This window comes from Pseudorca crassidens, chromosome 12 (assembly GCF_039906515.1).
Source record: "Pseudorca crassidens isolate mPseCra1 chromosome 12, mPseCra1.hap1, whole genome shotgun sequence".
NCBI classification, from domain to species: Eukaryota; Metazoa; Chordata; class Mammalia; order Artiodactyla; family Delphinidae; genus Pseudorca; species Pseudorca crassidens.
In genome coordinates, this window is record NC_090307.1 from 45,148,367 (window position 1) to 45,292,545 (window position 144,179).

The following is a 144,179-nucleotide window of genomic DNA, read 5'->3' on the forward strand; positions in this document are numbered from 1 at the left end:
CTCCCTGTTGGTTGTTTGGCTTGAGGCAACCCAACAGTGGAGCCTACCTGGGCTCTTTGGTGGGGCTCATGGCAGACTCTGGGAGGGCTCATGCCAAGGAGTACCTCCCAGAACTTCCACTGCCAGTGTTCCCGTCCCCACGGTGAGCCACAGCCATGCCCCGCCTCTGCAGGAGACCCTCCAACACTAGCAGGTAGGTCTGGTTCAGTCTCCTATGGGGTCACTGCTCCTTCCCCTGGGTCCCAACACGCACACTACTTTGTGTGTGCCCTCCAAGAGTGGAGACTCTGTTTTCCCCAGTTCTGTCGAAGTCCTGCAATCAAATCCCACTAGGCTTCAAAGTCTGATTCTCTAGGAATTCCTCCTCCCGTTGCCAGACCCCCAGGTTGGGAAGTGTGATGTTGGACTCAGAGCCTTCACTCCAGTGGGTGGACTTCTGTGGTATAAGTGTTATCCAGTCTGTGAGTCACCCACCCAGCAGTTATGGGATTAGATTTTGCTGTGATTGAGCCCCTCCTACCGTCTCATTGTGGCTTCTCCTTTGTCTTTGGATGTGGGGTATCTTTTTTGGTGAGTTCCAGTGTCTTCCTGTCGATGACTGTCCAGCAGCTAGTTGTGATTCTGGTGTTCTTACAAGAGGGAGTGAGAGCACGTCCTTCTTCCGCCATCTTGGTTCCAATCCACATTGATTTCTAAATGCTTGTCGAGGAAGAGAAAAAGTGCTCAGACATGAGATGCGAGAGGACTCAATTTTCCAATGCGCGACTTGGATTCAGTCTAAAATGTCAACCTAAGAATCAGCAGTCAATGTGAAACTGAGTTCTTATACACACACATGAAATAACTAGAGCAAAATCAATTATTTTTTGTCACTACCTAAAATATTAGAAACTTCTTAAAAGCATTTGTCACCATAGTTGATGTGAACTAAACCATCAACTATTTTAACTGATATTGACAGAACACAACACCCTAATAGATTTGTGCTCTTCAATTGTACTTTTAAAATTTTCAAATTTCTTTTCAAATTCATGTTGAATAATGAATATTGACTCAAAGATGTTGACTAATTTTTTTTTTTTTTTTTTTGTGGTATGCGGGCCTCTCACTGTTGTGGCCTCTCCCATTGCAGAGCACAGGTTCTGGATGCGCAGGCTCAGCAGCCATGGCTCACGGCCCAGCTGCTCCGCGGCATGTGGGAACTTCCCGGACCGGGGCACGAACCCGTGTCTCTTGCATCGGCAGGCGGACTCTCAACCACTGAGCCACCAGGGAAGCCTGTTGACTAATTTTTTAAAAAATCTAATGAAAAATCATAATCATGTAGAATATGTTATTTGAGTACAACAGGATTAAATTAGGAACCACGAAACAGGTATCTTGGTGTATTAGGCTGCTCAGGTTGCTACAACAAAATACCACAGCCTATATATTCAAAGTGCTGAAGGGCGAAATAACTATCAATCTAAAATCCTATATCTGGCAAAACTGTCCTTCAAAAATGAGGGAAAAATTGATATAGTCTTAGAAAACCAAAAGCTAAGGGAGTTAATTACCACTGCACCTGTCATGCAAGAAATCTTTCAAGTTGAAATGAAAGGAAACTAAACAGTAACTTAAAGCTGTATGAAGAAATAAAGATATTTGATAAAGGAAAGTATATGAACAATTATAAAAACTAGCATTATTATAATTTTGAAATAAAAATACCACAGCATAGGTAGCCTGAAGAACATAAGTTAATTGTCTCACAGTTCTGGAGGCTGGAAGTCTAAGATCAAGGCACCCAAATTTGGTTTCTGGTGAGTGACTTCTTCCTGGCTTGTAGACAGCCACTTTCTTGCTATGCTTTCACATGGTCTTTCCTTGGTGGGTTTATGAGTAGGAGAAGAGAGAGGGAGAGGGAGAGAAAGAGAGAGAGAGAGAGGGAACTCTGATGTTTCCTCTTATAAGGACACTAATTCCCATAAGACCCTTATGATCTTATTTAACCTTAATTACTACCTTAGAGGCTCCATCTTCAAATACAACTACACTGGCATGTTAGGTCTTCATCATATGAATTTTGGGGGGACACAAACGTTCAGTTCATAACACTTGAAAAACCTCAAATATTCAGAAGTTAAAGAAAAAACTTCTAAGTAATCCATAGGTCTTACTATGGGTTAAGTAAGAAATTGGAAAACATTTCAAACTGAATGACAATGAAAATACAAGATATCCATTTTAGGACGGATGCAACTATGGTAGTGTTCAGATAAAAAATTTATAGCTTTAAATTCTTATATTAAATAGAATAAAGTTTTAAGATCAATTATCTGAGATTCCACCTTAATAAGCTTTAAAAAAGAGCAAAGTAAACCCCAAAAGTGTAGAAGCCAGGAAATAAAGCTAAGAGCAGAAATCAATGTAATAGAAAACGCCAAACACTAGAGAAAATTAATAAATGTAAAAGCTGATTTTTACATTACTTACTAATCATGCTGAAAAGATTAGGACAATTAGTCAAACCTTAGAATAACTAATCAATGGAAAGAAATAACATATTACCAATAACAAAAATGATACAGGAGTTACCACCACAGATCCTACGAACAGTAAAATAATAATAAAAGATATTATTAAAACGTTTTGCCAGTAAATTTGATAAATTATATGAAATGGAAAAAAGTTCCTAGAAACACTAAAATTGGCAAAGGTGAGACAATACCTGAATAGCCCTGTATCTATTAAAGAGATTGATTTTTAAACCAGAAATATTTTGATGAAGAAAACCCCAGTTTCAATGGTAAATAATCAAATATTTTAGGAAGAAATAATGCCAATCTTGCATAAATTCTTTCAGAAATAGAGGAGAAAAGGAAATTACCAGTTTGTTTTATGTGACCAACATAACCACAAACCAGAAAAATGTATTATAAAAAATAAATAAAAGTATAGACTAGTATACTTCATGAGCATAGACTCAAAAATTCTTAATAAAATATTAGTAAATCAAATCCAACAATATCTAAAAAGGATAATATATCATGATAAAGTAGGGTTTTACCCTGGAATGCAAAGTTGATATAACATTTGAAAATCAATCAGTATTCACCATAGTAATGGAATAGAAAATAAAAATAACATGTCATTTTAATAGATGCAGAAAAAGTGTTAGACAAATCTAAATACCAATTCATGATTCAGTTAACATCTGAATCATGAACATAATCGATGGTGAAATGTTAAATGTTTTCCTTCTAAAGTTCAGGACCAAGTAAAATATACCTTTCAAAAACTTTCTGAAGTATAGTTGATTTACAATGTTGTGTTATTTTCAGGTGTACAGCAAAGTGATTCAGTTATACATATACATATATATTTTTTCAGGTTCTTTTCCACAATAAGTTACTACAAGATATTGAATATAGTTCCCTGTCCTATACAGTAGGTCCTTGTTGTGTAAGGATACCCTATTCAACCTTGAAATGGAGGTCTTGGTCATTGCAATAAAAAAAGAAAAATAAATGCAAAGCATAAAAATCAGAAAGGAGTAATGCATCTCTATTGCAGATGATGTATAAAAATGCTAGAAATGATTATAAAATGCTAGAAAACAACTCCTAGAAATAATGAATTTAGCAAGATCAAGAGGTACAAGGTCAATATACAAAAGTCAATTATATTTTTATGTGCTGGTAGCAAACAGTTGGAAATCAAAAAAAAAAAAGATTCCATTTACAATATTACTACAAAATGTGAAATACCTAGGAATAAATTTAACAAAATATATACAGACCTCTTTTCTGAAAAGTGCAGAACATTTCTGAGAGAAATGAAAGGCCTAAATAAATGGTGAAATACACTGTGTTCATCAATTAGAACATTCAATATTATTAATATCTCAATTCTCCTCTAATTGATCTATAGATGCAACACAATCCCAATCATCATTCTAGTGGGGTTATTTTTGTAGAAGTTGATGAGCTGATTCTAAAGTTTATTTTAAAATGTGACCTAGATTAGCTAAGCAATATTTTTAAAATAAATTTATTTATTTATTTATTTTGGCTGCATTGGGTGTTCGTTGCTGCATGTGGGCTTTCTCTAGTTGTGGTGAGCAGGGGCTACTCTTCCTTGAAGTGTGTGGTTTTCTCATTGTGGTGGCTTCCCTTGCTGTGAAGCATGGGTGCTAGGCACGAGGGCTTCAGTAGTTGTAGCACACGGGTTCAGTAGTTGTGGCTCGTGGGCTCTAGAGCACAGACTCAGTAGTTGTAGCACACGGGCTTAGTTGCTCCACGGCATGTGGGATCTGCCTTGAGCAGGGCTTGAACCCGTGTCCCCTGCAATGGCAGGCGGATTGTTAATCACTGTGCCACCAGGGAAGCCCAGCCAACCAATTTTTAAAAAGTTGTTCACTCAAGAAATATTTATTGGTAGGTGATATAAGACAAAGTAATTTTAAAACAAGAAAAACAAACTTGGAGGACTTGACCTGATTTCAAGACTTACTATAAAGCTATAGTAATCACGATGGTATAGTACTGGCACAAGGATAGACAGAGATCAATGAAACAGAGTAAAGAATCCAGAAATAGACCTTCAGGTATATGGTAAATTGATTTTCTACAAAGGTGGCAAGGCAATTCAATGGGAATGAAAGTCCTTTTAACAAATGATGCTATAACAACTTGATATCTGTATGAAAAAAATCAATGTCACTCTGTCTCAAACCACTTACAAAATTAACTTCAAATGGATCATAAGTCTAAGTATTAAAGGTAAAACTATAAAACTTCTAGAGAAAAACATAGGGAAAAAGTCTATGTCACCTTGAGGTCCTTTTGGGAGGCAAATTTAACATATTAAAGTATAAAATATCAAGGAAAGAGTATAAATTTAAATTTACAGATCACTGAACTTTTATAAATGAATACATCTATGCAACCACTCCCAAGATCTAGAGCATTACCAACACCACAGAAGCCTATCTCATGCTCCTTTCCAGTCAATATTCCTCCACCAAAGTTAACCATTATTCTGACACGTCATTATAGCTTAGCTTGTTTTATTTTGTTACATGGAATCGTATAGTATTATGTTTGCACATGTAGCATTTGTTTATTCTTTTTGCATAGTTTCTATTATACAAATACACCCTAATTTATCCATTCTATTGTCAATAGATATTTTGAGTTTTTCCAGTTTAGAGCTATTGTCAATAAACTGCTATGAACTTTCTTGTACAAATCTTTTGGGGCATATTTATGCATATGTGTTAAATATGTATTTGAGTGGAATTGCTGGGTCCATAAAAGTATGTTTACCTTCATTATATAACTGACTTATTTGTGTTTCTGAGAGGGTCCTGGTGTAGGTAAGCAAGCCAGTAATGGATTTATTTAGTTCCCAGGATTCTAAGTGTGAAGAGCAGCTGAAGCCAATGGGACTGAATCAACTTAAACTCCCACCAGCAGAATATGACAGTTCCAGTTGCTCCACATTTTTGCCAACACTGAGTATCAGCAATGACATAAATTTAGCCATTATGGTGGGGGACAAACAATGTGGAGCATGCTTTCATATGCTTATTGGGCATTTGGACGTCCCCTTTTGTGAAGTAGGAATACACATCATTTGCCTATTTAAAAATTGCATAGTCTGTCTTTTTCTTATTGATTTGTAGAAGTTACAAATATATTCTGGATACAATTTTTTGGTCATATATGTATATTGCAAATATCATCTCCTATTCTGTGACTTGCTTTTCCATTTGTTAAATAGAAATTTAAATTTTAATCAAGTCCAATTCAGCAGTCTCTTTCATTATGTGTCTTGTGTTATGTTTAGAAAATATCTGCATATCCTAAAGTCTTGGGCATATTCTCCTATGTTATATTTTTAAAGTTTTTTTTTTTTAATTTCACACTGAAGTCTATGACACCTGGCATAGAATTTTGGTGTCTGTTTTTGAAATTTGTATTCTGTTCCACTGATCCATTTGTCTGCACTTGAAACAATAATATACTTTTTATACCTTATTTAGAAATGTTTTGGAATCTGATAGTGTAAATTTGTCCTTTTTCTTCAATATTGAATTTATTCTTATTCCTTTACATTTTGACATAAATTTTAGAATCAGTTTCACTAAATTCTCAATTTCCACAAAAAGTTTCTTCAATATGGGAAGAATCATCATCTTTAAAACACTGAATCCTCAAATCCATGAAGAAGGCATACACCTTGATTTACTTGGGTCTTCTCTAATTATTCTCAATGACGTATTTTTGCTTTCTGAATATAGGTCTTGCATATCTTTCATTAATTTTTTCCTTGGGTATTAGATGTCTTTTAATGCTATTAAAAGTTATATTGTTTTAACATTTTATTATCTATTTTTCTAGTATATGGAAACACAAGTGATTTTTAATATACTGATTTTATTTTATTTTTGGATTTTTTTTAACCTTTTATTTTATATTGGGGTAGAGTTAATTAACAATGTTGTGATAGTTTCAGGTATACTGCAAAGTGGTTCAGTTATACATATACATGTATCTATTCTTTTTCAAATTCTTTTCCCATTTAGGTTGTTACATAATACTGAGCAGAATTCCCTGCGCTTAACAGTAGGTCCTTGTTGGTTGTCCATTTTAAATACAGCAGTGTGTACATGTGAATCCCAAACTCCCTAACTACCCCTTCCCTCCCTCCTTCCCCCCGGTAACCATAAGTTTGTTCTCTAAGTCTGTGAGTCTGTTTCTGTTTTGTAAGTTCATTTGTATCATTTCTTTTTAGATTCTGCTTATAAGCAATATCATACAATATTTCTCCTTCTCTCTCTGACTTACTTCACTCAGTATGACAATCTTTAGGTCCATCCATGTTGCTGCAAATGGTATTATTTCATTCTTTTTAATGGCTGAGTAATATTCCATTGTATATATATATATATATATATATATATATATATATATATATATATATGCCACATCTTCTTTATTCATTCCTCTGTCAATGGATATTTTGGTTGCTTCCATGTCTTGGCTATTGTGAACAGTGCTGCAATGAATATTGGGGTGCATGTACCCTTTAGGACCATGTTTTTCTCCAGATATATGCCCAGGAGTGGGATTTCAGGGTCATATGGTAGCTCTATTTTTAGTTTCTTAAGGAACCTCCATACTGTTCTACATAGTGGCTGTATCAGTTTACATTCCCACCAACAGTGTAGGAGGGTTCCCTTCTCTCCACACCCTCTCCAGCATTTATTGTTTGTGGATTTTTTTGATGATAGCCATTTTGACTGGTGTTAGGTGATACCTCATTGTAGTTTTGATTTGCATTTCTCTAATAGTGATGCTGAGCATCTTTTCATGTGTCTCTTGGCCATCTGTATGTCTTCTTTGGAGAAATTTCTATTTAGGTCTTCTGCCCATGTTTTGATTGGGTTGTTTGTTTTGATGATACTAAGCCTCATGAGCTGTTGGTAAATTTTGGAGACTAATCTCTTGTCGGTCACATCATTTGCAAATATTTTCTCCCAGTCTGGGGGTTGTCTTTTCATTTTGTTTATGGTTTCCTTTGCTGTACAAAAGCTTTTAAGTTTCATTAGGTCCCATTTGTTTATTTTTGTTTTTCTTTCTATTACTCTGGGAGACAAATTAAAACAAAATATTGCTGTGATTTATGTCAGAAAGTGTTCTGCCTATGTTTTCCTCTAAGAGTTTTATAGTGTCCCATCTCACATTTGGGTCTTTAATCCATTTTGAGCTTATTTTTGTGTAAGGTGTTACAGAATGTTCTAATTTCATTTTTTTACACGTAGCTGTCCAGTTTTCCCAGCACCACTTGTTGGAGACACTGTCTTTCCACCATTATATAGTCTTGCCTCCTTTGTCATAGATTAATTGACTGTAGGTGCATGGGTTTATTTCTGGGTTTTCTATCCTGTTCTATTGATCTATCCTGTTCTATCCTGTTATTGATTTATATGTCTGTTTTTGTGCCAGTACCACATTGTTTTGATGACTGTAGCATAGTCTAAAGTCAGGGAGCCTGATTCCTCCAGCTTCATTTTTCTTTCTCAAGATTGCTTTGGCTATTTGGGGTCTTTTCTGTCTCCATGCAAATTTTAAGATTTTTTTGTTCTAGTTCTGTGAAAAATGCCATTGGTAATTCGGTAGGGATTGCATTGACTCTGTAGACTGCCTTGGGTAGTATAGTCATTTTGACAATATTGATTCTTCCAATACAAAAACATGGTATATCTTTCCATCTGTTTGTGTCATCTTCAATTACTTTCATCAGCATCTTATAGTTTTTGGAATACAGGTTTTTGTCTCCTTAGGTAGGTTTGTTCCAAAGTATTTTATTCTTTTTGATATGATGGTAAATGGTGTTGTTTCTTGAATTTCTCTTTCTGATCTTTCATTGTTAGTGTAGAGAAATGCAACAGATTTCTGTGTATTAATTATGTAACCTGCAACTTTACCAAATTCATTGATGAACTCTAGTAGTTTTATGGTAGTGTCTTTAGGATTTTCTATGTGTATCATGTTATTTGCAAACAGTGAGTTTTACTTCTTCTCTTCCAATTTGTATTCCTTTTACTTCTTTTTCTTCTTATTGCCATAGCTATGACTTCCAAAACTATGTTGAATAAAAGTGGTGAGAGAGGACATCCTTGTCTTGTTCCTGATCTTAGAGGAAATGCTTTCAGCTTTTCACCATTGAGTATGATGTTAGCTGTAAGTTTGTTGTATATGGCCTTTATTATGTTGAGATATGTTCCCTCTATGCCCACTTTCTGGACAGTTTTTATCATAAATGGGTGTTGAATTTTGTCAAAAGCTTTTTCTGCATCTATTGAGATGACCAGATGGTTCTTATTCTTCAATTTGTTGGTGTGGTGTATCACACTGTCTGATTTGTGGATATTGAAAAATCCTTGCAATCCTGGGATAAATCCCACTTGATCAAGGTATATAATTCTTTTAGTGTGTTGTTGGATTTGGATTGCTAGTATGTTGTTGAGGATTTTTGCATCTATGTTCATTAGTGATATTGGCCTGTAATTTTATATTTTTGTGGTATCTTTGTCTGGTTTTGGTATCAGGGTGATGGTGGCCTCATAGAGTGAGTGTGGGTGTTTTCCTTCCTCTGCTATTTTTTGGAACAGTTTCAGGAGGACAGGTGTTAGCTCTTCTCTAAATGTTTGATAGAATTCGCCTGTGAAGCTATCAGGTCCTTGACTTTTTGGTTGGAAGTTTTTAAATCACAGTTTCAATTTCAGTGCTTGTGATTGGTCTGTTCATATTTTCTATTTCTTCCTGGTTCACTCTTGGGAAATTGTACCTTTCTAAGAATTTGTCCACTTCTTCCAGGTTGTCCATTTTATTGGCATACAGTTGTTTGTAGCAGTCTCTTATGAGCCTTTGTATTTCTGTGGTTTCAGTTGTAACTTCTTTTTCACTTCTAATTTTATTGATTTGAGTCCTCTCCCTTTCTTTCTTGATGAGTCTGGCTAAAGGTTTATCAATTTTGTTTATCTTTTGAAAGAACGAGCTTTTAGTTCCATTGATCTTTGCTATTGTTTTCTTAGTCTCTATTTCATTTGTTTCTGCTCTGGTCTTTATGATTTCTTTCTTTCTGTTAACTTTAGGTTTTATTTGTTCTTCCTTCTCTAGTTGCTTTAGGTGTAAGGTTACATTGTTTATTTGAAACTTTTATTGTTTCCTGAGGTAAGATTGTATTGCTATAAACGTCCCTCTTAGAACTGCTTTTGCTGCATCCCATAGGTTTTGGATTGTTGTGTTTTCATTTTCATTTGTCTCTAGGTATTTTTTGATTTCCTCTTTGATTTCTTCAGTGATCCATTTGTTGTTTCATAGCATACTGTTTAGCCTCCACGTGTTTGTGTGTTTTACAGGTTTTTTTTCCTGTAGTTTATTTCTAGTCTCATAGCATTGTGGTCAGAAAAGATGCTTGATATGATTTCAGTTTCCTTAAATTTACTGAGGCTTGCTTTGTGGCCCAGCATGTGGTCAATCCTGGAGAATGTTCCATATGCACTTGAGAAGAATGTGTATTCTGCTGCTTTTGGATGGAATGCTCTGTAAATATCAATTAAGTCCATCTGGACTAATGTGTCATTTAAGGCCTGTGTTTCCTTATTGATTTTCTGTCTAGATGATCTGTCCATTGATGAATGCAGGGTGTTAAAGTCCCCCACTATTATTGTGTTACTGTTGATTTCTCCCTTTATGGCTGTTAGTATTTGCCTTATATGTTGAGGTGCTCCTGTGTTGGATGTATATATATTTACAATTGACATATATTCTTCTTGGCTTGATCTCTTGATCATTATGTAGTGTCTTTGTCTCTTATAACAGTCTTTATTTTAAAGTCTATTTTGTCTGATATGAGTACCGCTACTCCAGCTTTCCTCTGTTTTCCATTTGCATGGAATACTTTCTTCCATCCTCTCACTTTCAGTCTGTATGTGTCCCTAGGTCTAATGTGGGTTTCTTCTAGACAGCATATATACGGGTCTTGTTTTTGTATCCATTCAGCCAGTCTATGTCTTTTCCCTGGAGCTTTTAATCTGCTTATGTTTAAGGTAATTATCAATATTTATGTTCCTATTACCCTTTTCTTGTTTTGGGTTTGTTTTTGTAGGTCTTTTTTCTTCTCTTCCTCTTTGTTCTCTTCTCTGTGGTTTGATGACGATCTTTAGTGTTGTGTTTGGGTTGCTTTTTCTTTTTTTTGTGTGTATCTACTGTAGTTTTTGGGTTTCTTGTTCCCATGAGGTTTTGATATAGCAGTCTATATATGTACAAAGTTGTTTTAAGTTGCTTGTCTCTTCCTTGTCTAGAGGAGTTCCTTTAGCATTTGTTGCAAAGCTGATCTGGTGGTGCTGAATTCTCTTAGCTTTCACTTGTCTGTAAAGCTTTTCATTTCTCTGTCAAATCTGAATGACAGCCTTGTTGGGTAGAGTATTCTTGGTTGTAGGCTCTTCCCTTCTATCACTTTAAATATATCATGCCACTCCCTTCTGGCCAGCAGAGTTTCTGCTAAGAAATCAGCTGATAACCTTATGGGGGTTCCCTTGTATGTTATTTGTCATTTTTCCCTTGTTGCTTTTAATATTTTTTCTTTGTCTTCAATTTTTTTCAGTTTGATTAGTATGTGTCTTGGCATACTCCTCCTTGGGTTTACCCTGCCTGGGACTCTCTGTGATTCCTGGTCTTGGGTGACTGTTTCCTCTCCCATGTTAGGGAAGTTTCAACTGTTATCATCTCTTCAAATATTTTCTCAGGTCCTTTCTCTCTCTCTTCTCCTTCTGGGGCCCCTACAGAGTGAATGTTGTTTTATTTACTGTTGTCCCAGAGGTCTCTTAGACTGTCTTCATTTCTTTTCATTCTTTTTTCTTTATTCTGTTCCATGGCAGTGATTTCCACCGTTCTGTCTTCCAGGTCACTTATCCATTCTTCTGCCTCAGTTATTCTGCTATTTATTCCTTCTACTGTATTTTTCATTTTAGATATTGTTGTGTTCATCTCTGTTTGTTTGTTCTTTAGTTCTTCTAGGTTTTTGTTGAACATTTCTTGCATCTTTCCAATCCTTGCCTCCATTCTTTCTCCAATATCCTGGATTATCTTCATTATTATTATTCTGGATTCTTTTTCTGGACTATCTCCACTTCACTCAGTTGTTTTTCTGGGGTTTTATCTTGTTCCTTCATCTGGGACATAATCCTCTGCTGTTTTATTTTGTCTAACTTTCTGTGATTGTGGTTTTCATTCCACAGGCTGCAGGACAGTAGTTCTTGCTTCTGCTGTCTGTCCTCTGGTGGGTGACGCTGTCTAAGAGGCTTGTGCAAGCTTCCTGATGGGAGAGACTGGTGGTGGGTAGAGCTGGTTCTTGTCCCTCTGGTGGTCAGGGCCATGCTCAACAAAACTTTAATCCACTTGTCTGCTGATAGTGAGGCTCTGTTCCCTCCCTGTTGTTTGCTCACCTGAGGCAACCCAGTCCTGGAGCCTACAGGCTCTTTGGTGGGGTTAATGGTGGCCTCTGGGAGGGCTCATGCCAAAGAGTACTTCTCCAAACTGCTGCTGCCAGTGTCTTTGTCCCTGTAGTGAGCCACAGCTGCCCCCACCTCTGCAGGAGACCCTCCAATTCTAGCAGGTAGGTCTGGCCCAGTCTCTTATGGTGTCACTGATTTTTTTCCCTGGGTCCTTTTATTCCCAAGGCTTTGCATGTGCCTCCAAGAGTGGAGTCTCTGCTTCCCCCAGTCCTGTGGAAGTTCTGCAATCAAATCCCACTGGCCTTCAAAGCCAGACTCTCTGGGTACTCCTCCTGTTGCCAGACCCCCAGGCTGGGAAGCATGACGTGGCGCTCAGAACCTTCAATCCAGCTGGAGAACTTCTGTGGTATAATTGTTTTCCAGTTTGTGGGTCACCCACCTGGCAGGTACGGGGTTTGATTCTATCGTAATTGCACCCCTCCTACTGTCTCACTGTGGCCTCTCTTTTGTCTTTTTGTGTAGGGTATCCTTTTTGGTAGGTTCCAGCTTTTTTCCGTTGATGGCTGCTCAGCAGTTGTGATTCCTGTGCTCTCACAAGAAGGGGTGAGCGCACGTCCTCTACTCTGCTATCTTGAGCTAACTCCCCATCTAAATATACTTATTTTATATCCAGTGACCTTACTAAATTCGCTTATTTATCCTAGTGGTTGATCAAGACTCTCTAAGTGGCTATGCCTTTATAATGATCTCTCTTCCTCTGTCTTCTACATTTTTCTCTTATTATTCTCTCTTCCCCCACTCTGCTTCACAACTCTGGTGTAAAATTACACAGGAGATATTAGTGAACTAGACTTGTGTCCTGAATGGCAAGTACTGTTCAGAACCATGGAGGGCAGTGTTCATGGTTCAAACTTCCAATGGTCATGATATGATTATGGCAGGTCTTTGTTGGCCTTGTTCTAAATCTTAGTTTACAGCAGTGTGTAATCTATAAAAAGTAGTCAATAAATATTTATTGAATGAAATGAAATGAATTCTCCATAGTGAAATCAAATTTGTGCAGGACTATTAACGTTTTCATAGCTCTTGATACTCTTCAAATTGCTTTTCAAAAGTGGGATGTCAATTTACAAAGCCACCAAGTAAAACTTCTAAGATTTCTCTCTTTATAACTTTCACTCATTTATCTTATTTGGGGGATGAAATGAGTGCCTAATGTGTACTTGCTTGCTAAAAGCTCAAAATTTAAATAAGAGAACAGATGAGAAAACAAATGATTATTTTACGAGATACAGTCTATATTAAGATATGCTATGAGACACATAGAGGGACAGCTTATGGTTAGATCTGAAGGTCAGAGAATTCTGTCTCATGAGAAGGTGAAATTTGAACTTAATGTTGAAAGAATAAGAATTAATCACATTAAAAGAGAATGATGAAGAAGTGGTAGTAGGATTAAAGGGAAGTTTTCATTGCCTGCCCTTCTCATAACACTTTTTATAATTCATGACTGCTTGTCACTGACCATGGCTAATTAAAGCAAGGATGGACACCTAAAAACAACTAACCATTTTATCTGTTTTAATAAATTGAACAGGGAAGCAGAGGAAATACTTTATTACATCATATAGAATTGGGATTTGGACAACTATATTAAGTATCGTGTAAAATGAGTAAAGAGAAAAAGGTGTGTTTCTGTGTGTGTGTGTGTGTGTGTGTGTGTGTGTGTGTAAGAAATAGAGGAAGGAGGAAGAGGAAAAGGAGGAGGAGCAGGAGGAGGAGGAGGAATAAAAAGAAATGAAAAGGAGAGGAAGAGGAAGAGGGTGGAGGAGGAGGACAAGGGGGAGGAAGAGGATGAGAAAGAGGAGGGAAAGAAGAAAAGGAAGAAGAGAAAGAAGAAGAGGAAAGAGAAGGGCTTAGAGAAAGCATAGACTCCATAACAGAAAAGAGGCTGAGATGAAAAGGACATTAAGAACCCTGACTGAGGAAGGAGCTTTGGCTCTAGCATTTCTATTTCTATTTGCATCAAGCCCTGTTATATTTCAGTTCTTGTCCGTGGATTTAATGAAAAGTCTATATTGTAACAATTTACTTTACTTTGCATTGTATGTGAGTTATTTTGAGTGAGTCTCAGTTTTTCTGTAATTAAAGGCTTAAGGAACTTCTATTAAAATTCTATTATAGTTAAAGAGAGTTGATAGATTTAAGAAAATTTAAGGTTTTCTTTTGTTTGTTTTCTTTTGGCCCCACAGCATGCGGGATCTTAGTTCCCCGACCAGGGATTGAACCCATGACCCCTGCAGTGGAAGTACAGAGTCTTAACCACTGGACCACCAGGAAAGTCCCATCAAGTGTTTCAAATATTGTTAAAATTTTGCATTTGAGAAGCAAAAGACTGGGGGGAGGACAAGGACCATGTCAAGGTATATCCTAATATGTGCCAGGGATTTGGGCTATGGGGAGTCACTGAATATTTTTATGGAAGTGAGTAACATATTTACATACGCATTTTTGTAGAGTTCACTTTGGTGAATAAAATTGGAACTGGGCAAGACTGGAAATTGAAAGAGCAATTAATTGGCCATTGAAAAATTGAGGTGAGGTATAATGAAGCGCTAAAGTGAGACAATAACTGAGGATGGAAAGAAGAAATGGGACTGATTTGAGAGATGTATAAGAACAAAAACATAGAAGGAAAGATTTATCATAAATATAACAAAAAGAAAACATGTTTCTCATAAAAAGGCTTTATTAGAAACCCTTTATATGAAAAACATATTTGCTTCTTGTTACATGTATGATAAATTTTTCCTCCTGTGTTTTTGTTTTCCCAAATTTTATTACTTTTTTTGATCAAATAATACTTTTAGGGACCTCCCTGGTGGTCCAGTGGTTAAGATGCCACGCTTCCACTGCAGGGGTACACGGGTTCTATCCCTGGCTAGGGAACTAAGATCCCACATGCCACGCAGCATGGCAAAAAAAAAAAAAAAAAAATAGTTTTTAAGTTTTGAAGTAGTAAAATTTACCCATTTCTTCTATTGTGATTTTAATATTAACCTTAGAATTGAAGTCACATGTTAATTGGGGAAGATCTACCATCTTTATTGTACTGAGCTCATGAACAAAGTATATCTCTCTGTCTATTTAAGCATTCTTTTAAATTCCTGAGTTTTTCAATAAAGTTTTGTAGTTTTCTTCACAAAATACCTCCAAGTTTTAAAAATAATTATATGTATTACTATGTATATTTTGTCAGTAGTCTCAAATATTTGTTATTGAAAAATGTACCTCTTAAAACATCTATTTTCAAATTTCTAATTGTGCTGATATGTAATAGCACAATTGATTTTTTTGTATATTGATCTTTTATCTAGCAAACTTGCAGAATTCTTTTTCTGTTATAAATAATTTTTCTATGATACTAAAATAAATTTTCTATGTAGAATATATTATCCTGCCAAATAATGAAAGATTTATTTATTTTTCTTTCTGATCCATAAACCAGATATTTCTTTTTTTTTTTTTTTTTTTTGCCTTATTATGCTAGCTAGGGCCTCCAGTATGATGCTGAATAGGAGTAGTAATAGATATTGTTAAGTAAAGGAGTTAATTCATCAAGAGAAGTTAGCACTACTAAATGTTAATGTACCTAATAAAGAACCTCAAATTACATGAAGCAAAAACTGATAAGAACTGAAATGAGAAATAAGACAAATCCACAATTATAACCAGATATTTCTATACTTCTCTCTCAATAATTAATAGTAGTACACCAAAACTCAGTCAAAATTTTAGTCTAAAGATATAGAAGGATATATCCTTCTATGAGGATAAATATAAGGATATAAGACTAGATACAAGAATAGTATTGTAGGGGAGTTCCCTGGTGGCTTAGTGGTTAGGATTCCGGGCTTTCACTGCTGTGGCCTGGGTTCAATCCCTGGTCAGAGAACTGAGATCCCGCAAGCCACGAGACACAGACAAAAAAAAAAAAAAAAAAAAGAATAGTATTGTAGGTTGAACTGCATCCCTCAAAAAGATATGTTGAATTCCTAATGCCTATGCCTATGAATGTGACCTTACTTGAAAATACGGTCTTTGCAGATGTAATCAAGTTAAGATGAGGTCATACTGGATTACAGTGGGCCCTAAGTCCAAGGATTGGCCCTTATAAGGAGAAAGAGGTTTGAAGATACAGAGACATAGGGAAGCAGGCCAAGTGACAGCAAGCAGAGACTGGAGCTGCCACCAGCCACAGGATGCCAAGAATTGTCAGTATCCATCACAGGCTCTAAGAGGGAAGAAGATTCTTCCTTAGAGCCTTCTAAGGGAGCTTGGCCCTGCTGACATTTTGATTTTGGGCTTCTAGAATCCAAAACTACGAGAAAAGAAATTTCTCTTGTTTTAGGCTTCTCAGTCTGTGGCAATTTGTTAGAGCAGCCCTAAGAAACTAGTACAGATAAACATAAAAATACAAGACAAAGATATAGAAGACTTGAAGAACACAATATTACATAATTAACATTTAGAGAACATCCTTCTAACAATTATAGAATCCATCTTTTTTTTCAAATGTGCAAAGAAAATTTATCAAGATAGACCATATTCTGAACCTTAAACGAACTCTCAATAAATTTTAAATAATTCAATCATACCAAGTACCTTCTGATAACAATGGAATTAAGTTATAAATCAATAATAGAAACATTTGAAAAATCCCAAATATTTGAGAAATAAATAACATACTCTTAAATAATCCATGGGTACAAAAAGAAATAGCAAAGGGAATTTGGAAAGTATTTTGAACCAAACGAAAATGAAAAACAAACATATCAAATTTTGTGGAATGCATCTAAAGTAGTGCTTATTTGTAATTTAACTGACCATTAACTGTAACTGTGATCTTATCTGTTACTGTAGCATTTTTTTTTTTTTTTTTTTGCGGTACGCAGGCCTCTCACTGTTAATGGTCTCTCCCGTTGCGGAGCACAGGCTCCGGATGCGCAGGCTCAGCGGCCATGGCTCATGGGCCCAGCCGCTCCACGGCATGTTCCCGGATTGGGGCATGAACCCGTGTCCCCTGCATCGGCAGGTGGACTCTCAACCACTACGCCACCAGGGAAGCCCTACTGTAGCATTTTTACAGGAACATTTAAGTTTTGTTTGTTTTGTTTTGTTTTTGTCATATATGGTGTTGAAATTTTCATTGGTTGAGATAACATTCGAATTTAGGAGTATGGATTTGAATGTGGTATCTTTTTAAAAAAATTTTTTTCTAATTGAATTATTCTTATTCATTGCTATTGACTATGAATTTAGAATTCTTTATTGAATACTTTTATTAATTCTCACGATTTTTTTCAGCAAATTTATCTGAGCTTTCTGAGTATGTAATAATTTGCTTTTCTTTTCCAATATTTATACTTATTTTTATTTCATTAACCCAAATTTTCAGAACATTAAATACTAATAGTAATTAATAGTGCCTTGTTTCTGATTTTCATCAGAATGCTTCTGATGTTTATCAACTTCTCAAAGAGATCTGTTATTCTAAACATTAAGGACCATTGCTTAGAATCATGAGTTATTAGCAATCATACAATCTTTAGTCTACAGGTGATGATTCTTGAGATCAGAAAGGTTAAGTGACTAGTTCCAAGGTCTTAAAAGTGGGCAGTGGAAGAACCATGACTAGAATTTCATTTCATTTATGGTTTTGCTGTTACCAAAACTTACAACAAAAATTGTAATAGTTTTCCTCATCTCTGATTTTTTAAAAATTGCAAAACATTGCACTTGTACCTTTTTTGGCAACAGCTTTATTGAGATATAACTCTCATATCATACAATTCACCCATTTAAATGATACAGTTCAATTGCTTTTAGCACATACACTGAGTTGTGCATCATCATCACAATCATTACTAGAATATTTCCACTACTTCAAAAAGAAACCTGGCACCCCTTAGCCATAACCTCCAAACTCTCCTACTCTTCCCATCTCCATCTTTACCACCAGGCCTAGGCAAGCACTAATCTATTTTCTCTCTCTATAGATGTACATATTCTAAATGTTTTGTATAAATGGATTCATATGTGGTCCTTTGTGACTGGCTTGTTTCACTTGGCCTGTTTACAAGGTTCATCCATGTTGTAGCATGTATCAGTATTTCATTTCTTTTTAAAAATATTTATTTATTTATTTGGCTATGCCGGGTCTTAGTTGCAGCACACGGGATCTTCGTTGCCACGTATGGGATCTTTGTTGCAGCATGTGGGATCCTTTAGCTGCGGCATGTGGAATCTTTAGTTGCAGCATGTGAACTCTTAGTTGTGGCATGTGGGATCTACTTCCCGACCTGGGATTGAACCCGGGCTCCCTGCATTGGGAGTGCAGAGTTTTAGCTGCTGGACAACGAGGGAAGTCTCAGTACTTCATTTCTTATTATTGCTAAATAATATTCTATTGCATGGCTATACCACATTTTACTTATTCATTTATCAGTTAATTTGGATTGTTTCTACTTTTTGGCTGTTACTAATACACTGTTATGAACATTCAGGTACAAGTTTTTGTGTTGACATATGTTTTTATTTCTCTTAGGAGGCAAATTGCTGGATCATATGGTAACTCTATGTTTAACAGTTTGGAAAACAGCTTGTCTTCCAAACCAGCTGCAACACTTTACTTTCCCACCAGCAGTATATGAAGGTTCAAATTTCTCCACATTTTTGTCACACTTGCTATTGTCTTTTGGATTATAGCTACCCTGTGGGTGTGAAGTGGTATTTTATTATGGTTTTGGTTTTCACTTCCATAATGGTTAATTATGGTGAAGTCCTTTTCATGTGTGTATTGCCTATTTGTACATCTTTTTTTTGGAGAACTGTCTATATCCTTTGCTCATTTTTTAAAACTTTGAGAATACTTATATATTGGTCATTCAGGTTTCCTCTTTTGGGACTTTGTCACTTGTATCATATTGTGTTGTGTTCTGGTACTTATACAGTATCAATTGTATACAGATTGCCTTTTTTCTTATTAATTATAGGAGTTCTTTATGGTAGATATATATCTTTGCACATTTGTAGCTTGAATTTTCACTACTTTGTGATCTTCTGATAAAAAGATCTTAAATTTAATGTAGTTCGATTATCAATCTTTTCTGCTACGGTTTGCACTTTTTGAATCTTGTTTAAGAAATCTGTCCCTGTTTCCTTCATGAAAGGGAGGCAGTGTTAGTGTAGTGGTTTAAAATGGGTACTCAAGAGGCAGATTACCTGAGTACAAATCACAGCTGTTTTACTTTGTGGTACTGTGGCCTGGGACAATTTAGTTAATCTCTTTTGCCTCAGTTTCCTCATCTATAAAATGGGAATGATATTAATAGTACCTACTCACAGCGTTGTTATGAGGACTAAATGAATCGGGATATATAAAATGCTTAAAACTGTACTGGGCACAAGATAAGCAACAAGTAAGTGTTATTACTGTCTGCATCTTTATTCTACCTGACCTGATTTTTTTTGTATGCCATGACATAGAAAACTAATCAGGTTTTTGTTCCATAGAGATAACCAATTATTGAAGCACTGTTTATCAAATAATCTGTTCTACATCACTTTGTTTATGTTTCAAGTTGGTCTGTCCCACAGCTCTCCATTCTATTCCATTGGCCTATTTGTCTACTCCTGTCTCTTGATAACCGTATTATAACTTTAATATATCTTGCTTGCTGGTCGGGCAAATTCCTCTATCTTTTTATTTAACTTCAAAATTATCTTTTTTTAAAAAAATTATTTATTTATTTATTTGGCTGCACTGGGTATTAATTGCGGCATGTGGGATCTTTAGTTGAGGCATGTGGGATCTTTAATTGAGGCATGTGGGACCCAGTTCCCTAACCAGGGATCGAACCCAGGCCCCATGCATTGGGAGTGTGGAGTCTTAACCACCGGACCACCAGCAAAGTCCCCCAAATTATCTTAACTATTCTTAGATCTTTGCTCTTAAGTATGAATTTGAGGATTACTTTGTCAAATTCCATAAAATCTCTGTGGGTATTTTGATTTGAATTGCACTGAACCTCTGGATTAATTTTAGTGGAACTGACAGCTTTATGGTGTCTCTCACTACCAATGAGAGCATAAATGAAAGCTCTCCCAAAATATGTTTCCTCATATAATTCACTTTCAGACAGGATTCTTGCACATATATGTCTAGCTGACAAAACTAAAGTCAAATGATTATGTCTTAGCTATAAGAGAAGCTGAAAATATGAGTCCTGCCTCCTACTTTTGGGAGGAGAGATGGACAGCTACATAAATATGATGAAGGTGTGCTATATATTTATCCCACTATATAATTTTTTTTAATAAATTTATTTACTTATTTATTTTTGGCTGCGTTGGGTCTTCGTTGCTGCATGTGGGCTTTCTCTAGTTGCGGGCGGGTGGGGGCTACTCTTCCCTGTGGCGCGTGGGCTTCTCATTGCGGTGGCTTCTCTTTCTTGCAGAGCACAGGCTCTAGGCACTTGGGCTTCAGTAGTTGTGGCTCGCAGGCTCTAGAGCGCAGGCTCAGTAGTTGTGGTGCCTGGGCCTAGTTGCTCTGAGGCATGTGGGATTTTCCTCAAACCTGTGCCCCCTGCATTGGAAAGCAGATTCTTAACCACTGTGCCACCAGGGAAGTCCCTTATTCTGATTTTAAAGGAAATAATTCTTTCTTACATTTAACCATTAGGTATAATATTATGAATCTTTGCTACATAAGCTTTATCTGTTTAGGAGTTTCCTTTCATTTTTATTAAGCTATAATTGACATAATGGTATACTACTTCCAGGTGTATAAGGTAATGATTCAGTATTTGTATATATTGTGAAATGGTCACCAAAAAGTTGCTAAGAGAGTAGGTTTGAAAAGTTCTCATCACAAGAAAAAACAATTTTTGTAACTATCTATGGTGATGGATGTTAACTAGATGTTGCACATTTTTGATTGGATAATTTATCTTTCTGATTATTGAGTTATAATAGTTCTTTACATATACTAGATTTTTTTCCCTTGTACTTCTGCACTTTTGGTATCCAAAACCAGTTTTTGGCAGTATTTAAATTTATCAGTTTTTCATCAAATCATATTAGATATGTGATTTGCAAAAAATACCTCCCATTCTGTGGGCTGTCTTTTCACTTTCTTAAGTGTCCTTTGAAGCACAGGTTTTAAAATTTAGTGGTGTTCAGTTTCTCTCTTTTTGTTGTCGTTGTTGTTGCTTTTGCTTTTGCTGTTGTATCTAAGAAACCATTGCCTAATTCCAGGTTATCAAGATGCATGCCTATGTTTTTCTCTAACAGTTTTATAGTTTTAGATCTTACATTTAGGTCTTTAAATGTGAGTTAATTTTTGTGTATATGGTGTGAGGTAGGGGTCCAACTTCATTCTTTTGCATGTAGATAACCAGTTGACCTAGCACCTTTTGTTGAAAAGACTATTTTATTTTCCTCTAATTGTCTTGGTACCCTTTAAAAAATTCAATTGCCCTTAAATGCGAGGCTTTATTCTGCCTGTATCACACTCTCTTGGTTACTGTAGCTTTGTAATAAGTTTGTAATTAGCTGGTTTGAGTCCTCCAACTTTGTTTTTTGTGTTTTTTTGTTTTTTTTTTTTTAAAGATTGTTTTGGCTATTCTGGATCCCTTGAATTTTGACATATACTTTACTATCAGCTTGCCAATTTCTACAAAGAAGCCAGTTGGTAATTTGATATCAATCTGTAGAACAATTTGGGGAGTGCTGACATCTTATTAAGTCTTCTGATCCATGAACATGAGATGTCTTTTCATGTGTTCAGGTCTTTAATTTCTTTCAAACTGCAAATATTTTTTTAAGTTGCATAGCAAGTTAGCTAAAAAAGTACATGACTTTTGGGGACTGCTTAGCAGCTGTAACTATTCCTTTTATTTTTATAGAGATAAAAATAATTATTAATGTGTTGACATTAAAAGCATTTATAAAGAAGTATGTATTAAAACAATATCCACTGCATTAAATAATTTCTGAAATAGGAGGGACAAATAAGTAAAAACATTTCAGTTAATATGTAAACCGAGGAAGTATAATGAAAAGTGCTTGAAACTAAAAGTCAGGAAATGGAAGCGTTTTCTAGCTCTGCACCTAACTAGGCATATAACCTTGGGGAAATTACTTTATCTCTCTAGGACTGTTCCTCACATTTAAAACGATATTATAATTTTTCCTAAACGGAAAGTCATGGGTTTATGCAGCCAATCGAAATATGGCATGCAAATGTGCACTTATTTTTAGCCTAAATCTTGAGGATTAATGTTTATAGAATTGTTTAGAGTTTAGATCTTCAACATTCTCACCCACCGTTCCCCCATCTACATTTTTCTTATCCAAATCCAGTTGTTTTTGGAAGTATTTACATATGATTTTAAACCAAGCACTAATATTATTCCCTATCTTAGAAGCATAAAGGAGAAAATATGTATAAAAGATTTTTACTTGCTGCAGATTAAATTAGAGGAGGATTTATATGGGGCTTAAATACCTATAATAAGTATAAAATAGAATTATGAGCAAAATTGTGGCTATGATTCATCCTTAAAATAACCAGGAAATGGATGCCATCTGTTTTAGTCTGAACTTTAATGATAATAACTATACTTAAAACATCCAGTACAGGGGCTTCCCTGGTGGCCTAGTGGTTAAGAATCCTCCTGCCACTGCAGGGGACACGGGTTCGAGCCCTGGTCTGGGAAGATCCCACATGCTGTGGAGCAACTAAGCCAATGCGCCACAACTACTGAGCCTGCGAGCCACAACTACTGAGCCCACGTGCCACAACTACTGAAGCCTGAGCGCCTAGAGCCCGTGCTCTGCAACAAGAGAAGCCACTGCAATGAGAAGCCCACGCACAAGGAAGAGTAGGTCCCGCTCACTGCAACTAGAGAAAGCCCGTCTGCCGCAGCAATGAAGACCCAATGCAAATAACAACAAAAAAATCCAGTACAGTAAACAGAATAAAAAGTGTGGGCCAATATGTGTATTATATATTTAAACCTTTCTTTGTTTAGTGTTTTAAAGTAGCATAGCATAAAAATCTTTGAGCTTACAAAACTTTTTTAAAAAGTGAAGTATAGTTGATTTATAATAGTGTATTAGTTTCAGGTGTACAGCATACCCATTCAGGATTTTTGCAGATTATATTCCATTATAGGTTGTTACAAGATATTGGGTATAACTCCCTATGCTATACAGTAAATCCTTGTTGCTTATCTGTTTTACGCATAGTAGTTTGTACCTGTTAGTCCCATACCCTAATTTGTCCCGCCCTCTCTCTGATAGCCATAAGTTTGTTTCCTATGTCTGTGAGTCTTTTTCTGTTTTGTATATACATTTACATTTTTAGATTCCACAGAAGCTTAAGAAACTTTTAATGTACAAATTTTCTCAGCATCCCCTGACCTCCAATGCTCTGATGTACAGGTAGTTAGCTCCTATGTGAGATCCATGTACTCAGGAATCAGAACCGGTTTTTTATTGGCTTTTGAAGCTAATACTCAATAGCACCATCTACTGTTAACACAGTGAAATTTAATAATAGTGGAAAGAATAATAGATTCTCGTATCTTCATACTGGAATGAATACAAGAAATCTTCTAGTCCCAACTTCATAAGCTTACAGATAAAGAATGTGAGGTTCACAAGACAAGTAACTTGTTAAAAGTCACAGATTTCTTGCTAAAACTGTATTACAAGCTATTGCAAGCTAAAATTTCTGTAGATGCTTTCAAAGCGAGGAAACATATGGAAAAACAATTTATCCCAGTGATCAAGTCTCTAGGATTAAGAACCGAGCTGGTTCTGCTCCAGTGCTATCTTTGGCCAAGTTAATTAATTGCTCTGTGCTTCAGGTGCTACATCTGAAAACTGGCAACACATGTGCTTCTCAGGGTTTGTGTGAGAAGCAGAATATATATGTAGTAGACATATATGTGAAGTGCCATGCTTGATATATGGTGAACAATAATGGTGATATTATTTTTATTCACAAGGGGTGGAGTGGTTTTGAATTCAGACTTCTTTGACTTCAGTGTCTGTATTCTTGACCACACCAGACATCAGAAGAGACTAGCAGTATCACACATGCAAAATAAAACAATCCATGAATGTTTGATAACACACTATTTCAAAATTGGCATAGCATACGATTTACGGGATTCTTTGATTCTGGGGAGAGTAGGAAGCTGGGCCTTATCTTCAATACTTGGAAAAGAGGTCCTTAGTTGCTTGTGTTATTACTATTTTGTCCAGCAAGCTTCCTCTCTTTAAGTGATAGACCCTGTCTGCTTGGCCTTGAGGGTGGGCACATGGCCAAGGCCTGGCCAACCATAACACTTCATGTTTCCTGGACAGAGTAAATGGTTCAGAGGACAAGTGATGCAAAAAGGGTCATTGTCCAGAGGAGTCAGAGAAATGAAAGACGTGTGATATCTTAGACCTCAGGCAAATATCGATACATCCTGCAAGGTACCTCATTCCTAATGAAGTGGGGTGGAGACCGTTGACTGTCACCCCATATTCATTCTCCTCTTCATCTAGCAACAGAACCCTCAAGCCTACATTCTCCAGTCTCCTTTGGACACACTGGGGCCAGTGGGATGTGAGTGAAATTGCTGAATGCCATTTCTACAATTTGATCTGAAACCATCAGTCATGTACGTTTACATTCTCTTTTCCCCATTCATGTAGGCTGAAAAGCAAATGTGGCAGTGACTCAGCTTTAATCTTTAGGGGAAGACAATACCTTAGAAGTTGAACATGTTAGATAGTTTAGGATAAACTAGAAGAGAAATAGTGTTTTACAGTGCTGTCACTCACTGGAAACAGTGCATGCATGTGGTGTTAGATTGTAAAGGCAATGCATAAGACAAAAATCCATTTAGGCATAGTCATAAAAAGGAAGGACGTACTGATTCATGCTACGATATGGATGAAACTTGCAAGTTATGCTAAGTGAAAGAAATCAGACACAGAAGGCCATATATTGTATGATTCCATTTACATGAAATGTCCAGAATAAGTAAATCCATAGAGACAGAAAGTAGATTAGTGATTGCCAGGGGCTAGAGGGGGTGTTGCGGTGCAGACTGACTGCTAGGGGGCACCAGGCTTCTTTTTGGGGTGATGAAAATGTTCTGGAATTAGCAGTAATGATTGTGCAACTTTCTGAGTACAGTAAAACCCACTGAACTGTACACTTTAAAGGAGTGAATTTTATGGTATGTGAATTATATCTCCAAAAATCCATTTAGGCTAAATTACCCTTGAAAGTCCTTCTCACAGAGCCTAATACAGCTAGTTTTACCTTCAATGTAAAAAATAAATTGCCTTTTTAACTTTGAGTTGAGTACTAAAGTAGTATGCTTGCATTAAGGAGCCCTGTTACCAAAAAGTATATCTTATAACTTGAGTCACGCTCTGTTGTGTGAGATTCTTACATTATAAAGGGTAAGGGATATATTAGAGGTATTCAAAAGGTAACATGTATACCCCTGGGGTTAAAAGAAGGCTTTCCAAGAGGTCCTCAGGCACAGCCAGTTTTAAGGAAATGAATTTCCACATCCTCAACTCCCACGTGTTATCTTTTCTAGATTGATCTGTGGCTAAGTTGTCATGTCATTATGTCCTATTGTCCTTTCCTACCTCCCATTTTTCAATTTATACGAGAAAGGCATACTCACCTGTAATAAATTCTTACCAGGGTAGAAACTTCAGGGTGCCAATCTGACAATTTGAGATACTCTTGTTTGGGGAAGCCTCCTTTAAATCAAGGACCATAAAGCCATGATGTTGGCTTTACGGGTGTTGCATTTTTTTTTTCCTTGTCTTATATTTTTGTCATTTAATTCAGAAGGAGCTGAATAATATTATAGTAAAATTCCTTTCATTCACTTTTACATATTTAGAGGAAAAATCTATAAAAATGAAAGTTAGGAATAGAAGTTCAGGCCTCTATTTATTCGGCACGTAATTACTGGATTCCCACACCTCCATCACGATAAAGTAAATACTCTAGCAGACTGTAAAAAGAAGGCGGCAGCGGATGAACGGGTCGGAGGTTGGGCACATCCTTTCCGTGAGACCAACAAAAACGCAGTAGTTTCTCCTACACTCGGGCTAACTGCAGCGCCCACAACGGCACACATTTCTGCTCACTGGTTGAGTTCACATGCATGGCAGTCCTTTCTAAAAGCTTTCTGAAAGCATGGTTGTGTTTAAATGATACGTGGCCTGTTTAGGCCGGCTCCAGCGAAACATCCAAACACCCGGCGGGCAGCACGCTCTCTCCGCTGAGCGGGTGCCCCCAGTCGCTCCACCAGGAGCGTGGGAAGGGCAGGGCGGGCGGGCAAAAGGCAGCTCGAACAGCCACATGGTTTACCTACCGTTTCCCAGGAGGGTCGAGTGGGCGTGGAAGACGAACGGGTGCCTGCACCACTGTGACAGCACAGACCGCGAGCTTCGGCCTACCGACCCTTACGTCACACTTCGCTGGGCTTTGCCAAGGACGTGCGCGAGAACCAGGCCAACCCCCGCGTGCCTCCGCGCCTGGCTCCGCCCACCGCGCTCGTAGCCCCGCCCCAGCCCTGCCCAGTAGTGCGGGGGCCCACCCGTCGCACTTCCGGCGCCAGCCTCCAGACCGGCCTCGGTCGCTTTTTACTTCCCTCTTCCTGGCTTTCTTCCCCCGCCCCCATCTTCTTTAACACTGTCACGTGAGGGGCGAGCGCGGGGGCTGCTGGGATAAGTACGCCGGTGGGTCAGGGTTCGGCCCCAACATGGCGGTTCCTGTCGGGCGGCGACAAACGCTTTGCCGTCGGGAGGATTAACTGGCGATTGTTGGCGTCTCCACCTATCAGGGTGGAATGCAAGGACGCCGGGGCGAGCGCTGAGGAGCGGCGGTGACGGAGAGGGGTCGGTGGCGGGTGCCCCGGGAGCCGAGGCGGCGGCGTCTGTTCTGTTGGTCTCAAGGCTTCAGTGTCGGGCCCCGCCCGGCCGAGCCGGGCCGGGCCAGGCCGGCGGGCGGAGGCAGTAGTTGCTGCAGCCGCAGGATCAGCCTCTGAGAGTGGGCCGGAGGGCGGGCGCCGCTGCTGCCTCTGCCGCGGTGATGGCCCAGTGTGTACAATCAGTGCAGGAGCTCATCCCGGACTCCTTCGTCCCCTGTGTCGCCGCGCTGTGTAGCGACGAAGCCGAGCGGCTCACTCGTCTCAATCACCTTAGCTTCGCGGAGTTGCTTAAGCCCTTCTCTCGCCTCACTTCTGAGGGTATGTGGTCTCCCCTTTTCACTGAGCTCCGGCAAAGCTGGGGCCGGGAGAGGGAAGTTGGGGGCGGGCAGGGAAGAGAAGGGCGGTGTTTACATCCCGGAGCCGGTAGAGTGGCGTTGGGCTGGGCCCCCGCGGTGTCTCCGGTGGCCTTAGGAGGAGGGGCCGTGAGGTGGTCAAGACATCATGGTCCTAACCTCCAGTTTTTCTAGGCACTTCCCCGACCAGCCACACTGTTAGGTAATTAAAAATGTGAGTCCCAGAGAAGGGCATTGAGCCTGTTCTCAGCCGCCACAGGGAGGGAATTAGGAAGTTGCAAGGTAGGGCAAGGTAAGAAGATGCTCCCTGTTAGACGACTAGGTCTTAGGGGGAAGACGACGAATCATTTTCCCCTGGGAGTTAAACCGGGCTTTCAAAGTTGTCTTGAGTATTATATTCTTTAGCAGTGAGGTGCATCCCCTTCAAGCGTTCTGTTCAGTTATTTTACTTTTTTCTTTTGAGAATTCAAACATTTCCTTAGGGATCCAGTATTTTACTTAATCTCTCAAGAAAATAAGAAGAATTATAAAATTAATGAAACTTGCAGCAGCCTTTTTTTGCCTAATGGACGAGGAAATAAGGACAAGTTGTAGTTAATTTAATCGAGATAGTTGGAGTTATGATTTATAGGGATGGAAAAGTCCTGAATTTTTTTTTCAGTTAAAAGTTTAATCAACGGGAGAAATATCTTTTATAGAAGAGCTGCCTGTTTTCTCCAGCTTTAGATTCTTTATTAGGGAAAAGTAAGTGTAATAATAGTCAAGTGTGGTTTAGCCAATATCTTTACCTGTACTTTGCAAACAGAACATAGTAAAGTATAGGGAAAGTTCTGTGTTAAGAACTTTAAAATAAAAAGGTTCTATAATAAAGCTGTGTCAAGCCAACGACCATGGTTTTTTGGTTATGACTTCACACAAAAAAATGCTGCGCCATAAATTTATTTATTTACATGCCACACGTGTATTCTTTGGGAGAATATCTCCATTATAAGTTTGCTTTTGTATTTATTATTTTTTTAAAATAAATTTATTTATTTATTTTTGGCTGTGTCGGGTCTTCGTTGCTGTGCACGGGCCTTCTCTAGTTGCGGCGAGCAGGGCCTACTCTTTGTTGCGGTGCGCCGGCTTCTCATTGCGGTGGGCCGGCTTCTCATTGCGGTGGCTTCTCTTGTAGAGCACAGGCTCTAGGCGTGCGGGCTTCAGTAGTTGTGGCTCGTGGGTTAAGTAGTTGTGGCTCATGGGCTCTAGAGCGCAGGCTGAGTGGTTGTGGTGCACGGACTTAGTTGCACCGCGGCATGTGGGATCTTCCCGAGCCAGGGCTTGAACCCGTGCCCCTTGCATTGGCAGGCAGATTCTTTACCACTGCGCCACCAGGGAAGCCCTCACTTGTGTATTTAAAGGAGAGAGAGAGAGAGCTATCCAATAAAGCAAAGATTGGGAACTCTTGGATTTTCTTCAGCATGTACTTTAGCCATCCATCTCACCTCCTCCAGTATTGTCCTAAGTCAATAAAAACAATAAAGCGCGCTACATTCTTAAATTCTTAAAAGACAAAACAGTGCGTTTGATTTTGAGCTGTGTGCTCTTTTCTGCTTTGTTAATAAAGAATAATAATGCAAACACCTATGCCTACTTACGTAGCATTTGTCTTTGAGTCCTCCTTGAGTCCTATGAGGTAGATACCGTTAATACCATTTTAAATTTGAGGACGTTGAGGCCCAGAGATGTTAACTTGTCCAGTCTTACAGGTGGGAAAGATTTAAAAACAGGCAATTTGATTCAAGACAAGGTGTTCTTAATCAAGTCTTATCTGCTGGTAATATTTAGAATCACCTATTCACACAAGGGAGCAGTGCTGTCCAGTAGTAAAATAATGTGAATCACATGTATAACTTTTATTTAGTAGTCACATTTAAAAAGGTGAAAAGAAATGGGTGAAAGCAGTTTAAGTAATATCTTATTTAACCCAATATTTCCAAAATGTTGCCATTTCAACATGTAGTAAATATACAAAAATCTTAATGAGATATTTTGCATTTTTTTTTATTGCTAAGTCTTTGAAACTTGGTGTGCATTTTACACTTATATTACATCTCAGTTTGGACTAGATATGTTTCAAGTACTCAGTAGACACATGTGGCTGGTGCCTCCTGTATTGGACAGTGCAGTGAATAGAGGCTGAAATCAGTACTCTGCTTTCCTTGTGTAGACTGCAAAAAATTTAAGGGAGGAGTATAGTGAGTTGGACTTTAATAGGTCGACGGTTGGTGGAAAAGAAGAGGGTGGGCATTCCCTGTTGAAGACAGGGATGAGGTTAGAATGGTATGGGCAAAGGTATAAATTATGATTCAATGGTTGGAGGGGAACAGTGGGAGAAGTCCCTATTGAGTACAGGATAGTAAGGGAAAATACCTAGATAAGGAAGGATCTTGAATTCTAGGAAAGGAATTTTTGATTTCATATCTAATGGTAAATATGTGGCACTCACAGATTTCTTAAGCAAGTGTATGGAGTTTTGGGGGAGTTGGTGTGGTTTATAAGCAATTGAGTTTAAAAAAAATTTTTTTTAGTACAGTAAAGTTTTGTGTGTGCTACATAAAAACAAAAGATATCATTATTTTATTTTTCAAAATATGTTCTGTAGTACACCAGTTGTATGTTTCCTGGAAAAATTTTGTGGTCAAATAAGTTTGCTTAATATAGCATGTGTTTGGGAGAATTAGTGTCATTCAGCATATGGAGAGTTCTGGGAACACCTGCTGTAAAGAGACCTTTTAAAAACTTAATCCAGTACTTCCCAAATTTATTTGAACATGGAGTTGATTTTTCAGACAGCTATCTTGAGCAACCGGTAATCCATGGGCAGCACAGTGGGGAATGTTGCTTCATAGTACAGTATTCAAGAAACTATATTTATATAGTAGTCTGTAAAAGTAAGGTAATGATAGAGCTGAATTTCACCCTGAAATTGAGATGTTATATGATACATAACATCACCTTTTGTGACATTATAATCTTAATGAAGCCTTAATATAATTATTTAATTCTGAACCTTTGGATTTTTTGTGTGTGATTTAAGAGCATTTCTCAGTCATTCTTAGCTTTTGCCTTTCTCTTTACTAAGATGGTTTTGTGCTATTCCAGTATATTACTTATCTATTGTTGTGTAACAAATTACCCCCAAACTTAGCACCTTAAGACAAAAGCATTTATTATCTCTCAGTTTCTCAGGAATCTGGGAGTGGCTTAGCTGGACAGTTCTCTCTTGAGGTTACAGTGGAGCTGTTAGCAGGGACTGTGGTCATCTAGGGCTGGAGGATCCGCTTCCAAGCTCACTCATATGGTTGTTGGCAAGTCTCACTTCCTCACTGGATGCTGGCCTGAGACCTCAATTCTCTGCCATGTGGGCTTCTCCATAGGTTCCCTGAGTGTCCCCATGACATTAGCTTATCCCAGAGGGAGTGATCAGAACCCAAGATGGAGGCTGAACCCTTTTTTTAAAAATATAAATTTTGGGGCTTCCCTGGTGGCGCAGTGGTTGAGAGTCCGCCTGCCGATGCAGGGGACACGGGTTCGTGCCCCGGTCTGGGAAGATCCCACATGCTGCGGAGCGGCTGGGCCCGTGAGCCATGGCCGCTGAGCCCGTGCGTCCGGAGCCTGTGCTCTGCAACGGGAGAGGCCACAGCAGTGAGAGGCCCGCGTACCGCAAAAAAAAAAAAAAAAAAAAAAAAAAATATATATATATATATATATATAAATTTATTTATTTATTTATGGCTGCGTTGGGTCTTCGTTGCTGCACGCGGACTTTCTTTAGTTGCGTCGAGTAGGGGCTACTCTTCGTTGCGGTGCATGGGCTTCTCATTGCGGTGGCTTCTCTTGTTGTGGAGCACGGGCTCTAGGCACGTGGGCTTCAGTAGTTGTGGCATGCGGGCTCAGTAGTTGTGGTACATGGGCTCAGTAGTTGTGGCTTACAGGCTCTAGAGTGCAGGCTCTGTAGTTGTGGCGCATGGGCTTAGTTGCTCCGCAGCATATGGGATCCTCCCGGACCAGGGCTCGAACCCGTGTCCCCTGCACTGGCAGGCGGATTCTTAACCACTGTGCCACCAGGGGAGCCCTGAACTCTTACAACCTTACCTCAGAAGTAGTATACCATTGTTCTTGCTGTGTTCCATTGGTCACACATACCAGTCCTGGGATGTGGGAGGGGACTCCACCAGAGTATATACCAGGAAATAACCGGGATCATTGGGTGCCATTTCAGAGTCTGGCTGCCACACATAATAACTAATTTCTGGATTATTAGTAAGATTACCCAATAACTAATAACGTAATAACTGGTTAACCCGTTCTGAATATAGGGCACAACTAGAATAACCTTTTTGTGTTAACACTTCCGGATACTAGAGTCAATTTAAAATTTTGAAAGAGGTTTAATACATACATGGCTACTTATGTTATTTGATAATTATGGATCAACCCTTCAAGGAAACTACTTGTACAGCACACTCTAAAAATATCAGAAATGTACCATAGTATCTTTGTGTTTTTTGGTCTCTCTGTTTCATAGTTAGACCAGCTGAGAAGTTTCATTAGGGAGAGAGGCCTGCATATGTTTATTTAAATAATTTAGAAAACAATTACAGACGGATGCAGAGAATACAAGAACCATCCAGGTCCTCATTACCTAGAGCCAATGAATCTTGTCATATTTGCTTTGTATCTTTTCCTTTCCTTTAAAAAGAAACATTATAGATAGAGCTGAATTCACATTTTTACCCTTCCTCAGTCCCATTTCTTTCCTTCTTTCATCATAGGTAATCATTATAATGGAATTTGCCTGTATACTTTCTGTACATATATTTAGTTTTGCAATACAAGTACACATATTCATGCCACATGTAGTATTTTAAAAAGATTTTTGTTTAATGTCTTTTAATTAAAGATTTAGAAGTCAACAGAACACACAGGAAATTTAGGAAGACAGTTTTTAACAGATGTAACTTCATTTAAAATGTAGACGGGCTTGAGCTTAAAAGTTTGGTATAAAGTGTTTTCCATTGGTGAAAATAACGTCAATTTTTAATGGGTAGGTACCCAAAGTCAGTTTTCCAAAAAGTGCCTCGTATTTGTATATGATCCATGATGTACTTCAAATAGAGTATGTTGTACGTGCTGCCTCCATCTTAACTATACAGTCATGTGTCAGGCTTGTGCTGAGTGCTTTACACTTAAACTGTGTCTTCTAAGAATATCTCACCTAAATCCTTCAAATAACCTTGTGAAGTACATTACTTTCTTTATATGTTATAGATGAGGAAATTGAGCATGGGAAAGATTAAAAGTTGTTTAGGGTAACCCAGTTAGTAAGTGGTGGGTTGGAATTTCAAATAAAGTCTGACTCCAAAAGTTGGGCCCTTAATCAATACAGTGGACTGCTTCTTATAGTACCATGGCAACTAATCATCTTGTCTTATTATATTTATGAGAAAAAATACGCTCACATTTCCTTCTGTGCACCGTGGACACTGTCTTGCTACAGTTGCCTGAGAACCTGTTCCTTGGCCTTGAAGCCCTGAACCACTGGTTATAAATCCCATAGACTGAGCCAAGGCAGAGAGGAGGCAGGAGGTATTGGGTTAGGAGAAGGGATCTGGGCATTGTTTTTTTTTTTTCCTTTCTTTCTTTTTCATAGACTTTATTTGTTAGAGCAGTTTTAGGTTCACAGCAAGACTGAACAGAAAATACAGAGTGTTCTCATATACCTCCTGTTCCAGCACACGCACAGCCTCCCCTCACTGTCAACATCCGGCACCAGAGCGGCATTGATTTTTATGATACTAGAATAGGGGCTGAGAATGGAGGCATCGCTATCGGAGAAGCAGAGGAAGCCTGCAGACAGCATTTAATTCCCTTTCTTCCCTTTTCCTATTTTCAGTGTTGATACCATAGACCTCACACTGCCGTGGACCAGCCTTAGGGTGAGGTGAGAATTAGACATTTGGTATGGATGGTAGTTGGTCCCTGGCAACTCTAACATAAGAGGAAGGAAAGGACCTAGAGTAGAGTAGTTGTGAGCAGTAGCATTGTGGGAGAGGAAGGTTAGACTGTTTAGCTTGCCCTTTTGGTGTATAATGGAATGTTGTAAGTTGGTTGTATTCTCGAAGACTGTCCCACTTGGAATTTCTGGTTTCCAAATTGAGCATCCTCTATAAACCATTAACCCAGTTTATTATTGTTGTAATAGTTGGCCTGTTATGCTTTGTACAGAAGTAATTTCAAGTTTTTCTCTTTTTTCTTTTTAAGTTCATATGAGAGATCCCAATAATCAGCTTCACGTAATCAAAAACTTGAAGATAGCAGTAAGCAACATTATCACCCAACCACCTCAGCCTGGAGCCATTCGGAAGCTTTTGAATGATGTTGTTTCTGGCAGTCAGCCAGCAGAAGGATTAGTAGCAAATGTGATTACGGCAGGAGATTACGACCTCAACATCAGTGGTATGTAATAAGGTTTATTATTATTTTTAAAATGACGTTTTCTTTTTATTAGAAAAGGTAATTCTATAACTTGGAAATCATTCAACACTTAAGTGCTTGCTGAGTGCTAGAGCCTGGAAATACAATGTTGAAAAAAAAAGTCCTTGCTTTCAAGGAGGTTACAGTCAAGTAAGCAGGCAGCCATTCAAATAACTATGAATTATGTGATTTCACTTTACTTTTTCATAATGAAAAATTTTTTTTGTAGTTCTAATTGTAAAGTTAATACAAGCTCCTTGAGGGCAGGAACTTTGGCTCTTTATTTTATTCCTAGTATCTAAAGTAATGCCTAGATCATAAGCATAATAAATATTTCTTGAATGAAAGAACTAACAGTAGATAAAAAACTATTCTCTTGTGACATTAAGTAATACTGTGATTACATAAAAAGCATTAAGTTTATTATAGTTTTTATCTTGCTTAGTGCTAAGTGGAGGAAATGTTTATAATATATAAATAAATATTTGATCTTAATCTGATTTGAAAGATAAATGTTTTCATAATAGGCTTGGTAGGTAAAATTATGTAATACTCTGTAAAGTGAGTTAGCAGTGGTTGGTGTGACTCTTTTTCAGTATGAAAAAGACTTAATGGGGAGACACGGGATAGATTTTTAGAGCGGAAAGATTAAAAGTACATCATCTGGGAGTTCCCTGGCAGTTCAGTGGTTAGGGCAGTGCGCTTCCACTGCAGGGGAGCACAGGTTCGATCCAAGATCCTGCATGCTGCATAGTGCGGCCAAAAAAAAAAGAGAAGTACATCATCTAATTAGGATATTTTAGCAGCCTAATAAAATAATCTTAGATCAGTATAACTCATAATCTATTACTTTAACACCTCCTAATTGCATATTTAAAGATTTTTCCAAACATACAAAGAGAAATTAAGTGGCGTGTTTTAAATCCTGAAGTTAGTTGGTTGCACTTGTATGGTTAGAAGTATTTGTAGATTTATTTTGTTTAAATGTTTATAATTTTTCTTCTTTCTCTGTCATTTTAATTCCAGCAAGGCAAGTTAACTTAATAAGACTAAGTTTAGAAGATTATGGTTATCTTTGTAAATCAAAAGAATCCATTTTCAGGATACATATTTTAAGCAGTTCCTGGCATAACATGTTTTCAACATGAGGCAAAATTTGCAGATTTCTGGGAGAAAGCAGTGGAATTTGAACTATTTCTGTCATCAATGGAAAATTCATGTTGAGATGTGAAGGGCAATGAATCAAGGGCCAGAGTTATCCAGTAGTTAATTGGATAACTTGAATAAGTCACTTATTCAGAATCAGTTTTATTCTTTGAAAACAAGAGGAATTGGCTAGATTACGTCTTAAGGCCTCTTCTAGACCTTTAATCCTGTGATTCTATTTTATAGGGACTTTAACATTTTTATTATACATGCAACAAATATTTATTGATTTCCTACTGTATGCTTTGCATTGAGATCAGAGATGAATGAGATGCTATATATAACTTCATATATTAGTCATATATCTGGTCAATAATTATAATACATTTGAATTTATAGTATCTTAAGATGACAATATGTTGTAATAGAGATATGGCATATCCAATATGCCAAAGTGCTGAGGGGCACACAGAGAAGGATTAACTATCATATTTTTAAAAAATTATCTTTTTCTATACTGAAAATATTTTCCTAACCTCCAAAGTTTATATACCTTTAACATAAAAAAAATTTAATTTATCAGAATGATATATACACAGAGACATAATGCTAAAAAGACTTGAGAGGAACAAGCAACAGTTGATCTGCTCTCTGCACCCCTGCCCCACCAACTCTTTTCTCTGGTATTCATTTCGTGTTTCTAAGTAATATTTTTATATGGCTATTTATGGCTTAATTAAAATTTTTATTTATTGATTTCTCATTATAATTGATGAAGATTTAGCTTAATTACTCCCCTTCCTCCATCTCCCTAATGCAGTTTTTATAATTTTTGATTAATACTCACTGTTTACAGTACTGTGACTGAGTATTCACTTCTTCACTGCTGAGCCGAATGTTGGGCTTTCAGTTCATTCTTATACAGCTCTTGTTTTTTTTTTTTTTTTCCAGTATTTAGTAATTGCCTTTTTAAAAACAACTTGCCCAGAGTTCTTTCTATTTTTTACTAGTCCCTCAGACTTCTAATAGCCTCTCACTCAGTAAGATTTTCCCCTTGACAGATTAATTTATGAGATAATCCATTTATTAAGATCTCCTTCCTGAAGTCTTCTCTCTTTCTACTCCAGGCATTTTCTATGGGGAATGATACCATCCCTCAATGGGGTGAAAATTTGGTACTTGGGGAACAAAAATATTAGATATTATAATGGTTTGTGGCTCTCCAAAGGACCACAGTCTGTAAATGGATACACAGTATATCTAAGTATCTAACAATATTTTTAAGTATTCTTTGGGGAGAATGATCAATTAGAAAAATGTCTAAAAAGGCTCATGGGGGGAGATAATGAAATAAAAGTTTCAGAACACTGTTCTACTCAGTCGTGGTCTGGTTGCTTTCCAAGGCCTGCTCCACTGCTGCCTTTCTGGAGATTTCTTTCCCTTTTCTGTAGCCTCTCATTCATATCTTTTTTGGTGTATTTTGTTGATTTGGTGAAGGATCTCCAGCGGTTTCCTGAGAAAAGTTGTGTGAAAGGTAGAATTTTTGAGGAATGAATGTCTGAAAAGGATATTAGTAAATTGTTGTTGGCTTCTTTTAAGTCTTTAAGTTTTCTTCTATCCTATGCTTTTTCTTTCATTTGTATTATTTTTCAGTTTGTTTTGTTCTCTTTTTCATGTTGGAAACTTTCCTTAAATGTCTGGTGAGCCTTTGGCATTATTTTCTATTTCAAATTGAGGTATTATAACCCTGATTGGGCATAAAAAAGTTTGTCATCTTGTGGACTTCTTTATTGGGTGGTAAGGCTGTGAATAGGCTTGAGAGTTGCCCAGTTTTTATTACTCACAGTTCTTTTTTTTTTTTTGGCCGCACTGCGCAGAGTGCGGGATCTCAGTTCCGTGACCAGGGATTGAACCCACTCCCCCTGCATTGGAAGCTCGAAGTCTTAACCACTGGACCACCAAGGAAGTCCCTTCTCACTATGAATTATTTGGGGTCATTTAATTATCTTTAGAGAAAGATTCTCAAATCCGATGTCTGGTTGGCTGTATATTAGGGATTGGCATATTTATTTTTTTATAGTTTATTAAAGTTGTTTGGTATAGATAGTTTATAGGAACAATGTGGTCATGATTTAGTTGTGAGAAATTTTATCTAATTATATTACTTACATTCTCAGGTCCCTGCCAACATCTCCACATAAGGAAAGATTCACTACCATTTGCTTTTAAAAGTGGGTGGAGGCATTACTATAGCTGAACTCCTTAGGCAGGTTTTAAAAAAGAATTCCAAGTGGTTAGGACAAACTACAGAAGAAAACAGTTTGTTCAAGTTTTTTCCCTGCTACTTAACGCACCTCCCTTTAGCTTTATTTTTATGTTGGTCTTGAAGACTGGGAATGTGATATGAAGGACTGAATTCATTTTAATAAGATTCTGTTATAACAGAATACTTCTCTTTGGAGATATGAGAGTGGTTTTATCCATTGTAAATAAGATTAATTCTGTTTGTCTAGAAATACGCTTCTAGTTTTTACCATTAATGTGAGTCATCATACTTTTCATGCATTCTATTTATGAAATACATGTTAGATATTTACCTCATAAGCTTGGCTTAACAGTGCCACGTTTTCTTCATCAGATTGGTCAATTAAAGCTAGTGTTCCTTAGTACAGTAATTGGAAAGACACAACGATGGAATTGAAAGAATCTTCATTATATACAGTTATTTCCTGTGGTGGTCTGTTCCAGATTGTTTACACTCCACTCCTTGCCTATTATCTTTTTTTCCATTCAGCTACTGCTATTATTAGCATTTCTGTCTCATTTTTCTAAAACGGAGATAATTTTATCTATCCTATCACCTACTGTCTATTGTGTTTACTTTTTTTTTAAGGCAATTAAAAATTTTTTTTTAAATTTTATTATTTGGCTGCGTTGGGTCTTAGTTGCAGCACGTGGGATCTTCGTTGCAGCATGCAGGATCTTTTGTTGTGGTGTGCAGGCTCAGTAGTTGTGCTGCGTGGGCTTAGTTGCCCCACGACATGTGGTATCTTAGTTCCGCAACCAGGGATGGAACCTGCATCCCCCGCATTGGAAGGCGGATTCTTATCCACTGGACCACTAGGGAAGTCCCTATTGTGTTTACTCTTTTTTTTTTAGATATAAATTTGCTTATTTATTTATTTATATTTGGCTGTGTTGAGTCTTTGTTGCTGCGTTTGGGCTTTCTCTAGTTGCGGCGAGCGGGGGTTACTCTTTGTTGCAGTGTGTGGGCTTCTTATTGCGGTGGCTTCTCTTGTTGTGGAGCACGGGCTCTAGGTGCGTGGGCTTCAGTAGTTGTGGTGCGCTGGCTCAGTAGTTGTGGTTCGCAGGCTCTAGAGTGCAGGCTTAGTAGTTGTGGCGCACGGGCTTAGTTGCTCCGCGGCATGTGGGATCTTCCCAGACCAGGGCTCGAACCCGTGTCCCCTGCATTGTCAGGTGGATTCTTAACCACTGCGCCATCTGGGAAGCTGGACGTATAGCATTTTAGACTAACACTGTCTAATAGAAATATGTAAGCCATTTACATTATTTTCAGTGTTCTGTAGCTACAATAATGAATGTAAAAAGGGGGCATTCCCTGGTGGTCCAGTGGTTAGGACTCTGTGCTTTCACTGCCGAGCACCCAGGTTCAATCCCTGGTAGGCAAACTAGATCCCACAAGCTGCGCATTGTGGCCGAAAAAAAAAAAATGTAAAAAGAAACTGGTGAAACTAATTTTAATAATATATTTAATTTAATTCCAGTTTATATATATATATATATATATATATACACAAAAAAATTATCATTTCAAATGTAATAAATGGAAAATTTTGTTCTTTTTCTTATATTGTCTTAGAAATCTTACGTGTATTTTACACCTACAGCACACCTCAGTCAGACAAGCTACATTTCAGGTGCCCACTAGCCACATGTGGCTAGTGGCTACCTACTTTATTGGACTCTGATGACAATGGTGAAATTGATCATATACAGAAATCCCAGTCTATGAGTCTTCAGATGACAATATCCAGGACAATTTTCCTCAAGCTCAAGAACTGATGAGTGAACAATGTATTTCTAAGAACAAAAAGAAAATACAGTATTTTCATCCAGCTAATCACTAATTTAGCAGAAAAGACTTCACACAATATTTTGAGATGATAACCTAGACCATCCCATTTTGTTAAAGGACATGTGACCGTATTCTTTCATCTTTTATGATCATAAGTTTGTGTAACAAAATTTACTTGATAGTTTGTAAGTGAACAAATGCTGAAAGCAGGTATGTGTATGAAGGTAATCTGAAAGAATTAGATGATGTAGAAGTAAAAAATTTATTAGCTTGATCGTTCTGTTTGCTGTTTAGAAGTCTAAAGAATGAAAACGTTTTGCAGTGATGGAGCAAATAGAATGACCTTTTTCTTTTCAGCGAATATGAGCCATCACATTTTTCCAAAATATTGCACCTTGACTATGCAAATGCAAGAAGAACCAGAAGTAATGATAAACTAGAAGTTGTTAGAGATGTGTTTGAATCTGGAATTTCTAGCTTTGTGCATGATAGTTGATGAACAGTTAGTTGCATTCAAAAAACGTTGCCTAACTGAGGCATGTATCTTTAAAATGGGGAATATATGGAATACAATTTGAGTTCGCTTTACTAAAATTTATTAAAAAGTTTGTTATGGTTTTACTCTTAATTCTGTAAATAATTTGTAAACTGAATTAAAGATACAATAAAATATCAAGGGTCAGTTAGATCCAGATAGTAAATGCAGTGACTATTTTTCCTGATATACTGAGGGTTAAAAGGAATATAGTTTCAATAAAGGACAACCTGTTTTAAAAAGTCTTCTCCTGTGGTGTGTGAGAAATTTAATAATTGGGCATAAGTAATCATGACTCTCATCTCTTTAGAATACTTTGATTTTTGCTGATTTTTCTGAAAACACTTGATTAGAAATATTCTCTTCAAGGATAGTTCTCAAGGTTGTTGTTAAAATACAAGGTTAGTATTTCTTAGCTCTTCATATTATTTAAGATTATTTGATTTGCAAAATGCTCATAAATTTTATATGAGTTCTGGTTTTAGTTTGTTGGTGCTTTTGTAGTCTAAGATACTCTGAATTAAACCATATATTCTGATAATCACTGTGTTGTCAAGTATTTTTGACCTTGAAACTGTATTTTAAAGAATTAAATAATTATACAGCATCTAATTATCTGATTTCTTTTCCTTACTTGAATAGTTTCATTCTGAAATATACTAAGTTTTGGTACCACTGTTTATCTAAACTTATAATCTTAAGTGACAACATTGTGTGGAATTTGTAATATTTCTTAGTGCTATTTTGTTTAGTCTGAATGGTGGTTTTCTGGTACTTTCAACTTTTGTGAATGATTAGAAAGGGAAAATATGTGATTTACAGGTGACATTTATGTTTAGGGTAGTCAGTCTTTTTCACTGGCAGGTTTGGGATTTCTAGTGATAGTATTTGGTTTCAGTAGAAAGAGGACCAGAGTTGCTCTAGGTCTAGCTCACTGCCGGCAGCCCTTGTTAGGTATGTATTGGAACACTAGTAACTGTGTCTGAAGCTACTGGCACTAAGAAGGGAACAAAGAAGAAATGGGGAGAGAGAGAGGGCTGCATTTTATGAGTGTGAGTGGAGGATATAGAGCATTATGTTGTTTTTTAGCTCTTAGCTGCCTTCCTTACCCTTCTTACCAAGGGAAAAGTACATTCTACATAGAGAAACTTGAACTGGTAGGATAACATGGTTGCTGTTTCAATTCCAACCAAAGAACATGTAGAGATGGAAAGGAGTATGAGCAAAATACCGATTTCATCCCAAAATAAGTACAAGAGAATTTTTAAGGGAAGAGAATTGTCACTAAATGTTAGTCTTTTGTTAATATTAAAAAAATTAATAAACTATTTTTTTCCACTTTCTTCAAAAATGTCACTAGAAAAAGCAAAAAAGAAGGATGCCCTAGACTTATTGACATGTAAGAAAAATAAAGGGAGACTTCTAGCCCTTCAAGGAAACATGTGGCTGAGGGAAAAACTTACCTCATCAACCTGAATGTGACCTACCTGAAGGATAAAACCCACTTCTGCCATATACATTTAGAAGATTTTCCTGTGCTCCTTATATTCTTTGTTGAGTACCGAGTGTTTTCTTGCACCAGTATTTAGAAAGTATTATTTCCGTTTAAGAACTCCTGCATGTGTGTACTTGCTATTTTTCTTTTTAATTTTAGTTATGTAGACATTTATATTGTTCCAAAGTCAAAACTGTGAAACAAGGTACATTTGCAGAGGTCTACCTTCTGTTCAGGCCCTTCCCCTTTCTTATCTGTTCTTTCTTCTTTCTCTGACACATGATGGCATTTGTTGGTGGCATTTATCCTTCTGTTATTTCTCTTTGACAATATAAGCTAATACATGTGTGGCTTTCTGTATCTTCTTCCCTTTCACAAAAATGTATACGTCTCTGCTGTTGTCTTTTTTCATTTAATGTATTCTGGGAGCACTTCATAGTAATATATAGAGATTTTCCCCTTTCTCTTAAAGCTGCATAGTGCCTCCATTTAATGTCCCCCCCGATGGACATGTAGGTTTTCTAGTCTTTTATTCCAGATAGTGTTGCAAAGGATAGCTGTTTTGGAAGACCTAATTTGTTTATTCAGAACTCCCCAGCCCACCGTGAAACAAACCCCTTTTCATATGTCTACATTTTGTTTGTCTACATATGTCTACAACTTACTGTTATTTGTTAATTTGTTAATAATTTGTTAATGTTGCATCATTGAAGCAACAAACAGAAAAATAATCAAAGCTGATAAAGTCATTTCCCTCATCTGTGGAGATTCCTTCTTCTTTAACCAAAATTTTCACTACCTAATCTTTATATTTTCTTGGCATTGGATTAAATGAAAGTTAATACTAATTTTCAAGTTAGAGACTAATTTTGATTCATTTGGCGGGAAGATATATTTACTGGTTGGTAAGAAAATTGCTTTCCTGTTTTAAAAGACTAATCCTTGTCATTCATTCTCTGATTTTTGCCACTTTTCATATATATTGTACTGTTTCTGGGAATCTTTTTCCTCTTTTATAGCAATGAACATGAGATTTTTGTAATAGCCCTCCTAAACAATATGTGGGTTATTCTCATAGGCATTTTTGCAATTAAAGTTTTTTTGTATATATGGCACCAGGTTGGATATGTTATTCGGTCAAAATGAATAGCTTTTTTTCTTCAACCTTCCCAGTCGTTTAATGTAGTATTATAATGTAAACAGAAAATATACTTGCTGTGTTTTCAGTGATTCTAAGAATAAGACAAAAAAGTACACAAGGTTTTATAGTCAGCATAAGTAAATAGGAATGGAGTATCCTTTTAGTAAAACTGTGATTTAGATAATCTGCTTAAACCTAATGAAATGACTAAGTTTATCTAAATTCAAATTTTTAACATTAGAATAGTTTTAATGTAAAATGCATAGCATGGAGCAAGAGAGATTTGAAATTTTAAGAATCAACATCATATACATGTATACAAAAAGTGAAAACACACGTCTTTGTATTTGATTATAAGGTAAGTATGCTTTGAAATTCCATTTGAAGAGGTTTAGTTGCTGTCATACTCAAGTAATCAAATTATAAAGTAGGGTTTGGCAGCCTCACCACTGTTGACATTCTGAACAAATAATTCTTTGCTGGGGTCGGGGGGTGCTGTCTTGTTCTCCTCATTGTAGGCTGTACTGCATCATTCCATCATTCCTGACCTATTTCCCTAGATGCCAGTAGCACCCCCTCCCTATCCCTAGTTGTGACAGCTCAGAGTATCTCCTGACATTGCCAAATGTTTCCTGGGGGTCACGATCACTCTTGGTTGAGAACCACTGTTCGGAAATAATACCATTTATGAAAAGGAGCTACTTATGACAACATGACTAGTGGCAGGGATACAAAACTTTAGTTCTAAAATCTGATTATTCATGTAGGTAATATTGAAAGCATTAATAAGTAAGCTGTGGGATCATTGGGTAGGTTTAGGAATAGGTCAGTTTTATTTTTGCAAATATATATACTGCCATGTATGAATATATTTGTGTGTATGGCTTATACACATACATCACATATGCATCTTAAAGCAAAAGTGAAAAATGCTTGTGTATTGCTAGAAATGATGTTTCATATCTTTTAGGAAAATGGACTTGAAATTTTGTCTGTTGTAAACTGATTCTACTGAGGACTTTTAACTGGTTTATTTATTGTTAATTTTAGCTACTACTCCATGGTTTGAGTCTTACAGAGAGACCTTTCTTCAGTCGATGCCAGCATCAGATCATGAATTTCTGAACCACTATTTAGCATGTATCCTTTGACTTTTATGTTCTCTTAAAATCAAATGTTTTGGAAGTTATTAATCTCAGAAAGAGTTATATGAAGGCAAAATTGTTGAGAGGATATAGAGATGGAGAAATTATTTTTTGTTGATGATGCTACAAGTTTTATTGCTTTCTTTGTTAAATGGCATCCTAGATACAAGACTGGTGTAACTAATTTTTGATTAAAAAATAAGAATACTAAGGGCTTGGTTATTTTTCTTTATCACCCAACTTGAAAATTTCATGCTTAATATGTTTTTAAGCTATTTTAGAAAGAAAAAATGTAAACTGTCGGTGTTAACTGCTTTTGCTGATTGCCTCAAAATTAATCGCTTATGCAAAAGCTCATATTTAAAAAGTTATCCATTTTTTTTTAGTAATCTGTTTTATAGCTGTTAACCTACTTTGACAGTTATGACTTTCATTTCCTTAATGCAGTTACAGTGAAAAGTTGAGATGGGATAGAATATGAGATCACAGTGAGATGGAATGGAGAGAAGCAAGATTCAGCAGAATTTTTCATTATGTTGATACTTGCACAATTTTCATATTGTCCATTTTTTCATGGATTTCCTTATTACATATATAAATGATCTAAAAAACTACCAACAAAATAGCTTTACTATTTAGAACCTTGAATTACTTAGAAATGTTGAAGAAATTATCAATGTTTTATGCTTGCAGGAAAACCTGTAAAATCAGATTTTTTTAGCTCAAAAAATATCTCCCTAAAGTTTATATTAATAGGATAATATTTATTATTAAGTGATAAGTGATAATTACCTTAATATGATTTACAAGGTATGTTGGTGACATCGTCTAGTGAAGCTGAACCTATGGAACAGTTTTCAAAGTTGTCACAAGAACAGCATCGAATTCAGCACAACAATGATTATTCCTACCCCAAGTGGTTTATACCAAATACACTTAAATATTATGTACTTTTACATGATGTAAGTGCAGGAGACGAACAGAGGTAAGCTTTTTTTATTTTTTAAATTTTAAATAATTTCCTGTTAAATGAGTTAATGTTGATTTGGACATGGCTTAAGTTTTTGATATATTTTTCATCCAAGAAAGTAAAAATTCATTAATAAAACATTTAACTATATCTCTTATTTGGAGTTATATTCAACAGTTACATCATTTTATGTTAGATTTCATATGCTTACCCAAATTTTTCTTTCAATGTATATCTCTATTATTGTAATCTTTGTCCACAAGTGCTTGCCATTTTATACCTATAGGTCTTCACTGTTATTTCTTACTTTGTATAATATTATTTCTCATTTTTTCTCTTTTCTCTTTCCCAGTTTTCCTCTGACTTTTCACTTCCTGGCTTATAGGCACTGCTTTTTCCACTCTTCACTTTCTCATCACTATATATTTAGCCTTGATGTTTTTCACAGTCTGAGAAACATCCAAGCACTTCTTTCTTATGTTCCCTTTAATGTTCATTATTAGTGATTTGCCATAGTCCTTTTATCTTTGGGATAAGAGAATAGATATCTTTAAAGATGAGTTCTTGAAAAATAAGATAATATTAAAACAATTTTACTTTTGTGGCTTTGCAGTTTATTTTGAATTTTGGTTCAAGATGTGGATCAAATTAATCTGTTGTTTCAAACTGTTACTCTGATATCTCAATGCTGTTTAGGATATGCAATTAAATAATTATTTCTTGCCCTTGTTATGAGCACAATCCATCGTTTTAAAATAAATTTTCCTCTCTAAGACCACAGAATTGTTCTGAGGGTTACTAATCTTTAGAATTTTTTTGACATCATAAACAATCTGTAGCCTATTGGATAAAGTGTACTATATAAATAGAAATAATTTGAACTGGCTATTGAAATTAGTTTCTATCATTTGAATATGGTATATATCTTCCACATTGGATGGTTATAACTAGGATATTTAAGTGATAATTGCAGTATTAGATCAGTGGTTCTTATGCTTAGCAGTGTCATTGGTAAAGCAAGTAGATGTTTAGTTTTTTGTACTTGAGTGTATATACATACACGTATACTTATATCTGTGTTTATACAAATTTATAACTATTTTATTTATCCAGCTTTCATTTTATAGTGTGTAATATGATTTAATTATTTGTTAGGCTTGTTATTTGTATAGTATTAGCTTCTGCATTTGAATGTGATATAGGATTATCCATGTGCTTTTTGGTTAAAAAAAAAAAAAAGCTATTTAAATTAGGTTAGCTCTATGTACCAAAATTTCATTTTCCATCAGAATGTACTGTTTGATTCTTAGGCTGACTTACCATTTGAAGTATCTTGTCTGCCACTAACTAGCAAGTCTAGTTAACTAAAAGTAAGGAAATCAAGTGCTTTTTGTTGTATCTGAGATTAGCTCATGGATCCAGCTATTATAAATTTTGCAAGGATTTTTATATAGTAAATATTTTGGCTGCTTTTCTTGCGTTTTCTCGTTTTTCTTCCTCTGAACTGTGTCCCTTTGGAGACAGCTAAGGGAAGGGTAAACTCTAGCAGTGAAAGGTGATTTTTTGGGGGGTGCTATACTTTTTTATGTTAGCACTTACATTTTTTGATAAATGTCTGTTCTCTAAGACAGAATTTCGCAAAGTTGTATTTCCTGCAGACTAGTTCACATAGTTGAAAGAGTTTCTGATCTATAAGTTTGAAGCCACTCTTTGGAAATTCACAGTACATATTAGCAAATGGAAGGCTCTGAGGTGGTCTGCTGCAAAAGAAACTGGTTGGCTTGCTTACTGTAGTTCCCCAAACTAGCTTGACCACCAAAACTTTCTGTTTGACTAACAAGAGTATCCTGCAAAATTTTATTCCATGACGCATACTTTGGTAATTGTGCTTTAAGGTGATAACCAAGCTAGCTAAATTTCAGTTAGGATCATGAACTTTTAGTTTTTTAAAATTATTCTACCTCTAACTTTTTGTTCTTTTGGGGGGACTATTTTTTCATGGTTTTTGTATTATTTTAATATCTGTTATTGCCTAAGGTCTGCTCCCCATTGGCTACAAACTTTTCCATTTTTTATTTTAGAGCTGAATCAATTTATGAAGAAATGAAACAGAAATATGGAACTCAGGGTTGCTATTTACTTAAAATTAATTCTCGAACACCTAATCGAGCGTCAGATGAACAGATACCAGATCCTTGGAGTCAGTATCTCCAGAAAAATAGTATTCAAAACCAGGTATATGTAAAAAACAACAATGAAGCAAACTACAAAAGCTGTATTTCAGTTTTATGGCTAATGGTATCACTGTAGAATTTGTAGAATTACTAATAGTTATTTTGTGGAATCTGGCTAGTTTTGATCCATCAGTATGTGAGCTCTTAAGTCAGTAGTTCAGAAGCTGTTTTTAACCAACTGCAGTAATCCCTTATGTGTATACCTTTCAGGTATATAATATCAGTGTTAATTGATTGTTTTCTTAAAAGATGAAAAGTGGGGACTTCTTTGGCAGTCCAGTGGTTAAAACTCCACGCTTCCACTGCAGGGGGCGTGGGTTTGATCCCTGCTCTGGGAACTAAGATCCCATCCTGCATGACGCGGGGCCCAGCCAAAAAAAAAAAAAAGAGAAAAAAAAATGATGAAAAGTGAATTATACATTAAGAATTGAATTAGATTGACTAAACAAACATGTAGAGAATAGAATTTTTGGCTTGTACATTTAATTCATTATGAATGCTTACAGTCAATTCTTTATTATCCACATGCTCTGGGGTTGCCTTCCTTCATTTTCAACATGCTGTTCTTATGGCCACCTTTTGGAGCTCATACTTTTTAGGTGGGTGGGCTTTTTTCCCTAACTTTCCTTTGATTTTCTTTTCTTTTGAATTTCCAGGAAGTTTTGTTTCTTCCTAATCAACTCTTCTAATATAGAGTTCTAGACTAATGTTAATTGTTGTCTGTTGGCTAATGCGTGTGGGTGTAAGGTTTCACATTCTGTCCAACTTTTAAGGTAGAACTTTATGGCACTTGGTAGTGGTCAAATGCCAAGTTCCTATGCTTAGTTCAGATAATCAAGAGTTGACTTTTTTTTGTTTAGAAAGAGGATTTCTTAAGTAAATGGAAAATATATTTATATTTTGTACAGTTAAACTACATTATGTACTTGATGTGATATTATTTTAAGAAATATGAATTAGAAAGTTCATGTAGTTTTTGATGTTCTAATATAAATATTGTTTAATAATCTGTTTATTTGCCTTTTCTCTTATATATGGAATTTTTAATCCAGTTTTATTCACTTTAATATTGAGATAATTGTTGACCTTCTTTAAGATAATGCTGGGGAAAGGTGTCTGAGAGAAAAGAACCAGTTGGATGTGAAGGAACTTTAAATGATGTTTCAGGGCCACACTCAGAATAGGAATAGTATTGAAATATTCAATTTAGAATCCAGCCATCTTAGGTTGGGAAAGGGAACATAATAAGTAAGATTGTCCAGTTGGAGAACTTTTAATAGAAGACAGAGCTATAGAAATTCTACAGCTTAGAATCCTAGAAGCCCAGGATTGAACGATAGTTTAAAGGTTGTCAAATCCAACCCCTGTTCTAATGCTTTAATTTCCTTTAAACCTATAAATGACCTCATCTAGTAAAAGTACTCATTGTCTTCTCGGGTGACCTGTTCCATGTCTGAGCAGCTTGAGGATCAACCAGAATTTTTCTCCCTTTGCTTGTACTCAATCCTATAGGGACCATATCAGTTTTCCATTAAGACAACTTTCAAATTATACAAGATAGCTTTCATGTCTTTTAAAATATTTTTCTAGGCTAAATATACTGTTTTTTCAACTCTTTCTTAAATGTTGTTTTTAGACTGTTTCTTGTCCTGATCACGTTCCTCTTATTAAGTTCTAGTTTACATATTTTTCCCAAAATTTGGCACTCAGAATAATACCTCATAGTATTAGTGGTCTTATGGAGTAGTCTGGGTATTTTTAAAGGTTTTTTTGTTGGCTGAAATCAGTGCCCTTTTTACAAGTAAACGTTGCGTTGGATATTTTTCTTTCTTTCTTTTTTTTTTGCATTGGATATTTCTCCAAAACACTTCTGTGTATTCAGAATGCACTCCAACCTATTAACGCTGCATCTGTGATCCAGCAGATTCCATACCATCCTTCTTTTTTTTACCCCGCTTGACTCTAGTAGTCCATCTGTCTTGCCATTATTCCTTACATAGATATATATAGAGGTTTCATATAAGCATGTGCATATCACATATAAACAGAAAAACTGAGATAGAAGTAACTCGAATTCAGAAGAATTAGGATAGTAGGTTGCATGTGAAACAGAATTTAAGAATATAGTAGGTGTGGATTGAAGTGATAGAATATGATACATGGAAGAAGTTAAGAATTTGGAGGATTGGAAGAAAAGAGTTGCTGTAGCAAAAAAAAATGAGATTTACCATAGTTGTTGATGAATTTGATGGTATCTTAAACATGATTAAATATAACCATTAATGCTGTTTAAATTTTATTTTGATAGGAATCATATGAAGATGGCCCTTGTACTATAACTTCAAATAAGAATTCTGATAGTAACTTGCTTTCATTGGATGGATTAGATAACGAAGTCAAAGGTCTTGATATACTTTCTCTAAGTTTCTCTTTTGATTGAAAATATGCACTGTTGTTAAATCTTTATACGTAAAAGATGGGGGAATTTTCATGATGAAAAAAGATAATGGACAGGTTAGCTTTTCCTCTGAAGATTTTATTGAGTTATTTGAGTTTGATGTTTTTTGACATTTAAAAATTTGTTTTTTAAGAGTAATGTATCAGGCTTCATAAAAAATTTTTTGGGTAGAAAGCAAGGGAAGATATTATGTGTAGCATTAATTCCCCCAATTCACATGATTTTGAGAGCTTTATTTTTGTATTTTAAATTACAGTTTAGACAGTGATAGCTTTAAAAATTTTTTGTTATAAATTTTCTTATTGGTTAGTTATGCTATTTAAAAATAATTCTTTATATTTTAACATTATTTTTCTTCATTTCTTTACATGAATTTAAAAATTTCTATTACATGTAACAGGTATTAACCCAGGTCCTAAAATTTTAGGGGGAACACTTTAATGTTATTGTTTTAGATTTCTTAAGAAATACAGAAAGATAAACAGTTCCAACATTCTTTCTTTTCTTTAGTAATATAGTAGTAATATCACAATTTTCTGTTGTTTTCTGAGAGTAAAAGAAAGATCTGTTTTTCAGTAGATGGCTTACCAAACAACTTTAGAACTCACCCGCTTCAATTGGACCCATCTGGTGACTCTTCTAACAGCATTGATGGCCCAGATCATGTAAAATCTGCTTCATCATTACATGAAACAAAGAAAGCAAATGCTGGAATTATTCATGGTGCATGTTTAACCCTTACTGATCATGATAGAATTCGACAGTTTATACAAGAGTTCACATTTCGGGGCCTCTTGCCACATATAGAGAAAACAATTCGGCAATTAAATGATCAGGTAAGATTTAATTATTTGCACTAGTATTTTAAAAAATTTCAGTAAATAGTAAAGTTGAGAATATAGTAGTATAAGTTATTTAAAGAATTGAAGTTTTTGTTTGAAAAATAGACCAATATTAGGGTTTATTAACATTACTATCAGTGATGAAATTCTGTTAAATCCTAGAAGAGGCTTATTTATTTTCACTAGGGATTTCGTCAGCATTTTGGACAGTTTTCTTTAAATCAATGTTAAAATGCACATTTGCTCACTCTTAAAACTTTAGTTATTTAGAGTTTTTTCTTTTGTATGTAAAAGAAAAATATTAAATTCTTATATTTGTCAATATGTTTAATCTTTTCTCTTAGCTAATATCAAGAAAAGGTTTGAGTCGATCTTTATTTTCTGCAACTAAAAAATGGTTTAGTGGCAGTAAAGTTCCAGAAAAGAGCATTAATGAGCTAAAAAATACATCTGGATTGCTGTGAGTAAAATATTATTGTTTTTAGTTTTTCTGTATTTAACTCTGATTAGTGTTTGACTATATGATGTTCTGCAAAAAATGACTGTCTCTTTAGTTTCTTAGTTTCATATTGGTCAAAGCTGGGGTAGATAAGAATAGTGACCATAAGTAAATTATATTAAATTAAAAAACTATAAGTAATTGGATATCTAAAAATAATAAGGAGGGTCACTTTATTTTAGGTCTATTTTCCTATTTGTAAAAAGATGGAGTTAGATTAAGTATTCATTAATAACTATATTAAAGTATTGAGGTCTAATAATTCTAAGACATGGCATATATTTAGAAATTTTGTTTAATATAAAATCCTGTTTTAGGGGAAAATAAAATCCATTTTAGATTTTCTTTTTTTTTCTGCTGTACATAAAGGTGAGTCACATGGAATTGATCATTTATTTACTTCATAATTTGACAATAGAGAAAATGCTTGCCTCCTGTTGAGAAGTTCTCAGTATAGGGATATAAATTATATAAATAAGGATGTAACTATCTGTTTCCAAATATCTTTGAGAAATGACGCTCTCTCCTTGGAGGTAGAATTCTTATCATACAGGATCAGTTTTTCTCATGTTTTGGACAGTTGGGCATCTTTTTAGACATTTTATAATATTTAATGGTTTAAAGGTCATAAATTATAAATTCCTTTCTTAACTTAATTTGTATTTACAGGTATCCACCAGAAGCTCCAGAGCTTCAAATCAGGAAAATGGCTGACTTATGTTTTTTGGTGCAGCATTATGATTTGGCTTACAGTTGCTATCATACTGCAAAGAAAGATTTTCTTAATGATCAAGCAATGCTTTATGCAGCTGGTGCCTTGGTTGGTATTCTGTAGTATTATAATTTCTTGCTTCTGCTACCATAAATGACTTAGAAATTTTTATTTATGAAATGGCAAGCAAACTACCTAGGGATAAGTTGTACTCAAATAGCATACAATGCTTTATAGGTTTTGAATTCATTTATGATAACTTGATGAATTTTTCTTAAACTAGTGCATTGAAACATGGTCATATGTGAGGGTTGGTTTCTTAGATTTGATTAGTACTTTCTATTTAATTTGAATTACAGTTTTCACTGTATTCACAGTATAATAACTTTTTTTTAGAAGATGCTTTTTGATCTCTTACAATAATTTAAAATTGTTTGAAATGTTTTTTTCTGATCTAAGCCTATATATTGGTTAAGAACATGTACTTTGGTGTGAGACAGACTTTCATACATTGGGGAAAAACTTGTTAAATCCACTTTTAGGATGAATAAACATTTTTCTGCAACAGTTTTTAAAATAGAAAATAAAATACAGAAATAATTATCTAAAAAAAAATAAATTATCTAAAAACTGAGATGTGATTAAAGCCTTTAACCTGACAGACTGTATAAGTTCCATGACAGTATGAACCATATCTGTTTCAGAATACCTCTGTATCCTCAGCACCCAGCAGTGTCTGCTCAAAAATTTATTGAAGAGGGCTTCCCTGGTGGCGCAGTGGTTGAGAGTCCGCCTGCTGATGCAGGGGACACAGGTTTGTGCCCCGGTCCGGGAGGATCCCACATGCCCCGGAGCGGCTGGGCCCGTGAGCCATGGCCGCTGAGCCTGCGCCTCCGGAGCCTGTGCTCCGAAACGGGAGGGGCCACAACAGTGAGAGGCCCGCGTACCACAAAAAAAAAAAAAAATTTATTGAAGAAACTGAATGAAAATATGTGATTTTCACGTGAAAAAATTTTCTGCAGCTCTGAAACATCATGTTTTCTTAACTAGTTTACATTTTAACTAATATACATAATGATATACATAGGGGTCTATATTATACCAAAAAATCTAATATATATTATATATATGGTATAATATTATATAAAAATACATTATATTTGCTATATATGAACTATATATACTGCATATGTATACATCAATAAAAGTGTACTAAGAAAAATTCCTGTAAGAAAAATAGGCCCCAATTCTAAATTATTTTCTAATTTCATTCTACAAGAAATTACAAATCAGTATACACACAAACCGAGAATTTCTAAGGATACAGTGAGAACATTCAGAATGATCACCCCAGGTTACTGCACAGTCTTCAGTAATCAACCATTAAATCATTTCTTAGAGTCTACAGTAATAGATTAATACATTTCACAAAGAATTTCATCAAGAACTGGAGTGATCTACTTACCCTTCAGCTAGTTATGACAAATTTAACTACAGAAAATCCATATTTCTCCAAGAATTCCTATTACTCGTTTCACCGTGATATATCTTTTAATTTTATAGTTAAAATAAGTATCTTCTTAATTATCATCGAAAAAGCCAGGCAATATAGTCTGTTATTAATTAGCTACTATGTGACTGGTAAATAGGAAAGAGATATCAGTGCAAATAAAATTCATCTTAGGCAAGTTATTGAACATCTCTAAGCCTTAGTTTTCTCATCTGTAAAATGGGAATCCTAATGGCATAGGGTTAGATAAGGTATAAGGTTTGTAAGGTGCCTAGCACACTATCTAACATATATAATAAGCTGTCAGTAAGCATTGGCTATGTTAGTTTTTGTAATCAGTATAAAACCTGGGTGTTTCAGAAAGAATATTCTGTGTTTGTTGCCTTATAACCTTTTAATGTAATTGAAAAGTTGTCATAAATATATTTATAATCTTTCTGTGCTTAGAAAAGAGTAAACTAGCACTGTTACTTTCTACATAGTTATTTAATTAAACAAGAAGTTTATTTAAACAAGATGCTTAAGTTGAAGGAAAAACTATAGGATTCATTTCTTTTAGAGTAATTTATCCCTATTTAAAGACAGATTGCCCTACATATAATAGCTATGTACAAAAAAGGTATAAAATTGTCCTTGGTTTTACAATGATAAATGAAAAATATTAAAATTCTCCTTGCAACAAGGTATGCAAGGATTTTTATGGGGTTTTGTTGTTGTTGTTGAACAGTGAGAGCAAAATAACTTGCTGAGTATGCTATCCCATCTCCATTTGATGTCGATCAAAACATACCATTGGCCATTTAGTTAAAAAAAATGCAATATGCTTTTGCACATACACCAGTTACTTTATGTACAGTAAAGGAATAGGGAAGGGGAAAATGAAAGAGTAGAGAAACTGTATTGTGGTAGTCAGGATGTGGTGGAACCAAGTTGCAGTTTTCTAATTGAGAAAGTCTTGGTCTGGAGGAACAGAATTCTGAAGTAAAGTAGCAGGTTCCCTTTTTAGTAGATACCTCCTGTCTGCTGCTGAAACACATCAATTGTATCTTCAGCCTCCATTTCCAACTGTGCAGGTGTGTCTGTTTCATTGATTGGCTGCCCGTCAAATCAGAATCTGATCTGCCTCATTGACAACCCCTGTTGTTCATAATAGGCTTTCATTAGTTTACTAAGCGGTGTATGCCTCTTAAACTGCACCTCAGAACCATCCTGCCCCACCACCCTCAAATTTATATGATCGTTCTTAGTCTTGACTCCTTCCTTCCGCTTTCGTTGGCCATGGCGAGCGCTGGAGTCTCCTCAGCTGTCTTTTCACAAACAAGGTCTGCCCTGTACGGGCACACAAGCAGTGCAGAAGTCGGAGCGGCAGCCCTGGAGGAGGGAGAGGGCCCGCGCCCCTCGTGAGCTCCCTCCCCCACACGCTGCGTGCCTACGTAATTTTTTTTTTTTTTTTTTTTTTTTTCCGGTACGCGGGCGTCTCACTGATGTGGCGTCTCCCGTTGCGGAGCACAGGCTCTGGACGCGGAGGCTCAGCGGCCATGGCTCACGGGCCCAGCCGCTCCGTGGCATGTGAGATCTTCCCGGACCAGGGCACGAAGCCGTGTCCCCTGCATCGGCAGGCGGACTCTCAACCACTGCGCCACCAGGGAAGCCCCCCTACGTAATCTTTTTAAAGACAAGCAAGCTATAAACAAAAGTGGAAAGAATAAAAATACATAAGAACTCTACTTCATTGATAATTAGCATGTAGATACTTGTTTAATAACTGCCATCTCTTTTGCATTTATTTTAATACTATGTCTATAAAAATAAAATAGGTGATTTTAAACTGTAAAACTAAAATAGCAAAATTACATTACTATTTTTTATTTATTAGTATTTTGTTGTTGTTGTTGGGGGTAGGAGTTTTTAAATTTATTTATGTACTTTTGCTGTGTTGGGTCTTTGTTTCTGTGCCAGGGCTATCTCTAGTTGTGGCAAGCGGGGGCCACTCTTAATCGCGGTGTGCGGGCCTCACACTGTCGCGGCCTCTCTCGTTGCGCAGCACAGGCTCCAGACGCACAGGCTTCAGACGCGCAGGCTCAGTAGTTGTGGCTCACGGGCCTAGTTGCTCCGCGGCATGTGGGATCCTCCCAGACCAGGGCTCGAACCCGTGTTCCCTGCATTGGCAGGCAGATTCTCAACCACTGCGCCACCAGGGAAGCCTTATTTCTTAGTATTTTTAATTTTAAAAAGTCAGCTAACGTCTAAGAAATCTTCAGGAACTGAAAATATGTTACCTTTATGAATAAGAGTGTTTGAAAAATTATGTGAATTGTCCTTGGTTAGACAGTCTCTGGTCTTATAGTCATCTAGTATGAGCTAATATAAAATCACAAACACTTAAATGTTATTTCATCATTTATAAGTTTATAATTTCAAAATTGTACACAATGCATCTGCAAATTGCAAGTTTGGTAAAATCTTAGGAAAGTATGACAAAAACTTTCTATGATTTTATGGTACTTAAACTTTTTCATTTCTATCTGCATCTGATAAATACTGCATTTAAATCATTTAGATGGAGGCATATTAGTAGCAGCTATATGAGAGAAGGTAGTTTAACACTGGAAAATAAAGGCATAGCTGCTGTAGCATAATATATGCATACCTAAAAATCTTCGTAGTCTAGAATAGCTGCCCTAAAAATAATAGGCCTTAGAGAAAAACAGGGCTGGGAGAGTCTCATAAAACCTATGTATGTTTGTAACCAGAGCATAAAATGTTTGTGTGAGGCAGGTTAGCATGGCAGGAGCTTATCTCAAGGAATAAAAAAAGTATGCAAAAACAATATGTGAACACTGGGGTGGGGAAGAGGAACTTGTAACCAGTGTAATTGCAATGAAGGTGAGCGTGGAAGGAAGCGCAGCCTGCCTTAAACCAAGAACTGTGCAAGGCTGGAAGCATAAGTCTCTAGAGAGGCCCCCTCCAGCCCCCCCAACCACACACAGATACGAAGTGTAGTCATTCGTTTTATATTTTCTTAAAATACAGATTAAAAAAAGCTGCTTGAGCAACAGCTAAGCTCAGAGCTTTTTCCTTTCCTGCTGTAGGTTATAATTCTATATTTGCTATATTTGATCCTGTTGCCTAAGAAAAACTATTTTTGAATGAATAAAAATTTCATTTGAGCTAATATCTCTTTCCTATTTACCAGTCACATAGTAGCTAATTGATAACAGACTATATTGCCTGGCTTTTTCGATGATAATTAAGAAGATACTTAGTTATTTAACTATAAAGTTAAAAGATGTATCATGGTGAAACCAATAATAGGAATTCTTGGAGAAATATGGTTTTTCTGTAGTTAAATTTGTCATAACTAGCTGAAGGGTAAGTAGATCACTCCAGTTCTTGATGAATGTCTTTGTGAAATGTATTAATCCATTATTGTAGACTATAAGAAATGGTTTAATGGTTGATTATTGAAGATCGTGCAGTAACTTGGGGTGATCATTCTGAATGTTCTCACTGTATCCTTAGAAATTGTCGGTTTGTGTGTATGTTGATTTGTAATTTCTTGTAGAATGAAATTAGAAAATAACTTAGAATTGGGGCCTATTTTTCTTACAGGATTTTTTCTTAGTATACTTATTGATGTATATATATGCAGTATATATAGTTCATATATAGCAAATATAATGTATTTTTATATAATATACCATATATAATATATACTAGATTTTTTGGTATAATATAGACCTCTATGTATATCATTATGTATATTAGTTAAGATATAAACTAGTTAAGAAAACATGATGTTTCAGAGCTGTAGAAAATTTTTTCATGTGAAAATCACATATTTTCATTCAGTTTCTTCAGTAAAGCAGCACACTGCTGGGTACTAAGGATACAGAGGTATTCTGAAACAGATATGGTTCATACTGTCTTGGAACTTATATAGTCTGTCAGGTTAAAGGCTTTAATCATCTCAGTTTTTAGATAATTCTTTTTTTTTAGATAATTAAATTATTTCTGTATTTTTTTTCTATTTTAAAAACTGTTGCAGAAAAATGTTTATTCGTCCTAAGAGTGGATTGCCATTAACAAGTTTTTCCCCAGTGTATGAAAGTTTCATTTATTTCTAATTAAATTATTAAAACTTGGTCTATATGAGACCACAAGTATGGTCATAATAGAATATTTTACTAAGAAGCCAAAACCTTCATTCTCATCTTCATTTCAAAATTCTTCAGCACTATTGTATATTATTTGAAGTATTAACAATGGAATGGGTTTTTAAAATGAAATAAGAAGTCCTAGAAAATTGACAGTAGTATAGGTCTCAGAAATGGTGTCTGTGCCTTCTGTATGATATAGGATATAAACTATAGAGTGTATAAGTAGCTGAAAAGATGCATAGTGCAAGCTGTTATGAGCTCTGTTTTCAAATTTTGAAGCCAGTACATTGGAAGGAGACGCACTTTATTTTGTTTCTTTCTATATGGTTCTGTCATTGGTCTGTTCTTTAGTCATTAAGGAATAGGGAATAACGAGGAGGAGGTGGTAGCAGAAATCTTAAGCTAGGCTCACTTGGTAGTTATATATACCATGACTGAAAGTGTAAGTTATATATATACCATGACTGAAGTTGTTTACTAGGTCTTCTTGAAAAAACTCATTTAAATACTGAATGACAGACTTTGGAATTTGACTAGAGAATTTTGAAACTAAAAGCATATACATATATTTTCCAAGTCTGCATTAGGCTATCAGATTTATATATGTGGATACATAAAAAAACTCAGCAAACTTCATTCCAGTTTTTAGACTTCCTGAATGCTAAACTACAATAATATTTTCCTTTTGAAATACTATAAATAATGTCTTTTCCTCTAGGAAATGGCAGCAGTGTCAGCGTTCCTTCAGCCAGGAGCACCCAGGCCATACCCTGCACATTATATGGATACAGCAATCCAGACATACAGGGATATCTGCAAGTAGGTGACTAGAATATTTATGTTCTATCCATTTAGAGGTAAATTTGACATTTATATGGTTATTAGATATAAATGGTTCTTTGTTTTTTATGCTTTAAACTTAAATAAGCTCCCAAATCAAGTTAATATAGACATAGATAAGGTGAGATGATCTTTTAAAACTAGGGTTTTACTACATTTTCCTTTCCTTTCCAATTTTGTTTGGATATGTGGTTAGGAATTTGTTATATGTAATGTTGAGGTTATTTGTTCTGTTGAGGGTGATTTATATTTTGGGGACATCTCTAACTTTAGCCACTGTTAAGCCAGGAGTTAGTTAGTTTGAACTTTCCTTGTTAAATAGGCAAACACAGAGAGTTAAATAATGGTCCAGGGAAGAAAATGAGAAATGTTTTGTACACATAGTGAGTTCTGTTGAAACTCTATGGGAGTTAGAACTCACCACCTGTAAAGGAGACTATGAACTGGTCCAGAGAAGGTGTCACGGTATGTTTGAGGAATAGACCTTGAAAGAAAGGTTGGTTGGTAGTTGATAGCCACAAAGACATTTTAGTAATTGTGATTGGCAGGAACAATGTTTTGGATACAGCATTACTGCTGAAAAGGAATAGAGCCCTGGCTAGGTTAGAGGGTTTGTATATATGGAAAGGTGTTTTGAGAGAAATCAGCGTGGGGGAGCATTAACTCTCATTTATTATTATTTTTAAGCTGTAGTTAAGATTTGTATAGTAGTAAATGGGGGAGTTACTGAATATTTGAGTAGAGCCTTGATAATAAAAGTTATTTTTCAGAAAGATTAATATGACTTTTCTATATAGAATGGATGGGTTACAGTCAGAGACACAAAGGCAGTTTTGTGTCCTATAATGTTGAAGTAGAAGTAGTAGTCATAGCAATGTGTTTACAACACAACACTAGTAATAATGATTAACATTTATTTAGTGCTCAGCATTTACCACTATGCCAAGGTAATTTACATGCTCATTTAATCTTTACAACAAGCCTGTGAAATGGTGGATACCATTTGATAGACAAGGAGATTGAAACTTAAAGAGTTTAACTTGCCCAAGGGTATGCAGTTAATAAATGGTGGAGCCAGTATCAAGTCCTGCCCTTTGTATAGAATACTTTGTATAATCTGTTTGAGAATATATTTGGAGTTTCTGACAGGAGAAACAGCCTTCTGTGAACGAGGAACCTTTGAAGGATTCCGAAAAAGTGAGATTCAAAAGGTAGAAGAACTATGAGAATGAGGCATTAAGGAAGCCAGAGCAGTAAAGTCCTTTCTCTGAAAAGATTTTCCTTGTCTTCATGAAGCACAGAGCTTTTGGAGAGATGCACGTGGAGTGGTGCAAAAGAAAAGTGAAAATACCAATTGACCCAGATAGCCAAATAAGCCGTGGCAATCCAGTTTTGTCTTCCTGTTCATAGCAGACTATATGCTTTTTCTAAATACATACTTAACTGACATCCGTTTAACTTAAAATCTTTTTTCTAAGTTACCATAATTGGTAAGGTTTATCAACAATTTAATAGGTATTTTGGGATAAATTAGAAAATACTACATTAGTTATACATATCAATTTTAAGAAACTCCCTGGTCTCAGAAATATTAAAATGTAAATAAATTTTCTTAAGTACAGGATATACAATATTACTTTTGCAATGCCCTTATAATGCCAGGCTCTACTTTTTAACTGATGCAATCCTATTTATACATTTCTTTTTTGAAGCTTTCCCTTCCCTCCTTTATCTCCCCAAATCATAATAAAAATCAATGGTACCCTGTTCATTATCTGTTTTATGTCAGTTTCTGCGTTTAGATAGGGATTGTGTCATAGAAACACTTGAATCTTTAGTAATTCCACTGCCTGACACAAATGACTTTTTAAAATCTTGCTTTAATAAACAAATTAATATAAAGTCCTGAACTTGGTAGCCTTGTGACTTCATAGCTGATCACAAGGGGAAATAGCTGAGGATAAAAATAAAACAATTGTGTTAAGATTTGTAAAGTTTACTTAAAAAGATTTAAGAACTGAGCATATTTGAGCATATTGTAGTATGTGAGTAGGTACTGGTAAGGAGGAGTTAGTCTTTTGTGTTCATTAAAACATTCTCAGATATTCATAAATACCAACCCTCTAAAAAAAATCATGATTTGTAGAAAGTTTATGGCAGGTCACTACAGTAATTTTGAAAGTAGTGAAATGTATTTTTAAAATATCACTGTTCAGAATGACCTTCAAGTTAGTAGTCTTTGGTTGTAATTTTAAGGTCAAGTGGTATATTTTTGTATAAGAATTAGAAAGTAAAATGAGAAAAACTTTGCTGCTACAGTTGACCCTTGAACAGGATAGGTTTGGACTGTGTCGGTCCATTTCTTTTTTTGGCCATGATGTGCAGCATGCGGGATCTTAGTTCCCAAACCAGGGATTGAACCTGTTCCCCCTGCAGTGGAAACGTGGAGTCGTAACCACTGGACCGCCAGGGAAGTCCTGCGGGTCCACTTACACATGAATTTTTTTCAAGAAATATATACTACAGTACTACATAATCCACAGTTGGTTGAATCCATGGATGTGGAACTGTGGATACTGAGGGCCAACTGCATATTTTTGACTGCACTGTTCAGTGGTCAACTGTATTTCTCAACAAAAGGATTCCATCTTGTAATTACACAGTAAAAAATATTTTCATTTATTTTTATTATTTTCAAGAATAAATAATCTAACTCTAGATTTTTGATGATAGTTGTCCACAAGAAAAATCAACTGATTTTGTGTTTTTACAAAGAAGATTTTTCTCAGTAACAGTCAGGCAACACTGGCTCCATGCTATCTCCAAGTGAAACATTTCAATAGTACTAACCAGAGAGAAAATGCCTAATTATTCCTAAAAGTAGTCAGTAAAATGAAACACACATTACCAGAGTTTGCAGTAAGGAAGGAAAAAGAAATCTGGGTGAAATGTTTATATTCCTTTATGTCTGAAAGCAAGTTTTGTTAACTAACTGCTGATTCAGAGATACGAGTTGGGTTCTAGCTTTTTTCATACAGGAAATGTGACTTTGTAGTCTTACTACAAAATTATACAATGCTAAAAAGGTTTGATGAGTTACGAGAATTCTTTGAATTTTTTTTTTTAACCTTTTTTGGTAAGTAGAGAACAAAGACATGTATTTCTTTTTACTTAAAAACTAGAATTGGAAACTTGTTGAACACATGGTTACTATGATGTACTAAAATATTATTGTAGTGCTAATTATATTTTTCTTGCCTTTTTTTCTCTAGGAATATGGTATTGGCTGAAAGATGTGTATTGCTTAGTGCTGAAATCTTAAAAAGCCAAAGCAAATATTCAGAGGCTGCAGCTCTCCTAATACGGTTGACCAGTGAGGTACTAAAACTGTGTAGTATTTGTTCTAATTAGTATTGTTTCATATATTTTTTTAAGTGTTTCTTTTTTCTTGAGAGGGTATGCAAAACAAAATTAGAGGGGTATCTCTCTTTGGGAATTTATAACCTGGCTACTTTAGTAATTTGTTGAATTAATTTTAAATGCAGTATTTTGTAAACTGAATTTATTTTATTTACACATTTTAAGCCTGCATGATTATTAACCACAGACATGCACTGTATGTCTTCTATGAATTAAGTTTTGACTTATGGATAACAATATTTAAGGCAACATGCATATACATCTTTCCTAATATAAAATTGATACTTTAAAAAGTAATTACTCAGGAATTTTTAATTTTGTTTTCATTCCTATGAACTTGTTAAAAAATCATCTTACGCATTTTTAAAATCTATATTATGAATATTTCAAAAGGGAGAAAAAGAAATTCACGTAAATAGTTGCTGTTGAAGGTTTCCAACAGACATTAAGTTGTATTGACTATAGGCTTGTAAAGAATGGCAGTAATTCTTTGTCAGTATGGTTAAAGACATGTTTTTTAGATGAATGCTCAAGAACAGAAAAAACAAAATCAAACACCTTTGTGTTTATATTAATGTTCCCTAGGGTTTTAATCCTTGGACCGTTGTACTTTTTTACTTCATACATGTTTTAGGTAATCTATTTACAGTTATGATTTTCACTCTCAAATCTGTCTCCAGCCCTGATGTCTCCTTGAGCTTTAGATTTGAAAGGCCAACTGCCTTTTAGACTTAACCTACTTGAGTGTTCCCAATGCACCTTTGAGTCAACATAGCAATAACTAAACTTCTACTTTCTTACCTTATAGATCTTGATCTTAAATTATAACCAGCCAGCTCCTTATTTGCTCAAGGCAAAAACTACTTGAGATGTACCTATATTCTTCTATACTGTCAGTGACACAATTAGGGGATTTTTAATCTATCAATTAATTAATTAGGCTGCATCGGGTCTTAGTTGTGGCATGCAGGATCTTCGTTGTGGCATGTGGATCTTTTGTTGCAGTGTGCAAGCTTCTCTCTAGTTGTGGTGTATGGGCTCTAGAGTGCGCAGGTTCAGTAGTTGTGGCACGTGGGCTTAGTTGCCCCACGGCATGTGAGATCTTAGTTCCCTGACCAGGGATCGAACCCATGTCCCCTGCACTGGAAGGCAGATTCTTAACCACTGGACCACCAGGGAAGTCCCAGGGGATTTTTTGTTTTTAAACTTCTTAAACATGTTTTTATATCTTCACATATTTTACTTATCTCTCTTTCTCTTTTTAAAATCCCTCCTATTACTGTCCTGGTTCATGTCCTTAATGTCCTTCTCTTGGACTTTGGCCCTTTTCCTCACCTTAATTTAGTAGTCCTGATTATCAGTCATATCCTTCAGATATTTGTATGTAGTACCCAGGTTGTTCTAAGTGTCTCTGTCCTGTCCTTTCATATATGCTGTGAGACCTGACTTGTCATATTATATTGGAAATTATATTTAAGCTGTTAACTTCTTGAGGATAGGGAACTGGGTTGCTTTCTACATTTTTATCCCTAGTGCCTAACACTGGGCTTGACACATGGTATATCATTTACAGATGTTTGTTGAACTGAACCATTAATTATTCTAAAAAGGTTTCTGTCAGTTATAACTAAGTAGGCTAAGGGATGATTTTAAAAATATTTAATAATTGATACTGCATGGCCACTGACCCGTATGAACAGTTGTCAGAAACTGTTTGTTAGAGCTGAATATAGGTTCTTGAGTGTGTTGATATTCTGTATTATAATAAATAATCTTAACTTGGGTTTGAATATGTTGCTGAGTTTTTCAACCTAGGGGTTATCAGTGAATGTAAAAGGAATTTATGGTTTAGGAGCTTGGAGTAAAATTTCTTTAGAGCAAATTCTTCTATCTGCATTGTAGCGTTATTATTTTCTTTCATTATTCTTTTTCTTTCCAACTCTTTGTTTTTACCTTTCTTTTTCAAACCTGGATGATTTATTTTGTCATGAAATTCTAGGAAATTTATCATTGTCATTTACTGCTTTGGGGTGACAGATGGGGGTGAATGTGATATATTTCCCCAGAAATTGTGATTTTCACAGGCCTTTTCTACTATACCTGTCAGATATTTCTTTGAGATAACTTGAAAGTAAAGACTGTTAGGCATAATATGTCTAAGGTTATTAAATTTTAACTAATAATTTGTATTTATTGTAATTTTGTTAACTAGAAAGGCTGTTTAAAATGAAAAATGTACTCATCCTGAGGGTAGGGAACTGAGTTACATAGTCTTGACATTCATGAATTGTTTCTCCTAGATTTTTGTTAATCCCATTATAGCAAAAGATAGCTGTGATGAAAAGAGTTGTGCTTTGACTTTATTTTTTGCACTGTAAGTTTATGGGCAAGTAGGTCTTATTGTTGTGTTATGCCCTGGGATTTTCAGCATGGCAGAGCAAACCCAGTTTAATGATGAAACATGTCACATTTAGTAGCACATAGGTAGTGTTTAAATTTGGTGCTTAAAACATGGTGCTTTCCCCTTCCTTGTGTCTGTGTTTCTGTGTTGAACATTTATTCTGGTCATATAACCCTTTTTGTCTGTTACTCCATTTAAATACAATAAATCACCTTATCAAGGATATAGTAATAGCACCAGTTTTTTATAAGTTTCTCAAGCTTGGGAGGAACTGTTCCTGTGGTAAGTTGTTCAGCTGCTAGCACCTTTCCTGTTAATTTCACAATTATGCAAAGAAAAAAAATCTTAGTGCCATGCCATCCTTGAGATTTGATTCAGTTAAGTTTGTGCAGCGGGTGCCTTTTTTTAATGGAAGTGTTTATGGAAACCTCTACCTCAAATGATTTTTTCCCTTATATTTATCTTCATATTTTAAGTTAGTGTTGCCTTTTCAGCTTTTGTTAAAATTATATCTTGGCTGTGGGCAAAGTTCACAGGCTGGAGTTCTTGTTGCAGTGGTATCATGGGGTTTTTTCCTTAGTTCCTTATAGAGCACATATGATAGACTTGTCATAGCGTGGATGTGAACTAACACTAAAATAAAATTTTATTCTTCAGCTCATTCAAAGAAAGCCTCTGCTTTCTGGATAAAATTATCACTTTGTGAAATTCTTCCATTTTTCTTCCATCAACACAGATGGCAGTTACCATTCTTTTCAGGGCCATTTTTTGGTTTCAAAGCAGTGTTTTTTTTCTACTTTAGGTGTCACTGTAAGACAGGACCTAAACGAAGAACAAAGGCTGCAGTGAGATATGAGTGCAGAGTGTTTAGCTCTGCAAATCAGTTCTTTCTCAGCAAACAGTTTCACTGGATGCAGGAGGCAAATTTTGCTTCAGTTAAATTAATATATGCTGTGGACTTCCGGGTCTCTCTTGAATTGGTCAGTCAAATTAAAGTTCAGAATGCTGAGGGTTTACTGTGCTGGTTCTCAATTGAATTGTACATTAGAATCATTTACACACCATCAAAGATATCTAGGGTATATTCCTTATTTTATTCAGAATGTCCAGGATTGCAGCCCATCTGGGTTTTGCAGGTTAATGAAGCTTTGTAGGCAATTAAAAAAATGTTTTTATGCTGTGTGTGTGCATGTATGTGTGTGTGTGTGTGGGTGCATGTGCATGCTAAGAATAAACTTAAGAAATTTATAGGACTTAAACTGACTCTATTGAGAAACCTAAATAAAATTCAAAAATAGAAGAAGTAATTAGAGGGAATCTACCTGTTCTAGATATTAAAATGTATTATAAGGCTTTAGAAGTTAAAACTGTTTACAACGATAAGAATAGACAGAGTAATGGAATAGAATGAGAATTTAAATACTACAATAAGTAGCTGTCATTTTGTCATATTAGTGGGAAATGTTAGGTTATTCACTGAATGGTGTTGTGACATCAAACTAGCTGATTCCTATCTTATTCATTACATGATAATTATAGCTTGATTAAGTTATAATATGAAAAAATGAACAACTTGGAAGAATATATGGGAGAACATTTTTTAAAATCTAGGAATGATAACATTCTTTCTTAGTTTGATAACAGTATTTTGAAGCCATAGAAGCGAAGATATAGTATGTTTGACTACTAAAGAATAGACTCTTTCATGTCAAAACTGGGAAATACTATTTGCAAATATATGACAGAGGCCTAATATTAATTAAGTGTACAAAGGGCTCTTACAAACCAGATAATCACAAAAACCCATTCACAAATGGGCATAAACAGGCAATTCACAGAAAAAATACAAAGACACATAAACATATGGAAGATGAATAGCCTTACTATTAAAGAAATGTATGTTGAGAAACAAAGTGTTATTTTTCTTTTATGAAAGTGATAAAATTAAAAAAAATGATTTTTGGCTGAGTGGAAAATGAACTCTTATTCTCTTATGGGACCTTTTACTGGTATGGCTTTTTTTTTTTTTTTTTTTACCAGTTTGGCTATATTAATTGGAATTTGAAGTATATGCATAGCTTTCATTAACTCAGCACTTCTACATCCAAAAACTTGTTTAATAAAAATATTTGTATAGTTACTCAAAAATTTTTTGTAAAGATGTTTATTGAAGCATTTTTTGTAGTAATTAAAGTATGTGGCAGTATTAAATCAATCAGTTGGAGACTGTATTAATAAATTATGGTACATTTATATAATGGAATACAATGTGGCTTTAAAAGAAATGAGAGATGTAGATGTTTTGGAAAGAAGTCCATGATATTAAGTTAAAATGCAAGATAATACTCTGTATAATAAGATTAATGTATAAGGAAGTATGAGTATTAAACTGTTGTATTTAACATATAAGTACAGGGAGGGAGGGAGAGAAACGACACAAACGAGCACCATGTTGGTAATAGTTACCTCTGGCAAATTGGATGAGGAATGAGGTGGGAAAGAAAGATACTCACTTTTTTTCTTCAAACATTTATTCTTTAAGGGAAAAAAGAGGCTGTATTTAATAATTTTTTAAGAAGAAAGCATTTTCCTAAAAAAATAAAGAAGTAAGCTCCCTAGCTTCCCCAGGTAATTCCGATGCCCTTGGTTAAACCCTTGGTTAAGAACTGCTTGTTAATTGTATATTCCTAATTTTCCCACTCACTAGCTTTTGGATTTAGTTAACTAAGAAAATCATCTGATCATTTAGTTTTTGTTATGAGGGGGTTGAAATAGATTAATAATATCTACCATTTACTGAATGCTTTCTGGAGTGTCTCCTCAGGTCTTTTTCCACTCTAATATAATTTTATGATTGCTACAGAGATAGTTACAGTAATCAATGGTCTATGAACACTTTTTGATGTAACTATAATTTGTTGAAATTATTGCATTTAAAGTCAATGTTTTCTGTTTTCAACTTTCCCTGGGGAAAATAATGGCAGCAGAACACATGGAAGGGCATGGTAAGTTCAGCTTGAGAACAGCTGAAAAACTAGAGAAAGTTTGGTGAAAATGTTGTTGATGCTTGATCAGCAACCTTCAGTACTTTCTCAGTTATTTGTAAAGTGACGATGGCTCTGTCATTTGAAAGGTTGTCCTTACGGGTGAGGCTATAAATGTAGTATGTGGTCTTTGTAGACTCTGTTGTAAGTCAGTTGAAGTGGAAACTAATTTGAGTTATACCATTTACTAACTAATATGCTAACAGTAGGTGATAATCTTTGAAGGGGAAGCCTTCTGGACTTTTTAATGCAAATCAGTCATTTTGACCCTCTTGAACTAGAGCAAAAACTGAGAATTCCTTTTAAGTACAGTAAAACCTGATAGAGGACAGAGTAGTAAATTAGATAATGTCATGATCTACACACATTCTATCTTTCCTTTTTTCTTGGATGGATGGAAGTATGCTATTGTATGTCACAGATCAGTTTCCAGAAGAAATTAGATTAGTGTGAATCTATTTTTTTCTGTACTCCATTTTCTGGTTTATCTTTAAATCAGTATATGTGAATTAAATTCCCAGTTTATATTCTTTTTTGCCATTTGAAAAGAGATTGCATTTCTTCACAGATTTATTACATGGGGCATATCATAACCAGACATTTGGCTCTATGAAAAGCAAAAGAAAATATTTCATGATAGAGACTTTTTTGGACTTTTTTAAAATTTGCCTTATTGGAAGAAAGAATCATCAAGACTGGATTGTCTCTTGATCACTGCCCTCAGATACTCCTAAGTTAAATATTGCATATGCTATATATTATTTTAAGAAAGTAAATGTTTTTTCACTAATTACTTCTTTACTTTTAATTTTGTGACGTTAACCTTCTTTTTCTTTAACATTCAATAGGATTCTGATCTTCGAAGTGCACTTCTTTTGGAACAGGCGGCACATTGCTTTATAAACATGAAGAGTCCCATGGTTAGAAAATACGCGTTTCATATGATACTGGCAGGCCACCGGTTTAGTAAAGCAGGGCAGGTGAGTGCATTTGCTTTAAAAAGAAAATTATTTATTTATTTTAATTTTTATTTGTTATAATTTGTTTATAGAGGTATGTTATTTGTCAATTTTTTGATTTAAAGTTCTAAAGATGGAATTAAATTTTGTTCTGAGGTAATGTGTTATATTGATAAGGACATGAGATTTGGATTTAGACAAATCTGAGTTTAAATCTTGATCTACTCACAACTTGACTTTTTAAAGTTATGTCTTTGAGCCTCCCTTTTTTTTTTTTAATTTATAAAATTTGTAATTTTGCCCCAATTTTTGTGAGGTTAAACTAAATCATATATGTGAAGGCCAGATATACTGCACTTAAGTAATTTTAATTCTTCTTAAAGGTGATTAAACCCTCCCTATTTCAACTCTGGTCTTCTATTTTCTCTCAGAATGTCTCTTAATGGTATTTACTAAATATTTAATGGGTAGAAATCTTCTGTCTCTTGTCCCTGGGAGCAGTTGGGTTGGAAAAGATCTTTATTAATTTAGAGAGATTCTCTGGCCCCAGTTGTCCTTTTAAGCGTTAGCTGGAGGGACCTTTTTAGAGGCAGTTACCACTTTCTAGAGTGGTAACAGCAGTTGAGATATGGTGGTTTACTGTAAATATAGATAGAAGTGTGGGTTGAGTAATCATCTCTGTATTCCAGGGACTTTGCTAGGAGCTGAGCTTACACCCGTAAAACTAACATGTCTTGTCTCTTAAGGAATTTTTTAATCTAGTCAGGGAGTGTGAGGATTTTTTTGAATTTAGTTAATAAGAATTTTTATGAACATACATTTTTCAAAGTCTGCGATAACCAGAACATGCCAGTGTTGTAAATTACATGTTATTTCAAAGATACAAAGAAATAAAGATGTTCTAAAATTATTCTCAATTTCATGTAAGAATGCCGTGATTTTTAAAAACCAACTTTTCAAAATTTGGGTTCCTCCCTCTATTTTTGGAAACTGGCAAGTTAGAAAATATGTGACCTTGCTTTATATTAAATACAAAACTGTAAAAAATTTATAAAATTAAAGTCTTTATAATAATTTGATGTACTTCATGTATTAGAATTTCTCAGGCTCTGAAGTGGGGGTAAAAAAGCTCTGATTTTTCACAGCTTTTTTCCATAGTAAGTATAAAATGCATCTGAAACGTGCTATTCCATTGTTTATCTTTGCTTAAAAAGTGTTATTCAAAAATCTACAAAATGTGTTAAGCATGTGGTTTCCTTTCCTTAGAAGAATAATTATATGCCCCATTAGGAATGATTGTGTCTCTTATTAAAAGTAAGTTATCCTTTTTCCACATCTTTGTCCACTTTTGTGAATGGTTTCATTTGTGGTTATGATGTCATTGGATCTTGTATTTACCTTCTAAAAGTACAGGGCATATTGTTTCTAGGAAATGCATAGCAAGTTAAAAATGACTACATTGTGGTAGGTTGACATACATTTGCTATCTGGCCTAATAATCATCTTTAACTGTAGTTATCTCATGGAGTTAATGATTCCAAGGTAGGTTGCTGTTTTGTGACCACTCTGTATACCTTGAACCCAGGGAATTGCTTTCTCAAGTAGTAGAAACTTGAAAATATAACTGGTAATGAAGACCTATTGGAAAAGCAAATATATGTCCCTTTGAAGTTTGTCAAGAACAGTATCTTCCTTGGAAGATAGGGCACGCATAGGGCACGTAATTCTGACTGAGGCCAGGTTGTTTCTGAGAAGCACCAACTTTTTATAACATTTCCATTAAAAACAGGTGTGTGTATTGGGAAGGATGAGTGAGGAGCATAGAGGATATTATATATATATAGTAATGTCATTTCTCAGTCCTCTCTGTGAGTTCATGTTGAATTACTTGTCCCCAGAAATTTTTTATAATTCAATTTTTTCATTAAGAATATGAACACGTATAAGGTATTTAAAGTTAGAGAACTGACATTATAAGAGACTTTTACAGTTAAAAAAAAAAAATTAAGAAAGTGCTGGAGAAGGTGTTTGTGCCCAGAATACCCTGGACAATCTTTCTATTTTTTACTTCAAAAGGCAGACTTTAAATCCTTGTTACCTCTTAAATCTCTTTAGATGCTTTTTCAAGAGATCCTAAAAAATGCACTTGAACGTGACACTTCTAGACACCTTTGTTTCTCTTTATCTCTCAGTTTGTAAGATTCAGTAACTGTGTTCCTTTACTAAATGCAGTACAGAGATTGGGTTTTTTGTTTTTTAAAGAAACATCACTTAAAAATTATTTTGAAATAATCTCAAACTTATAAAAAGTTACAAGCACAGTTCAGAAACTTTTGTTTACTTGAGCCATTTGAGAGTTGTGTGCCTGGTGCCCCAGTACCCCCCAGTACTTTAGGACATATTTCCTGTTTCTTAGAAACAAATTTTTTTCTCCTGTATTACCATAAAACAACAATGAAAATCAAGAACTTAGTACTAATACAGTACTACTATCTAATCCTTAGATGCCATTCAGGTTTTGATAGTTGCCCCCTAAATGTCCTTTATAGTGAAGGATCCTGTTCAGAAAGATACTTTGACATTTATGATATTGACACTTTTAACGATTATAGGCCTGTTATTTTGTAGAATGTCCCTCAGTTTAGGCTTATCTGATGTTTCCTCATCCTGAGATTCAAATCGGGTATCTTTGTAAGGATATCACAAAAGAGAGACTGTTCCTATTGCATGCTATGAAGTGGCAGATGATTTTGATTTGCTTTCCTTATCTCTTTTCAAGAAAACATTTCCTAAAACAATGAACAATTCTGGTTAAACATGGTACAGAATTTGTAAATCTGCCCTGGAGAGGGGAGTGGTTACAAGAATTTAGTCTGAAGCAAAAGGTTAGGTGGAGAGAAGCCTTTTTCTTGGTACCAAATCCCAGTTTTAGAATGGAGCTTGTCTGAGTTCAGAGGGTGGCAGTGATATATAATTAAAGCCAAATATCTGCTCATGGGTGTGGCAGGATGCAGCGGTGGGCAGAAGAAAAGGATGCCAAACTCTATCACTACCAAACAAACAAGACCAATAAATATAAGTACATACTTATACCATATACTCATATATGCAGTATTAGAATGCACATTACTGTTCAGCCCAGTGCGGTGGTATAGAGAGCTGACCATAACAAAATTTAGACTTTACAAGATAGTTCTCAGCTAGAAGCTAACGACGGCAAGTCTCTAACTGATCCATGACTCCATGTGCTACTGCTCTGGAAACTCCCAGATGGTTTTTCATGAAGTCATTATTAGCCCTGACTTCTTAGACTTCTTGCCCTTGGACAGAGCAGTTACTTGTTTGCTTCAGGACCACTTGGTTTTTAGCAGTAATTACAAAGGGGTTTTCATAAATGTTAGTTTCATTTTCCTCATCATCCCAGTGTCTATTAGAGGAAGAACTAATTACCAGTTACTTGATTTCGTGTGTGTGTGTGTGTGTGTGTGTGTGTGTGTGTGTGTGTGTGTGTGTTATTTTTTCCAGTCCAAGAGAAATTTGGATTGTAATACTTTGTTTTGTATATTTTCTTACAGAAGAAACATGCTTTACGCTGCTATTGTCAAGCCATGCAAGTTTACAAAGGAAAAGGCTGGTCTCTTGCAGAGGATCACATTAACTTCACCATTGGACGTCAGTCCTATACTCTTAGGCAACTGGACAATGCTGTGTCTGCTTTTAGGCATATTTTAATCAATGAAAGTAAACAATCTGCTGCTCAACAAGGGGCCTTCCTCAGAGAATATCTTTATGTTTACAAGGTGAACACTTATTTTCAAGAGTGTATATTAAAATTATATTTGTCATTATTTTCAGCAAAAAGCACATTCAGTACTAGCTAGTAGGAGTCTTATAAGTGTTTTTATTAGAATATATGCAATTATCTGTCTTAATATGGCAGGCTAGGCTTTTTGGTCATAGATCTGAGTTGTGCTGCCTTTCCACAGTTCTCATAAAAGAGAATTTTAATATTCCAGTAAACATTTGTATCTGTACTTGGAATCTTTAAAAAAAAGATGCCATGAGCTTTCTGGACTGTTTCTTCAATATGTATTTTTGAATTATAACTGGTTTTACAGTATATTGGGTTATCTCCCCATTTGGAAAGTACATTCCTCTCTTTTTCCTATGAAAGATAAGGAGATACGGATCTGTGGGAGGTAGATTAATTTGATGTAATGCAGTAGAATTAATAGGAAGAAAAAATATTTCACTGAGACAGGAGGATAGTAACTTTAAAGCATTGTTTTGTGGAGAAATGGAAAGTTGTAATTTTTTCCTCAGGGTCCATGAATAGTAAATATTTTATCTGTCCTGCAAAATATAATTACCCTTTTATACTTTATTAATTTGCAATCATATGGGTAAGAATTTTGGCAGAGAGGATGCTATAATGAGTCCAGGTAAAAAACATACAAAAATAAAGATGTGTTACATATATACAATGGAATATTACTCAGCCATAAAAAGGAATGAAATTGGGTCATTTATAGAGACGTGGATGGATCTAGAGAGTGTCATACAGAGTGAAGTTAAGTCAGAAAGAGAAAAACAAATACTGTATATTAATGCATATATGTGGAACCTAGAAAAATGGTACAGATGAACCAGTTTGCAGGGCAGAAATAGAGACACAGATGTAGAGAACAAATGTATGGACACCAAGGGGGGAAGCGGTGGGGTGGGGGAGGGGTGGTGGTGTGATTAAAAATAAAAATAATAATAATAATATTTGGAGGTATAACATCCAGAGAGAACTAACTAGCGGAGTAACCTTAGGGAGATTCTCCTGGACCACAATCAATGATATCTAAAGTTCTTCCCAGTTATAAAATTTTATGACTCTAAAATATTAAGTAAAACTAGTAATTAATATTCTTGTTTAACATGTTTTTAATATCTTGTGTATTAAAAAATGAGGAAGCACATTTTGAAGATAACGAAGTTTTCTCAAAAATTGTTCTTTTCTTTGGTATTTTTCCTAGAATGTAAGTCAGCTATCACCAGATGGTCCTTTACCGCAGCTTCCTTTACCATATATTAACAGTTCAGGAACACGGGTTTTCTTTGGCCATGACAGACGACCAGCAGATGGTTAGTAAAGTTTAATTTGGCTTTGTTACCTCTTGACTTTTTTTGTTTAAGTTTTTTCATCTTTTTCCATTTAAAAAATAATGTGTAGTTGTTAAAGAATATTTGAAAATAAACAGCAATACCATATCATCTGTTACCCTGCTACCTGAGCTACTACTTTGGGGTTTTCCTTCCAGCTTTAAAAACTAAAAACAATAACAACAAAATAGCCGTACTTATAATGATTTTTCTTATATAATATAAAGAATTCTCATGTTATTACATAATCTTGATAAACATTTTTAATGGCTGTAAAATATTCCATTCAGTGCATATAAAGTATTGTAACATTTGCTTGTTTTATAGTTTCCATCTTTTTGCTTATATAAAATCTAAGTTGTAATAGACATTTTTGTGGATAAAACTTGTCTTAACATTTTATTATGGAAAATTTCAAATGTATACAGATGCAGTGAACAGTTGCCAATATTATGCTGTTCTTATTGTAAGACTTTTTTAAAACATAGGATTATTTCCTTAGCGTTGAGCTGTAGAATGGCAGTCCTGGGCCAAAAGTATAAATATATCAGGGGTCTTCATGCATGTTAAAGTAAACTTTGTAATTTTAAGCCTTCTTAATTGGAGCTTAATATGTTTCTTTTTAAGAGCTAATTTAGTAATTTATTTAAAAATATTTATCAGGATGCTTATAGCAGCATTGTTTTTAGTAGCAAGAAAAGTAAAACAGCAGGGAATGAATTGATAAATTTTGGTACATTCATATAATGGTTTCATGGATAATACCCCCAGCATAAAGCTGAGTGAAAAAAGTTGCAGAATGATGGCTGAAATGTAATTCCATGTATATAAATTTCAAAAATATAAACCAACTCTATGAATTGTTTATGTATACACTCATTTGGTAAGATAAAAAAAATAAAAAATATGAGTGTGAATGTTATGCTTCAGAGTAGCTCTGGGAAGAAGTGGTACCAGTGGAGGAGATGAAGGAGAGTGACAGGATTGGGGAGGGTGACATAGAGGACATCAACTCTATCTCTAACATTTATTTTATTTTTAAATAAAATTTGGGATCATATAACAAAGTTAACATTTGTTAAATTTTGATATACAAGTATTTGTTATATTATTCTCCATGCTTTGTTCGTATGTTTGAAATATTTCATATAAAATTGTAGACAACTAGGAAGATGTATTCTTTCAGAGTCAGAAGGAAAAAAGCATCAATATTATAAGTTAAGTTCCAGTCAGGCTAGAATTAGTAAGAGGTTATTTTTCTCTCAGATAATTGGAAATAGGCAAGAATGGTATATGTGTTTATTTGGATACTTTAGACCTTTATTTTAAATATATTTCATTTGAGGGCAGGTGTTAATAAATATGCGTATTTAATAGTGACACTTTTCTTTTTTTTTAAGGTGAAAAGCAAGCAGCTACTCATGTAAGTCTTGATCAAGAATATGACTCTGAATCCTCTCAGCAGTGGCGAGAACTTGAGGAACACGTTGTGGCTGTGGTCAACAGAGGAGTACTTCCATCCAACTTCCACCCCACAGAGTACTGTTTGAACAGTTACTCAGATAACTCAAGATTTCCGCTCACAGTTGTAGAAGGTGATATACTTGAATTTCTTTTTAAAAAATATTTATTTATTTAATTATTTATTTTTATTTATTTATTTTGGCTGTGCTGGGTCTTAGTTGTGGCACACAGGATCTTTAGTTGCAGCATGCGGGATCTTCTTAGTTGTAGCATGCGGACTTCTTAGTTGTGGCATGCATGCGGGATCTAGTTCCCCAACCAGGGATCCAACCTGGACCCCCTGCATTGGGAGCGTGGAGTCTTACCCACTGGACAACCAGGGAAGTCCCTTGAATTTCTATTCATGTTTTTTTTTTCCCCCTGACATCTTTATTGGAGTATAAATGCTTTACAATGTTGTGTTAGTTTCTGCTGTACAACAACGTGAATCAGCTTTTATTTTGTTTACAGTGTATTCAGGATAATGTGGGTTTTTTTGGTTTTTTTCTTTTAATTTAATTAATTAATTTATTTATTTGGGCTGTGTCGGGTCTTTGTTGCCACACGTGGGCTTTCTCTAATTGTGGCGAGCAGGAGCTACTCTTCATTGCCGTGCGTGAGCTTCTCACTGCGGTGGCTTCTCTTGTTGCGGAGCACGGGCTCTAGGCACACGGGCTTCAGTAGCTGTGGTACGTGGGCTCAGTAGTTGTGGGTCGCGGGCTCTAGAGCACAGGCTTAGTAGTTGTGGCGCACGGGCTTAGTTGCTCCGTGGCATGTAGGATCTTCCCGGACCAGGGCTCGAACCTGTGTCACCTGCATTGGTGCACCACCAGGGAAGCCCTCAAGATAATGTTCTGCATGCCAAATATGACTAGAAGTTGGGGATGCAAAAGTAAATTGAGTACTCATAATGTAGTGAGCTGCATTTATAAAACCATGCAGTGGGGGCTTTAATACAGGAATATGCAATGTGCTTTTGGAATATAGAAGACAGAATGACATTCTTTGGTACAGAGAAATTGGGGAAATCTTCTTTAGAAGGTAATTTAAACTGAATCCTGAATAAATGGACATTTACAAGGTGATAGGCAGAAATGCAGAGCTGTGAAAGCAAGGTGTGTTCAGAGAATTGAAGCATAGGGTGATGTATGGGGTTTATTCAAGTTATTAATTTAGGCCTTTCTTTTATAGAGCCAATAACAGTGGAAGTGGCTTTTAGAAACCCTTTGAAAGTTCCACTTTTGTTGACTGATTTGTCATTGCTCTGGAAGTTTCAACCTAAAGATGTCAGTGGAAAGGAAAATGAAGTTAAAGAACTAGTAAGTTGTTAAAAGGTATTTGTAATAAGCATGTTTCAGTAACAGTCTTAACAGATGCTGTAATAGCATTTCAACTTCTTCTGTTCAGTGAGCTGAAGTTACTCTTTTTTGTTTGTTTGTTTTGTTTTTTGTTTTTGCGGTACGCGGGCCTCTCACTGTTGCGGCCTCTCCTGTTGCGGAGCACAGGCTCCGGACGCGCAGGCTCAGCGGCCATGGCTCATGGGTCTAGCCGCTCCGCGGCATGTGGGATCTTCCCAGACCGGGGCACGAACCTGTGTCCCCTGCATCGGCAGGCAGACTCTCAACCACTGCGCCACCAGGGAAGCCCTGAAGTTACTCTTCTTTTATGCTTATTTTCTCTAGTTACAAAAAGTATGAGATATGCTTATTGAAAATTGAGAGTACAGAAGAAGATAAGGATAGAAGTAAAACTGTTTTGTCTTCTCAGCATTTATTTCTTCCAGTTTTATTGAGATATAACTGACATACAGCATTGTGTAAGTTTAAGGTGTACAGCATAATGATTTGACTTAACATACCTCAAGAAATGGTTATCTTAGTAAGTTTACTAGCATCCATCATCTTATATAGATACAAAATTAAAGAAATAGAAAAAAATATTTTTCCTTGTGATGAGAATGCTTAGGATTTTCTCTTAACTTTCTTATATAACGTACAACAGTGTTAGTTATATTTATTATGCTGTACATTACGTTTCTAGTATCTTATCTTACAACTGGAATTTTGTATCTTTTGACTTCTTTCATCCAGTTCCCCCTCTCCCCACTCCCTGCCTCTGATAACCACAAATCAGATCTCTTTTTCTATGAGTTTGTTCATTTGTTTTTTTGTTTTTGAGGTATAATTGACCTACAATGCTATGTTAGTTCCTGATACACAACATAGTGATTTGCTATTTCTGTACATTTTAAAATGATCACCATAGTAAGTCTAGTTGTCATCTGTCACCATACAAAGATGTTACAGAGTTATTGACTGTATTCCCCACATTGTACATTTCTTGTGACTCATTTACTTTGCAACTGGAAGTTTGTACCTCTTAATCTCCCTCACCTATTTCCTCCCACCCCACCCCCTGGCAATTACCAGTTTGTTCTCTGTATCTATGACTTTTTGTTTTGTTATGTTTGTTCATTTGTTTTGCTTCTTAGATATCATTGTCTTATCAGTATTTAGAAATAACTACTTTAACACTTTTGTATGCCTTTCTAATCATTTGCATTTGTATGTTTTTTCCTCATATGTGGGAGTCTCATTATGTATGTTGCTTTTTTAATTGTGTATTTATATGCATATTTTGGTATTAAATATATTAATATTTCATTTTTGTATAATATTCCATAACACGAATGGTCTGTAAGCTATTCTACTCTCTCCATTGGTAGTAGTTTTGGAAGTTTTCATTTGTTTACTATTATAATAATTCATTGGTGAAAATTTGAGTACATAGTTTCTTATCCTGATTACTTCTGTAGGAAAAATTCCTAGGCATGAAGTTAGAATATTTTAGGGAATAAATATTTTAATACTCTTGGTTTCCCAAAAGGTCATACCAACAAGCTTTGCACCAGCAGTATATGGGGTTGGGTATCTCATCTTTGCAAGATTAAGTATTCTTATTTATTTAAAAAAATCTCGATTTTATAGTTTAAGAAAAATGCTGTCTTACTATTTTATTTTCCATTTCATTGATTTCTAGTGAAGTTGAAGTTCTTGTTTTTGTATTTCTTCTCTTGTGAATTGTCATAACTTTCATTTACATTTATCTTTTTTCTTATGTATGTCTGTATAATTTCTTTATATATTTAAGATAGTTATTTTTGAGGCAGGAAATTTTGTTCCCCAGCTGATTGTAACAGAAATAACTTGGGCAAGTACATTTTTTTACTTAGTTATTTATTTGTTTATTCACCAATATCTATTATGTTACTTATACTTCTTTATACTACCTTGCTATATGCTTTAATAATGTGGTAAAAATTATTTTTAAATTGAGAAATATCCCAATATTTTGGTGCTGATTTATGAAGGGAGAACTTAAAAGAAGATGTCTGTTATACTAACTTTAAACTATTTCTCTTGAAGTGTTTTCATTTTTTTAAAGATTGCTTTATTAAGTCTTAAGTCTTGCTGCTTAAATTCATTGAAGACATTTTGTGATTATTTACACTTATTGTGAATAGTTTTGAAAGATTGAGGTTTCCCGGGCTCTATTCTGACTTGAATTTTAGCAACCTCAGTAATTTTTCTAATGTTTTTTGGATGCCTGGAATACAAATTAGAAGAGTATAAATTGTTCACTCTTGGAAAAGTTTTTTTAAAAGATCTATTAGTTTTTGATGTATGTTAGTCCATTCAAGATGTTAGGTTTTAAAGGAGGTTTATTAAAGTTAAGTGAAAATTGTCATTGTGTATAATGAAGTTGCACTTTTTTCTGTAAATTTCAAACTCTTTGGGTTTCTTCATGAGCTGCTACTGGTGATGGACTAAGATGCTGAACTGGAATTTAGGGAAATGAAATTTTTATTTCTTGTGTCAATTAACTAATTTCATGGTAAAAGTTAAACAGGGTTTATGAGGATTAAGTTTACCCCAGTGTGAGCCAACTTTAGCCCTGCTTTTGGAAGAGACAGGACTTTTTTGCTCTTCCGCACTGCCCTTATTGTCCACGAATCTTATGTATCCTACTTAAGCTGTTATTACTTTTTCCATGTGTAATTGGCCAATTTGGAAAAAGAGGCTGGTCGGAGTAAAAGAAGAAAAAATTTGCTCTTATTGCAAGATTAAATTAAATGGCCATCTTGGCCATTTTTTTTACGATGAGCAACTGAACTTGTATCTCTTGAGGTTTTATCTTCTTGGTGGCTGTGACTTTGAGTAGATCACTTATCTTCTGCAGTTGAATTGGACTGAATGAAATGAAAATAAAATAAATCAAGTGCCTACTACTGCATGACTTTACTGCCAGTGTGAAATCAAAGGACTTTGCATATTGCTTAGCACATGGTGAAAAGCTAATAAATGCTAACTATAACTATTGTTATTGTTCTTAAATATTGATACATAGAAATGTTAATAATCTGCTACTTTATTCCTTAGAATGTATATTTTACATAATTTACTTTTCAGGTAAAAGGTGAACCTGAAATGATTGGAACTGAAGTTGTTTCAGAATTCTTAATTAATAGTGAAGAATCTAAAGTGGTAATTGTTTCATTATTTTTCTGTCAAGTCTTTAAAAGTAAGATGAAAACAAATTTTAAAAATCCATTTATTCAGTTTGTTTTATATTCCAGTTTTCTTAAAAACTAAAATTTGGAATATTAGGAAAGTGGAATTGCACGGGGGGAGATTGGGAAAGTAGGTTTGCAGTGGTCTTTAGTTTGTTAATTTCCTAAGAAGCCTGGTGAAAAAAGTTTTTGCTTTCTTTTTGGGATGAGTATTGTAATTTCATATGATATTTGGTGACCAGAATATTTTGGCTTTTATTAAAAGTATTGATGAGGATCCAGGCCTATAACTTTTGAATTTAGAAAATTTCTTTTGAAGAAAATGCGTTCTAGTAAGAGAAATCAATTGATAGTTAAGTTTAGGTCATGAGTTTATATTGATATTAAATTATTGATATTATATTGATATTAAATATAAATTCTGCAACATTACAGAATTTAGGTATTGCACTATTTAAGAGACTATGAAAACAGATAATAAGAGTGACTTAAATATCTCCACAGGCAAGGCTAAAGCTCTTTCCCCATCACATAGGGGAGCTGCATATTCTGGGAGTTGTTTATAATCTTGGCACTATTCAGGGCTCCATGACAGTAGATGGCATTGGTGCTCTTCCTGGATGTCACACAGGTAAAGCTATAGAAACTAATAATTAAATCTCCATAGAATAAAATGAAAAATGAGGTATTTTAAAAATAAGTTTAATGTACATTTAATAAGGCATTTAATCAAATGAAAGAATGGATAATTTGGATTATTTTTAACTCTGCCATTGCTTCAAAAATAAAACAACTTTATTCCCTTCTGACGTATTTTTGATAATCCTTTGGTTCTACCCTATGTATTTTTCTTTTTTGTTATTGATCCAAATTTAGTAAATTCTAACTAAATATATTCTAACCATTGGTTGAGATATCTGCTGCCAGTACAAAAAAACATTGTCTTAATATATTCTATTTTTTGAATATGAAAACTAAAGACCAGTGTTTTCATATCATTGGATGTGAAACACCTTAAATTCTGTCACCTGTTTTGTAAAAAGAGTAGGATTTAGAGTTAAGCTGATATTCTTGGTGTCCCAGATGATAAGTTTTACAAAGTTTTGAAGAGTAAAACTACTAGATATATATGTTTAACATGGTTTGCCTTTTTTTTTGCCCTTTAATTTTCAGGGAACCCTTCTTATATTACCTTGTAATTGTTATTTGAGTTTAAGTTGACAAGATGCTAGAGAGAGAGTTTACTATAAAATCTGTCACTTCTATCTCTTAATTTTAGTAGTAAGTCTTTTTTTTTTTTTTGCGGTACGCGGGCCTCTCACTGCTGTGGCCTCTCCCGCTGCGGAGCACAGGCTCCGGACGCACAGGCCCAGCGGCCATGGCCCACGGGCCCAGCCGCTCCGTGGCACGTGAGATCCTCCCGGACCAGGGCACGAACCCGCGTCCCCCGCATCGGCAGGCGGACTCCCAACCACTGCGCCACCAGGGAAGCCCCTTATTATTTTTTTTAACAAATTATGGTCATTGGCAGACTTGAATTTAGCATTTACAAAAGCTGATTATATTGGGAAATCCTTTGGGAACACTTGGAAAATTTGTTGGTGCTTTTAACCTTCAGTTGGATATTTCTACTTGCCTGCATATCTAGGGTAATTCAATAAAACATTTTTTTAAAAAGTATACAGAAGTGGAATGAATCCGTAAGAATTCAAAAATTATAAGGAAAAAATTGATACTAAAGTTGAGTATGGTGTTTATGCATTTTAGTACTATTTGTGTAATTGACACTAAAGTTGAGTATGGCGTTTATGCATTTTAGTACTATATGTGTAATTCTTGTTGAAAAGCACCAGACAAGATTCTTTTATAAATAATCTTGCTAATTTTTGAATATTTTAAGTAAGTAAACTGAGTGTTAAAAACTTTTTGAAGCTTCTTTCCTTTCCCACTGTACCTACCTAGGATTTTAATCGAGTACCACAAAGTTACGGTTGTCAATAAATTATAGCTAATTGCTTCATTTAAGGTGCCGAATATATGCATTAATAAATATTTTATGACAGTGGGAGGAGAACCTGAATTAACTATTAAATTGCATCTTATAGCAGAATTTTTATGAAGTTTTAGTGTAGTTCTATTTACTATGTAAAATGCTAATAGGGATCTGGGTCAGATGAGGTATGGGAAATGCTACATTGTGTGTCTGGTCTGGGAGTATCACATTGATCTTCAGCACATTAAAGACTCTAAGTATTCCTGCAGGAAATAAAGTTGTACACCCTGGCTTTTTTCACACCTACATGCAATGTGTGGAAGCTTTTGAGGAAAATCTCACATGATTATTAAGTGAGTTTAATTTTGAGAAAGCTACCTATACTATCTTTAATTTTCTTTGTGCATTCTATTAAGAAGATGTAGTTATTTATAATCCAGAAATAATTCAAATTAGTATATATATACTGAATATGAGTAGCTGTTCTGTCAGATAGCTCTTTTTGGTTAATAGCCATTATGGTTAAATGTAGGTTTCAAAAACTTTCTATTTAGTAGTCCTTCTGTAAAGTAAGTAAATCCTAATAAAATGAGAAATTAAGCAGCATACAATAGGTGTTGTTAAGCATGGAAATAAAATGTGCTTAATTCTTTGATTAACCATGATAATTAGTAATTGTCTAGAATTTTTCTAGAAATAATCTGAAACATACAGTATTCATATATTCAAGCTAAATTGATGTCAGTTAACATACCAAATTATTTTAGGGCATTGATTGTTTTTTATTTCAGGAAAGCATTCCTTGAGTATGTCAGTCCGAGGGAGACAGGATTTAGAAATTCAAGGTCCTCGACTTAACAACACAAAAGAAGAGAAAACATCTATTAAATATGGTCCTGATCGACGTCTAGATCCCATAATCACTGAGGAAATGCCACTGTTGGAGGTATTTCACTTTTTAAAATTGCATACACTTAATAATTTATCTGTAAGGTGAGGATGATATTTTGGGTAGGTTAATTTTAGATTTTGGTATTATTGATAGATTGAAATGCACTTTTAAATTCTTGGGGACTTCCCTGGCGGTCCAGTGGTTGAGACTCTGCGCTTCCACTGTGGGGTTGTGGGGGGTGTGGGTTCGGTCCCTGGTCTGGGAGCTGGGATCCCGTGTGCTGTGTGGTGCAGCCAAAAAAAAGCTGATGCTGAACAGATGTAATTTACAAAGATAAGATAATCATGCAAATTAGCATTAAGTCACAGCCAGGTTGTAAGATACAATCCTCAAAATACTAATGGAAGTTGAGAAAAACCTTCTGAAAGAACACTTTGGTTGTTATTTAAATCAATGGCTCTTTCTGGGTAGGATATAAAAATAACAGGAGTTAATTCTTGTAAAAAATTTAAGCAATATAGATAATTTTTATATGAATAAAACCAATATTCCCTCCACTTTCTTTGTATCCCACCCTGTCATACTTTCATGCCATCTTTTAGTTGCAAAAGATAGAAACTGATGCTGGGTAGCATAACCCGCCTCCCCCCACCAATATTATTTAGTTTGAAGGATTTTGGAATATCTCATGGAAACTAAAGTATCACAGAACAGTAGGTCTCAAGGAAGAATAAGGACTCAGCAGCTCCAGGGAATTCGTAAAGCCTTTAGAAAGCATTACTTTTGATATGACTTCAGTCTTACAACTTCTGGTCTTTGTGCCACTTCATTACAAATCTAGGAAAGAACTATGGCCCACCTTGAGTCAGGTGTTTACCTGAAAGGCAGGCCAGTGGCACAGCCATGAAGTATAAGTGTGAACACTGGAAAGAGGGCTTTCCTCCTGCATCCTCATGTTTCCCTAGTAGGGGAGTTAGAAGCTTAGTCATTCACCTTCAGAAAGCGCCAGTGATTCCAAACAGATGTTTCTCTTTTCAGACCTTTCGTTTTACACTTATATATATTTTTAATAATCATACTGCACATTTTATCCTGTGACTTGCTTTTTGTCTTTAACAACAAAACTTGGTCTTTGTTCACAATCAGTAAAATTCTTTTTTAACAGCTAGATAAGGTGTTCCTTTATTCAGATACATTATAATGTACTTTAATCATTTATGTATTGATGGGTGTGGTTCTAGTTTTTCATCATTACTGACAGTTCTGCAGTAAACATTATTATTATATACATATTTTGTTCATGTTCTAGATTAGGCTTTTAGAAATGGAATTGTTGGGTCAATCATGCAATATACTATAAAATTACCTTCAGCAAGGCTGTAGGAATTGACACTTTTCCTTCAGAATGAGAGTGCCCGTTGCTTCATGTCTGTGCCATAATGGATACTATCAGGTTTTTTTTTTTTTTTAACTTCTGCAAATCAAAATGGCATTTCTTTGATAACTGATAGGTTAGTCAATCTTCATTTTTTTGGTCTGTATGATTTGTTTCTTCTGTAAGTCCATATGATACCCTTTAATTGGGTTACTTCCTTTTTCTCATCGGATGATTTTATGGGTACTAATCCTGTAGTGGTGGGGTAGGTAACATGCTCATGGAAACGGTGATGTGTGTGTGTTAAGGGAAAGGTATTGTTGAGCTGCATGTATTCTGCCCAGATTTTACACTTGCTTAATTATGTTGCATTTAAAGAGTTGTGTAGGGCAAATAAAAGACTCATTAAAGACTGATGGCAGTGCCAGTTTCTGGTTGATAAATATTTGCACATACTTTAACTTTGATTTGGTGTCTTTCATCACTTAAAGATTTTTAACTTCTATTAAATCATTCTTAACTGATAGTCCTTTACTTGGTTGCTTCTAAGTTTTATATTTACTTACAGAGACTTCCCTAGTCAAAACTTTTATAGTTTTATTGTTTAGTGTCTTTGCTTTGAAATCCAAGGGAATATACTCTCTGAATGTCAGGGGGTAGGGATCAAACTTTGTTTCTAGTCCCAATTACCATTAATTGAATATTGGCAACTTATTATGGCATCTTCCTAATGTACTGATATCCTGAAAGTATGTTATGCAGATGATACCTATTCTCCTTGACATTTCTTCTTCTGTTTTTGTGTCATTTCCATACTCTTGCTTTATCATCTTTTTTTAATTTGGCAAGCCGAGGCCTGCTCATAATAATTTTTTTCTTACACTTGTGCCACTTTTGTCCAAGTTTGTCAAGTTCCCACAATAATACAATAATGAAAATTGGCATTTTTATTACAATTGCATTGCTATAGCTAGGAGTTTTGAGACTGAAGATGAAATGAGTTGGGATCCAAATGTTATTTTAGGGCTATTCAATACCATTGTAGTTTAGAAGTTACTAACTAATAAACATTTTGCTTAGGATTGTATATGTAAGAATTTGCTAGAGCTTACTTGCAAAAGGGGAGATTCTGACCTCTCTGGTTTAAGTTTTGAGATAAATCAGTAGAGAATACCAAAATACTCAGTTTTTATAGATTCTCCTAGCTTATGGTTTTTATTATACCACATTAGTTAAATGTTCTTCAATTATTAAGACTGTTAAATGTGCCAATGGTTTTTAAGTGCAGTGCTTCTCAGGCACACATTGTTAAGGATAGAGCTTAGCTTTTCAGCTTCTGTCTAAGCCCATCTCTAATTATATGATCTTGGAAAGTTTCTTCACTTATAAAATGAGGGAAGTTGAACCAGTTGATGTTTGACTTTAAGTTCTGTTTAACTCAACAGTCTTTAAATTTACATTCATCTTGTTTCCGATATTGCTGGTTCTGTCCTTAACTTTGCCTCTTGCATACCATAGTGTTTTTGTTTTGTTTTTAAAATTTTATTGTTATAGATGCAGTTCTCCCTGAAGAGGGTGTTTTAGAGCAGAGGACCTCTTGTTCTACATAATACAGCAACTGGTGTTTGGTTGATTAAACAAAAAAGCTTGTAAAGTGAATAACCAAAAAAACCATAATAAATCCATACCCTAAACATTTTACCTTAATTGAAAACATACGAATATCCATTTATTTACTATTTTGGGGGTGTGTGTTTAGGTTAGAGACCTTTTCTATGAGTTCTTTGTGTTGGTATGGGTTTCCTAATATGAGTTTCATTTCATCTTTCATGCATTCTTCCACATCCATAAGTTGACATTTTAAGTGTCCAGTTTTGGTTTCTTCAGAGTGAGAAGCTAAAGGAAATTGTCAAGTAATCTAAGTACAGTATATGTCTAGATTTTATCTGCAGATAAAAGTTGTACTTTAAGGTATAAAAGAGGGTGGGTTTAGTAGAAAACCAAAAGCTACTAATGTTCAGTTGCATAAACATCACTTAGTATTTTCTATTGAAATACTAGAGAATTTGGTTAATCCAACAGACATGGTATGATGGAAGTCAGTTAAGAGACCTTATATTATACTTGGATGAACAGTAGTATACATTAATATTAGTAAAAATCATAGAATATTCCCATTCCTAATATCTTATGTCAGAAATATTTTGTAGAGTTTGAAGTGTTTAAGGGAGTAGTGAAAGAAGTAATCAATCTACAGCATCTGATGAGATAGTCTCTAACAGTATATATTTATCAAAACAAGATTGAGGATGAAAATTAGAGAAACTCATTGAGAAAATAAAGTGTCATGTGTTAACTCTAATGTGTATAGCATACTGAAAGCAAACAGTGAACTATGAGCTGTATCTACTTAGAAATATTTTGTATTTAAGTTCTGTTGGAGAAAAAATGGTATCATTCCAAAACTTTTTCTTCACTTACTAATTTTTAACATTTTGTTAGGATAAATTTTAACATAGAATAGCAGAAAGAAGAGCAGGCCCCTTCAGGTTCTCACTGCATAGGCAGTAAGTTGTGTACCTGTAGTTTATTCAACCAGACTTGTCTGTCACTTGTGTCCAATCACTTGCTGTTACAGATAAAACCACAATAAATAACCTTATGCATATCAGTTTTATACATTATGTATATGCATATCACACATATATCTTTAGGATAAATTAGTAGAAGTCACACTCCTGGTTCTTGGTCTTATTTTCCATTAAAATTTGAAGCTGTCCAAAACACCACCTGTTTAAAAGGACTTTTAGGGACTTCCCTGGTGGTCCAGTGGTTAAGAATCTGCCTTGCAGTGCAGGGGACGTGGGTTCAATCCCTGGTTGGGGAACTAAGATTCCCACATGCCATGGGGCAGCTAAACCCGCGCACCCCAACTACTGAGCCTGTGCGCCGCAGCCAAGAGTCCACATGCTGCAATGAAAAGATCCTGCGTGCCAAAATTAAGACCCAATCTAGCTGCCCGCCCCCCGCCCAAAAAATAAATAAAATAAAGGACTTTCAGCAACAGTGCATTTGAAGTAAAGGCTAGATACACTGGTTCTCCTTAGAGTCAACATAGTGTATTTAGTAAAACCTTTATTCTGAAGGTATATTACACAGTATCCTACAAGTGGTGTATCACTGGTCTTATTCCATCACCCTTCCCATTCTACCAGTGCTGTAGCCTTATTGATGGTATCTGGGTATCGGTGTGTGTTTTAGTGTGTCTTTACAGTACTCTGTTTCACTTGTTACTCATGCAGTTGTTTTTGATATAACAACTCAAAATTGATATTCCCTCACAAATTTTAGCTTATTTGACTAAGCTTATTTGATACTAGCTAATTAGTACATCATCAGTGTCTTCAGTATAATGCTATACTTGGTTTATTTTTTCCCATCTTCTTAATCTGTGTTTTGGATTTCTGCCTTAATCCCTTATTTTCTCATGTCCATTTTTAAAGCTTCTGATTTCCCCAAATTTTATCTGATTCCTTAAGAATATGGCCATAATGAAGTCCTATTCAAACTAAGATTAAAAGACAGATACTTCCACTGGACTTTGTTTTTTTTTTGTTTGTTTGTTTTTTTGCGGTACACGGGCCTCTCACTGATGTGGCCTCTCCCGTTGCGGAGCACAGGCTCCGGATGCGCAGGCTCAGCAGCTATGGCTCACGGGCCTAGCTGCTCCGCGGCATGTGGGATCTTCCCGGACCGGGGCACGAACCCGTGTCCCCTGCATCAGCAGGCGGACTCTCAACCACTGCACCACCAGGGAAGCCTCCACCGGACTTTCATAACTCCTTTGGGACAGCTAGCTGTAACTTTAATCCTCATACTGTTACCTTTATATTCTTCCTTTCTTAGATGCTGTCAGAGTACTTCTGACATTTATTCTTCTGGATCTTTTAAATGCAGATGACTTACTGGATGATTTTGTTAGCCCGTATTTCCATCTCTTATCTGAAATCCTGAGGCCAGGCATGTGTTGGAAGTCAATTTTTTTTTTTTTAATTTTTAGAAATTGTGCATATACATGTGTGTTTTTATCTAAAGCGTTATGTGACCCCTGTTGGGTTTGTGGCAGCACCTGGTAATCAAGCACATTAATGTGGCTTGAGTGAACCACATGAATATCACACTAAATGGAAAAGGCTATAAAGAACCTCCATTTGTCAGATCAGGTTTTGCTTCCACACAGCTTACTGAAAGCCTGAGGATATTTGAAGATACCGGCTTTTTAAATTATACATATGGAATCACGCATCTATATGCTTTTCCCTTTTAAGACTTATTGTGCCTCTTTTCATTTTAATGATGTATAAATAGATAGTTGAGCTACTTTTTAAGTTGACAATGTTAAGGGTTTTTCAGCTGATAATTGTTCATGTGACCATGCTAAATTACTTATAGCTTCTCTTGTCCATAATCTACACAGTTGTGAAAGTTTTGCCGGTGGCCCTGTAGTTATTGACACTGTACCTTTAATTCATAACTCTGAAATCTGCTACTGAGTAACACTGGTCTCTGTCTCATCCTCTTTTTTAAAATGGAGTTCTTAATACCACATACCCAGGGAGATATCAAAGAGAATTAATAAAATACTTGTAAACCTGTAGTAAAGAAATACAGCATCTTAAAGTGTTATTAATTAGAGGTTCAGAATTTTTAACAGACAATATAATAATATTTTTTCCCTCCAATGCAGGTGTTCTTTATACATTTTCCTACAGGGCTTCTCTGTGGAGAAATCCGAAAAGCATATGTAGAATTTGTCAATGTCAGCAAATGTCCTCTTACTGGATTGAAGGTTGTTTCTAAACGTCCAGAGTTCTTTACTTTTGGTGGTAACACAGCTGTTCTAACACCACTAAGTCCCTCAGCTTCTGAGAACTGTAGTGCTTACAAGACTGTTGTGACAGATTCTACCTCTGTGTGTACAGCACTCATATCATCAGCTTCTTCTGTAGACTTTGGCATTGGCATAGGAAGTCAGCCAGAGGTGATTCCTGTTCCCCTTCCTGACACTGTTCTTCTACCTGGAGCTTCAGTTCAGCTACCAATGTGGTTACGTGGGCCAGATGAAGAAGGTGTCCATGAAATTAACTTTTTGTTTTACTATGAAAGTGTTAAAAAGCAGCCTAAAATACGGTGAGTATTATAAAACTTTTTAGGTTTAACCTCTGCGTCTAATATATATAGATATACATACACCCATTCAAATAAACATTTTGATATTTGTTAACATATGTCATAGTTTACTAAGAAATTACTCCCTTCCAAATTATGCATGAAGTTTGTATCTGAGGTTGTCCCTAATCTAATTGTAAGTTCTAAGCAGCCAAAAGTGGAAAAAATTAAGCTACATTAATCTTTTTCATGCTTCTTTCTATAAACTTCATGATTCTTCGATACAACTAAGTACTATGGCCAACGTTATCACATAATAATGAAATTCACAGGTATCATGTATTAAAACAGGGTGTCATTTGTATATGAAGACAACTTGCCTACAGTCATCCTTTTTAAAGAAGATTACTCTGTTTTCCTTTTCCTTTTCCCTAGTGCCCTCCCCTGCCTCCCAAAATGTATGTATTTGCAGAGCACATGATTTAGGTGGTGTTATGGGCATCACTGAAGAAATCAAACCTAGCTGGCTTATACAAGGATCTGTAGCCTATAGCGCAATAGAGTATTTTATGATAATGCCATTGGCATTTTTACAAAATTAACCGGGAATAATTGTGCTACATTTTAAAATTTAATAAAATATCTTGTAAGGCTTACTATGAGAACCAAAAGATATAATATTTGTAAGGACAGGTACATTTTAGGTCCTCGGTAAATGTTAATTCCCCTTAAGAAGATGATAGAGAGTTCTCTGGCCAAAGCAATCCATTAAGACTTTGTAGAATGTAGTAGTGGTAAAATGAGCTTCCAAAGAAAGTAAAGATTTCAGAATTTGGATCAAAGGGGATAGGCAAGAGAGTAGTGGGTATTCCCGGAAGTAACTGTATATATGAATGAAAATTTCCAACTTGGGAAATATGAACTGCATATAGTTAGTTTGGCTACAGTATAAAATGTATAAAGGGGGAATAAAGGTGGAATTGTAAAGCTCTATTGTGGAGAGCCTTAAATGCCAGGTGAAAGTTTGGCATTTACTTGGTAGGCATTCAGTCATTAACTTTGGAACTACTATCAGAAGAGGTATAATCAAGACATGACTATATGATGATTATTTTCATGTACTATACTGTGGCTGAGTTTGATGAGCAGGGAAAAAAGGAGACTAATAGTTTTCTTCCAAACTGAGAATAAAGAATTGAACTAATGTTAGGCTAACTAGATAATTTTACCTTATTGTATCTGTCTTGGTTTTTTTAGAGTATAAATTGTCCTGAGGGTGAATAGGTTTTAAAAAGCTTTATTTGGAATTAGAGAATCATAACATTGGGAGAGAGTCTTAGATTAAATTTGTGATTTTTACTTCTTTAGTCACAGAATATTAAGACACACAGCAGTCATTTGTACCAGTCGATCTTTGAATGTGCGAGCCACTGTCTGCAGAAGTAATTCTCTTGAAGATGAGGAGGGCAGAGGAGGCAATATGCTAGTCTTTGTGGATGTGGAAAATACCAATACCGTAAGCTGGTTTAAAACTAAATTTTGTCTTTAATTATATTTTAAGTGTATCCTTTGTTTTTCGTAATGATTTTTTTTTCCTTCACAAGACAGCATAAGCTAGGAATTTAGGGATGTTCATATAGAATGGAATGTAAAAACATGTTAATTCTCAATTTGCTTCGTAATTTTATCCCTCAGTACTTCAAATAAAAGGATCTAGTGGTATTGGGCTTCCCTGGTGGCGCTGTGGTTGAGAGTCCCCCTGCCGATGCAGGGGACATGGGTTCATGCCCCGGTCCGGGAGGATCCCACATGCCGCGGAGCGGCTGGGCCCGTGAGCCATGGCCGCTGAGCCTGCGCGTCCAGAGCCTGTGCTCCGCAACGGGAGAGGCCACAACAGTGAGAGGCCCGCATAACGCAAAAAAAAAAAAAAAAAAAAGGATCTAGTGGTATTAGTGGTATTAATATGATACATAATCATATGGTATATGGCCGTATACCAGTAATTCAACCCAAAAAAGATCTCATAAAGTGCTTTCTAGTCTCACCATTGAGGATGTGTTTTTTTTTTTTAAATGGGTAATTTTTTTGTTTATTGGTACTTATAAACGAACCAGCCAACTGGTAGTATTATGATGTGGACAAATTAAAACATCTTTCTACAAATACTAGACTGGTGGAAAAAATTAGGGGTTGTAGTAAAGTAGCAAAAAGGGGTAGAGGAAATCAGTGAAGCACATTGTAGCTTAACCCTTCACCTTAACAACTGAGGTTCTTAACAACTAAAGCCTCCCCATCCCAGAAAATATGAATAATCCTTCATTACACATCTTTGTACTTTTGCTCCCTATTTTTGAGGTTAGGTTCTAGATCCTAAAGATGTCCAAAAAATAGTATTATAACCTAGTTATCTATAGCCGCCTGTCATCTTTTATCATGATGTCCGTAGAAGCCAATGCTTGTGAAACCTCTTTGAGTAGACACAAATCATACACCCCCAAATTGACACAAAAGGTACAATGAAAAGCAGCTTGTCGAGGCAGAGAGATACGTAATTGTAAAAGAAAACTTCTAGGTAAGTAATAACAGTCATAGCTCAAATTAAGATTGAATAATACAGCCATCGTTAGAAATCTTCAGGCTGTGTGTTCAGGGAGTAATTTGGGAATAAATCCATGATTTGCTGTTGGGAATTGAAATACTTAGCAGTTTGCTGTATTATGTTATAGCTTTCCCCGGCAGTTTCCAAGGTGGCCTCCAAATCACTGACAGGAGAATTTTGCTAGAACTGGATCTGGGGCTGCAGGAATTCCTCAACATAGTTGTTGAATTGATTGTTCCAAGTCTGGTTATTCCAAGCTTGGGGGCACCAGGTCTGACTGTTCCAGCTCTGGTTGCTCCAGGACTGACTATTCCAGCTCTGGTTGCTCCAAGTTGGGTTATCCCAGGTCTGGTTACCCCACGTGGGCAGGTTTCCGGAAGAGTTCACCAGGCATCCTTGGTGGTAGGAATAGAAGCCTGGGTATTCTGTAGTTGCTGGGCCCTGAGTCACAATGTTGCTATTCCTCAGCCAGTTGTTTTCTGCCACCTCTTACATTTCATTCTCTGGTTCTGGAACCAGGTCTTAACCTGTTTGTAGCTAAGGTTCAGGATGTTGGAAAGTTCTTGCATTTGCTGGAGGCTGAGGTATTTCTGCCTCTGAAATCTGTCATTGAGCACACACAGCTGCGACTGAGAGAACACGGTTCTGGTCTTCTGCTTCTTGACCAGGACCTTCTCTTCCTTCTTCTCTGTGCTCTTGTCTGCAGCCGTGGCTATTAGTTTTACTCTGGGGCTTGTGGGAGAATCAGGACTGTCCTGAATAAGCAGATCCATGGAGAAGGAAGGAAGAGGAGAGACAGTCTCCATGTCGTGGGTCTCAGCAGATGACACTTGCAAGGACATAATTTTCTTCAGGCCCGTAAATCTCAGGCATTGGTGAAGATTCCCTAGAATTGGATGCTTTGGGGCCACGCAGGCTTTGGGGACAAGCTGGGTCCACACTCATGTTGTTGAATTGAAGGAGAGGGAGAAAACCAAAGAGCTAGATAGATGGTAGGAAAAGTCCAGGCTTAAGAATCTAGGTAGAAGAGCTTAGAGAAAGGTGAAGATCTCCAGGTGTAAAAGTATTAAAAACATGGGATGAAGGGAAGTCACCTGTATGATAACGGAAGCCTACCAGCCCAATGTAGGAAAATGACGAGGATGTGAGGAAAATGACGAGGATGTGTTTTGATGTGCTTAAATTTACAAAGTTCTGTTAGGATTTCACATTCAGTATTAACTTGATAACCCCTTACTTATACATTTCCAGCAGTACCATTTCCTTTATATAAAGCATTTTAAACATTTTATCTTTCCTGTTTATGTACTCTAAATATCAAAATGAATATTCTTCAAGAAGGAACTGTGATCTTATTAAAGTAGAATCTTAGCTTCATATTGATTCAGTTTAGATACCTGTTTGAAATGTTACTTATTATTTCTGTCACGTCTTTTAGCTTCATAAATTTGTATGGTCACTTCATTTTAGGACATTTAAGGTCAATGTGCTGATACTTCGGTGATCTTCCCAAAAAACCAATATTTGTAAGAGTAAGAACATTTGAATAATTTCAAATTAGCTCCTTTTCAGGAGAATAAAAAATATATGCAATTTAAATAATTTTATGTACATTGACTGTATATTGGTATTCTGTTCTTTGTTGCTTTTTGCCTTAACAGGAATGTGAGAGAAAGATCAGAAGAAATAAAAGTGCTATGGTTTTGATTAAAAATTGGCAGCAAATAATTTTTGATATATTAAATAACTCATTATAATAGATTCTAATAACTGAATGCCTTTCAATATTTAAAACTTTGCCACTGGGAGTATATTATAATTAAATCTATTTTGTGAATAAGATGATGACTTACGTGTTTTAAGAATGTTTATAGAGGGATTTAAATAATTTACATTTCTGAAATGTATTGTTAATTTATTTCAAAATAAAAATTTCATCTTATGTTAATTGATACTGACTTTGGTAGCAGTGTCATTCTCATTAGAGTATTCTACGTTAGTGCTCCTAAATCTTGAATGACTCTTTTATTTCCTTTTGATAGAGTGAAGCAGGTGTTAAGGAATTCCATATAGTACAAGTATCAAGTAGTAGCAAACACTGGAAGTTACAGAAATCTGTAAATCTCTCTGAAAACAAAGGTTTGTGCCTTTTTCCCTCTTCATAATAAATTCTGATATCTTCCTTCGTTGATTTTATTTTTTTCAGAACAGTACCAGAATGTCATAAGATTATTGGTGCGTTTCTTTTTTTTAACTCATTTAAATATCTGTATATACTTTGCTATAATTATATCATATATTACATTATATCAAAGTCCTTTTTTTTAACATCTTTATTGGAGTATAATTGCTTTACAACGGTGTGTTAGTTTCTGCTGTATAACAAAGTGAATCTGCTATACGTATACATATATCGCCATATCTCCTCCCTCTTGCGTCTCCCTCCCACCCTCCTTATCCCACCCCTCCAGGTGGTCACAAAGCACCGAGCTGATCTCCCTGTGCTATGCGGCTGCTTCCCACTAGCTATCTGTTTTACATTTGGTAGTGTATCTATGTCCATGCCACTCTCTCACTTCATCCCAGCTTACCCTTCCCTATCCCCGTGTCCTCAAGTCCATTCTCTATGTCTGCATCTTTAATCCTGTTCTGCCCCTAGGTTCTTCACAACCATTTATTTGGTTTTTTTAAGATTCCATATATATGTATTAACATATGTTATTTGTTTTTCTCTTTCTGATTTACTTCACTCTGTATGAGAGTCTCTAGGTCCATCCACCTCACTACAAATAACTCAATTTCGTTTCTTTTTATGGCTGAGTAATATTCCATTGTATATATTGCCACACCGTCCTTATCCATTCATCTGTCGATGGACACTTAGGTTGCTTCCATGTCCTGGCTATTGTAAATAGAGCTGCAGTGAACATTGTGGTACATGTCTTTTTATGGTTTTCTCAGGGTATATGCCCAGTAGTGGGATTGCTGGGTCATATGGTAGTTCTATTTTTAGTTTTTTAAGGAACTTCCATACTGTTCTCCACAGTGGCTGTATCAATTTACATTCCCACCAGCAGTGTAAGAGTGTTCCCTTTTCTCCACGCCCTCTCCAGCATTTATTGTTTGTAGATATTTTTATGATGGCCATGCTGACTGGTGTGAGGTGATACCTCATTGTAGTTTTGATTTGCATTTCTCTAATGATTAGTGATGTTGAGCATCCTTTCATGTGTTTGTTGGCAATCTGTATATCTTCTTTGGAGAAATGTCTATTTAGGTCTTCTGCCCATTTTTGGATTGGGTGGGTTGTTTGTTGTTTTGATATTGAGCTGCATGAGCTACTTGTATATTTTGGAGATTAATCCTTTGTCAGTTGGCTTCATTTGCAAATATTTTCTCCCATTCTGAGGGTTGTCTTTTGGTCTTGTTTATGGTTTTGTTTGCTGTGCAAAAGCTTTTAAGTTTCATTAGGTTCCATTTGTTTATTTTTGTTTTTATTTCCATTTCTCTACGAGGTTGGACAAAAAGGATCTTGCTGTGATTTATGTCATAGAGTGTTCTGCCTATGTTTTCCTCTAAGACTTTTATAGTGTCTGGCTTTACATATAGGTCTTTAATCCATTTTGAGTTTATTTTGTGTATGGTGTTAGGGAGTGTTCTAATTTCATTCTTTTACATGTAGCTGTCCAGTGTTCCCAGCACCACTTATTGAAGAGGCTGTCTTTTTTCCATTGTATATTCTTGCCTCCTTTATCAAAGATAACGTGACCATATGTGCCTGGGTTTATCTCTGGGCTTTCTATCCTGTTCCATTGATCTATATTTCTGTTTTTGTGCCAGTACCATACTGTCTTGATTACTGTAGCTTTGTATTATAGTCTGAAGTCCAGGAGCCTGATTGCTCCTGCTCCCTTTTTCTTTCTCAAGATTGCTTTGACTATTGGGGATCTTTTGTGTTTCCACACAAATTGTGAAATTTTTTGTTCTAGTTTTGTTAAAATGCCATTGATAGTTTGATAGGGATTGCATTGAATCTGTAGATTGCTTTGGGTAGTAGAGTCATTTTCACAGTGTTGATTCTTCCAATCCAAAAACATGGAATATCTCTCCATCTGTTTGTATCATCTTTAATTTCTTTCATCAGTGTCTTACAGTTTTCTGCATACAGGTCTTTTGTCTCCTTAGGTAGATTTATTCCAAGGTATTTTATTCTTTTTGTTGCAGTGGTAAATGGGAGTGTTTCCTAATTTCTCTTTCAGATTTTTCATCATTAGTGTATAGGAATGCAAGAGATTTCTGTGCATTAATTTTGTATCCTGCAACTTTACCAAATTCATTGATTAGCTCAAGTAGTTTTCTGGTAGTATCTTTGGGATCCTGTATGTATAGTATCGTGTCATCTGCAAACAGTGACAGTTTTACTTCTTTTCCAATTTAGATTCCTTTTATTTCTTTTTCTTCTCTGATTGCTATGGCTAAAACTTCCAAAAGTATGTTGAATAATAGTGGTGAGAGTGGGCAACCTTGTCTTGTTCCTGATCTTAGTGGAAATGGTTTCACTTTTTCACCATTGAGAACAATGTTGGCTGTGAGTTTGTCATATATGGCCTTTATTATGTTGAGGTCAGTTCCCTCTATGCCTACTTCTGGAGGGTTTTTATCATAAATGGATGTTAAATTTTGTCAGAAGCTTTTTCTGCATCTATTGAAATGATCATATGTTTTCCTTCCTTCAGTTTGTTAATATGGTTTATCACATTGATTGATTTGTGTATATTGAAGAATCCTTGCATTCCTGGGATAAACCCCACTTGATCATGGTATATGATGTTTTAAATGTGCTGTTGGATTCTGTTTGCTAGTATTTTCTTGAGGATTTTTGCATCTGTATTCATCAGTGATATTGGCCTGTAGTATTCTTTTTTTGTGACAGTTTTGCCTGTTTTTGGTATCAGAGTGATGCTGGACTCGTAGAATGAGTTTGGGAGTGTTCCTACCTCTGCTATAGGTTGGAAGAGCTTGAGAAGGATAGGTTTTAGCTCTTCTCTAAATGTTTGATAGAATTTGCCTGTGAAGCCATCTGGTCCTGGGCTTTTGTTTGTTGGAAGATTTTTAATCACAGTTTCAATTTCAGTGCTTGTGATTGGCCTGTTTTATATTTTTTATTTCTTCCTGGTTCAGTCTCGGAAGGTTGTGCTTTTCTAAGAAGTTGTCCATTTCTTCCAGGTTGTCCATATTTTTGTCATAGAGTTGCTTGTAGTAATCTCCCATTATCCTTTGTATTTCTGCAGTGTCAGTTGTTACTTCTCCTTTTTCATTTCTAATTCTTCTTCCTGTTTTTCTTGATGAGTCTGGCTAGTGGTTTATCAATTTTGTTTATCTTCTCAAAGAACCAGCTTTTAGTTTTATTGATCTTTGCTATTGTTTCCTTCATTTCTTTTTCATTTATTTCTGATCTGATCTTAATGATATCTTTCCTTCTGCTAACTTTGGGATTTTTTTGTTCTTCTTTCTGTAATTGCTTTAGGTATAAGGTTAAGTTATTTATTTGAGGTGTTTCTTGAGGTAGGATTGTATTGCTATAAACTTTCCTCTTAGAACTGCTTTTGCTGCATGCCACAGGTTTTGGGTCATCGTGTTTTCATTGTCATTTGTTTCTAGGTATTTTCTGATTTCCTCTTTGATTTCTTCAGTGTTCTCTTGGTTGTTTAGTAGTGTATTGTTTACCCTCTATGTGTTTGTATTTTTTCCAGATTTTTTTCCTGTAATTGATATCTGGTCTCATAGTGTTGTGGCTGGAAAAGATACTCGATACAATTTTAGTTTTCTTAAATTTACCAAGGCTTGATTTGTGACCCAAGATATAATCTATCCTGGAGAATGTTCCATGAGCACTTGAGAAGAATGTGTAATCTGCTGTTTTTGGATGGAATGTCCTATAAATGTCAATTAAGTCCATCTTGTTTAATGTATCATTTAAAGCTTCTGCCTCCTTATTTATTTTCATTTTGGATGATCTGTCCATTGGTGAAAGTGGGGTATTAAAGTCCCCTACTATGATTCTTTTACTGTCAATTTCCCCTTTTATGGCTGTTAGCATTTGCCTTATGTATTGAGGTGCTCCTATATTGGGTGCATAAATATTTACAATTGTTATATCTTCTTCTTGGATCGATCCCTTGATCATTATGTAGTGTCCTTCTTTGTCTCTTGTAATAGTCTTTATTTTAAAGTCTATTTTGTCTGATACAAGAATTGCTACTCCAGCTTTCTTTTGATTTCCATTTGCATGGAACATCTTTTTCCATCCCCTCACTTTGAGTCTGTATGTGTCACTGGGTCTGTAGTGGGTCTCTTGTAGACACTATATGTATGGGTTTTGTTTTTTATCCATTCAGCCAGTCTGTGTCTTTTGGTTGGAGCATTTAATCCATTTACATATAGGGTAGTTATCGATATGTATGTTCCTATTCCCATTTTCTTAATGTTTTGCATTTGTTTGTCTTTTCCTTCTCTGTTTCCTGCCTAGAGAAGTTCCTTTAGCATTTGTTGTAGAGCTGGTTTGGTGATGCTGAATTCTCTTAGCTTTCACTTATCTGTAAAGGTTTTAATTTCTCCATCGAATCTGAATGAGATCCTTGCTGGGTAGATTAATCTTGGTTGTAAGTTTTTCCCTTTCATCACTTTAAATATGTCCTGCTACTCCTTTCTGGCTTGCAGAGTTTCTGCTAGAAGATCAGCTGTTAATCTTATGGGGATTCCCTTGTATGTTAATTGTTGCTTTTCCCTTGCTGCTTTGAATATTTTTTCTTTGTATTTAATTTTTGATAGTTTGATTAATGTGTGTCTTGGCATGTTTCTCGTTGGATTTATCCTGTGTGGGACTCTCTGTGCTTCCTGGACTTGATTGACTATTTTCTTCCCCATATTAGGGAAGTTTTCAACTGTAATCTCATCAAATATTTTCTCAGTCCCTTTTTTATTCTCTTCTTCTGGGACCCCTATAATTTGAATGTTGGTGCATTTAATGTTGTCCCAGAGGTCTCTGAGATTGTCCTCAGTTCTTTTCATTCTTTTTTGTGTGTTCTGGTCTGTGGTAGTTATTGCCACTATTTTATTTTCTAGGTCACTTATCTGTTCTTCTGCCTAAGTTATTCTGCTGTTGATTCTTTCTAGAGAATTTTTAATTTCATTTATTGTGTTGTTCATCCTGGTTTGTTTGCTCTTTAGTTCTTCTAGGTCCTTGTTAAACGTTTCTTGTGTTTTCCCCATTCTATTTCCAAGATTTTGGATCATCTTTACTCTCATTACTCTAAATTCTTTTTCAGGTAGACTGCCTATTTCCTCTTCATTTGTTTGGTCTGTGGGTTGTTACCTTGTTTCTGCATTTGCTGTGTATTTCTCTGTCTTATCATTTTGCTTAACTTACTGTGTTTGGGGTATACGTTTTGCAGGCTGCAGGTTCGTAGTTCCTGTTGTTTTTGGTGTCTGCTCCCAGTGGGTAAGGTTCGTTCAGTGGGTTGTGTAGGCTTCCTGGTGGAGGGGACTGGTACCTATGTTCTTGTGGATGAGGCTGGATGTTGTCTTTCTGGTGGGCAGGATCATGTCTGGTGGTGTGTTTTGGGGTGTCGGTGAACTTATTATGATTTTAGGCAGCCTCTCTGCTGGTGGGTGGATTTGTGTTCCTGTCTTGCTAGTTGTTTGGCATACAGTGTCTAGCACTATAGCTTGCTGGTCGTTGAGTGGAGCTGGGTCTTAGCGTTGAGATGGAGGTCTCTGTGAGAGCTTTCGCCGTTTGATATTACGTGGAGACGGGAGGTCTCTGGTAGACCAGTGTCCTGAACTTGGCTCTCCCACGTCAGAGGCATAGCCCTGATGCCTGGCTGGAGCACCAAGAGCCTTTCATCCACACGGCTCAGAGGAAAAGGGAGAGAAAGAAAAGAAAAGAAAGAAAGAAAAAAAAATGAATAAATAAAATAAAATAGTTATTAAAATAGAAAAAAATTATTAAAAATAAAAAAACAAGAAAGTAATTTAAAAAGAGAGCGAGAAAAAAAGAAGAGAGCAACCAAACGAAAAAGCAAATCCTCCATTGATAAGAAGTGCTAAAAAGTATACCAAAAAAAAAAGAAAAAAAGGACAATCAGAACCCTAGGACAAATGGCAAAAGCAAAGCTATACAGACAAAATCACACAAAGAGGCATACACATACACACACAAAAAGAGAAAAAGGAAAAAAACCCCTCATATATATATATGTAAAATAAAAAAAGGAAGAGAGCAACCAAATCAATAAACAAATCTACCAATGATAATAAGCTCTAAAAACTAAACTACGATAAACATAAAACCAGAAACAAATTAGACACAGAAAGCAAACACAGTTGCTCCCAAAGTCCATCGCTTCAATTTTGGGATGATTCGCTGTGTATTCAGGTATTCCACAGATGCAGGGTACATCAAGTTGATTGTGGAGATTTAATCCTCTGCTCCTGAGGCTGCTGGGAGAGATTTCCCTTTTTCTTCTTTGTTCGCACAGCTCCTGGGGCTCAGCTTTGGATTTGGCTCCGCCTGTGTGTGTACGTCGCCTGAGGGCGTCTGTTTGCCAGGCAGGATGGGGTTAAAGTAGCAGCTGATTAGGGGGCTCTGGCTCACTCAGGCTGGGGGGAGGGAGGGAGGGGTATGGAATGTGGGGCGAGCCTGCAGCGGCAGAGGACAGCGTGACTTGACGTTGCAACAGCCTGAGGCGCACCATGTTGTCCTGGGGAAGTTGTCCCTGGATCATGGGACCCTGGCAGTGGCGAGCTGCACAGGCTCCTAGCAGGGATGGTATGGATAGTGACCTGTGCTTGCACACAGGCTTCTTGGTGGCTACAGCAGCAGCCTTAGCGTCTCATGCCCCTCTCAGGGGTCTGTGCTGATAGCCACAGCTTGCACCCATCTTTGGAGCTTGTTTAGGTGGTTGATGACTTTCTTATAATTAACTTTTGTAAGCATTAAATTGTGCTTTCATTACTTTACATGACTGTAAGTGAAATTACTGTGTTAATCGATTCTTTCCCATCTTTTTATTCCACATCTTTTCTATTTGTATATATTTTTTCTTTTTTAAAAAATTCAGTTGTAAAATCAGTGCCTGAATACATGGTCACTTATCAAAATTTCGAACAGTACAGAAACATATAGACTAGAATTGTAAGTTTCTCTTTGTTTCCTTTACTATTGGAAAGTTGGTTTTTCTGTGTGTAATCAAACTTGTGTGTTGAGTGGCTTTTCTGTGTATTTGCATACCCATATAACTTGAAACAAAAGAATATGCACACTTGTGATACATACTGTCAAATTGTTTTCCAAAATATTTCCATCATTTTATCATCCTGCTAGTAGTATGAAAGTGCTTAGTGCTTGTAAGAGTAGATCGAAGCTGGCAAAATATTTACTGTTTCTGGAAAGAATTGTACAATGTATTTTAAAAGATTAAAAAAAAATGTTTAAACCCTTATCTAGCCTCATAGTAATTCTTATTTTTGGAATTTATACAGAGGAATTAATTCAAAATATAAGAAGATCCATATATTCAGAGCAGTTTGTTGTAAGATTATGTTCAATAGAGAAAAATCAAATGGAGCTTTAATGTGAATTAAGCTACAACTCAGATTATTTTGTGGTCATTAAAATATATAAGCTTTTAAAATACGTCACAATAGTGGGGAAATGCATCGTAGCAAATATGTGCATATAGTAATATTGGTATAAATCATCCATATGAAAAAAATATTGATAGGAAATGCAGAAATGATAGAGTGGGGGAATTGTGGACTCCCTGGCTCCCAAGTTCTAATTTTTCAAATTTTCTGTTTATCTATAATGTCATACATATCTGAATATATATGTGCATATGAACATGCATTTCAAGAAAATTTAATCTTACCTTTTTAAGGAGCTGAATGAGATTTGCTTTATTGAGAGGAAAGCAAAGATGCTTTTCATTAAACACTATTTATAATTATGAAATATTTTCCATTGTGACTGAAGAAGTCTGAGTAATGAATTAGGTTTTACCATGTTATAAACTGAGAAAGATACTTGAAATTTTCTCTTTTCTCTTCCTAGATGCCAAACTTGCGAATAGGGAGAAGGGAAAATTTTGCTTCAAGGCAATACGATGTAAGGAGGAAGAAGGTAAATTCATTTTACTGTCACACTTTCTTAAATGGTTATTTTATATTTCATGCCAATGATATGATTAGTTTGTTCTCTCCTGTTTTTTAGTTGCTACACAGTCCTCAGAAAAATATACCTTTGCAGATATCATCTTTGGAAATGAACAGGTATGCGAATAAGCACAATAACGTTTGATTTTAATAAAAAGTCACAGTCTGGAGTATATTGACTATTTTGGTAAAACTATTGCTTTAGTAATCCCCAAATTCTTTGGTGGATGAACATGTCAGCTTTGTTGGGTTTTGCAACTTGTCTTCATGCCCCAAAGCAAACAAAAATGCTATATGGAATGTAGCATTTTAATTAGTTATTTAAATTTAACTTTCTTTTAGAGTGTAAGATACTCATGAAATAAGTTTAGTCCTTGGGATTAAAGAAAAAGGATTATATGAAGGAACCTGTTTATTTGGGAACGTGGTCACAGTGGAACAAATAGATGATAACCCTCTGGATTTGGGAATATCATATGGTTCTATGACCCAAATAATAAGCTGTTTTGTAATTTTAAATGTATTATTGACTAGGGCACTGATACTCCCAATAATTATATGTTAGAACCACCTTGAGAGTGGTTTTCAAACTTTGAAATAATGTTCATGTAAGTCACCTGGGGATCTTGTTAAAATGCAAATTCTCAGTCAGTGGGACTGGATGAGACCTGGGGCTCTGAATTGCTAAAGCTTTGAGGTAGGTGATCTTGAGGTTATCAGTCTGCACCCTCTATTTTTTTTTAATTTATTTATTTTATTTTTGGCTGTGTTGGGTCTTCGTTGCTGCGCACGGGCTTTCTCTAGTTGTGGCGAGTGGGGGCTACTCTTTGTTGTGGTGCGTGGGGCTTCTCATTGCAGTGGCTTCTCTTGTTGCGGGGCACGGGCTCTAGGTGCGTGGGCTCTAGAGCGCAGGCTCAGTAGTTGTGGCGTGTAGGCTTAGTTGCTCCGCAGCAAGTGGGATCTTCCTGGACCAGGGTTCCAACCCATATCCCCTGCATTGGCAGGTGGATTCTTAACCACTGCGCCACCAGGGAAGCTCTGCACACTATTTTTTATCTAGAGAATTTTTATAAAAATGAAAGCTTTGCCGTCCCACCTCTAAAGCTCTGGCTCATACTTTGGGTAGAGTTTGGGAATACACATTTTCATCCAGCTCTGCAGATAATCTGAAGAGGTGATTTGGGGATCTGCTTTGAAAAATACGGGCCAAATTCCCTGTCGTTTTGTGCTGTTACTAGTATTATTTCTTTGTGTTCTTCTCCTTGATAATTCCAAACATACTTAGACTTTTGTATTGTGCTTATCATTTGCCTTCATCTGACCCACTCTTTGTACTATCTTTTGGCCATTTGAGGAAGCGGCTATTTAGAAATATCCCAGAGCACCAAAAGTCCAATAATTCCAGAATGAGTATGACTTTTGGACACTGTGCTTCCTTGCTTCCTGAATGGTTGAATTTTAGCTTTTTGGACTTAAGTTGTTTGTTTTGTTTGTGTCTTTTTAAAAACATTCCCTAGAAACATCATCAGGACCCTTAAATTATATTAAGGTTGTAATTTTTATTATATTTATTGTTAATAATTTTGTATAGGAGCACTGCAGATGGCATAAACAAAGACATTTTCCCTTTTGATGAATCTGAGTAAATAGAACTCACCAGGCACTACACGTTGATGAGATAACTATGTGGACAATGGTTTACCAGAAAAAGTTCATGTCTAAGGGGGAAAATATATGTATTTATTAATATTTAATAATTAACTTGAAGCTTAACAGCTATATAATATAGTTTATAATGCAGGAAATTGTTAAGTGTAGAGATTTTACTATGAAACACAGTAGTCATTAATTAAGGGAAATTCTGTAGTTCTGAGTCTGTTTAAAAATCTTTTCTCTTGTTCTCTCCCTTCAAGTATAAAAGCCAGGTTAATGCCAGTGGCTTCATTCGTTCTGTTTCATTGGATATCACTTAGTCTTCCAAGTATTTGAATGGGAAATATTTGTTATTTTTAATAGTTAAAAAAAATCATAATTTCCTTTTAACAATTTACTTTTTAAAAAATTGAAGTATAGTTATTTTACGATGTTGTATTGGTTTCAAGTGTACAGTAAAATGGTTCAGTTATACATATATATGTTGTTTGTCAGATTCTCAACAATTCACTTTTTATTCATTTTCTTAGAGATACCCATTTACCCTCCCTGGATACTTAGAAGGTTAAAGCCAGTGCCATGGAAGTGTAGATTTATGAATTTGAGCTTCAAACTTTAAGATTCAGGGTAATTTGTGCCAAATATTTTAGGTATTCAAGTCTTAGGGTGGCCTCCTTGTATTCAACCAAATTGATAAGAAATTACTGAATAAGCCTTTTGGGTATATGTAAGTTGTAGAAATTTAAATTTTGGCAGGGTATATCTAATTGAAAACACATACAGACAAACGATTTTCTTTTAACAGATAGTAAGTTCAGCAAGCCCCTGTGCAGACTTCTTTTATCGAAGTTTATCCTCTGAATTGAAGAAACCACAAGCCCAGTCTTCTCTGCATACAGAAAAGCAGTCAATAGAGGACACTATGAGATTAATTCAGAAGTGCAATGAGGTGGATTTGAATATTGTTGTATTGTGGAAGGTATGTGTTGTTAAATTATTTCAGCAAGGCTCACTTATACTTGATTCTTAAGCTGAAGAGTAAATGTAAGCTGCTCTTTATATTTTCTCTGCTTAAATTTTCCAATTTGAATATTGAAATAGTTTTATAAGTTTTTCAACAGTTCCAAAATAACTTTTTTTTTGCCTAAAGGGAAGAATTCATTCAAATTAGATGACTTTATTCTGTGTTACTTATTACTTGTAAGAGGTACTGAGAATATTGTAGACATGATAAGCTCCATGAAAGCAAAAATGCTGTTATTAAACTCTTTATTGTGAGCATTTTCAAACTCTGAAAAAGGAAAAATAGCACTATGAACCTCTAAGTACCCATTACTTAGGCTCCAACAGCCACTAATTTGCTGCTGTTCGTTTTCACCTATTCCTTTACTTTGTTTTATTTTTACCTTCCTTTATTTTTTAGCTGCAGTATATATTTTTTAATGACATATTTCATCTGCTTTTATGTGTACTTCTAGCAGATAAGGACTTTCTTGTTTAATATAACCCCACCATATTACTATCTCACCCAAATTAACAGTAATTCTTTACAATTATCTAATTGTTGGTCTGTGTTGAAATTTTTCAGATTATTTGAAAATATTTTAATTAAAAAAAATCAGATTCAGCTAAGATTTGCACATACACATGGCAGACCAGAATGAGGTTGTTTAGGCATTGGTCTTCCCTAAAGTTAACTGTAATGCAGAAGAGGTTTATTTTTCACAGTACACCCTTTTGTATCTTAAGTATGTATCTTTTTTTTTTCCACTGTAGAAATGATTCTACAGTGAAATTTAGGATCTTGCCCAGGGATATTCACCTGAACTATGTGAGGAGGTTTGATTTAGTACTGTCTGATATAAGGCCTAACATGGAGACATGCTCATAGTAGATGATTAGAACATGTTATTTTAAATTGATTCAGATGTTCTAAAGTGTTCTTTTTACTAAACTGTACACTTTTAAGTAAACTTTCTTGAAACCAAGCTGGCTTTACATGAATTCCAGTAAAACTGCTTAAGCAAATTGATACTTTTGTTGACTATAGAAGGTGAAGGTGTTTAATGTTAAAAAGATAAGTTACACGTTATTAGTTTGAAATCAAATGTTCTTGGAGCTTAGAATCAAGAGAATCCTGGGCTTCCCTGGTGGCGCAGTGGTTGAGAGTCCGCCTGCCGATGCAGGGGACACGGGTTCGTGCCCCGGTCCGGGAGGATCCCACATGCCGCGGAGCAGCTGGGCACGTGAGCCATGGCCGCTGAGCCTGCGCGTCCGGAGCCTGTGCTCTGCAACGGGAGAGGCCACAGCAGTGAGAGGCCCACGTACCGCAAAAAAAAAAAAAAAGAGAATCCTGTTTTCAGGCTCAGTAGCATTGCCCCTTAATGTAAACCACCCATCCATTAAATGTATGGTAGACCTTTAGCATTTGTAGCTGTCACTCCACAGATTCCTGCCATGTAACAATTTGTAATATTCGTGAGACAAGATTTTGAGTTATGTGTGCTGTATTCTGTACTCATCGTTGAGCCCACAGTAACCTTGGTGGGGGCGGGGCGGCCAGGGGTTATCTTTCAAAAAATCACCCTGAATAAAAACCAGTTACTAGTATTGCTGATTATCATTGAAGAAGAAGAACACTACTCAAGATTATGATACTCCTTAGTTAGAAAATGGAAGTTTGAATAGATTACAGGATGGGATATTAAATTTGGTAGGGGCTAGTAGCTATGATAAGTTTATTATTCAATTCATTTGAGGAAGTGACTAGTAGATTTTCTTTAGTGAAGACTCTAGATAGTGCACAAAGGACCCCTTGAACGGAAGAAAACTTGACAAGTCATTTAAGTTGTGGAGTTGATGCATAGGGAACATAGTACTCTAAAAAATTATGATTCAGGAGAAAACTAAGACCTTGGACAACATTTTTGTAAAAAAATTTAGTTGGTAAGGGAGTATAGTATAACTTATAACCAATCTTAACCAAAAATAAAGGTTTGTTTTGAAAAACTAAGACTTTGTGCAGGAAAGAGAATGCATTATAGGGTTATACATGGCTATGGGTGACTTCTGTTTGGTCCCTGAGACCACTGGAAAAGATGTGTGACCTGTCTCAGGATGTTATCTATCAGTTGTCATCCTCTCTTGATTAAAGGTCACTCCATCGAGTATTTAACTCCTCCTGCATTTCTGGGTTGTGCATGGATGGGTGCTGAGCAGATCCTGGGCCTGCCTCTGCCTTAGTGCAGCAGTTCTCCAAGTGTGATCCATGGATGGCAAATTGTCACTCATGATAAGTATAGAAATTGAAAATAAACATTTAGGAGTGTTTATAGCATTCTGACTGAGTAATTTTGAATCTGTTGAATCTAAAAGAAATTGGGCTTATCAAAAAAAAAATTAAGCATCTGTATTTGCATAGTGTGACAGTACCAGTATATCAGAGCCATGTACAGATTTTATGTTCTCCAACACAGAAGAAGTTCAAGAAGAAAAGTTACGTGCTGGAGTAAGTGTTTTAATTTAGATGAGATCAGTTCATTGTATAGGAAGAAAAAAAACTTTTTTTTTTCTCTTTTAAGCATATGTATCAATACTTAAATTTAAGATCTCCAAGGACATGGCATTTCCACTTCTAGGATTTATGATTGTACTCACTGATTCTGCTGCATTATATGATAAACCCTGGTACATTTCAGAAGCAAGACGATAAGAAAAAGCCTTGGGAATTCCCTGGTGGCTCAGTGGTTGAGAATCCGCCTGCCAGTGTAGGGGACATGGGTTTGAGCCCTGGTCTGGGAAGATCCCACATGCCGTGGAGCAACTAAGCCCACGCGCCACAACTACTGAGCCTGCGCTCTAGAGCCCACGAGCCACAACTTCTGAAGCCTGTGAGCCACAACTGTTGAAGCCCGTGCACCTAGAGCCTGTGCTCCGCAACAAGAGAAGCCACTGCAGTGAGAAGCCCATGCACCGCAACGAAGAGTAGGCCCCACTTGCCACAACTAGAGAAAGCCTGCACATAGCAATGAAGACCCAACGCAGCCAAAAATAAATAAATATATTTTTAAAAAAGAAAAAAAAGAAAAAGCCTTTTGCCTGTATATTGGCAGTCCAGTAAAGAAGAAAACTTGTGTTATGGTATGGCACTGTTCTTTTGGACTAGTTTCTTAAGCGCTCTAGAGAAAATTGGAAAAGATTTCAAGAAGTGTCTCTCACGTATCCAGGCCAACTGTTTTATATTGAGGCAGAGCAGATTTTGACAGATACTTAATTGATTGAATGAATGAACAAAAGTAGAAAGGTTGACACAGCCATGAGTGTTGGTAATTGATAGATATTAGCCATAATACCTCTGCTTTCCATCAGATATTGCATTGGTTACTTTTGAGGTTACTGCCAAGCAGGCTAACATTTTTGTGCTTTGTACTTCTTAGGCATACGTAGTGGAAGACAGTAAGCAGCTTATTTTGGAAGGTCAGCACCATGTTGTTCTTCGCACTATAGGAAAAGAAGCTTTTTCATATCCTCAGAAACAGGTAATGACAGAGTTTGCTTTGGGGCCTTCCTGTGAACTTGTGGGGTTTTTTGTTTGGTTGTTTTTTGTGTTTTTGAAGGTATCTGGTTTGTGCAAGCTTTTATATTGGAATTTGAGTTGGGGCTTGGTGGCAGAAAGCTGATTAAAATTAGAAATGAACATAAATTGATTTTAAAATTCACTAGCACTTCATAAGAGTATTGAGATGCATTTGTGATCTTGGGGTTTCCTAAGATATATTCTTTATTGAATCTAGAACTCACAGTTAGCTTGAGAGGAAGGGAACCATATTCTCTATATTATCTTGTTTGTTGTTTAACAGGCCCATACCATTGCAGAACTCTATGGGGCCTATCATACAGTGTAAAGGATGGCCTCTGGAGTTGTGCAGAAGCTGGTAATACTGTTTATTTACTTACTTTTCCTAAAATACTGTTTAACCTTACCAAAAGTTCTCATAGTATGTGTAAATATTTAAACCCAAATCTGTTTCTTACTTTAAGAAAATTGTTTTTCTCAAATTGATTTGATTAGTTAAAAAAGTCCCAAGTTTTAATTGCAAATTGTCATATTTTGATAATTTCGAACATCTCAAGGCAAGGTTTTTCACTTAGAAAATGAAACAAAGTGATTTCTATAAAATTCACTCAAGTTATAGTCCCATTTTACTAAAATACTGTGTAGGGCATATCCTTTTTTTCCTCTGTATTTCACCTTTGAAATACTTTATATTCTCTTTATATGATTAACTGAGTTGGGAGATGCAGCATGTTCATCATACTAAGAATAATATATTTGGAGCCCAGAGACTTTCAGATTGATGGCCTAGTGCAAGTTACTTGCATAATTTGATAAACTTTTAGCTTACATATAAAACGGGTAATAGTACTTTATACCTTGCCTCTCTTGTGATGGGACTGTCTGTCATAAGGTTGAATCAAACCCTTATTATAAAACTACTGTACAAATTGTCCAGCACTCATTGCAAAAATACCTGTTGTTGCTTTTAAGGTAGAAGAGAGGGAAGCTCTTCTAAACATTCCCTCAGTAAATTAGCTTCAGGTTTTTGGTATCCTTTTCTGGCCGTTGTTCGTGTGTATTCCTCCTGGTAAGTAGTATGTAGAGATTCATTTAGTATAATTTAGAAGTCTCAAATAACAGCTTATTTTTCTTAGATGATTAGATTATAATAATAGTACATTTTTTGGACTTTTTATTAAAGTGTAACGTAAATGCAGAATAGTGACTAGGTCATTGACTCTTCACAAATTGAAGAACACTTCAGTATAAGGAGGACCCAGATCAAGAAAGAGAACATGACCCGAACCCAGAAGTTTTGCTCCTGCTCGCTTCCAGGCACAAGTCTTCCCTCCTCCAGAGTAAACCTCTAGTCACTTTTCTCTCACTCATAGGTCAAAAGCAGTTTTAATTCTTGCTTTTGCAGCTGTATAAATCAAGGGTCAGCAAACTTTTTCTGAGAAAAGCCAGATGGTAAATATTTTAGACTTTGCTGGCTCAGAGTCTTTGTCAGAATTACTCATCTGTGTTGTTTGGAGTCCAAAAGCAACCATAGCCAGTGTGTAAACAAATAGATGTGGCTCTGTTTCCATAAAACTTTCTTTACATAAAGAGGAAGCAGGCTGAATTTGGCCCATGGGCTGTAGTTTGCCAGTCCTTGGTGTAGATCAGAATCCAGCTAGGCTAGCAGGAAATTAAAAAATCAAAATTTTCTGGATGGTGAAGGAAAATGGAGAAAAAAATTATCAAGAAAGAAATAATAATACTAGAAGTGGGACATGATTCTCTGTTTTCATTTAGACAATAATAATATTTATTGAAATGTTTACAGTGTGCCTCACACTAGCTATATTGAGACTTTTACATGTATGTTAACCTTCAGTTAATATAGTTGAGGCACTATAATCTGTAAAAACTCAGGAAGCTATTTTCAAAAATGACTCTTTAAGGCAATTTTAGTTTTTCAACTATTAAAACAGATGCTATACAATTGAATATCTATAGCCTAAGTACTCAGCAATTTTATTAGATGAGAACCACAGCAACTTTTGAAATTATTATTATTGTAAACCCCTTTTTTACATATGAAGAAATTGTCTTAAAGTATTAAATAACTTATCCAGGATCACAGAGCTAATATGTGAGGTTGCTGGATTTCAAGTCTAACCCCAGCACATAATAAATAGAGAATGAATAAATGATTACAGATCCTAGTTTTTTTATCCTAGGTTGTATGTATTGCATATGATTTCATCTGTTAGTTTGTTAGTTTTTACAGCAGAAAAAGTATAGTCCATGCTTTACTTTATCTCTACTGGTTTTAACTTCTTTAGTTTGTGTGTGCTATACTTTATTTTAACAAGGCAGCGTTTTTATTGTCATATATTTTTTCTTTTCTCAGGAGCCACCAGAAATGGAACTATTAAAATTTTTCAGACCAGAAAACACTACAGTTTCCTCAAGACCATCAGTAGAGCAGCTTTCTAATCTCATTAGAACGAGTCTTCACTATCCAGAATCATTTAGTCATCCTTTTCATCAAAAAAGGTTGGAGATGTATTTTTGTTAACATTTTTCTACAATATACACACCTGTGTGTGCATGCACACACAGACATACACACATTTATTAATAGCATTAACCCAGATATTGAAGAAACAATTTAGAATACTATTGAGTCTGTAGAAATTGCCCTTAAGTAATTTACCCTTTACTATGATTACCATATGTTGCTGCTGTAATTAAAAGATGGGTATTTCCTCAGCCAGTTAGTTGTCAAAAGTTTTCTTTTGGGGCTTCCCTGGTGGCGCAGTGGTTGAGAGTCCGCCTGCCGATGCAGGGGACACAAGTTCGTGCCCTGGTCCGGGAAGATCCCACATGCCGCGGAGCGGCTGGGCCCGTGAGCCATGGCCGCTGAGCCTGCGCGTCTGGAGCCTGTGCTCTGCAACAGGAGAGGCCACAACAGTGAGAGGCCTGCATACCGCCAAAAAAAGTTTTCTTTTGATGAGCAGGTTTATCATTAAGTCAAGAAGAAGGAAAAAATACCGTCATTTTGTTTTTAAGTACAGAAATTAAATCTAAGACATGACTATAGTATAGACTCATCAAACAGTTTAAATTTAGATAGCATCATTTACTTAAGATTTATTAAGTATTAAACTTTTGGGGGATTGATGTATTTATAACTTTGGTAAATAGCCTGATCATATAAACTTAAGGTTCTAAAATAAAAAGTGCTAAGTCAGATGACACTTCAAAAAGTGGCTGGTTTACAGATATAAAAGAAGATGGAGAGAAGTCTGTTAGAGCCAGTCTGTGAATTATAACTGAAGGTATAAATTTTGGTGAAGTCACCTTGGATAGAGGTAGGGATGGGGTGGGATAGAACAAAAGAGAATGGTGACCTATAGAACAGTGGTGTTTGAGAGATGAGCTAAGGAAAAAGTCCACGAAGAAGACTGATTGGGAAGTAGCAATCAAACAATTAGGAAGAAAAGACCAGTGAGGAGAAAGTGGCATCACAGTGGCGGAGTGAGAACAGTTCAAGGAGGGAGAGCAGTTAACAGTTTTAAATGCTGCAGAAAAGTCATTCATTGGCTCTGACAGTAAAGAAATTGCTCATGCTTTTGAGAAGAATGTTATTATATAGTGGGGGTGGAAGCATGATATAGTAGGTTGAGGAGAAATGGGAGGAAGTAAGTAAAGATATTCGTGTAGACCACCCTTTCAAGAAGCTGGGCTATGAACGGGGATCAGGGAATAGCCATGCAATATTATTGTTTTACTAGGTAAGATATGGATGTATTTATGGTCTTGAAGGAAATGATGGGATACAGGAAGGGCAACAGAATCCTTAATAGATGGAAAGATACACCAAAGAGTGGCAGGATTAGCTTTGGACTGAAGAACGGACCTCCTTACTATGGAAACGGGGAAAGATGAAAGTAGGGAGAAATTTTAACAAGTTTACACATTATTGGAGTGCCTTCACTTTTCGGAAGTTTATAGAAGCACGGTTAAGTACTCAAAGTAATCTAGGAAATAAGAGAATAAAGGGTAGAGAATTTTTAAAAGTGAAATTTGAGAACAGCTACTGAGAGGAATGAGGAGCTGGCCAAGGACACACAGAAGGAGTGCTGGGCAAAATTAAGATGTTGACTTAGCATCGGAAATATTTAAAAAGTAGCTTAAATGGTGCTAACCATTTTTAAACCCTTTTATCGTGAGATATAACACACAGAAAAGTGCTCAAAAATGAAAACTTGTGGCCATAGTGATTATTTTTCACAAAAGTAATACCCAAATAATCACATCTAGGGAAGAAATTAGAATATTGCTAGCAATCTCAGAAGCCCCCTGTGTACTCCCTTCCAGTCACTCCCCTGTCCATCCCCAGTATTAACAGTCATTTCTTTGCTTCTCTTTATAATTTTCCAACCAAGTGTTACATATCTGTATTTTGATTGTCATGGTTTTTAAAAATATATATAATTAATTAATTTATTTATTGGCTGCGTTGGGTCTTCGTTGCTCTGCGTGGGCTTTCTCTAGTTGCGGAGAGCAAGGGCTACTCTCCATTGCGGTGCGCGGGCTTCTCATTGTGGTGGCTTCTCTTGTTGTGGAGCACGGGCTCTAGGCCTGTGGGCTTCAGTAGTTGTGGGTCGCGGGCTCTAGAGGGCAGGCTTGGTAGTTGTGGCGCATGGGCTTAGTTGCTCCATGGCATGTTGGATCTTCCTGGACCAGGGCTCGAACCCGTGTCGCCCGCATTGGCAGGTGGATTCTCAACCACTGCACCACCAGGGAAGTCCTGTGGGTTTTTTTGAACTTTATTTATGAATGGAATTATACAGAGTATATTCTTGTTACGTCCAGTTTCTTTCACTTAATATTATGTTATTCATCAGCCATTGACGAAGCTGTGGAATTTTCATTGCCAAATGAATATGTTTGAACATATTAGAATTAGTTTATCTACTCTATTGTTGATGAACTTTTGGATTATTTTCAAATTTCAACTTTATGCTCTTGAATATTCTTGTATATATCTCCTGGTGCATGTGTGTTTGCTCCCCTCTTTTTTTCCCACATTTATCTAGGAATTTTTTCAAAGTAGTTTTACTAATTCGTATATCGCACTAGTAGTGTTTGGGAGTTCCCTCTGCTCATAACCTTCAGCAACACTTTCTGTTGTCACACTTTTAAAGATTTTAGCCATTTAAGTTATTTTTAAATACTTTTGGTCTTAAATCTTTGTCTAGGTCTTAATTGCTCAGTAGTCATTCTGTATGCCTTTGACTGACAGAGGCACACTGGGGTCACTTGGGGAAATTTAAGAAATACAGATGCTTTGGTCCTACTCCCAGAGATTCTGATTCGATTGGCTGAAGGTTGGGGGCTGGACATCTAGATTACCTAAAGTTCTCCAGGTGATTCTAATGTACAGCCAAAGCTGAGAAAAAATTTCTTGTTTTATCCCTAGTGAACCTATCTTCCCACTCTTCCATAGACAGTTTTGATTCCATAATGTTTCATTTTAACCCACCGTTCTACTTTGTCCCTGTTTATCAAACCTGTCCTGCTTCACGTACTTCCTGAATATCTTAGATGCCATGGTGCTGCTTAGTGGTTGAAACCCTGGCTATGCCTTAGAGGCTGGGATATGTAGGACTTCTCCATGTGCTTCTATTAGGGTAAAAAGCATCATAGACTCTAGGCAGTTCAGGGAAGTGTGTGAAACAGGACAGTTTTGATCAAACTAAAAGGAGAGCAGTGGGCTAAAATAAAGCATCATAGAATTAAAACTGTGCACGGAAGTATGTGAAAACAAGGCAGATTTGAGAAGGATAAGATATGGCAGTTTCTTCCAACTTTGGCTCCACATTAGAATCACCTGAAGAATTTTTGAAAATCCTGATACTTAGGCCAGTTAAATCACAATCTCTGGGAGTAGGACCTATGTGTCTATATATTTTAAATAAATCCTCAGATGATACCAGAGTGAATCTGTATCAGTTTCTATTGCTAAATAATGCTGCGTAAGAACCCACTACAGAATTCAGTAGTTTACAAGGCATTTATTCCCACGCTCATGGGTCTGCAGGCCAATGACAGTTTGACTGAAGCTCTGCTTCAGGCTGTGGGTTGGTTGGGTTCATGTTTGTGCCACATACATTTGGGGTCAGTCCAAATGGGCAGCAGCCAGCTGGGTTATGTTCTTCTCATGGCATATCTCTGGAGTACAAAAAGTGAGCCACATTGCAGTAGCACGTTTAACGCTTCTGTTTGCATCAGAGTCATTAATCTTCCATTGCCAAATAGCCTCTCCTTCACAATCAACAAGGATGCTCCACCGTTGCACAGTGGGAGGTGAGGGGAATGAATAACTGCTAAACAATAATTACCATTATTATCACAGTAACCAGGATTGCGAATCAGTGAAGTAGAGGGTCAAGTGATTGGGCATCCTTGTGAAACTAAAGATCAGAAGTGTAATTGAGTGAGAGAGCTGGAGATAGTGGTCAGAGAGTGGAGAATCTCAGTAGTATTTCAGAGGCAGTTATTTTAGGTGACTAAAACAAATTCACAGTATGGTCATGGAAGTTAGATGGCTGAGTTTTGAATAGTATTGGTGGTCATGGAGGTGACAGATCAAGGGTTTGAGAAGGAGTTGAGTGAGTTGTCTACCTTGACAGTAAAGTTCTCCAAAAAGATGACAAAATTCAGGATTGAAAAGAAGAAAGCAAACTCATCCAGAAGCTTTTAATAAATGAAGCCAATAAGATGATATGGAAGAAAAATCTTGAGCAATGTTTCCTGTCTAGATGGTAGGCCTCTGCTTGACAGATATACTAGGTGAATTTGGGGTGGGGGGAAGAGGGTGAAGCAGATATTTCGAAAGACTCATCCCATCCCCCTCCCCCAAAGAATCTCTGCTGTACTGAGTTACTGTCACTGGTATTAGTTTGTCAGTATGGGGACAGAAAAAAAAGAATAAAAACCTTGGAGTAGTTTATGACCAAAAAAATGAGGTGTTTTTATAGGAGAGGTAGGAGGAAGAACTCAAGAAGTGGTATTAACTATATTAATGAGACATTCTGGCTAGAGATATGGAAGATATTGGAAGAAGAACAGCATGTGTTATTGAGAGGACTGCAGAGGAAGCTGTGTACTCAGCCAAATTTCAGTTAAAGTAAGATGTAGACATATAAAGAGAGGAGACTGAGGATCTAGAGGGGTGTTGTTCATGATATAGAAATGTGGGAGGGATGGGACAGGGAAGAGGTTTGGTCATAGCAGTGGAACACAGGGCAGCAGAGGAATGAGAATATGAGAAACAGCAGGTGACCAGAGATAACAAAGATATGAATCAAATAAATTGACAGGAATTTGTGAAGAATAGTAGAAAATTGGGAATGGGGGCTAGTGAGGCAGTAGCCCCCATTCCCACTTATTAACACTTAGTATGATGCCTAAGGTTTGCTGGGGAGATGGGGGTGCTATTCACTGAAGCAGTGAATGGAGGAAGAAGAGGAATGAAGGTAATGATTTTGGGGCTAAGAAACATCCAGATGTTCTGATTTCTTCTTTTACTAGAAGCATTTAGATAAAGCATGGAGAATTTGAGGCCCAAATGGTAACAGAATAGCAAAGTTTCTGAGGTTTTGCTTTGGGTTACAAATTATGCGATTGGAATTTAACTTAATGGGGTGCTCTAGACTGGAAACCTATTCGGTAGTCTTTGCTGTCCTCTTTTCCTTGTTAGAAGTTTGTGGAGGAGGTAAGGGCATAGCACCGGTACAATCTAAGAATAAGTCTTTGAAATTATCTTAGTTTTTGTTTAGGGAAATCTGTTATTTGCAGTATGGTTCAGAAAGTATTTCTTAGTAAGAGGATATAAAATTTCTGAAAGCATAAAATATATTATCTGAGCAGAATTTTAAAGTTAATTTTGTGGGAGCTTATAGAATTACTTTTTTCTTTTTTACTATCCCTTTGTTCTTTGTGTTAATAGAGTAAACTATTTTCAATAATAGTATGTAACCATTTGTGCATAGATACGTTCATTTATTATGTTCTTGATTTTAAATCTGCACCAGTCTGTTCATTAGGTCCTCTTCTATCACTCCATGTCCTTTCTCCTATGCTTTAGTGATTTACTAATTATAAAGTGAGATCAGAAATTAGGTTAACTGAGCAAATGTGTCTACTTGAAAGGGCTCTCCTCATAACTTGCTGTACAGAAATAATTATCATATTCTCCCGAACGTGATGGCTTTTATGCAAATTTGATAGAAGAGCAAATGTCAGTTCTCAAAATTAAGTAATTTTCACGAAGCATAGAGAACAGGATTAGTTGTTGGCATTTTCATGATTTTTTGTCTCCATTGATCTTTCTTAGTTGCGATTATTCTGTTTTGCATTTTGGGAAATAACCACCTAGAAACATTTTGGTTATTTTTTCAGATTAGCTTTAATAAATATAAATAAAATGGTTTTGTAGATGTATATATTCTGGTATTTAGTATTCAGGCATTGTATTAATATGTTTTACTTCTTGTTTATGCAAATAATTTGGCTTGAGTGATTTTAGAATTCAGTTTTTTTCCTTACTTGAATCTAATTGTTTTTGAGGAGCTTATGCTATTAGGTACTCTTAAGTTTTATTTTCAAGAAAGTGGGTTTTTTTGGTTGTTGTTTTTTAATATCCCGCTAACCTTTTTTATTTATTTTTTTTCCCACAGCCTTTGTTTAGTACCAGTGACTCTTTTACTTTCCAATTGTTCAAAGGCCGACGTCGATGTAATAGTTGATCTTAGGCATAAAACAACAAGGTAAAGATTTATTCAGGGCAAGTTTATTTTGCAGTTAAAGATTGATTTGAAAGCAATTTAATATTTTGAAATTATGCAAATAATTACCTAACATAGAGAAAGTTTACTCAGGCATGCCTTTATTTTTTTGTTTAGTATTAAGAAGTGTTAGAGAAGACTTAACGAAGATTGTCTTAGAATTTCAATAGTGGCAAATGGAAAGCAATTTCCAAAAGCAGCAAATTATTTTGACCAGAGACAACAATTTTTATAAAAGTTTGTTGGTGATAAAGAACTCTAAAATTGAAAATCAGCAAGTTCAGAATAGAAGTTTTTTTGGTCTTGTTTTCTGATTTATAAAATAATGCTTAACAACAACAACAACGAAAATGCTGGTCCATACTGGCACTCCAAGATCTAGATGCTTTTCAGAATTCAGAAATTTTGGGGTTTTTAGAAAAGCAGTGTGAAGCGTATACTGATTATTATTGTATAACACTCCAAACAGGATCTGGGTTAGCTGTGTGAAATCCAAACATTTTGTGTATGATTATGTGTATCATAAATTAATTTGCTAATGCCTTATTGGTAGACCCTTGGTTGCTTTCCATTTTTCAGTATTATAAACAATTTCAATATTATAAGCATTCTTATATGCACATTTATTTTTATGTATGGATAACCAAGTGGTTAAAAGCTCAGGTTTGAAATCAGGTTCCATTATTTACTAGCTGCTGTTGCGAGTGTTAAGTGAGATAATTCATTCTTAACATTGTGCCTGGAACATAGTAAGTGTTAATAAATTTTAGCTATTATAGAAATTGTAATGTTAGCTATTGCCGTTATTGTTATTAATACAGTTGGTGTCATAAAATAATTTCTAGAAATAGAATTGCTAGATGAAAGGGATGTGTTATTGGGACTTTGGGAAAAAATTTATGAAGAAAAAAATTCTCCAACTTACTACTTGCCTCCTCCCTTAGCCCAGAAGCATTGGAAATCCATGGATCATTTACATGGCTTGGACAAACACAATATAAACTTCATCTTAAAAGCCAGGAGCTTCACAGTTTGCAGCTGAAAGCATGCTTTGTCCATACAGGTGTTTATAACCTTGGAACTCCTAGGGTATTTGCCAAGTTATCGGACCAAGTTACAGTGTTTGAAACAAGTCAGCAGAGCTCCATGCCTGCCCTGATCATCATCAATAATGTGTGATAACTTACAAATTTGTACTGAAATCCACAGGAATCAGTTTTATTTTACTGAATGGTTTTTACAGCAGTATTTGAAATACCTAACTTGTTTGGGAGGTTGGTGTTAGATCATTGTAAAATACTTTTGATTTGTCAATTTGTTGATGATGCAAAGCACGTTGGACTGAGAGTACTTAAATTCTTTTTTTGTATTTCTTTAACCCCTGGTAATAATTTACATGCTCATAATACAGAATTTCAGCATATCCATGCACCTTATTAAGCCCCACTTAAAACCAGTGTCTAAGTCTGCTGTTACAACTTATCAATGGTATATGAACATTAGGAGATGATTTTGAGGAAGAAAAGGCCTTGTTGGCAATATTCCTGTTAAGCCATTAGTCTATAAATTCCAGCTTTACTGTGAAGTTCTATAGAGTGTTAAATACAGACTTTGCTGTCTTGCTTCACACAGTTCTCTAAAATCAGTTTTGAACGTTGGTTATAGGGTCTTCATACTTCAGTATCTGGTTGTTCCTATGGCTTATACATAACTTTGTAAAAAGAAGAACTTTTTTTTCTGATGCTTTGATTATAGTTTTGGAAAGAGTTTGACTCCCCCCCCATTCATCTCAGCATACAGTGCACTATTTCACAATATGAGATTTTTGTCATTTAAATTATCATATTCTTTATTATGTAACTTTAACAATTGAGATGATCTGTTTAAAATATAAATCTACTCAAGTTAATTAAAAATCAGCTTTTCAAAAATGTATTATATTTATAACAAATGTACTGTAAATAGAATAAAGACATGCTATTCACTGTATAGATTTATTAGATGCCTTTTTTAAAAAATTCTGAGAACTTAACATATTATTGAAAATGAATGTCATCCAAGACTTCCCTGGTGGTCCAGTGGCTGGGGCTCCGTGCACCCAGCACAGGGGGCCTGGGTTCGATCCCAGGTCAGAAGCTGAATCTCACGTGCGACAACTAGGAGTTCACCTGCCGCAACTAAAGTTCCTGCATGCTGCAACTAGAAGGTCCCGCGTGCCGCAGCTGGGGATCCCACACACTGCAGCTAAGGATCCCGCACGTCACAACTAGGACCCAATGCAGTCGAATAAATAGATGGGTAGGTGGATATTTTAAAAAAAAAAGAATGCCAACCATATTATTATAGCAGGTGCCAGATCAATTTCCTGAGAAAGCGTTATCTTTGTTTCTAAAAGTGAATGACAATCTTTGTTCCTATAGTCCTTGGTGGCCGTGTTATACATGAACAAATGAATTTTGTCTTTAAATGTTTCATGTCTGATACCCAGTTACAATTTTGGATAACCTTTTTATATCCTGGGAGAAAGGAAGATATATGCTTATTGACCCTACTGTAAATAACCACATTGCAGACTCTTATGCTGGTTATGGCAGACTAGGTAATTTAGCCCTCCTGCTGGAGAAAAGTAAAAAGTCAGAACAAAATAGAAGAAAATGTTTTACTAAAAACAAAGTGTTATCAATATAGTCCGTTATTAGAGGACCAAAATCCAGTAGAAGAAAGTCTAGAGAGAGGATATTTGGGCCTACTTTGCCTTGGGAGGTTTGCCCACTTAGGAAGAAGCAGCTGAGAGGCAGAGCATATGTTTGACTTATTTTGAGACAAGAAGTATAGGTTAGGAGAAATAATTAAAACTGAAGCAAAGAGAAGAAAAGGATGGAAAATAGGCCAAAAAAAGGTAAGAAACCTGGATTCAGTGAGAAAGTCTTACGTATTTATTTGGAGTCCTAGAAAGGGGAGAGGATAGGGCAGAAGCAGTATAGAATCTGAGAATTTTCCAAGATGGACAACAAGTTACAGATTCAAATAGTTCAGTAAATTCCAAACAACATAAATGTAAAGGAACCTATATACAGATGCATCATAGTGGAACTGCTAGAAATCAAAGACAAAGGGAGAAACAGTCTGGGGTACAGAAGGCAAAACTTACTTGAGTGGTAGCAGTAATTCAACTGATGGCAGACTTCTCAACAAAAATAATGGAAGCCAGAAGATAGTTTCTTTCAACCCTTTGAAGATGCTCTACTAACTGCTAAGCCCAAATTCTAAATGACAAGGATACCTTTCAGAATGAAAGTGAAAGACATTTTCAGACAAATAAAACCAGAGAGTTTACTTCAGGTGACTCTAGGATAATCTGCCTAAATCTAAAATCTTTCCACTCATTCTCCAAATAAGTATACAAATCAACAAGAGCAAGTGAAACCACACCTAGCTCGTGTGTTTAGCATAACTAGACAATATTAACTTCAAATTATCTGCACATGGAAAATTTAGCCTTAAATTCCAGCTGGCTATGTCAAGCATCTATGTCAAGCCTTTGTACAGAGTGGATGCAGGTGGGGAAGACCGGAATCCAGAAAGACCCTGTGGAAAGGAAATAAGAGGACAGGGCTTAAGGGTGAGCTGCAATCACTCTAAACAAAGAAAGTCATCCTGACTGTAAAAGTACAAGACATCTGGTAGATCAGAGCCCTGGTGACAGGCAAGGCACTTGAGACCTTGCAGTGGGGTCTTGTAGGAGCAGAAAGGAACGGGGTCCATTTATCACACAGCTAAGGAAATACATCCTAATAGGAATTACCTTATAAGTCGGCTACTTAGAGTGTTGAGTATTTTGAGGTTTGTGCACCCCGAATCAAGTGAAATTGTTCCATTAAAGCTTCATACCCTTAGGGCTGAGTTCCAGAAGACTCCATTAAACTGCAACTGCCTGTAGGTACCCTAATAACTCACCCTCATTGTCCTTTAAAATGTTAAGATTTGTCAGGCAGCCTATAAGAGTGAGGCAAGCCTTGAAATGGAATGGGACACACAACAGTGTCTAGAAGGGAGGTGAGGGGAACTGGTGGGAGGAGCAGGAAATGGGGAGAGGGGAAGGAGGAAGGGATAGGTTGCTGAAGGAAAACTTGGCCCGTTTCATAATCTTGCTTAGGGTCAACCCTGTTTGGTAGTATTCCCTTGTTCCTCAGGATTATCGGGCTGTAGGTTTTCACCTCGGGAGAAAAGTTTGCATGTCATGTGTCGTCTGTCCCTACACCCTGTGTTGTTTTTTTTTCTAATTTATTTTTGGCTGTGTTGGGTCTTCGTTGCTGCGCGCGGGCTTTCTCTAGTTGCGGCGAGCGGGGGCTACTCTTCGTTGCGGTGCGCGGGCTTCTCATTGCAGTGGCTTCTCTGGTTGGGGAGCACGGGCTCTAGAGTGCAGGCTCGGTAGTTGTGGCGCACGGGCTTAGTTGCTCTGCGGCATGTGGGATCTTCCCGGACCAGGGCTCAAACCCGTGTCCCCTGCATAGGCAGCAGCTTCTTCGCCGCTGCGCCACCAGGGAAGTCCCACTCCCTGTGTTTTTGTTTTGATTTTTAAGCTCTGATAGATGTCAGCTTTCCTAAAACTTGGAACAGTTTTCAGTTTCTCACCTACTTGAGTATGCTGTACTTGGTGGCAGGAAAGGACGCGTCTGGTAACAGGATGTTTGTGAAAAGGCAAAAACGAGTGTTCTTTTTCACATGTTAACGAATGGTATGTCTTAGTTGAATTAACATTCCACCAGGATGTAGTATATAAAACAACGTGAAATCTTTTGAAGACTATTAATAATCTGTTGCTTAGAAAGTCTGCTCTAAAAATAACTTTTTGCACTAGAGAAGAGGCATTTGGCCGCAAGAGGGAGCAATAGGGAATTTTAATGCAAAGCGCAGAGGAAGGGGAGGAGAGTGCTTGGAAGGGAGGCTCTTGTCCTTGAAGGAGAAGGGCTGTGGGCGAGAGGGTAGCTGCGGGAGCCCGAGCCCTGTGCCACTCCAGGGTCTGTTCCAGTCTGCATCCCAGCAACCCTCCAGGGGAACTGCACGAAAGTGAGGCAAGATCAATAAACCCCATTTTCCAGGTTCAAAAAGACGGACGATTCAAAGCCTGGGTGCAGAGCAACTCTTGTTGAGAGCAGGGGTTGCTGGTCTGTGCCTGCCACGTCTCATGTGGGCATCTCTTCTGCTGCTCCACGCCTTCCGCCCTGCGTTTCCCTGCGTGTAGGGCAAGGTGGAGAGGAAGGTCACATTTGGGGGCACGTATTTCTTTCCTGGAAGTTTAGGGCCATGGTTTGCAAAAAATGTTCAACAAAGAGAGCAAATTTGAGAGTGAGAGGGAGGTGTAGTCACTGCTGAGGTGACACCGTACACCTCAGATGGGACTGGAACCCACCATCTTCCAACTGAATCCACACAACCTGTCTGAGGACTTAATGAAGCTCAGGTTCTTTATGTTTCAGCGCAGAAGGAATTCAGCAAGCAGCAGAGTGATATGTAAGAAGTAAACTTATTGAGAGATACACATTCCATAGGCAGAATGCAGCCCCTCTCAGAAGGCAAGAGCGACCCCAGAATATGGGGTGGATAGTTTTTATGGGCTGACAAGCGGGAGGATTAGTCCAACTATTTGGGGGAGGGGAAGGGGATTTCCAGGAATAGGGCCACTGCACACTTTCTGGCCTTTTATGGTCAGCCTGGGAACTGCCCTGGCACCTGTGGGTGTGTCATTTAGCATATGCTAATATATTACAGTGAGCGCATAATGAGGCTCAAGGTCCAGTGGAGGTTGACTCTTCCACCATCTTGGGCCTAATCAGTTCTAACCGGTTTTTGTCTATCCAGTTTTTCTCAAGGGCTGTGTATTGTACCCTGCCCCCTTCCCTCTTGTCTCAGAAACACGTTCACAACACGCAGGAGGGCCAGTTATTAATGTTCAGGACTTCTGTGAACCGACTGTTAAACACAGACACTACTGAAAAATCAAGTTATGTAATACTACCTAATGGGGAGCCCCTGCGCATCTCCTCCCAACTCTGCATTCAATCCCATCTCTTCCCAACTCCATGTTATCTGGCTCTGGGAGCTTGAAATTGGCCAGAGTGGGAACTTTGGCCTCTGGAAAAATCAAATGCTGAACATCGGGGCTTGCTGTATTGATTTTTGCTGTTTATTCTCAAACTAAGAAAGTCATGCAGAAAATGTTAATGCAGGTTAAACTTTAAAGCGTTGCCTGCCTGTAGCAGGCAACACATTATGAATAGCACAAATAATTGAGAAGATATTCCTCTGGTGTCCAAAAACTGTTACCCAGGTCAGCAAAGTTGCTCATGTCATTGGTGAACAGGAGCAGATGTGCCGTCTCACTTTCCTCTTCCTCCTTAGCATAAACAAAAATATCAGCCAGCATCATACTGGAATTATTCTCATTTGTGAATCGGAACCCAGGTTGGTTATCCAAGAGCTCGGCAAAACTCAACAAAAGTCCTTTGTGAGAATCAATAGGCTATATGGAATTTGCAGTAAAGAGTATTGCATATATATATTTTTTTTTTTTTTTTTTTTTTTTTGCGGTACGCGGGCCTCTCACTGTTGTGGCCTCTCCCGTTGTGGAGCACAGGCTCCAGACGTGCAGGCTCCGCGGCCGTGGCTCACGGGCCCAGCTGCTCCACGGCATGTGGGATCTTCCCGGACCGGGGCACGAACCTGTGTCCCCTGCATCGGCAGGCAGACTCTCAACCACTGCACCACCAGGGAAGCCTGAGTATTGCATATTTTATTTTTGTTTGTAAATTATGTGCTACAAAGACTATATCAGTTAAAAAAAAGTTTTTTTCCTGGAGAGGATTTGATAAACATTTATCAGCACACCTCAGGGTATGAGCATAGACCATGAAAAAGTTAGTGTCCTGATATCCACGTTGCTCTTAGCCAAGACGTAAGGTGTCTTGCTGAATCTTCCAGCCATTAGGACCCCATAAAGCAGTGGTTCTCGAAATGTATGGGCATGATCATTGGGGTAGCTACCAGAAATGCAATTCCAGAGGCTACCTCCCCAGCAATTTGGTCTACCTGCCTCGATCAGTTTTTGTTGGTCTGGTTTGAGTGTGGAATCTTATTTTTGTTGTTGGGTTTTGTTTCGTTTGTTGTTTTTAGATCGTGGGGTTTTTAACAAGCTCTGACTCAGAAGAGAAGACCTAGATACCACACTTTGGGAAACGTTGCCCTGGGGAGCCTTAGAAGCACTGTGTCTAGCAGCAGACTTTTATAAAGTTTGTTTGTTTCTATCAAGTTTTCAGGCACATCATGGAAACGTTACTAGTCTTTAAAAGTTCTGGGTGGCTGTGCCAGTGTTTTGAATATATGCCCCTAAGACATGGCAAATTGCTCAAAGATTAATTTTCTGCTTAAAGACAGTTGAAATAAAAATTGGGTTTACAATAACTCATTTTGCTCAATTAGTTAAACACACTAAAGGCTGGGATTGACACTCAATCCCAGCTTGCCTGTCAGTTTTATTTCTTGGCCATTGATCATAACTGCTACCACTTACTAGCTTTTGGTATTGTCCGTTTTGCCATTCACGATGGTTAGGCTCTTTTGGACAGATATTTGTAGTCTCTACTAGGTGCAGGTAGATGAGAGCTGTAGATAGGATAATTGCTGAAGTTTTCACCCAAAATGAGGCATTTTGAGAGTGAAAGGGGGCACTTTAACAATTACGGTGTGTTCCAGACACGCTGGAGTGTGAGTTCATACTGGCCTCAGCTCTCCTCTTAGGCTCTCTGCTGGCTGGTATGTTACAGTGAATTCTGCTACACATACAAATACTGCATATTCAGGAAAGTCGTATGGCTTATCCTTAGATGTTTGGGGGAGTCCTAGTTCCCTGTTTTTTGGGCAGAAATGTTCACTCAATTCAGATGTGATGATGAGTGGCAAGATTCAGCTAACCTTCAGATGAGAATCCGGTGGCAGAATCCTCTGGTTACCTAATGCCTGGAACCAGGACTGAATTTTAGCCCTGGGCTAAGAATGCCACTGCAATGAGTATAGGCTACTCGCCTAACTAGATTCCTAAACCCTTTTCATTCAAGTGTGAAGGAGCTTGTACAATATTTTTAGCCAGTACACGTATCGTATCTTGAACACCACTTACATGTCCTTTATGTTGATTTGCAAACTTGTTAGTGCTAATATTTGCTGAGATAGCTCATATTTGAAAGGCTTTTGGTAGCCACTTCTGGATTATGGACTGACCAGAGTTTTTCAAAGGCTAAATAACCACTCCTGGGTTAGGTACTTGAAATGTTTTTTAATTACTCCTAGGTGGTTAAAACTAACTTACCTTACATATATATCACACTGTTTTTGGTGAAATATTTTAAAGTAAATTATACTCAGTATAACATTTGATTCCTAAGGTACAAGGTTCCAAGACAGAATTTCCTCTTATATCAAGAAGAAGTGTAGTAATAATGACTTGAATTTTAAATTTAAGCAGAATATTAGAAAATAGTATTTCCCTTTCACTGAATAGGATGTTAATAGGTATTAGGTGAAAAAGGAGTTCCCTGACTAAACAAATTAGGGAAATGTGGAATTAAATGAAATTAAAGAGGTTTCTTTATTGCTCATGTGCATTCATGGGGGGTTTCCCAAACATATTGATAGGGACCAGCCAGCTCTTCCCAGACAAAGCATTTTTCATAACTGGTGACATGCTTTCATAACTGGTGACATGCTTGGTAAACTTTTTCTGCAAAGTGGCAGGTAGTAGTTTAGGCCTTACAGGTCATACAGTCTCTGTTGAAGCTACTTAACTATTCCAGCTGTAGCGCAAAAGCCGCCAAATATGTGGGTGTGGCTATTTTTGTAAATACCTGTTTCTGTAAATAAAGTTATATTAGCTTTAGCACTGAATGACATTGTCAGCATATCTTGGAAACCTGGATAAGACTAGACAATAGAGGAGAAAGGAGAGGATCGATTGTAGGGAGAAGGGATGCCTCATTCCTTTCTAAGGCAGGTTTCTTGTTAAAACCTAGCAAGTGATTCTTGAAACCAACTGTATCCACTAGAGGGCACCAGAAGTGCAATTTTGCATCAGTGCCATTCTATTTACATGTAAAATATTGCAATTAGCATTTTATGAGGTAACACTTAGTGGGGTTGGGTTTCACATTAGACATTTTTTTCTTCTGCTACAGAGAATTAGAATCAGGCAAGTTAATGGTAATCTACCAACCTAAAGTTACGATATTAACTCAGGAAATACCTCATAATTAAAACTGTTGCTGCTGCGCTTCCCTGGTGGCACAGTGGTTAAGAATCTGCCTGCCGGATGTAGAGAATGGACTTAAGGACACGGGGAGGGGGAAGGGTAAGCTGGGACGAAGTGAGAGAATGGCATGGACATATATACACCACAAATGTAAAATAGCTAGTGGGAAGCAGCTGCATGGCACAGGGAGATCAACTTGGTGCTGTGTGACCACCTAGAGGGATGGGATAGGGAGGGTGGGAGGGAGACGCAAGAGGGAGGAGATATGGGGATATATGTATATGTATAGCTGATTCACTTTGTTATACAGCAGAAACTAACACATCATTGTAAAACAATTATACCCCAATAAAGATGTCAAAGAAAAAAACAAAAAGAATCCGCCTGCCAGTGCAGGAAACAGGTTCGAGACCTGGTCCAGGAAGATCCCACATGCCGTGGAGTAACTAAGCCTGCGTGCCACAACTACTGAAGCCCGTGCGCCTAGAGCCCATGCTCTGCAACAAGTCACAGGGCTTCCTTGGTGGCGCAGTGGTTAAGAATCCGCCTGCTAATGCAGGGAACACGGGTTCGAGCCCTGGTCCGGGAAGATCCCACATGCCATGGGGCAACTAAGCCCGTGCGCCACAACTACTGAAGCCCGCGTGCCTAGAGCCCGTGCTCCGCAACAAGAGAAGCCATCGCAATGAGAAGCCCGTGCACTGCAACGGAGAGTAGCCCCGTTCACCGCAACTGGAGAAAGCCGGCGCCCAGCAAAGAAGACCCAACACAACCAGAAATAAATAAATAAAATAAATAAATTTATTGGGGGGGAAAAAAAGCCACAGCAATAAACCCGCGCACCACAACAAAGAGTAGCCCCCGCTCGCCACAACTAGAGAAAAGCCCGCATGCAGCAACGAAGACCCAGTGCAGCCAAAAATACATTAAATAAATAAATAAAATTTTTTTTAAAAAAACTGTTGCTGACTTTTCAGTAGTCTTTACTTCATTCAGAGAATCAAGATAGATGGATTTTCCTGAAACTTAATCTTTTCAGACATTGTAAAGTTTTATTGATCAGAAAGTCATTTAATTTGTCATAGTGCAATTTAAAATGGAGGCTAAAATGGAACATTGTTAAATCAATGAAAATTCTGATAAAATACGTGGGTAAGAATTCTTCCATCCCTGCTTGGTGGCTATGGACACACCTCTTAACCTTTTTCTTTCCTTATATCACAGGATTCTTGTATGGTATATGGTGAGATAATGGGTTTTAAAGTTCCTAGAACGTGGTTGGTGTCCAGTGCATGCTGGCTAAATCATGTGTTGGTGAGCTACCAGTGTACCTGGAGAATTCCTCCCAGCAGGATATGACGTTATAGGGCAAGATGACTCAAACCAGAAGAATGCCCACGCATTGTGGAGAACAGGAAAACTTACCAGCTTAATTCAGTCATTTGGGCAGTTTTTTAAAGTATCACACAGTTACCCAAAAGTCACAATCTGGGGCTGTTAAGAAGTTGGCTTGCATAATCTTTCAAATTTTGTAACAGAAGTTACAATATTATAAACTAAAACATTGATTTCAAAATCAATACCAAGATCGAGATGTCAAGTGTAATACTTAAGTATTTTTGATATTTAAAGGGAGGTTGTAATATTTTCTGAGCAAAAATGTAAGGGGCTATGATTCGGGGCATATGAATTTACTTGTGGATAATGGACCATAAAATCTCTGCAGACAAGACTGCCTTGGAAGATCTAATACCAATGGCTCCTAAGCCTACATGGATTTGAATCCACAGCTTTGCTCCTTACCAAATGCGAGACCTTGGGAAAGTAAAGGTAACTTAACTACCTTAGTTTTCTCATCTGTATAGTGTGACAACAATAGTTCCCATATGACTAGGTCATTGTGGTGATCAAATGACTAAATTCCATGAATTTCTTAGTTCAGTGACTGACTGGTAGTGAACACTCAATAATCTGCTATTTTTAAACATGATTTACTTAAATCCCATTTAAGAATGCTCTTTGTAAGCTCCTCTAATAGATGCCATTTCAAATGGCTGTATGAGCCATAAACCCATAATTCTATCTATAGCAGCCACCACACTATTTTAAGTTTCCAATTTTGTTCAAGATTATAGGCTTTATTTTGATTGCAGGCTTAGGCCTCATGCACATCAACTATGAGATTTGCTCCCTTCATATCATCCCTTAATACTTAGAACGGTGCGGGACACATGCTAGAAATTCTTGTTGAGTTGAATATAAGAATTAAATTACCTTTGGTCTATTACAAGTGCAATGAATCTTGTGATTCGCAGTGCCAACAGGCAACAGCTCTTCAATGACTTTAATATGACGTGTAATGCTTTATAAGTGAGAAATATTCATAATCCTGGCATTTAGTTTGATAAAAATGAGCTTTTAAAACTGAATTTGCATACTTGCATTCATATGAATTCATTTTCCTGTTAAAAGAATGGAAGAAAACAGCAAGAATAACTGAGTCTTTTATTCATGACAAAAAGTTTAAGGGTTTTAGGGAAGTGGAAACATTGGGTTTGCTTCTGTATTGTGCCTTTTTGCTAACATTTTCACTGAAAGTGATTTCAAGTATAGAACTTCTAATGGGTCATTCGTTCAACAGTTATTAATAGGGTTTTGCCTTGGCACTGTTCTAGGTGCTAGCAAGACGATCCTGGGCATTGGCTGCAGTAATAGCTAATGTTAATTTAAAGATACGAATTTGAGGTGGGGGGGAATTCCCTGGAGTCCAGTGGTTAGGGTTCCACGCTTACACAGCAGGGAGCACAGGTTCAAACCCTGATCGGGGAACTAAGATCCTGCATGCTGCCCGGTGGGACCAAAAAAAAAAAAAAAAAAAAGTATTTTTAACTTAAGTGTGGCACCCTTCAGACAGCAACTATATGAATAGTACATTTGTGAAGAATCAGAATTTCATATTTGAAAGTTACAGGAAAGTGTTTTGCTATGTGAATTTACTAGACCAAGCAATGAAATCTTTTGATTACATTTTTCAAGCTACTACCTTAAAATTTTTGTTCACTTTATTTACATACTGTAAATTCATTCCTTTTGGTATACACTTCTGAGTTTTGACAAACACATGTAATCATGTGACTACCATCATGATTCAGAGACAGAAGAGTTCATCACCCCCAAAATTCCCTTGTGCCACCCCTTTAGTTTCCTAGGGCTGCTGTAATAAAGAACCACAAATTGGCTGAATCACACAATAGAAATTCATTTTCATATTGTTTTGGAGGCCAGAAGTCCAAGATCAAGGTTTGGCAGAGCTGGTTCCTTCTGAGAGCTGTGAGAATCTGTTCCATGCCTCTCCCCTCCCTTCGGACAGTTTGCTGGCAATCTTTGGTATCCTTTGCTGTGTAGAATCATCATCCTATCTCTGCCTCCATCTTCGCATGGGTTCTCTCTGTGGTCATGTCCATGTCCCAATTTCTCGTTTTTGTAAGGACACCAGTCATTTCAAACGAAGGGCCCACCCTACTCCGGTACGACTTCATGTTAGCTAGTTACATCTGCAGTGACTCCATTTCCAAATAAGGTCACCTTTTGAGGTACTGGGGAGTTACGACTTCATATGAACTGGGGTCGGGGGGGGACACAATTCCTACACTACAAGTGGTAGTAGCCAACCACTACCCCGACCATCATCCCTGGCAGCCACTGACCTGTTTTCAGGTCCATAATTGTTCCTTTTTCAGAAAGTCATATAAGTAGCATTATACAGTATAGACTCTTGTCTCTGGCTTCTTTCACTTAGTATACTGCATTTGAGATTCATACACATTGTTGAATTAATACCAGTTTTTGGAGGTCACAGATAAGCTTGCTATTAACAGTCATATTCGTGGTTTTATATGAACATAGTTTTGATTTGTTTTTTTTTAGTGATTTCCTAGGAGTGGGAGTACTGTGTCACATACTGTTCAGGTAGTATATGTTTAACTTGATAAGAAACTCCCAAATTGTTTTCTAAAGTGGCTCTACCAGTTGGCATTCTCACCAGCAATGAATGAGAGTTCTTGTTGCTCTGCATTCTTGCCAGCAATTAATATTGTCGGTTTATTTATTTATTTTAAAATTTTAGCCATTCTAATAGGTATGGTAATTCTTAGCTTTTTTTGGCTGTGTCATGTGGCTTGCGGGGATCTTAGTTCCCGGACTAGGGATCAAACCCGCGCCCCCTGCAGTGGAAGCACAGAGTCTTAACCACTGGACCGCCAGGGTTAGTGGTTTTAATTAGCATTTCTTCGTGGTTTTAATTAACATTTCTCTAATAGTCATCACTTAAAAATTTTTTTGTTAATATGATGGGTACCTGCTGTTTGTACTGTAATAGTTATGCTGTATAAATCCTGTCATCTCTTGGTATTTGAGGACTCTCTTTGTATGTTTTTGCTTATAAAGAAAATCATTGTTTTCATTAGAGGTTTAAACCTTGTTGTAATATATCAAGGAGCATATGACTTAATTCTGCCATCATGCCTTTACTCTTAGCCTCAGTTTGATGCTACTTTCTTATTTCTTGGTTTCTTGCATTGAAATATAGTATTTTACCTTAAAACAAGTAAAAAATCCAACAATTTTATTTTGTCAAGAAAAAAATATGGTTTCCCGAAGCATCACGAGTGTTACTACCTATTAAAAAAAACTAGGTTACAATATGCTTTCTAAAATTTGAATGGTTTATGACTTCTAAGCCCACAGGAGTTGGTTGTTGCTACTATTTAAATACAGATTTTGAAAACTGCATGATGTTTAGATTATATTTATGGAAGGTTACAGAAAAACCAAGTCATGGTGGTTGCCTCTAGACTGGAAAGTTGATAATAGTGGGACAGGAGTGGGAGGGAAACTTGCTTTCCACTCCATATTCTTTGTCACCATTTATATTTCAAACTAGGCAAATATCTTTATTTTAAAAATTGAAATAACTAAAACCAAATAACTTAAAAGCTAATTTCCAACGTTTAATTAAGCAGCTGTGAGTAGGAAATCATGAATTTACATATTTAACAACAAAAAAGTTAACTTTTTAGGTTTCCTCAGGAATTTGTCATTGGTATGAGTGTAACGATAGAATTTAGAATTATCTCCTGAAGGAATGCGTAGTGTCAATATTTACCAGTTGTTGCTGTTAATTGCTGTAGTTTTCACATTAACTAGATTCATAATAATCTAGTTTTTTTGCCTCTAACTGATGTTTTTGGGTCAATTCCCCTTGTTGACGAGGGAGTGGCATGTTCTCACAGAGATTCTCAAGAAGTACTTTACATCACTCCTGGGCAAAACATGTCCCATTTCCTCACACAATGCTCTGTTGTTTCACTCTCTGAATTACCAATAACCCAAACTCTATGTGTAACAGAAGCTCGAAGGTTTGTGGCATTGGAGGGTTGTTATCTTGAAGCCAGCCCTATAGCAAGTGAAAACTGAAAACCAGACATCTAGGTAGAAGTCCTTTGACAACCCTTATCCTTGGGCATCATTTCCCACTGACCTACTTTCACACAGTTTCCATCTCATCATCTGGCTCCCAAACCTGTCTCCCTTTTGCACTGCCTCCTGAAATGCAGTCTTCCTGTCTTGTGTAGCTGTTACCTGGAAAGAGCAGGACTTCATAGGATGCAGCAGAAAACAATTCTATTCTTTTCCCTCCCTCTCCCTGCCCCCAACACATGCACCCAAACCCACCCAGAAACATTGAATGAAATGTTGGTAACTTTCAGTCAATGTGCTCCTGTCACTTTAAATCTTAAGAACAGCCTCGATTTCAATAATTAAATTTTCTAAGCGCTTTAACAACCAGCATTCTGAATGTCATAATGTTAAAGCTCTAGCTTTCTGCTGGGAAGCCTTAAATTAGGGAGGAGGGTGGCCAAACCTCCCTTCTTCTATCGTGGGCACTGCCTCTTCTGTCTCAGTGTACCTGGCTGCCTCAGAACCTCCCAGAATTTGTCCTCCCTCCCTGGTGCTGTGGGAATCTGGCATTGACGTCCTGTGGGCACTCTGGTCTTGGTAGCTGTTTAAAACTCCTTCTCAACGTCTTGTGTTTGTGATCTTGTATCTCTCTGCCTTGTGCTTTTGTTACAGAGGGGTTTGGTTCATTGTGTTTGTTTTGTTTTGTTTTTGCGGTACGCGGGCCTCTCACTGTCGTGGCCTCTCCCGTTGTGGAGCACAGGCGCCGGACGCGCAGGCTCAGCGGCCATGGCTCACGGGCCCAACCGCTCCGCGGCATGTGGGATCCTCCCGGACCGGGGCACGAACCCGTGTCCCCTGCATCGGCAGGCGGACTCTCAACCACTGCGCCACCAGGGAAGCCCCTGTGTTTGTTTTTTTATCTGATGGGTGTATCAGTATCTTTGGTTGCATATTCTGTCTGCTCTGTGTCAACATTATTCTGATAATTTTTCTTGTCGTTCCTTTTTCCTTGTAGTATTTTTTATATATTTTCTAGTCCAATTTCTAAACCTATCTTTAAAAGAAATGAGTTCCCCGACCTATTGTTCCCATTTGCAAGAAGCCCATGGAGAGAGGGCTGTGTTATGTTTGATCTTGTTGTGTCCCAGTAGTTTCCTTATGATTGAGGGTTTTATATATATATAGATAGATAGATAGATAGATAATTTTATTATATATATATTTCTATAGATAGAGATAGATAGATAATTTTAGCCTTTGCTATTTTTTAGCCAACTAGGATTAATAGCTGCAGAAGTTGTTGCAGGGTTGCACTCTGCCTCACTGCAAGATTTTTCTTAGAAAAATGGCTGGTCAGTGTAATTTCTAGTTCAGCCCTGCCTTCTCTGCTTTTCTTCAGATTCAAACTGAGACAGGAGAGACTGTCATCTTGACTTTTATGTTAGAACACCCTTCTGGTTTTCCTCAGGCAAATCTGATGCTCCGTTTGTGTGTCCTTTTTAAGCTCGTTTTCCTTTCTTCAACCACTTCCACAGGCCTAATTATTTTCTTAAAGAGTGAGCTGGTTTGGGCACAGAATGAGGTTTCCATTAAAAGGGGGGGCTTGATTCTACTCCTATTTTTTATGTCCACACTTCCCTGGGATTTGGGGTTAATAAGCATAGAAAATCATAGGGAAAGTGACCTTTGTCCTGAATTTTCAGGGTGCGTAATTAAGCATTTAAAAATCAACAGTGCTCAAGGACTAGATGAATTAATAAGAAAGACAACAGAGAAATTGCTGTATAATAGAAAAACACTCCAGAGAAATGAGATAAAACGAATTTAAAAAATATTCTTATATAATAAATGCTATTCTTTAGAAAGTTATTATTTTGTTATGAAAAACAGAATTGTAGACTCAAGGAAAGTTAATTAAAATCTAGGAAATGTCTGTTAGTCTAAAATGAATTGCAGTTTGGGGAGATTCAAAACTCCTTGTTAAGGATCCTAGATCACCCATGACATGCAGGCCACGTGTCCCTATAATTGATGAAGCTTGTCATTTAATTGAGGTACAACTATTCACTTAGCCAAAGCTAACTGAATTTTTAAATAAATAAACAGACTCAAGCCACCAGCAGACAAAATATTTATGGAAGTTATCAACTTAATTTTTAAAAAGGATCTAAAAATGCAAAATAAAATGTATTTGATTTTACAACCCCCCCCCAAAGAAAACTCCTTGTTAAGTTTAATATTTAAAAAATTGGGACCATCTGCCTAGCAGTTAAATTTTTATGATGCATATTTCATGTTGAATCAGTCAGAAAGTGGATAACTGCAATTCAGGTATGATTTAAAAATAAATGATTATTGCTAATGTAATAACCTAATACAATTAATGTGATGTAGTAATTCCTATATTCCTGTATACAGGAACTTGGAAGGGGCTACTTTACATAAACATTCATCTGCCTATTATAATTCTTTTAAAATGTAAATTTAGGTCTACCATATAGGAATTTGGAATTGGATACTTTCCACAAACACACATTTGTCAGTTATAATTAATTTAAAATGTAAGCTTAGATCCACCATTTTGAACATGATGGTCAATCACAAATTTCTCTCTCTATTTGCCAAAATTTCTCTCTGAGCCGTAGCCCTGGACATTTGACCTCAGCATGTTCTGAGCTCCCCAACCCTCCCAAACCCTGATGCGCCTACCAACTTCCTTGTCTTGGATGTGGCACCGCCATCAGCCACATCAAAGCCAGGACACGTAGACTTGTCCCTAACTTTTTCCTCGCCCCCATTCTCCACATCCAATGAACCGCCATGTCCTCTTGATACTATCTCCTACCAGGTGCATTTGTCTTCCTTTCTCCTTTTCCCTTGCTACCCCCAGACTCCAGGCTGCTGTGATGGCTAGTCTGGTTTACTACGAAAGTGACCTAATGTGTCTAACCCTTGTGCTACCCCACCTCCAATCCAGTTTCCACATTGCAGCCAGAGTCTCTTTCTAAAGTGCAAAGGTGATCAAGTTATTTCCCTGTTTGACCCCCTTCATTTTCCAAAAAGAAAATCTAAACTCCCAGCAAGCTCTTCATTATGAGTTTTATTTTAGCTGCATCTCCCACCCGCCTCAACCTTGCACTCTGTGCTCAGCTTTCAAAAGGACTTTGAGCTTCTCTAATGCATTGTGCTTTCTCTCACTTCCAGGTCTTTATATAAACTCCTCCCTCTACCTGCAATGTACCCTCCCACTCATGCCTTCAGGACAAGCCTAGCTGTCCTTCAGGATTCCAGTTAGATCTCTTCCCCAAAGGTCCCCTAAATCCCAGAAGTAGTTTCCATAGCTCCCAGTGGGCTGCCTACCGCATTGTGTTATACAAGCTATGGCGGTGCTGGTCATCTCCCCTCATTTCACATAGTAGAGCCCCACATCTTTAGCTGGCACATGGCTGGTCAGAATAAGGAACTCTCTGGTAGAGTTGATGTAGCTACGTTTCTAAACTCCAGCCTCTGGTATGTAATTGGAAGTATTATGTGGGACTTCTGGGGAGTGTCCCAAAAGGGAGGGGGTATACCTTCCTTCTCTCTTTTCATCCTTGCTAAAGGCCAGGAAACACAGGCTGGGATGACTGAAGCTAGAACAGCCATCCTCAGCCACAAGGTGGAAGCCATGTGTTGAGAATGGAGAAACCAATTAGTAGAAGCCCGTGGTCCTAGTGATTGTGGAGTCTACGTAGTAGCCTATCTACCTGAACTTTGGTGAAACGCAAATGAACCTTAATTTTATTTAAGCCATTGCTCTTTTTACTGAACATAACCCTAAATAAAACATAATAAAACTGTGTAGCCATTGTCAGTAAGATGTGTTGTTACCTTTAACAGTTAAGATCCTCGAGGGCACGCATCATGTTCGCCATTGCACCTCTGCATCTTAGCATAGTGCTGGCCGGCAACTATATCCTCAGAAGTATTTGTCCAATGAGTGGATCACTCCGATAGATTTATGGAGGCAGGCTGGTTTGGTGTGCCATATTTTATTTTTTTAATTTTTATTTCTTTATATATTTTTGCTTTTTTTTTTTTTTTTTTTTGCTGCTTTGGGTCTTCATTGCTGCGCACAGGCTTTCTCTAGTTGCGGTGAGCGGAGGCTACTCTTCATTGCGGTGCGTGGGCTTCTCATTGGGTGGCTTCTCTTGTTGAAGAGCACAGGCTCTAGGTGCGCAGGCTTCAGTAGTTGCGGCACGCGGGCTCAGTAGTTGTGGCACACAGACCTTAGAGCGCATGGGCTCAGTAGTTGTGGCTCACGGGCTTAGTTGCTCCGCGGTATGTGGGATCTTCCTGCACCAGGGCTCGAACCTGTGTCCTCTGCATTGGCAGGCGGATTCTTAACCACTGCGCCACCAGGGAAGTCCCCCATATTTTATTATTTAAACCCAACTTTTAATACAGCAGTTAATTTGGTTGAGGTTAGCATTGCTATTGTTAACCAGTTATTCCCCCTAATTCTCCATTTCCCAGACTCATCCTTTTAAAGTCTAGTCTTTGACCAGATTCCCCTCACCATTCCCAAGGAAGTTTACCCTACTGTAAGTCTGATTTTGGAGAGACAGCAGTGAGTGCTAGCTTGCAGTGAGTAGCAGCTTGAAGCAAGATCTTAGTTCCCTGACTGGGGATCAAACCTTGGTCTTGGTGGTGAGAGTGCTAAGTCCTAAACACTAGACCACGCGGGTCAGTGGCTAGAGTCTGGGTCCCAGTTCTCATATGCCTTGAAAAAAAATAGACGAGGACACAGAAGGTAGAAAGGAAAGTAAGGCGTTGTTTTAGAAAAACAGAGTACATGCAGACAGACGCACGGGGGAGCTCGGAGAGAAAGTCGTGCCTTTGGGAAGTTTAAATCATTTATAAGGGACCAGTCTTCCAGGTCTTTGTTTTCCTCTGGCCAATCGTCTTGCTTTGTTCTTTGACTCAGAACCCTCTCTTATGTGTGCATGCATCCTTTAGCCAAGATGGATTTCAGTGCAAGGACCTTTGGGAAGTTAGCAAAACTTATTATGGTCTGGCGTCCCCTCCCTTTTTGATCCCCGAGGAGCCTTTCTACTCGTGTGCAGTCGAGATCTCTGTGACCCCAAGGATGAAAAATATGTGACCTCTTGATTTCTTATGCAGGCAGTGGTTAGCCCCCCTCTGTCTCTGCCATTACTATTTTCTTAAAGTGTCCACAGGAGACAAAGTCCAGCTGTTTACCCTGTTCCTGTTGTTATTTCTATCTTGAAGTATAAACAGGAGGCTGGCTGTAAATTTCTAACCTGGAGCCCATCTCCTGCCTCATGTTCATCCTGGTAATGCTTGTCAGGACAGCTGCTGCTCTGGCTTCTGGGCCACCTCTGGCCATTGGGAAGGTAACAGGCTTCTCTTCAGCTGCAGCTTCTCCCAGGCTGCTTTGCCCCAAGTGTGGCCAACCTGGGCCCTTGATTAAGTCCTCAAAGGACAGCTGTTACTAAGCTGTAGCATTGAAACAAGAATTCACTGAAGGCTTACTGTTAACAAGAACACAAACTAGGGTCTGTTTTCAAATGGAGTGAAATTGCCTAAATGGCCAAGTTTCCTAATTTAAACAAAAGTTTAAAGTCCAGTCTTCATCAATCCATTTTTCTCAAAGGACTTTCACTGACTGATTTATGGGACAACATAAGTTCAAAAGGCTGTTTATAGAATATTTATGCCAACAAAAAATTAATCAATAGTTGATCTAAGAAAGAAATGGAAAATTTTATTCGAGCCAACCCAAGAGATAGTCTTTCAGAAAGTTCTGAGGGCTGTTCTGCCCATTAGAGATCAAAGCATAGTTATGTACGTTTTTGAAACAAAAGATTATACATTAAATAGCACACTCACAGTTTACATAATCCAGATCTGCATGTACAAAGCAAATAGTAGGTCATCGTGATCCCTTACGAGATTAAGAAGTAAGGTTATCTCCTAGGAGGGCTGGTTCATGCCGATGCACAATACACACTAGACGAGAGGGAGGAGGCCTAAACGGGCAGAGAAAACTTTTATGTTTAAATTTTTCTTGTCTTGCCGTAAAATATGAATTTTATTTCATCATTTGTAAGATACCTTTTATAATGGGCTGTAAGCCAACCTGCTTGAACCTGACTGCAGAGAGGGTCATTAACTAGGGTTATCCTGGACGCTAAGCTTACAAGGCTGTTCACTACACATCCTGGAAAGGGTAGTCTGAAACCAACGGCCACGCGATGCTTCGGCTCATGAGACAAGTAGAAATGCAGGAGCCCCGTGGAGAGCTGTCTCCCACCAGAAAGCAGCATTTTGTCTCTTGAGGCTACTTGAACATTTGAGGAGTTTCCTGAGTAATGTTAAGACTAGCAAAACACTTTTACACCTCAGCATGTAATCTTAAAAGAACAAGGAACAGGTTCTATCAAGAAATTGTTGGGATTGCTAGCCAAGAACCGAGGAACATGGATAGCCTTAGAAACGATATCTATACCCTCTTCTGTTCCATCATAAACAAAAATCTGTGCTAGACATTTATTTCTTGGTATCTTGCCTTAATAATCTGATCCTAATCAGGAATTCTTTGCAGATGAAGACGGTTGTTCTACAGTCTGTCCTCAAATGACTGATAAAGCAATTCCAGGGTTCCTGATACTCACACAAATTTTTCTATTTGGGGAGGCTGGCACCTGGTCCACAGCTTGTTATTTCCTTTTTCTTATTCACCAGTTTGGCCTTGCATGCATTCAAATGTTCTATATTTAGCATAACTCTTCCCCAATACGAGATGGGGTGATATCATAGAGGACTGTTAACTCTTGCCAAGTAATGTAGCTTTACCTTTTCCTTATTTATGACAGAAATATCACAACTCTCATATTCTGTAGTATTTTTAATTCTTTCATTTTTTATGTGATGGAATAATATGATAGAAAAAATATAATTTTAAAGAGAAAGAAAGAGACAAGCTGACTCTAACTGAGCAAATTAAACTCTGAACTTTATGTCAACGTTTAAGTGATTGTGGCTTTGGGAATCAAAATTCTATGTGCTCCAATTTGTGAATTAGAAAGTGTGTGTGTGTGATATACATTTTCTTGTTTGTAATATTAAAATACATATATGTGTATATTTATTAATTCAGAGACTGTTTCATAGAAATAGTTATTCTGAAAATTAGAATTGTTTGCAATAATCAAAACAATGTCCCTATTTGGTTGGAACTGATGAGGTTTTATACAAAGGAAGTTCTCTAATTTGTTGATTTAAATGAAGCTCAAATTTTCACCTGTTAAATGTTCTTAACGCACAGGATCTTATACTGTTGCCATTTTGAACGTTAAGATACATGCCCAGGTGTTGCAGGAAGGTGTCTGTCGCTGGCAGAGACCAGCTGCCACGCCCAAGAGCGTTCACAGGTGGTATTCGCCTCAGCCAGTTCACGGCTTTTTTTAAACATCTTTATTGGAGTATAATTGCTTTACAATCGTGTGTTAGTTTCTGCTTTATAACAAAGTGAATCAGTTATACATATACATATGTTCCCATATCTCTTCCCTCTTGCGTCTCCCTCCCTCCCACCCTCCCTATCCCACCCCTCCAGGCGGTCACAAAGCACCGAGATGATATCCCTGTGCTATGCGGCTGCTTCTCACTAGCTATCTACCTTACGTTTGGTAGTGTATATATGTCCATGCCTCTCTCTCGCTTTGTCACAGCTCACCCTTCCCCCTCCCCATATCCTCAAGTCCATTCTCCAGTAGGTCTGTGTCTTTATTCCTGTTTTACCCCTAGGTTCTTCATGACATTTTGTTTTTCTTAAATTCCATATATATGTGTTAGCATACGGTATTTGTCTTTCTCTTTCTGACTTACTTCACTCTGTATGACAGACTCTAGGTCTATCCACCTCATTACAAATAGCTCAATTTCGTTTCTTTTTATGGCTGAGTAATATTCCATTGTATATATGTGCCACATCTTCTTTATCCATTCATCCGATGATGGGCACTTAGGTTGTTTCCATCTCCGGGCTATTGTAAATAGAGCTGCAATGAACATTGTGGTACATGACTCTTTCTGAATTACGGTTTTCTCAGGGTATATGCCCAGTAGTGGGATTGCTGGGTCATATGGTAGTTCTATTTGTAGTTTTTTAAGGAACCTCCATACTGTTCTCCATAGTAGCTGTACCAATTCACATTCCCACCAGCAGTGCAAGAGTGTTCCCTTTTCTCCACACCCTCTGAAGGGATGTTCCAAAGCCTCCAACTCTCAGAAATCTGGCTTTGACAAAAACCGAGAAAAAGATTCAATACTTGTATAGACTGAGGTAGGCACACAAGCCCTGCCCTGACACATGCATAATAACTGAGGGGAGTGTATCGTGTACACCCATTTATTAACTTACAAAAACAACAGCACCGACAAATTGATCAGAACGCTTACATTGTCAGATCTCCCCTTGGGCTTCATGCGGACAAGCTACTAAGGAGTCAAGTTATCATCCAAATGTGGTTTGGAGAGTGTAGGGTCAGAGCAAGGGGAGTTTTTTGATTGGAATCTTTAATTTCACTGACCTATATCAATCTCCATGAAGAAGATTTCGGATAGGAGATTTGGGAGTAAACTGTAGATAAATAATGTGTCTGAAAAGCCTACAGATATCTAATCCTTCAATCTAGATTACTCTAAAGCAAGGGACTGCAAAGTGATTATAATTTAGTAAGGGGAAAACCAAGTTATATGATGCCTTCTTTGGAGAAAGCCTGCAGAAACACAAGTGGCTTGGTCAATTTGAAACCTATAAAACTTGTTCCCAAAGAACCAGCCATTGGCAGCACCCACCCAAACAGGTTTAGGAGAGAGGGCACCCCGTCCAGACCTGTGCCCTTGTGTCCTGCCTCAATCCCACCAGTCATTGACCTTGACGTCAAGTACAGTTTCCTCATTAGAAAATGAAAAGCGTCCTCACACCAAGTGCTATGTATGGTCTGAATGTTTGCACCCCTGTACAATTCACATGGTGAATCCGAATGCCCAGCGTGATGCTGTTAGGAGGTGATTAGGTCACGAGGGTGGAGCCTTCACGAATGAAATTAGTGATCTTATAAAAGAGACCCCACTGAGCTCCCGAGAACCGCCTGGTGTGTAGAATCTTGGATTCTATTCGTAGGAAGATAACTCTATCATGAGAGGAAACAAAGTTTGTTCAAAGCTTATTCCAGTGAGGTACAGAGGACATAGAAAACAGGATTTTGATTTTTTTTTCTTTGATGACTGTGTGTCCTTTCTGGGTTGTGACCTTCTTTCTGATAGAGCGTGATCTTGTCAGCAGGCAAATCACATGAATTCTGAATGTTTCATACAACCGCCTGTTTCAAAATTTGTATATAAGTGGTGTGGATTTGGCTGGGATTGAGGATTTTGATTCTATTAGAAACTGGTCAAACCCAACAGATGTAGCAGAAGTATTCTAAGGCAATTAGCTGGGACAGCAAAAGCTGCAAAGGCTGGTCATTATGCAAATACAAGGTCATTAAATGTCAGTTTTCCCTGCATAGATAACAGTCAGAACCAGCTTTACACCCACAGGAAAGGAAGATAAATGCATAATGTTTTCTTTCAGCACAATTCACCCCATTCAGACCGAGCCATCCCTGTTAAACCAGGCTAACAGATTTTGCTTAACAGTAAAGACTAGCAGATGATTTCTGACGTAAATGATGTTCTCGCATTCTGGTTAGGTCACCTTTTGGTATCTCCTCAACTTTGAAAGTTTTTTTTCCCTAAGTTTCAGGGTCAAGGACACACAAGAAAATAAGCAAGGAACATAATCTTTTAAAAGTGTAGTAGTCCATTTCCCACCTATTTTGCATCTCATGAGCTGTAACAAGTATTTGCGGGGACAAAGGGTATCCGTTTTGCTTCACCACTTAACAATCCAGATTGTGATAAATGGCTGTTTTTCTTCTTTCTCCTCCCAATCTTCTCTTCCCAGAACCCGTCCAGGTTAGTGTTGCCTTGCCTTAGGACTCCTTGCTAAAAGAGGACAGAATAGGGCTTGTAATTTACAGTTCAGTTATTACCTAAATGAAAAATCCCAAGGCAAAGAGCGGTGGCCTCACAGAGTGAGGGGAGAGAGTGGCGCTGCTGCGACGTTTCTACGTGGTCCTCACAACAGTCTAGACACAGCGCCACCAAGAGGCACAAATTGGGAGGAACGTAAAGGGGAAGGATGGAGCAGCAAGCAGGAAAGAGAAATGACAGAGGCTTGACGAGAAAGGGCATATCTGGGGAGGCAAGCATTGTTTTGGGGTCAAAAATCCTACAGGGGAAGTTTCTTTGACTTGGACTCTGAAGATCGGTTTTAGATCAGTTTGCTGCATACTAGCAATGGTATTGCCTGTTTCCTCTTAGCAAGGGGAGCCTGACACCACCTTCTTTGCTCCCCTCATGGAGATTGCAGTCAGTGAGATGCAGATGAAACCCTCTGTGAACTGTACAGCAGAATCCAAATAAATAGGACTTCTCAAGAGTGTTAAGCTGAGGCATATTAAAAATGTTGAGTTTATCTGAGCAAAAATCTATGAGAATCAGGCAGCGGTAAACTGGAAGTGATTAGGGGCATCCAAGGACAAGGAGCTGCGGGACAGTCAGAGAAAATTCACAGAAGGGAAATTACAGTAAGTCCCCTACCTATGAATGAGTTCTGTTCCGAGAGTGCATTTGTAAGTCCAATTTGTTCATAAGTCCAACAAAGTTAGCCGACGTACCCAACTAACAATCAACCATATAGTACTGCACTGTAATAGGTTTATGATACTTTTCACACAAATAATACATAAAAAACAAACACAAAAAATAAAGAAAACATTTTTTACCTTACAATACAGTACCTTGAAAAGTACAGTAGTACCAGCTACATCACCGCCGCTTTTACGCTTGCTTCCGGACATGCTGGGCTTGAAATAAAGACACTGTACTGCTGTACTCTGTACCATACTGTGCAGTAAAGTACACAGTAGCACAACCTCTTGTGGAGGATGCATGCACATGACAATGTACGCCAGACACGTGAACTGACTTACGTGATTGGACGTGTGAAAGCATGTTCGCATCTTTGAAAGTTCACAACTTGAAGGTTGGTATGTAGGGGACTTAGTGTATTTGACTGGCTACAGCTTAAAGCCTGCGTGGCTGTTTGTGGCCTTAGTGTTTTGATCTGTAACACTGTTTGCTAATGGAGGATGGCAGGGTATCAGAGCCATCTCAGTCTAATGGCCTCCTTGTCTAATTTAACAAGAGCCACAGGCCAAAGAGAGCTGAGGTGGGTCCCCCCCGGGAAATGAGGAAGCAGCTTTCCTCTGCTTTCTTCTTGTTTCTCTAGCCTGCATTCCTGTTTCTCCATAAACCACAGCCTCCAAAAAAGTACTTTCTGGTGATGGAGTTTCTCAGATTCAATGTTTCTTCTTCCTGGCTGAACCCTGAGGAATTCCTTCTCATCATTCAATACCCATGTATTACCTTCCCTGCGGATGACCTCCTCTGCTCACCTGTTCCCTCTTCAGATACTCCTGTGGCCGTGATAAAGCTGGTTTCCTTCTGTGTTCAGTCAAGCATCAGTGGCTTTTCTTCTCCTTTCTTCCCATTCATGGCCTGGGAGAAACGCTAACCTATAAGAGAAACTTTGAGCAGATTGAATCACATCTGTTATAATCCACTGGTTTAACACTCAGGGGTTAATATGGTATCTCTTTCTTAAAATTTATTGGGGGAAATTTCACAGTCCCATCCATATATGTGTCATTGTCAGAAGGTGGAAATGTCACGAAAGGAGGGATTTTGGACTTGGGGGACTGCTGACTGTTGCCGTGGCACTGGCTGAACCTTGGACCCCACACCACGCTGTGTGTGTGTGTGTGTGTGTGTGTGTATGTGTTGTGTGTGTGTGTGTGTGGTGTGTGTGTGTTGTGTGTGTGTGAGTGTGTGTGTGAGTGTGTGTGGTGTGTGTTGTGTGTGTGTGTGTTGTGTGTGTGTGTGTTGTGTGTGTGTGTGAGGTCTCCGCTGAAGAGAATACATGTTTCTACTGTTAATCATCCTGAGGTAGGATGGGAGGAGGGAGGACACCATCTGGGGTAGAGTTGGGTCTGGAGTCAATTTGTGGGGTTGCTTAGAGATGCCTGGATTCCCACTGGGGAGCAAGGCCTGCTCCTGGCAGGAGGAGGTCTGTTGCAAGTCGGTTAAGCAAGTCTAGAGGTTAGGTTTGTAGCAGTTACACAGTGTTCTCAGCATCCTTTTCTGTATTCCCACTTTACTAAAAGTTAATAAAAGCTGCCATCTGGGGCTTCCCTGGTGGCGCAGTGGTTGAGAGTCCACCTGCCGATGCAGGGGACACGGGTTCGTGCCCTGGTCCAGGAAGATCCCACATGCCGCAGAGCGGCTAGGCCCATAAGCCATGGCCGCTGAGCCAGCATGTCCGGAGCCTGTGCTCCGCAACGAGAGAGGCCACGACAGTGAGAGGCCCACATAACGCAAAAAAAAAAAAAAAAAGCTGCCATCTGGTCTCAGCTGTTCTCTGGGCATTAGTGGCAACAGGATCCCCAAGCTGAGGACCGAGTGCAAGCACGAGGGACAGCTGACCCCACGAGGGGGCCGCTTCACAAGACTCATCAGGGTTGCAGGTTAAGAAGAAACCGGGGCACCTGCGGTAAAATTCCCCTGAGGCAGGACCTTGGAAACGCCAGCAAATAGCTAGGAAGGCACTTTGGAGGAAGCAGGCCTGTGGATGTCTGAATCATAATGAGTTGAATAAACAAAGATGTAAGCCCATTCTGAGGTCACAGGCCCTTGTCACTGGCAACAGGAGTTGCGGCAGGGTCTTTCACACCCTCCACTTCCCTTTCTCCTAAAGCCATGCTCACCGAGTGACCTTTAAATAATGATTTACCTTCCCCAGGATTTGCCAACAGGGAGAGGACACACTGGTAGTAGTAGTAATATGTATTCCAGTTCTCCTGCAGGCTTTATTTTGCTTGTTAGTCAATATTACTCTTCTGGTCCATAAAATAACCTTTTATGAGTTTGCTACCTATGAGTCAGTCCTTGAATGATTATCTAGTGTGCACACGAACAAATCAGACTTTTGTTTCTGCAGGGTTGAGGGTGTGATCTGGGTCCATAGCCTCTTATATTAGTCTGCTCTGGCTGCCAGAGCAAAGTACCATAGACTGGGTGGCTCAGACAGCAGAATTTTATTTTCTCACAGTTCTGGAGGCTGAGAATCCAAGATCAGGTGTTGGCAGGTTTGGTTTCTCCTGAGGCCTCTCTCTTTGGCTTGCAGATGGCTGTGTTCTTACTGT

At 36.9% G+C, this 144,179-nt stretch overlaps 1 protein-coding gene and 2 pseudogenes across 6 annotated transcripts; 1 reads left to right on the forward strand and 2 right to left on the reverse strand.

Moving 5' to 3' along the window:
• The first annotated feature begins 27,178 nt into the window (after positions 1-27,178).
• Positions 27,179-118,028, forward strand: TRAPPC8 (trafficking protein particle complex subunit 8). 6 transcript variants are annotated; one of them, XM_067699390.1, is made up of 30 exons: positions 27,179-27,354; positions 33,696-33,890; positions 43,372-43,461; positions 44,277-44,451; positions 46,518-46,671; positions 48,979-49,072; positions 49,705-49,964; positions 50,315-50,430; positions 51,139-51,289; positions 57,570-57,670; positions 60,964-61,069; positions 66,497-66,517; positions 67,405-67,536; positions 71,091-71,315; positions 72,540-72,648; positions 74,067-74,261; positions 75,361-75,488; positions 78,639-78,713; positions 79,244-79,370; positions 81,524-81,678; positions 87,747-88,189; positions 89,537-89,684; positions 92,810-92,906; positions 100,882-100,950; positions 101,041-101,099; positions 103,441-103,614; positions 107,072-107,173; positions 109,592-109,737; positions 115,932-116,021; positions 116,984-118,028. In XM_067699390.1, exons 1-30 carry the CDS (start codon positions 27,198-27,200, stop codon positions 117,216-117,218), a joined length of 4,329 nt encoding a protein of 1,442 aa, XP_067555491.1. In that variant the 5' UTR covers positions 27,179-27,197; the 3' UTR covers positions 117,219-118,028. The 6 variants fall into 6 exon arrangements, with proteins under 6 accessions (XP_067555491.1, XP_067555494.1, XP_067555492.1 ...); XM_067699393.1 differs by having other exon boundaries at positions 66,500-66,517; XM_067699391.1 differs by having other exon boundaries at positions 49,708-49,964.
• On the reverse strand, positions 53,454-54,463 carry LOC137204204 (small ubiquitin-related modifier 3-like; annotated as a pseudogene).
• Positions 90,792-91,712, reverse strand: LOC137204205 (homeobox protein NANOG pseudogene; annotated as a pseudogene).
• Positions 118,029-144,179: the final 26,151 nt, after the last annotated feature.

Coding starts and splice junctions, on each gene's coding strand:
- TRAPPC8 (XM_067699390.1), top strand. CDS start 27,198: ATGGCCCAGTGTGTACAATCAGTGCAGGAGCTCATCCCGGACTCCTTC. Junction 89,685..92,809: donor ATGTGGAAAATACCAATACC/GTAAGCTGGTTT, acceptor TCCTTTTGATAG/AGTGAAGCAGGTGTTAAGGA. Junction 107,174..109,591: donor TTTCATATCCTCAGAAACAG/GTAATGACAGAG, acceptor TTCTTTTCTCAG/GAGCCACCAGAAATGGAACT.